The 140,402-nt window shown below is 49.8% G+C and overlaps 4 protein-coding genes and 1 long non-coding RNA gene across 10 annotated transcripts; 2 read left to right on the top strand and 3 right to left on the bottom strand.

Moving 5' to 3' along the window:
* Positions 1-29,564: 29,564 nt before the first annotated feature.
* On the top strand, positions 29,565-33,569 carry LOC140258797 (uncharacterized). Its single transcript, XR_011905295.1, has 5 exons — positions 29,565-29,634; positions 30,481-30,663; positions 31,141-31,216; positions 32,111-32,667; positions 32,846-33,569. It is a non-coding gene; the product is annotated as an uncharacterized lncRNA (long non-coding RNA).
* Positions 33,570-58,311: 24,742 nt separating this feature from the next.
* MICALL2 (MICAL like 2) lies at positions 58,312-81,664 on the bottom strand. The gene is made up of 17 exons (XM_072349594.1): positions 81,394-81,664; positions 75,800-75,848; positions 72,533-72,674; positions 69,972-70,132; positions 69,195-69,316; positions 68,140-68,808; positions 67,739-67,914; positions 66,792-66,867; positions 66,356-66,471; positions 65,684-65,833; positions 63,128-63,183; positions 62,496-62,619; positions 61,816-61,906; positions 61,364-61,437; positions 60,926-61,040; positions 59,923-59,969; positions 58,312-59,831 (listed from the first exon to the last, which is right to left on the bottom strand). Exons 1-17 carry the CDS (start codon positions 81,534-81,536, stop codon positions 59,752-59,754), a joined length of 2,391 nt encoding a protein of 796 aa, XP_072205695.1. The 5' UTR covers positions 81,537-81,664; the 3' UTR covers positions 58,312-59,751.
* An 8,337-nt stretch (positions 81,665-90,001) lies between these two features.
* INTS1 (integrator complex subunit 1) lies at positions 90,002-116,944 on the bottom strand. 2 transcript variants are annotated; one of them, XM_072349432.1, is made up of 47 exons: positions 116,817-116,944; positions 116,439-116,729; positions 115,694-115,890; positions 115,288-115,425; positions 115,038-115,197; positions 114,826-114,931; positions 114,375-114,561; positions 114,105-114,250; positions 113,678-113,819; positions 113,191-113,367; positions 112,818-112,926; positions 112,143-112,263; positions 111,819-111,896; positions 111,166-111,323; positions 110,434-110,530; positions 109,979-110,070; positions 109,649-109,709; positions 109,134-109,331; positions 108,797-108,926; positions 108,138-108,317; positions 107,896-108,045; positions 107,187-107,366; positions 106,887-106,991; positions 105,822-105,989; positions 105,370-105,481; positions 104,780-104,941; positions 103,800-103,946; positions 103,292-103,390; positions 102,898-103,022; positions 101,944-102,198; positions 101,095-101,254; positions 100,436-100,576; positions 99,875-100,055; positions 99,671-99,794; positions 99,038-99,156; positions 97,920-98,007; positions 97,204-97,430; positions 96,135-96,258; positions 95,524-95,657; positions 94,930-95,122; positions 94,536-94,663; positions 93,611-93,723; positions 92,979-93,092; positions 92,087-92,157; positions 91,470-91,561; positions 91,244-91,353; positions 90,002-90,821 (listed from the first exon to the last, which is right to left on the bottom strand). In XM_072349432.1, exons 1-47 carry the CDS (start codon positions 116,872-116,874, stop codon positions 90,706-90,708), a joined length of 6,564 nt encoding a protein of 2,187 aa, XP_072205533.1. In that variant the 5' UTR covers positions 116,875-116,944; the 3' UTR covers positions 90,002-90,705. The 2 variants fall into 2 exon arrangements, with proteins under 2 accessions (XP_072205533.1, XP_072205534.1); XM_072349433.1 differs by having other exon boundaries at positions 104,780-104,938.
* A 409-nt stretch (positions 116,945-117,353) lies between these two features.
* LOC140258555 (lysosomal alpha-glucosidase-like) lies at positions 117,354-130,192 on the bottom strand. 2 transcript variants are annotated; one of them, XM_072348929.1, is made up of 20 exons: positions 130,071-130,192; positions 125,424-125,970; positions 125,087-125,232; positions 124,199-124,364; positions 123,765-123,861; positions 122,774-122,893; positions 122,457-122,575; positions 122,257-122,388; positions 121,384-121,494; positions 120,609-120,722; positions 120,262-120,346; positions 119,848-119,965; positions 119,431-119,564; positions 119,134-119,285; positions 118,800-118,948; positions 118,571-118,712; positions 118,292-118,390; positions 118,007-118,171; positions 117,792-117,938; positions 117,354-117,639 (listed from the first exon to the last, which is right to left on the bottom strand). In XM_072348929.1, exons 2-20 carry the CDS (start codon positions 125,958-125,960, stop codon positions 117,577-117,579), a joined length of 2,796 nt encoding a protein of 931 aa, XP_072205030.1. In that variant the 5' UTR covers positions 125,961-125,970; positions 130,071-130,192; the 3' UTR covers positions 117,354-117,576. The 2 variants fall into 2 exon arrangements, with proteins under 2 accessions (XP_072205030.1, XP_072205028.1); XM_072348927.1 differs by lacking the exon at positions 130,071-130,192 and adding an exon at positions 127,020-127,114.
* On the top strand, positions 128,903-138,460 carry MAFK (MAF bZIP transcription factor K). 4 transcript variants are annotated; one of them, XM_072348930.1, is made up of 3 exons: positions 128,903-129,028; positions 136,521-136,600; positions 137,882-138,454. In XM_072348930.1, the coding sequence occupies exons 2-3, from the start codon at positions 136,565-136,567 to the stop codon at positions 138,314-138,316; spliced, it is 471 nt and encodes a 156-aa protein (XP_072205031.1). In that variant the 5' UTR covers positions 128,903-129,028; positions 136,521-136,564; the 3' UTR covers positions 138,317-138,454. The 4 variants fall into 4 exon arrangements, with proteins under 4 accessions (XP_072205031.1, XP_072205034.1, XP_072205032.1 ...); XM_072348933.1 differs by lacking the exon at positions 128,903-129,028 and adding an exon at positions 134,826-134,959; XM_072348931.1 differs by lacking the exon at positions 128,903-129,028 and adding an exon at positions 135,589-135,721.
* Positions 138,461-140,402: the final 1,942 nt, after the last annotated feature.

Raw genomic sequence — 140,402 nt, 5'->3', positions numbered from 1 at the left:
GCCTTGCTCAAGTTCGTAGAGATAGCATCACCCCCCTTGGAGGCAGCCGGTGTGTTGTACCAGGAAACCTGCTGCTCTACACAGGGCTTACCACCATGGGTCTGCTTCGGAGAGGAGTTACATTATCGGGCATTCAAAGTTTGTTTTTTGATTACGTGGGAAGTGGTGTGAATGGAAGTCACAGAGTCCTCAAGGGAGAGAGGTAACATGAATCCCTGGCAGCTTTCTTAACCTTTGCTTTTGCAGATGTTCTCAGCTTTGCACGAGGAGCTCCCAAGAAGCCTCAGCTGCAGAGCACATGGGGTGAGAGATGCCCAGATGCCCACGCTTCACTCAGAGCCTGCACAGGGCGGGGATTCTCCTCCTCTGCCCACCCCAAGGAGTTAACTGGGGGTGCAGAGTAGTTTTGGGGTGAGCAAGAGGAACTGGAAGAAACTGCTCTCAAAGCTGTAATACCCTATAGGAAGAGGAGGGTTTTCCAGCTCTTCCTAGGCACCAAACTGCTATTTCATACAGAATTGGTATTGGAGGCTATTTATCACAGGATAGTCCCAAATCTTCCTGATCAGTGCCAGAAAGCCAGCAGAAAGCACAGCCACCCACAGCAAAAGCACAGCACAATGCACAGACCTTCTCCCATGCATGCGCCAGTGGAAAAAGAGTCTGCTGGGGAGGATGAGGAGAGCTGCAGGACCACATCCAGGCAGCCTCAGCTCCCCTGAGCTGCCATGCTGAGCACTGCTCTGTGGGGCTCAGAACCCCCTGGGAAGGGCTTGGAGCAATGGGCTGTGCTTTATGTGGTCCACTAAGGAGGGACAAAGACTTGGGTGGTGCTCAGATCTCCAGGATATGTCTGGGATCCCTTAGTATGACAGACATGAGTAGTCAGACTCCTGAAGGAGTTAGGGTCCCCTGCAGCTCCTTGCCCATCTTTCAGCTCCTGCCAATGGTCTAAGAGCAGCTAATGCCTCCTCTAGCTTGTGCCATCACCTGCGGAAGCTTTTCTGGCTGAAGAACTGCACCATCTTCCTAAAAGCCAGCACAGTGCTGCGTCCAAAACCAGCTCCAGCTCACACAGAGGTCTGTCCCACAGCAGCGAGGTGTCTGGAGTGTCCATCTGGGGGCAAAGCCAAGCTGCCAACTGGGCCCGGCCATTCAGGCAAGGGGCAAGCAGAGGTGAGGGATAGCACTGAGGCTGCCACATGTACCTCGCCAGTTTGATGTCTGAAAGCATCTTGCACTCAGCCGATGCCTCGCTCACTGCAAACACTGCTGCTCAGTTCCCTTTATATACAGCCATTCCCAGCAGATTGTAGTGAGTGAGCAGCCCGCCGGCAGGACGGAGCTGTGTGCCGTCATTAATCAACGTCATGCTTTGGGAGAGACGCTGAGTTCATTCTCATGTGTCTCTGTGGACCTCTGGGGACCGTGCTGTCTCTATCCGGGGCTGGTAGTCACCTGGAACAGTTTTCCAGCCCCCCTAAGCAGCAGGAGTGTCCATTAACCACCACGGATCGGTGGGGATGGTTTGTAAACTCCGGATACATACAGAGGGGCCCAGGCTCGTATTGGCTGATGCTTTCCGCTCTCAGAAATGGGTCATTTAAACAGAAAACTGTGAAGTGTTCATGCCTCTGAATGCAGAGAAACTATCAAAACAAGCTCCTGTCTCCGTGCCACAGACCCAGCATTCAAACAGAGATTTGGGGCATGTTGGACGGGAATGAACCAAGTGCTCCCAGTAGATTCCTTTCCTTTTGCTGATGTTTCACACAATAAACATTTCAGCTCTCCAGCACAAGAGCAGACCTACCCCAATTACCAGGACAGCTTGTTTTGGTCGGAGTAATGGTTAAGGGTCCCATCCTGCACCAGTGGGGCCAGAGAGAAAGCTCTGTTTGCTCCCAGTGGGCCTGAATCCAAAAGAGCCCCATGGCACATTGGAGGCATGGCCGTTACTAGTGGGGTATTTTGCCTTTCCTTAGGGAAGCAAAACCAGTTCAGGCAAACTGGTCACGGCTCCACCTACACAAAGGTGGAGACATGGAGGCTTCCCAATGAAACACGAGGCATCACCAAAGGATGCTGCTATAGGCTGAGCAGTGACAGCAGGTCACCAGCTTCATGGTGTCCTACAGCTGAGTGACCTTTTGTCCATGTCACTTGGACATCTGCAAACCAGAGAGCAGTGCCGTGGCCCCTGGGGCCTCAGAAATCACAGCTCTGCAGGGCTATGACTCAGAAAGGTGGAGGGGGGAGTAGAAAGAAAGGGACTGGAGGCCTTGGAGATCTGGAAATGAATGCACGCTAGGAAAAGGATTGGATTTATTCAGTGAGATTTGAATAATAACAGATCATCAGTAATTGTCATGTTCAGTGTGGGCATGATACAAAGTTGGATTGTTTTCCCCTGTGCAGTGAGGGGTGCACGCCTGGGAGGCTCAGTGGAGTGGAGCAGTGAGCTGCCTGAGCATCCCAGCACAAGGAGATGGGGCTGCAGACTCAGAGGCTCACCAGGAGCCACTTCCCTGCCTGAGCAGGGACCCAGGGGAAGGAGAATGTGAAGGAAATGGAGAGGTGAGACAGGAGCCCAGAAACAGCACACATCATGGTGGGTCATTATCCAGCCTTCCTGCAGTGCGTGGCAATAAAGGGGCCAGACTTGAAGGATCTCAATACCAAACAGAGTGCAAAGGCCTTAGAGAGCTGCAAAGAAGAAATAAGCAGCTAGAACTGCTGTGCCAGATGACCTGGTACAGTGGGAGACCTTTGTGAAGTGCCTCCAGGTTATACAGACTCCAGGGCTATGCAGACTCCATCTTTACCTTGTCAGAAGGCCCTGGTGAAGCCCATCAGCTCACTCATTTACCTTGTTAAATGCCATCTGTGCATTATCAACCATGTGTCACATCCAGTTATTCCTACCAGCTCCATCACTGCACTCAGCAAAGGTACATCTATAGCTGAATATTCACGAGCGGGATGATGTCCATCTGCCACTGCTACCAATACTGAATCACTTGTCAAGATGGTTCCTATATAAGCCCAACATCATGGAGGTGATTTCATCCTCAAAGTAATGTGGTTTACCATAGTATGGTCTTCAGAAGTCAACACCACTTTTGAGAAGAATGGTATCAAAGAAGAATAGATAGCTCTAGGTTGTCAGAGTGCCTCAGTGCAGAGAGATGTCAGGTGTGGAAGTAATCTATCATCGAGCATCTTTCTGATCCTGCTCTGATTTCAGATTTGTACCTGGATGGATAAACAAATATCACAAAGAGCTGATGCACTGAATATTGATAGAGGTCTTTGCAATGTGCTACAAGGAGTCTGCTGGATGCCTCTGGAGTTTCAGGGCTGCAGGGCTGGCACTTTGAGAATAGAGGGATAATTTCCAGAAAGAGATAAATAATGTAAAATAAATTAGAAAGTAATCAAAATAATTCTATCTTTTCCCAACAATATTATTATTATTATTATTATTTTTTCCAGGAAAGGACTATTTGTCAAAATTCACTCCATAACAACAAGTGTTTCTGAACATCCTCCAGTGACATTCCTTCCTGAATCCATTATTTCCAGGAACACACACGTCTCTGCAGAGGTGCCCACGCCATCAAGCTTGGTGGGAGGGGAGATCCCAACCTGAAACACCGTGTGGTTTCATGTCATTCGAGCTCTGGCTTTAGCACAGAACTCCTTTGTGGCGACAGCCTGAGCAGGTGCAGAATGTGGGATTTAATCCATGCGTTGCCTCCACCCTCCCACCCTTGACGATGCATCAACCAGCACTGGTCAGTGGGTGGGTCCTAAAAGTCCCTGAGTGGATAAGACCCAAGGTGTCCTAATAGAGCATAAACCCTACAGTGTGCCCACTCTGGGGCCTTTCCTGCTTATTTTCCACTGCAAAGCAATTCTCCCTATGGTCCAGCTTGCATCTTGCTGCATTACTTCTGCATTCTCCTTTTGTTATGTGTGCTTTAGTACCGGGTGTGTGTCCCAGGGTGTGGGGCATCCCCTCATGTCCTGAAACCCATCACCTGCCCAGGAGGACAAACCCCACAGCTCATGTCAAAGCAAAGGGGCTGAGAGCTGTGAGCCGTCAGTCATTCCGTCCGCCTGGATCCGTCTGCCTTTGTGCACCTTTCCTTGCAAGCAGCAATTTCTGACAGCTAATATTTCACAGAAACCAGAGCCAGCTCCCTCCCTCCCTCCTTTTTCCCCTCTCTCTCTCTTCTGTTTATGAAGCTGAGGGTAAGTGTTTAATTAGTTGCCTAATTGCCTGGGTAATTGGTAGACATACTCAGCTCTCCAAGTAATCAGTCTGAACAGGCCTTGAAAATATCTGGCCCAATATTCATTAGTGCAGTTAAATCGTTAAACAGTTACTGTGTTTGGTTCCTGACAAAGCCCTGCCAACGGCTGCACTGCGGCTCCGCAGGACTGGGATGGCACCGGGGGGGACCTCAGGGTGCAGCTCCAACCCATCGATGTGAGCAGAGCTGGAAGTGATGGGGAGGGAGCAATGGGCTGATGGATGTGGGCAATGCCCCATTGCAGAGGGATGGGATGGGGATGCTTCCTTTCTCTGCTTGTCTTCTTGCTCCAGCCTCCACTTGTCCTTCCCTGTAGGGCTGGGAGCAGGTTTTGCCATTAGCCCCAGGATCAATGTGAATGCTGTCTGGGTGGGTTAGGGCAGGCTGCCCTTAACAGAACAACCCATTAAAGAGCTGTTGGAAGGTCCTGCTGCTGCTCCATACGAAGGCACTGTTCTGTGAGCATTGCCAACCCACTGCCTGTCCATCCGTCCATCTGTCCTTTCTGCCTGCTGGCCTCCAAAGGGCTCTTTTCAACACTCCAACTTCAGTTGGGGTCTAAGAGTGGTTTCAGTCTCATATCAAGTTTTGGGTGCAAATCCCTTCACAGCAACCCAGCAAAGGATGGAGGCACTGACTCAGCAGGCTTTTGAGGCTAAAAGTTTGAGATGTAAAGAAAGTCAAGGGAGGAACCAGCTTTCCTCTACCTGCTGCCTTGATCCCTATGGCAGATTTATAGATGGCACAAGGTGCAGCAGAAGAAACCGGGGTCCTGGGCAGCAGCAGAGAGGGAGATGGCAGCATCCAGGCAAGCAAATTCCACATCAGATCCCACACCTTGGTTTTTGCCAGGCGAACAGTTGGGCTCCTGGCAGATGGGATGTCGACCTGAAAATGAGCACGGGACACTCTGCCCACACTGGTGCTGCCAAGGCCCAGCCCTGCTGTCAGGGTGGGATGTTGGGCAGGGGTAGAAGGGAGGTGGAGGAAGGCACAGCAAAGGTCAGAAGGCAGCAACAGGCAGAGAAGGGTCTGTTTGGACTTAGGCTTTGACCCAGAGGCAAAAGGGAAAATGGAGATGGTGAATTAAAAAAGGAAAGGATGTAGAAAATAGAAAATAGACCTTTTTTTTCCTGTGTAGGAGATGCTGACAGCTGAAGGAGAAAACCTGAGAAGGTGACATAAGTTTTGAAGGGGAAGGTGATGTACTCTACGTGCAGGAAACAGAGATGTGCAAGTACCCAGGGTACTGCTGAGCCCTGAAGCTGGCCAAAGCATGGGGCTGCCTGTAATGCTGGAGGATGTACGTAAGGACAAGGACCAGGCCCTGCCCAAAGGAAGGCTTTTGGGTACAGGGGAGCCCCAGTGAGCCTCCTGGGGAAGAGGGAGACCAGGTGAGGGTGAGCAGTGTCAGAAGTGACTCAGAAATAGGTCTCCATCCATTACACTGCTGGGCGGTCCTTTCGAGTCACTGGCTGGCTTTGTTCCCACCAACATCTGTAAGAGATTACGGATGACTTCCTAGCCCAGGACATGGATGGGATCTATAAATATCTGCAGCCAGGGGATGCTGCTGTCAGAAGGAGCTCTGCCTGGGTGGCCTGGAGGCTGGAGCAGGCAGCAGGAACGCAGGCTGTGTCCCTGCAGGGGCGCTGGAAAATGGGACAGGAGCAGGCTGGTAGCACCACAGCAAGGGTCTTCCCAAGCTATGAGCTGTTTGAAGCCCAAAGCTCCAGCCCTGCACTAACATGCTGTTAGTCACAATTATTGCCTTCCTAACAGTGGATTCCTGACTTGAATTCCCGCATATTCATCTGTGGACTGCTCCCAGCCTGGCTTTGTTTCTCAAGGTCGAGAACTGCATTTCTTTGGATTCAGTTCCCATTCTAGACATAGATTACCTGGCAGGAGAGGAGGAGGGAGCTGAGGCTGCTGGAAGAACTGAGCCCTCCAACTACTGCTCAGCAGCTACCAGACACATGCCAGACATGGCACAGGCTTTGTGGGCTTGGCTGGGAGATGGGCAGCTTTCAGAGATTCCAAATGTTTGGGTTGAAGAGCAGGGATCCCCTCCACATCCCTACACCAGAGTGGGTGTGGGTAGCGACCTCAGCATAAAGCAGAATGCCAGGTCCAAGTGTTCCAGAGCTCCTCATGTCCTCCCTGGGGTCCCTGTGCCATTGGCTACTTTGGGAGAAGTGGACTTAGGCAGGAGGGAAATGTTTCATGGAGGAGCTTTGGCTGCTCTCCCCTGATGATTCCTCCATTAATAAATAAATAAATAAATAAAAGATAGAAAAGAAAAGGAGAAAAGGAAAAAAAAAAATAATTACTTCTCAGCCTCTAACCTTTCCAGCAAGTGACTTTGTAATAAATAATCCACATGTCTCTCCAGTGCAATCCATCAGCAGGAGCTCCTAATTACTTTAGACTCACTTTGAAAACCCTTCCAGTGCCACTTTCAGATAAATACAGAATTAGTGTGCAACTACAGCAGCAACCCAGAGAAAGTTTCCCCACTCTCCCTCAGTCCTCTCCAAGCCCAGCCTGATGTCTGGGAGGCTCAATGCCCACAGACAGCTTCCCAGCTTGTGCTGAAAGGTGAGCTTGGGCCGCAGCTGGGAGCACAGGGGATGCAGCCATAGGGTGTCCGTAGGGACACCCTGCTCCAAACATGCAGGTGCTTGGGGAAATGGCTGGAGACAGTCCCAATGCAACTCCTGCATAAGGAGATTTCTTCTCCTGAATCCTTTTCCTTGGGAGGCATCTGTTATTACTTTCTTAGAAACAAGTCGATTGTGACTCCATGACTGCCCGGGCTCGCTGCTGCTTGAAGGCTGCAAAGGGATGGGAACTGGGGAAATTCTTTCCTTAGCGGGTTTGTCCCTGCCCCTCCAGCCTTCCTGGCCCCTTCCCAGGTTCTGTATCTGCATGAGTTGTGGTGTGGAGGGATGAGTGCACAAACACAAATGTGCTGCTCTTTGCTAATGAGTGCAGCCAACTGCTGCAGCCAGCAGCGTTCAGAACAGAGCTGGGCACCAACGGGCAGCACTTCTTGGGGGGGGGGAGGTTCTTTGGAATAAAAGAATTAAATTAATATCAAAACTCTGTGCCTGAATCTCATGTTGCAAGGACTAAAAGTACCTCATGCCTTTGGCAGCTGAAGGTTGGAGCTTCCTAAGGAGGCTTCGCCCACGTCTTCCTCCTCTTTCCACCTCGCTTCTGTGCTCACTCTCTTCACCTCTCCTCTCTGTGCTTAGAGCCTTGGGCAATACCCAACAAACAAACACACGCACACAAAAGCATCAAAAAATGAAGCAAAATTAAATATCCGAGAAACGCGGGCCCAGAACCAATAAGGCCTGATTTCACTGCAGCGTGTGTCAGGGGAGGAAGATGCTTGAAAAACCTCCACTGGAGAATTAATTAAACGAATTCCACTCTGCCAATTGTTTGTTATTTTTGCTGACCTCACCAAGTGGATTAATATTTAATTAGCCTTTAGGAGAAGTGGAAAGCACTTATTAACCTGTTATGTCAATCTGTCAGGCCTGGGGTCTCAGGACAGGTGCTGTTACCATGAAACAATAGAAATATCAAGGTCTGCTCTCTGCAGCACGGCTGCTGTCCCCATTGGAGAGTGAGGGGATGGATGGACCAGCACCTTAATGAAGGGGGTCTGGCAGTGGGTCCCCAAATCCTTGGTTGTTCAGAGACTGGAGCAAGAGCTGGGGAAGCCAAATGGTGCAGGTGGGAAGCACATCTGGGTACATCATCCTCTCAGTGGTGTTTCAGGTCTCGGGTTGGATTTCTGCTGCTGTGATGCTGGTGTCTAAGGGAAGGTGTGTGGTTTCCTTCATTTTTGTTGTTTAAAAGCTCTGCCTGTCTCCCTCATGGTGTGCTTACAGTTATCGTAGTTCAAGAGGTTCAGTTGGTGTCGACACATCCTCACCTGTGGGGAGATGCAATGGGACCCTGAAGGACGTAGACCTCCCAGGTGAGTCTCCATTAAAGAAAAGCTTTGAAACTGAAAATAGAATGAATGCAGACAGCAGAATGAGAAACCCAGCCCTGCTGGTGACAAAGACTGGGGTTTCCCCAGCCAGCGTCTGAGCTGTGGGGTCTCACTGGGGTTTCAGCAGTGTCTGCCTGTTGCAGGGCTGGGGCTGGCCCAAAAGAAATAAAACCTGAAGCAGAATGGAACCCTTAGGAGCCATCCTCAGCAAAGCAGTGAGATGAATGTTGTATACAAGTTAACGAGACTGGGAGGAGCTTGGGAAGAGATCGTGGTTAAAGTGTTCAAGTGGCTGAAAGTCTTTTTGTGGACATTCTTGCAGTGTCGATAATTATCTGGTATCTTAACTTACTGCTGAGAAACCAAAGCACAACGCTATGTCCAAACCTCCCCAAGTCCTGCTGGCCCTGACTATCACACTCATCTCTGTCTCTGCACTTTGTCTTTGGCTTCATGAGTCAAAAGCAAGCCTCAAATTCAAAATAAAGCCACATCCACACCCCAGTGCTGCAGGCTATCGGGGACGCCACAGTGATGCCAGGAACAATGCCCACGATCCCATCCTGCCCACCTGGGTCCTGCATCTGGACTGGGAGCTGCTGCTACTGCTCTGTGACAGGCCATATCATTTATTATTATTATTATTTTTTAAATTAAAATCCTCCTGAGCTTTATTAAATAGGGATGCTGATAGGTAATTAAATCGCAACTTAATTAAATCTGTCTGCTCAATCCAGCCGTGGCACACTGGCTACTCTGCAATCCCTGTGAGAGGTGCTGCTGACTGGGTGCGACCACACAAACCAAGGGCAGCATCACACTTCTCCTCCCATAGGGTGTCCCATAGCAATAGGTGTCCCATAGCAGTAGGTGTAACAAAGTGCCCACCTCTGGGCTTCCCCCAAATCTGCAGCCTGTGTTCCAGGTCACCCTACAATCCCCTATGAGGAGAAGGAAGAAAACTTCCAAAAAAGCTCAAAGGGCAGCAACATCTGATGGAAGACAAAGCACCAAAGAGATGAATGAGATATGGACGAGCTGCAGGGAGTTGATTCCAAGGCCTAATTTCACACAGTCGGCTCAGGAGAGCAAATCCCTACTCTACGTCTGCTTCAGAGGTGGAGCAATGCAAGTCCTACCAGGATTAATGTTTAACGCTCGGGTTGGCAGGCCATGCTTGGGTCGGGATGCTTGGGTTCCCCACACTGTGGTTGAAAAAGGCTGGTACATGAGCTCAACCAGCATCCATCCCGGATATTGGGGATGACCCTACACTCAGGCAAGGGTCAAGGAGGGGTTGCCAAGTTCACGATTCCCCACATCATTTGCTTAGAATTACAAAGTGCTGTGCGCTGGGGCTGCAATAACAGATGAGTTGTCCTGTCTGTATCTACTGGAGCATGAGAAACTTCAAACCTTCTAATTGTTTTAGGGCCACTGAGGTGAGCTGCTGGAACACGGCGTCTGGGAGGGCAGAGGATTCCCACCACTGGGTTTGCATTGCTGCTTCTGGCGAGACCACAGGTGACAGGGAACAGCTCTGCTGGAAACCCACACATGGCAGCCACAGCTCTCATGTTCCCTCCTGGGGGAAGACAGGGATAAAGAAGAGGTCACCTGCAGAGACAGAGATGGAGAGGCAGGGAAGGACCTCCCCAGAGGACAGGCATAGGCAGACCTCGGGACGTATAGACAAGCACTTTCTGAAACAAAATCCATACTGAGAGTGCCACCCATGGAGAAGACTTGATTTTCTCTTCTCCTCTGCCACCAGGACAAAAATGAGTTGGTCATACTCCAGGACTCTTTCATGCACACTGGGACATGATCGTAGCAGGTACTTACAAATATGCTGGTTTTGCTTACTCCTGAAAGAGGTCTGCTCTGAGTAGGTGCCCTACTGTGCTTTAAACCTCTAGGAGATACTGATGATGAAGCTGACGATGAACCTTCTTCTACCTCTTGAGAACAGAGATGTGCAGAATGGTTTGGATCTCCAGGTGGTGAAACAGAGAGATTAACAGGCTGTAGATGTCTGCTGAACTTCACAGCCACAGGATTTTTGAGAACGGGGTGCCCAAGGCACACTTATGGAATGTGAAAGTTCTGATCTGCCACTAAATGCCACCATTGTCTCACCATGACAGAGGGCAAATGGATTAAGTGCTGACCCAAGAGCCTGGAGAATTAGAGTTTAGGCACAGAAAATAATCCACGTTTTGCGGTGCAGCCCTTCTCTTCTTTGAAATGTTGACAGATTGCTCGGTTTTCACTTTTTTATGTGTCCCAGGTGGTGCTGGGACATGTCAGACCACAGGGTAGCTTGTAGTTATGGGACAAACCATAGGTAATTTGGCAGGATAACATTAAAAAGCAAGAGGAGGAAACTATAAATTCAGAGTGTAACCACCATAAAGTATTCTCTTAATTCCCAGCCAACCTCTTAAAGCCACAGATAGCTCTTCCCCTTGCCCATAAGATGACTTTCCCTCCCTGTAGGATGTTGCGTTACGGCTCAGACAACAAAGCACTGCAGGAGCAGTGATGCTGATGGATTTCAGATGTGTTTCAAGACCTGATGGAGGTTCTGCCCTTTCACATGCAGGACCTTTCTCCAGTGCAGTAGCAAAGGTTTGGTGTCTCATAGCCCTGTTTCATTTCTCAGTGTTTTCTAGAGGACTTCATGTCATTCCTCCTCTTCCCTTTTGATCGGAGAGGACAAGCCATGTGCCTTTAGAGGTGGATATGAATCATAACCCAGAGTCAGCAGCAACTCCCGTGGCAAAACCCAAGAACATTTACCAGGCCAGTTTCTGGGAAAATGACAAATAAGAGCTACATGTGAGTCTGGGATCTGCTTTCCAGTAAGTCAGAAATGGCAAAATGTCCTAAACTTTCCTTTCCTCTACTACAAAGAGTTCACGGAGTTACTCTAGTTCAGTATTCAATCCTCTTAGCCGGCAGTGAAGCTCCACACCAAAACAACACTGAAGTGCCTACACCATATTTTTTAGAGATTCAGAAGAATTTATGGACCCAAATCGCATCGATTTCCTTCCAAACCATTACCCCAACAATGCCCTTCTCCCCCAGCTAGGCCAGTCTCACCTCATTTGCACTTTACTCTCTCTCCATTTACCCCCTCTCTATTATCTTTTAACTAAGGATGGTTGCAGATTCTCATTCCTGGTCATGCTTTAAGGGCCAGCATTTTCTCTGCAAGGAAGAACTGGAAGCACTCGGTCTTCATCCATCTGTAGCTGGTGGATGCCCTGTCGCCTTTTTCCAAGACCACTCCACTTATTTATCTTATCCCACTTATAGAATACTGCTGGTGAGCCTCCTGTTTCTGCTTCAGGGCCTGTTTATCTGAACTGCTGCCCTCACAGTCAAACACCTCTGATGAGGATTTAGTTCCAGTTAAAGTTTAGTTCACATTTAAAGTTTTCTTTTAAAGGCTCGGCTATTTTAAATGTACTCATATAGCTGAGGGGAAGGTTTCTGATATCAAATATTAGCTTACATTACGGAGTTGAGAATTTACATAGGGAACACCAGAAAAAAAGAAGAAAGTCAGGGAAGAGCAAATGGAAAAGGACCTTTTTGAAAGGCAGAAACATCTGGAGCCATGCTCAAAGAGCAGAAAGACAGTAGTGCAGGGAAAATAGAGGACAAGGTGAGAAAGGGCAAAGGAGAATTGAAAAGGGGAGCTGACGGATTGAGGAGAGGTGAAGGCAGAGAGTGAGAGCAAATGGATACAATAGAGAGAGAAAAAGAAAGGAAATAAAGAGCAAATGTGAACTTTAGTGATTCTGGAGAGCAGTAACATTTGCTTTTTGTGAAAGTTTTGGGGTTTTTTGAATGTAGGAATATCGCAGAGGAATAAGAGAAGGCAGAATGTCTGAGTACTACCAGTAAAGCGCAGGAGTTGTAGATGGATATTACACATATACAGGTGACTGCATCTCGAGGTCCCAGAGCACACTGGGGCCTCACATCTCCCTGTAGCTGGTGCTGCCTGCTGCCATCAATGATTTCAGTGGTTCTGAGCCCTGCTGGCAATAGGAGCTCCCAGGTGTGTGGAGCACAATGTCTCACAGGCCCTGAAAAACACAGAGGTGTCTCTGTGAGCATGAAGCATGCTCCTTCTCCAACACTAATCCCAAGGGAAACAGCCAAGAGGAACTCCGGAAGGTGAAAATGCAATTAAAACCAATGAGATGTTCTGCTATTTAATGGGCACAGAGGAAAGAGGGTCTGCCTCCTGAGTCATTCCTTTCCCACCCACAGTGAGCATGACAGACCCTCAGCTGCTGCTCCATCCCATTGCACCTCTCATGGCCCTCATCGTTCACAACACCAACCCTTCTGATGCCCATGTCCAGCAATTGAAAGACAATTAGGTAAATGCATAAGTTTGAAGGGGAGGGGATTTACACCTCCTGTTGCCCTTGCAATGAATTACCAGGGCTGGTAATGGGCTGCTGCCCCAGTGCCTCGTAAATCGCGTGGCTGAGGCCATGCAGTGATGGGTGGCTTTGATCAGGACACGCTGCCCTGCCACGAACAGGAAAAGGAAGAGGTGATTTTTCATGGGTTACTACTCACTTCAGCCTCCAAGTTTTCCACTCTGTTGAAACTTTGACAGCGCCTAATAATCCATCAGCAAGGCTTTCCCTGCTCTGCTTCCACTCCATTACCACCTTCATGTTCCCATTTTACTTCTTTCACACGGACCCCGGAAAGGCCGATCATCTCCCACCATCCCAAAGCAGCCCTGAGGGTGGGGGAAAGGGCAGGGGTCCCTCCATGCATTTCCCATGAGGAAAGGAATCAATAAGCAGGAGCCAACACGAAGGGAAGGAGTCCATGAGTGACCACAGATGTACCTCTGAATCCCTGCACCTGAAGAGAAGCAGTGAGGCGCCAGGGAACCACTTGGGACCCCAAATCACATGCTGCTGTTGGTGTTGAAGCCCTGAAGTGCCTCAGAAGAAAGGCAAACGAGGTTACCTTCAGTGCTGAGCTATCATGATTTGTGAGGGTTAGAACTCCTAGTGTTCATCCAAGATGCTCTAGAGCACTTGCCATGCTGGTAGAGTATGGGTATTCTCCAGGTCTCTTCTCACATCAGCAGCCACACCTGCTGTATCAGGTACCTCAGGGTGCTTCAAGTAGCACAGTACATTTGGGCACAGTCTGAGCACAGTCCTTTGTCCCCATGTGTTTTCACCAAACCTTGCTGCTTAAATTTATCCTCCAGACTCATCCCTTCTCTTCACAGGTCCTTCCTTGTGTCTCCTCTGTATTAGACCAACACTCTGCGCGCGTTCAATTTTACACATTCTACCTTCTGAATCAGATAAAATCCTCAGAACTGCACTGTTTTCTTTCACTAATGAATTCTTTGAGAGGGGTAAAAATCGCCTCAGTAATAAATCCAAACTGTGAAGGCTTGATGTATCTGTTTTTCTGCTGCTAGACAGCATTAGCCCTCACCTAATACAGAGCGCAGACTTGATACAACCTTGTTTAGCACAATTGGTTTGAATCCATTATATTGACAATATCAATTTGTGTAATTCCTGCATTAGGATTTTCTGCTAAACTGTATTTGAAAGGAGCTGTTGACCTTGATTAGCTCTTTAATTGTGGTTAAAATCCAAAGTAATTCAGATACCAGCCTTGACTGTGGAAGGGAAGGGCCATGCCATGTGATGGCACAGTCAATAAATGCTGCATTCCCCACAGACAGAGCTCCCATGCTATATTGGCTGTGGGTCTCATTGCTGCCACAGTGCATCCATTTGCCTTCACTCTGACTGGACCCTCTGGGCTTCACCTCTTGGGTTGCATAGCAAGAGCAGGCACTGAAGGTACAGCATCCTGGAAAGCATCCAGTCAAGTCACCCTTGCAGCTCACAACACCTCTGCTTTTGCATGCAGCTGGGATTCCTCCTCGTCTCTCATCCTGGAGCCATAACAGTGCTGGGTACTACAAGGGCTGCTCAGGAAGGGACTGGACCACACTGTCTACACAATTAATCTTGACTGCCAACACTGCCTTTCTCTATTAGTGGTCTCTTAGCAGTGAAAAAAAAAAGAAAGATATACCAAAAAATGAATGTTAAAAGAACACATTAAGAAGCCCATGATTGTTGGTGTCCAGATATCTGCATGGGATGCTTGTAGTGCTATGGGCACCCAGGGGCAGGCTGGCTGGTGCTCTGCCAGCACCCAACTCTGCCTCAGCAGGAGCTGCGTGCCACTGCTCCAGGCTGTAGGGAAGACTCATCTGTGTGCTGTGAGGTCTGCATTCATGCAAGTGTTCTGGGTGAAAAATGCCAGGCACAAGGAAAGGCCATTTCTAGGACTGCCACGTGCTGAAGGGGAAAGTGGGTGGGATGAAAGCTGGGGGAGAACCCCTTTCAGTCAATAAGGCATTGTGCCAGAAAACAGCAGAAGGAGCAATTCAGCAGGAAATACAGAGAAGGAAAAAAAAATATCTGGCAAGAGACACAGCTTGAAAGATGGAGCACTTCATTTTGGGCAAACCGAATGTTTCAATTAAAAATGACAGAGCTGCAGCCCTTTCAAAGCAGGCAGATCTTAATACGTTTTTTTTTGTGCCCATCTCCTGAAGACCCGACAAGCTCTCCGCTCTTTGGAGATTGTGTTTCCTCCTGGATCTCTGTCTTCCTGGCACCAGACGGGATTGCCAGACATGGATCATAGAGAGAAGGCACAAAAAGGCACGCCAGGCATCTTGTGCTACATATGTGTGGAACGACACGTGCTCCAAGGAGCCGGATGGCTGCTGATGGGGGGAAGGGCTTCCAGGGAAGGAAGAGGAAAGCAGGAGTGCAGGAGAAGAAACAGAGATGAAAGGCTGTGAAGAAGAAGACAACCAAGGAGGAGAGGAGCGGGTGCAGCAGAGGAGTTTGTGAAAGACGAGAGTAGAGCTGTGAAAGTGGAGAAGAGAGGGAGGGAGTGGGGGGAGGCATGTCTGTGCCGTGTGCCTGGGAAAAAGACAATAAAAGCTGTGGACTCCTGTCACGCAGGACAAGCCCAGCTCTATTTACTGTTTGCTCATTTAACCTGGTTAATTTTTAATAATGTTGAAATTTTCATTTTAATAATTTAGGTAAATTATTTATTAAACCGCGGGATAAAGGGATCATAGCAATTATGAATTGACAGTGTTACCTGAGGCTCATGAAAAGGTAAGGGGTTTTGCAAAGTCCTTGTTATTGGATAAACATTAAATTAGCAACAACTTCACATCCAATTTAAATTACCTTCTTCCAGGTCTAAGGTTGCTTGCTCTCCTGGGAAAGAGCACGGTGAGCAGAGCAGAGCCATGGCTGCCCTGCATGGGGCTGAGGTGGTCCCCCAGCTGCACCCCAGGCAGCCACAAGGCCATCTGTCCTTCTGAAGAGTCAGCAAGGTGACATTCACTGCTCTGCTAATGTAGAACTGCAAAGCTTTCAAGAAAGAATACATTAGTAAGGAAAGATGGTAGATGGGTCCTGCCTGGCTCTGCTTAGCAGGGAGCTGATGGCCTTCCTGGTGTTAAAAATGCCAACAGAACTGTGCTAGCACTTCCTACCTTTTGCAGGGCTCTTCCTCATTGCATTTTGGTGACCACACACCCCCAGATCAGCTCACTGACTGCAGGAACAGTGTGTTGCCAGCTGCCTTCAGAAAGGGCTCCAAAGGAAATGCAGAGCCACTGCTGGGAGATGCCAAGGTCGTTCTGGAGAAGTCTGTGCAGAGATCTACTAGCTGTCTCCTGAGGAAAGCAACCATTGCTGAGCAGAAATTGGTGCTCTACACTGGGATACTTTGCTGGAAATAATAGTATTGGTGCTGAGAAGGCATTAAATATCTGCATGAGTGGAACTGCAGTGGCTTAAAAACATTTAGGGAATGTAGCATCCAGATACTGCCTGGGTCCAGAATGGCTGGGGTTGCAAAGGCCCACAGTGCTCATCCAGTTCCAACCCCCTGCTGTGTGCAGGGTCGCCAACCAGCAGCCCAGGCTGCCCAGAGCCACATCCAGCCTGGCCTTGAATGCCTGCAGGGATAAGGAAGGATTTGCTTTGAATTAGAAATCTAAATGGAATATGGAGATAGATGGGAAAGTGGAGAACAAGAACGGGATGTGAAACCTGATGGTCTCAGACAGAAAATTGCTGCAGCCATCGCCCCACTTCCAGCATTGACACAGACCTGTGGAAATCAAACCGACCATCCCAAACTTCAACAGCAGTCCCAGGTTTTAAGCTCTGTAATGAATCTGAGCTGAGCTTTCATTTTCATAATTTGGGATGTTTGATTTTCAAGCATTTTGTTTTAATTACCAGTTTCCAATCATTTTTATGTTAGCTCTGAGTGCCTTTCCTACATTTTCTTCTCAATAATTAAAACTTTTTAATAACAATACTTTCAATCAAAGGATTTCAATTTATCTTCCAACTTAGTTCTATCCTAATAAGATTTTGTCCCTGGGAATTTCCTAACTCGCAGTAAAGGAAATAAGCATTTCTAAAGAGTTATTTTATTTCCTTCCAACATATTGAGAGCTCCAATCTCTTGAAAACTCTGGAAAAGCATCAGGATACATTGAGAGCCCCAAATACTTGGACGTGGGATGACTGAGGATACGAATCCGTTCTTCCTTCTTAACCAGCAACAGCCACCAACCTCTGTGCAAAACGAGGCGCTAAACAAACGTGCCCCAAGGTGCTGAAAAAACTCTTAGATCTGAAATCTGCTTAATCACGTTTTTGTGGCACGCCATCCAGGTGAGAAAATAGAGCCTATTACACAGCAGACAACAAATGCTCAACCCACAATTCGCTGGCATCATGAAGCCCCACGTGAATCCAAACTTGCCCATCTCCAGAGCTGATAATCTGGAGAGAGCCTCTCCAAGGGACGTACATTCTTTATAAATGAAGTCACAGTGACATAAACCTTAGAAACTTGTAGGTAGAGACAGGAGGTAAATATGAATCACTGCGTTCTCACCTGTATGCTCAGCATCCTTTGGCACTGTGGACAGTCCATTATACCTGAATCAACATCACACTGAGAATACCACATTAACTACAAACAAACAAATCAGCTAAGCACTTCCCACTGGTACCTCAGCTCACCTCCTTCCTTTGTCCTCAGCCTCCCCTCCAATTCTTCCATCAGGAGATCAAGTGATTGAAAGTAAAGAGCAAAACTTTTTGTTACTGTGAGCCAGTGATAGAGAGAAGATACCAGAGCTGAGTGCCACAGCTAGACGGCCTTTCACGAGCAAGTGCTAATTCCACAAAAGCATGGAGTTTGCTAAGGATCTATCAGCAAGCTGAACTTTCCAATGAAAGCTGATCAGAATTCTTTACTGTCCATAAACCAAGCCCACAATGAGAATGGTGTTACAGCCTGAAGTGGAAGCACTGGAAGCAACTCATGAGTCAAGAAGAGCCCAAGAACGGACCCTCTAAAAGCACAGCTGGTTTGGTGTATGGTTATTCACAGCCTCTTTAACTTCCTTTTACTAAAACTTCCAGTCCAACTGAATGAAGACAATTTGGTTTGTGTGTTCCCCAGGGCTGGGACTAATTTCCCACAGGACAGCTAACGAGCTGGGCTGTAATGAACTTCCCATTGGGTGGAGGCACCCATGCCACGTGCTCATCCTCTCAGGGACTGTTCCCTTGAGGTGGCTGCAGACAGAAGAAGGGTTTTGCAGCTTGCAGCTCTGACTGAATGCACTGTATTAACAGACATCTTTTCTGCTATACAGCAAAGCCCACACTAAGATGACCGGAGCAGCGCAGGAAGCAAGGAAGCAATTAATAACAATGTCTGAGTACTTGGAGCGGCTCTTCCCAAACTCCTTCTTGGCTCACAGTAACAAAGGCCCCTGCTGGTGCTCTTCCATCTCCTATCACTGCTGCGATCGCTCCCAGACACCTCTGTTAACGGTTGTGATGTTTCAGGGATGGGCTCTGATCCAACACTGAACCATCCGACGAACATCCGATGGCTCAGTGCTGCGGGCAGGAGCAAGGAAAACAGAGAAATTCAGATGCACGGAGCCCACATTCGGGAGCAGCACACCCAGGGGCTGAGGCCAGGCTGTGCCTGTGCTGCCAAGACCCCCCTGGCGCCCCCAGGAGAGGAGCCCTGCTGCCTCCCACCACCCCACATGCTCAGTACTGCAACCCCATCCTCCGCCTTCCCTCCATCCCTTACTCAGGAAGGCCAGCAAGGACACCGAGCATGTTTCTCCCTATTGTAAGTTGCCAACCCTCCCCCCCTTCTCTTTCTTTTTTTTTCTTTTTCTTTTTTTTTTTTGTTATTACATTTTTTCAACATGGAAAAAGAGATCCCTCCCCCTTCCCTGTCCCTCCCTGCCACGTTCCCAAGGTGCCAACTAATCTCCAATGCCCAGCTTGTACACAGCCACCTCTAATTGCTCCTGCATTTTCATCTGGTGTAAGTTCAGCCATCGCTACAGCTGCCCCTCCTCCCCCCGGGAATTCACACCTTCATTATCACTCTTTACTGCAGAGCCGTCCACAGGCTCCCGGCTCCGAACAGCAGCTCCGATAAAAAATAGAGCAGCTTTTCAGTGGTTTCAATTTTAATTACCAGCATCAAGGCAGCTCGCATTCTCACCAGGCTGTTTCGCACTAATTAAAGTGAGGAGGAGTTTATGGAAGGGACACCAACTCCACTTCACTCCCTCATCTATTATTTACAGACAGTAATACAAATAATTTCCAATTTAAACAGTCTGAGCTGGCCAGCAAAGAGGAGGGAGAGGTGGGGAGAACGCTAAGCAAGGAGAAACTCAAATAAAGAGCAGAAACTCCAAGGAGGGGACAGAAAATCGACTCCCAGTGCCCTCTAGTGGGGTGATTTCCTGCGGGGTCCCGAGGTCGGAGGTGTGAACATGCCCAGGAGGACCAGCCAAGAGCCAGATGCTGGTTTCTCCTAGTCTGACCCCACCGGTGACCTTCATAGATGGGACCAAGATGCAGCAAAGGACAATTCTGGCCAAGTGTCCAGCTTGTGTGGGTGCCCACCCCACCTGAAGGCACCACGTGTGGTGGGGTGCCAGGGGAACGTTGAGCTGTAGGTCTGAGGTGCCATGGGAAGACTTCTCCTGCCTTGGAGATGGGCTGTCCGTGTGATGATAAACTCATCCACCAGGAAAGGCAGTTTCCCAAGGCCAGGATTGCTTTCCTGCCCTCTTGTTGGATGGGAAATGATCTCCATCTCCCAGCCAATATCCCAATGCAATGCATGGGAATTTCATGGATTTGTAGAGAAGAAACCCCACAGATAGGCCAGTATGGAGGTGTGTGGTTTCTACCTCAATGGAAACACTTCCTGTAATCATGGAACATTTAGGATTTTACCATGTCAGTTGACCAAGATGCAGCAGCAGCTCTACCACCATGTTTTGCTTGTTTTTGGCATGGATGAGACGATCAGCACCACAAGCTTGTGTTATGGCCCTGATCTCTGCAAGGCCCTGAAATGATGTCGTCTGTGGGTCACATTCGGATTTCATTTAAACCAGTGCTGATCAGGAATAACTCCAATAAGAACAGGGTTACCCTGGATTTACACCAGGCTAAGGCAGATAAGCCTGAAGATCAGTGACTGAAGGAGATGAAGTTTCAGCATAAATGATATTACTAGAGAAAAGTAGCTTGATTGAAGCACAGGTGTTGAATGTTAATCGCTGTAGGCTTGATCCAGCGTCTGTGTAAGTCAAAAGCAATATCCCATTTACAGCAGCATCTCGGAATTAGATCAACGGCAGGTAAATACTCAGAGACTAATTCATCTTTCTCTCGTATCACCTCCGGAGTCTGTGAAGTGCCTGCAACTTCAGCAAAAGCATTCCTGACTTCTGCCGGGGTGCGCTGGAGAAATGGGCTGCCTGCTCTGCAGCGAGGCTGAGTGGTTCTCACACTTGGGGTCAGGTCAGCGGGTGTTGCTGGGCATCAGGATCAGTCCCATAGGACTTTTGCTCCATATCTGACTGTGCCTGTCTGCACAGAGGGGAATGGACTTGCTCACATGCCATGGGCAGGTTGGACCCTATGGTCCAATGCAGCTGGAACACAAACCATACCATGACTGCGGGTGTTCCTGGCTGCTCCGATGTAAAAATAGGGTAAATAACCAACCAATACGAACAGCCACAAAGCCATAAATGTTTGACAGCTGTTAAGCTGCGGATGAAGACAAAACCCCAAGCCCTGGCCCCTTGCAATGAGCCTGGCCTGGTACAGAGGGGTGAGCAGCCAGGAGGTGGGGGCTTTATGGCCGGGCTGGTGGACAAGCATCCACACAACTGGTTCAAGAATGGGCTGCTCAGCACAGATCACAGGGACCCCCTCCACAGAGCTGGAATGCCTTTGCACCAGGCCTCTCATTCCCAGCCAGAAAGTCTGTCTCTCTCTGATGAGAACAGGGGTTTTCTAATTTATTGCTTTTATGGGATTGTTCCTCCACAGAGGCACAAATAGCAGCATATCAATAAAGCCAGTCGTTTGAAGTTGGATATTTCCACCTCTGTCACAGCAAAATAATTAAAAAAGGATTCACAAGATCATAAATTACATGTCACCAAGGACACAGCCTCTTTAACCCTTCAGATGCCAGGCTGTGCCCACCAGAGCCGCATCCTACTCAAGGCAGGAAACCACATTTGTCATTTTTTTGGCCACTGGTGCTTTCCTGTCTGGAAGGAGACTCGGTGAGGACCTGCCTGCACCAGGGATGGCTGGCAGGAGCTCAGCCCTGCTCCAGGATGAGAATGCTCGCATCGGTTTGATTTTCAGCCAGGCAGACAAGGAGCTGTGCTGCAGACCTGCAAGAGCCGGGCATTGAGTCACATCGAAGTTGAAACATTTACAAACACATCAGGCACTGGGAAAGAAAAAACACTTTCAAATGTATTTGAAGAGGAGCAGCATGGAGAGGGCCTGAAAAACATTTCTTCTCCTTTAAAAGCTTCTCTGGCTCCGGCGAGATGATAAAAAGGACAGAATCCATCTGGGCTGGAAACTCCCATTACCCTGCTGATCCCTCCCCAGCACAGATACAGCCAGAGCATACAGGAAAAGGAATGTAAATGCAAAAGAAAACCAATGAATATTATTTTCCAAGCAAGTGGCCACTTAGCTCCCGATATGACAACCAGCTCGTGCTCCACTCTAATTTGATCACAGTCAAGGTTAACAACCATTGTTAAACTCTGCAGGTCAAATCCTGCCCTCTTGTAAATCCAGGGGAACTCCACGGGAAAGTGTAAATCTCTGGGTCTGAGTCTCCATGGCAGGTGGCAAAGGGGTTCTCCAGCACAGCAGGGCTGAGGATGGGGAAACTGACTGCAGCCTGTGTGTGCTGGGCCAAGGGCAGGGCAACGAGCTGGTGTGGGTTGGTGGAGGGGAGCCCACCCTGGGCATGTGGCTTCAAAAAGATCCCTCTCTGAGTCCCATGGGGGTCTGCAGCCCTGGGAAAAGTCCCACTGGAGGTGGATTGGTGGGAAGGGCAGAGCTGAGCTAAGTGGGGTTTATGGCAGGACTGTGCAGTGTATTGCATATATCCTGTGGTTGTACCTGCTAGGACCAGTTTGCCTGCATGACCTTATAAGAACCTCACAGCCTCCTGATTCTAGACAAAACCCCTGAAGAAAAAGGTGTTTTTATCTCTTTTGTTATCCCAGCAAGAGAATGGCACAAAGAGTAAAGGATGGCCATGGTTACTTCTGGGTTACTTACATCTGGTTGCTTCTGAAAAAGCAAGATCTGGGGGTTGTTACTCCACTTTCAGAAGCTCAGGCAGCAGTGACACCCAGCACCAAAGTGACACCGGCACCAAAGTGGCATCAACTTCAAAGTGACAGTGGCACCAAAGCAACACCAACATGAGCAGCAGTCTTTGCTGCAGACCATGTGTGCAGCTCTGCAGTGAGCTGTGCAGCCCCAGACCCAAGGTGTTGAAATGCCCATAAAACCAATGGGATTCCTGTTTGCTCGTGCTCTGTACCACCACAAGTGATGGCAAAGCTGGGTACAGAGGGGAGAAGGAAGAGGCATCATGTTCAAAGCCAAACACACTCAAACATTCTCCTTAGATGCCACAAGGTATAAAAATGATGCATTGTGTGGGATTATACGTGGTGCAGAGAGTCAAAAGCTGATTCTATCCAGGTACAGGATTACTTCCCCTATTACAGACTCAGAAAGTCAGATGAGCTCCATGTATTTAAGCCAAAACAGCATCCATTAAGTAATGATCATGAAGAAACACAATAACATTAAAATCTTAAGCCTGGATGTTGGGAGAAGGAAAGCGGACATGGAATAACAGCACAGCTGATGGTGCTGGGTTTCAGTAACCTTTCCTACTCCTTTTACACACCCACACAGCAGACTGCAAGGGCAGGAAGGGAAAGGGGCTCAGCCTTTCCAGGAGCCTTTCCCATCAGAAGCCGACCTTGGCCCTGGGGAGCCCTGCCCTGCCTCTCTGCCTGCTGGTACATGACACCAGATTAGGACCCTTCAGTGTTGAGCTGCAAACCAGGCAGACAGGGCTAAACGGCCCCTGGGTGTGGGATTATGGGAGCTCTGCAGAGGGATGGGGGAACAGCAGTTCCTTCCCCACTAGGGATGTGGGAGGGGGGGGGGGGGGAGGGAGGGGAATGAGGATGAGGATGTGCATATGGAGCAGGGCAGCAGCTGAGCCCCTGCCAGAGCTCCCTGGAGGAACTGAAGGAGGCAGAGCAGAGGCTGCGCAGCAGCACTCGGAGTAGGACTGATAAATGCATGCTCATCACGGAGGGAGAAGGTGCCCAGCATGTGGCTCTGGGTAAACAGCAACAGCAGAAACAGAACTGAGGACTTCTCTTAGGGCTGGCACAAAATGTCTGCAGAAATGACTGCTTTTGCTGACTCAGCCCCACATCATGGGCAGGTCTGTGGAGCATTAGGAGTCCTGCAGCAGGAACAAACCCATTTCCCTCGGCCATCCCTGTGGTTTCTGAATGGTGGGCTGCAGACCCCTGTGGGCTGTGAAATGAGGGCTGTGAAAGACCATGAAAGGAAGCAAAATCTTTCATGCTCCAGAGAAAGCACGAAGAAGTCTGTGCCACTGCTGAAAAACTTTGTTTAGGGGCCCACAAACTGGAACAAATCAAAATCAGTTTTATTCCTAAATGGGAGAAATATATAGATGCCCTTTATAAAACTTTTCTATTACCTATCCAAAATAAATTGTGTAGATAAATAATGAGATCTTACAGTACCTATCAGTGTAGCTATAATAAACATTTTGAGTGGAGCACTGCAAGATGAAATGATGTCTTATTAGAAGAGCTGAAGGTGTGAAACTTGCCACCAGCACCAAAGCATAGAGGTGCTCCTTTGACATCTGGCTCTTACTGTTTACTATCAAATTGATGGCTGATGGAACCAGAACCTTCACATTATCACTCAGCTGTCACTGATGCTTGTGTGGCTCCATCTCCATAACACCCATTGCCTCTCTGGATCTAGCATCCCTGCAGCAGGAGGAGCAGTGGGATGGCTGTTCCTGGAGGACACACATAATTCATACCTGAGCCTCCAGGCCAGCAGTGAGAAGGTCTGAGGGAGAGGAAATCCTTCTTTTCCATGCAGGCCTTAATGGAGCAGTTGATCTGAGCACTTGGTCGTATGCTGGGTCCCAGCCCTGCCAAACTTGGTCATCTGAGGGGAAGGTTCCCTGTACTCATACTGCAACTGTCTGCAGGAGGTAAATGGAAATAAATTGGAGGGAATCTATCTCTCCATCAGCTACATCCCTGAAAGTCCCTCTTTGGTCTTTGGGAGACAAGGGGGTTTTGCTGTGGCCTTCCCAACACCAGTCTTGACCACCTGTGAGTGCTTTGTGGCACAAGGAAACCCCGGAGGCCAAAGCAGAAGAGGAGGAATTGTGGCACATACCTGGTGCAGCAGCAACAGGAGCAAGTGGCTGAATCCTTGGCAGTGACTCAGGGAGCTGTGGACACCCAGCTGGGATTTCTTCAGGTTGGTGGGGACGTTAATGGTGGGAGCAGTGATGACTGCATCCAGCCAGGAAGGTGAGGGTGCAAGAAGAGGGGCTTGGACAGGAACACTGTCCCTGCCATCCTCACCTGGCCACCAGGACTGCCACCCCTTCCTCTTCTCCAAGCCCACCATCAGTGTGCTTAATAGCCCCCTTTTAATTTAAGAATTAGCAAGTGTTGTTGTAACGCAGCAAATATCAACCAGTTTCTTCCAGCAGCCTTCCATTCAGGATCATGGAGGGAGGGAGGCAGAAAAGCTGTAGGAAATAACTTACCTAGTCCATGGAGCACACCGTTTCCCTAGCTTCAACCTCAGCACCCAAGGGAGCCAAGAGCAGAGCTCCCCTTGCCTCGCTCAGCCCCAGTGGGAAGCAATGAAACATCATTTTCTTCCCCCAGTCCTTTGAACTATACTCCTGAGTAGGGAGAAGACAAGGGAAAATAAAAGGGAGAAATTAATTCCAGGCAGTTGAGTGCATTCCCTGCTCTGGCTCAGTTTGGAGTAGGTACACATAATAACAACTTTTTAATAATAATTTAATTTATAATGTGCCCCCCTGCCTAGGCACTCAAGGCACTACACAAACAATTAAAATATGATTATAATAAATAAACAACAATAATTAAAACATCATAAAACAGACGATATTAGAGCCAAACCAAATGCCAAAAAGCAAAACAAAGCAGCACCTTCGGAGGAAGGAGATCCTTGCACAATTCATCTTCCAAATCTCCTGTTGATGTTAGATTGAAATTCTCCTGCGAAGCTGTTTCTGCATCTGCAAAGATTTTGGCAGTGTCATAGTCATAAAAAAAAGAATGGATTTCACACCCCTGGAAATTAACCGGATTTTTTTCAAGGCTGTAATAACGCAACGTTCACTTCTGTCTCTAAATTCAGAAACTCGGTTTACTCAGGAACTCGTTTTATGGCACCGAGTTTGTGTTGACTGCCCCGACTTTGGAAAAAAGGCACATTCATTTTGTTCTCACTTCATAAAACGTGGCTCATTACGGTCGTAAGAATGCGTCCATAGGCACAAGGATGGCGTGTGAGGATTTAAAACCAACCCCAAAACTGAACAGCAGACAGCCCGCCCCTGGCCATAAGCTCTTTGGAGCCAATGGGATCATCTTGTCCCAATTTACACAACTGGAACCGAAAGACCTCGACTAACAAAAGAAGCAATCTTCCTCCAAAACAAATGAAATCCCAACTTGCGCCAGGAGAAAGCCGTGCACTGAACTCTAATGATTAAAGGAGACAGGCTCTGTCAAGGCAGAGGTGGAACTGAAACCCAGCCAATCGGGCCCTCTTCTGACAAAACCTGGCCACCAGCCCTCAGACAATTACATCCAGGATCCATTCACTCGAGTGCCTCGGCTGATCTCAGTTGTTGTGGCAGCGCATGAAGGGAAAATCCTTCTCGCAAACCCAAACCATGCGGGGATTTCTCCATATTAGAAAAAAACACCCCAAACAAAATGCATTAGGCAGATGAAGCCAGCGGTTTTCTCCCAGCACAAGGAACCAGGAGGATGTTTTCCATTCCCATTTGTCTGAGGTTTTGTGCTCACAGGCCTTATGTGGAGCTTCATATCCAAGTGGATCTTCAAATCCAAAGGGACGACAAATGAAACCACGTGGTTCTCACAGACAGTGCCATATTTTGGCTGGGATTCACTCAAAAACTATCCTTCAAAAGGGCTCATGAACCTTAGCTTAGCATGCTGCGCCATAGTTTCACATCTTTCAGTCCGGACAAGATACCTTCAGCTGGAGAAAACCCTACAAAATTTGGGCATTAGAGAGGATACTTTCATTCACTTCTATTTTCCCCTACCAGGACTCTTACATAAAAATGAATTGAAGCACAGACTGCTGCTGCACACAGATTTCCTCAAAGGCTGTTGGAGTTCATGCTCTTGGGGATGCTCCATGGAAGCAGACTGGGTCTGCCCCCTCCAGGAGACACATCATGGACAGCAGAGTTTGCGCTGCACCTCCCTGCCTATAGGTTTTGTTCTCCTTGGGGAAGGGATGCACTGAGATGTGAGCAGCTCCTCCAAGCCTTCTGCTCTCCCTCCTGCCAGGTCATATTTTGGCTAAAAAATTCCTATTCTGGGATGAATTGCAGAAAACTTTCATCCAGTTTTCTGTACCGCCTTTCTACAATCGTCCTTGACCTTGAATGGGTGACTCAGAGTCACACCATGAAGAACATCAGAAAAATGCCCCACTCTTGTTTTTAAAGAGAAGAATGCATTTAAGTGCCTTGGAGGATCTGTGTTAGAGCTTTGTGCCTCAGTTTCCCCATGTGCTTTCCTACCTTTCAGGACAGATTGGATGATGAAGAGAATGGGATTTGTGTCAACATGGCCACAATGGACCCCACTGAGTACACCCTCACTCACTTCACCATCACTGTTATTAAATCAGGTCTGGGCAATGTTGATTCTACACCATCACATGCCAACATAACAAAGATCTCTCCCAAGAGCTCTCCAGGTCCTCCAGGTCTGGGCAGTGCAGCACCAGGCATGGGAAGGCATCAGGAGCCGCTGCAGGAGAGCACATGTGAGCACATGAGAGCAGAAAGAAGATCGAGGTGGCAGAATATATTTTATGACAAATCCTAAAAGGAAATTATGCAAAGTAATAAAATAAAGAAGAATTGTAAATGCGGACAAGAAATGGGCGAAATATAGAATAAATTATAGGAAGACAGGAAGGTGCGGGAGGAGAATCGAAGGCAGAAGCACTGAGTTAAAGGATGGTTATTAGAAACTGGCTGGTAGACTGAAGGGGAGTTTGGTTAGGGGGATGGCACCAGAGGGACTCGTGCTGTACCAGAGCTGTGTGGTTTTGTGCAGTGCCAAGAGCAAGCCCTGCTTGAGGCATCCTGGTGGGGGTGTAGGATAACAGATACCATCCATTGCTGGGGTGTGAGCCCAGATATCTGGGCAGAAGGCGGCCCCTGCTTTCACCTGCTGTCAGAGCAAGATCAAACGCGGGGAAAGGAGTCCAGCAGACAGCAGTGCGGCCTCAGGTCTCCCCGCCAGCCTCCTTCAGCCACTAGGATGGGGTGTCCCCAAGCCTTGGTCGAGGTTCCCAGGCTCTGGGCTGCTCCCGGTTGTGTCTCTGGAGCCCTTCGCAGAGCCGTCGGCCCCAGGTGCGGGAGGGGACAAGGGAAGCCCTCGCGCAGGGCAGGGACCCTCAGTGGGTGCAGCCGACGGCAGGAGGAGCTGGTCCCAGGCCCGCGGCCCCAGCTGTCAGTCTGAGCGATGAATTACATGCTATAAGAAGGTGTTGACAGGAGCAGCTGGACATCAGAGAGTGATGAAAAGGGAACAAAATTCATTCCGAGTTCAGACAGACTGGCTCGTTAGGGGCACCCGCGGCAGAGGCCACAGAAACACTGCTCCATCTCCTGGACATCCACAGAACCGGCTCCCGAAACTGCCCAGAACCCCCAAAGCACTCGGGAGTCCCTTCCCCAAATAGAAGCAGCCGTCCTGGGGTGCTCCGGGGAACACCGTGTATCCCAAACCCGCAACACCGCCACCGCATGGGCTTCCGTTCGGATATCTTCAAAAGAAGCCAAATCAAAGGGGGGTTTGTCCCTCTTGTTTAAGGCTGTAATTTGTATAAACTGTATGAAGCATTGGGGGGGAGGGGGGGAGCGGGACCATTTGGCATCAAAACAATTATCTCCATTTTAATGCAAACTGAACGACATGCTAAAGGGGAATTGTTCCCTACATATGTACAGCAAGCGAACATTAAACCATACGGCTAATAATTAACTGGCTCGGCATTGCCCTTGCTGTGTTAAATACAAGGGTGTCCCCTTACATTTAATGCGCGGAGAAGTTTGAGGTCCCGTATGAGATTATTCTTAAAGCTGTGAGAATAGCAAAGAGATTTATTTTTGGGTTTTTTTAAGCCAAACAACTTCTTGGCATTGTGAAAAGTTGGCAGGGAGAAAAAAGTGCGGGTCCTCCCCCCACCTCCTTCTCCCTCCCTCCCTCCTCTTCTCCTCCCTTCCCTCACTTCCACCTCTTTCTGCTGCCGGAGAAAAAAGAATAGCAAATTCAGGGAAAATTTCATTGAGGTTATTCAAAGAGTTTTTCATGGATTATTTACACAAGTGCTGTTCAAACAGCCTTTGTCTGAACATCCCTTGAAATCTGCACCCAATCCTTTCAGATTCAAAGCAATAGCTCAGGGGAGACAAAGGGGAGCGGCTGACATGGGTTTCCTCTGCAAGTGAATGAGAGGTCTGGCTAAACACAGAAGGGCTTTGGGATCACAAGCGTCCTTTCAGCCTGGAAAATAAACACTAAGCTGAAGCCGGGCAGCTGTAGCTCCGAGCAGCCTGGCCCGTCAACCACCGTGCGATGAGGATGGGGAGGCAGAGCGCTGAAGCAGCACCTTGTCCTGCATCCCCAGCCCCAGAACTGTGCCTGCGTGATGGAGGCAGGGTGAGCCAGTGTCCTGGGCCACACATGCCTGTACTTCCAGCCATGGCACACGTGGACACACATCACACATATTCTTCTTCTTTTTCAGGTCTTTCCCATCCTCCCCGCTGGCTTTCACACTGTCACTGCAAAACCAATCTTATCTTCCTCTGACTAATTCTCCTCCTCTGCCCATCTCACCACTCTCACCCTATTCTGGAAGCCACCACAGGTGTATGCATGAACAGAAACAAACCACTCTGCTGCAAACTGGGGATAACACAGCCCTGTTTCCGGGTGCCCCAGTACTGGTGGGTTGGCTGAGTCCTGGTATAGACACCCAGAAATACTCCACAGACCTCTTCTTTTGTTTGCTCTTTCTTCTTTAAAATATTGATTATCTTTAGCATTAATATTCGTAATATTTTTATTAATACTGACACTTTGAATGTAGCTATCCATACAAGTGCTGTATGGGAAACTGGTAATCACAGCCTGAACCTCTGATTAATCAGCTGAGGCAAGTGTTGGGTCAGCTGTGGGAGCACAGGTGAGGGTAATTCAGCTGTGCTCCTGGAAGGGGTGGAGCCTGACTCCACCTCTCCTAGACTTCATTTAAGTGCTGACCACCACTAAGGCAGCATCTCTTGGAGATTGCTCCTCTGTGGAGATTGGATTGCCAGCCTCAGCATTTTCCAGCCAGCCTGAAGGCATCTATATTGGTGAGTTTTCCCTATACATAACTTTTTGGATATCTATCACCATCCTTCTTGTGTTATTACCATCTTTTGTATTATTCACCTTACAAATGCGCAGCTTCTCATTGAGCCCTGTTGAGCTCTCAGCCATTATTACCAAGCAGCCACTTCCTGCCTACCTGAAGTCTTCATGAAGAAGTGATCACGTTCCATTTCCCATCAGCTCTGAACTGACCAGGTTTTCCAGCTCCATCCATCACTAGGAGACAGAGGAAAGAGAGCTCCCTGCAAGTCAGCTTTATCCCTCCTTGAGTCCCACACAATCCTTGAGTCTTATTGAATTATCACTTTTAACCTTCCTGAAGTGATGCTGCTTGTGAGTCACCTTTAGTACTGAAGAAGTAGCCTCTCCTAGCAAGAAGATTAAAATCCCATTACTTGTTATTCATATGTTATTTAATGATATATATATTTTTTCCATTACGTATTTACTTAAGTTGCTTGCTTTGAATCTTGAGTTGGCATTTCTAATACTAAGTGTAGTTTCTAGTTTGTTTTCCTAATTGGAATGAAATAAAAGTAGAATGGAGTTTTAGAGTGGGGATTTTTATGCTTATAAAAGGAGTGACTGAAAACAAACCCAACCACCAAACCCCAACAGGGCACCTGTTCAGGATAGCTGCAATAAGGCAGCACCTTTACTGATAGAAACAGAGAAAATGGAATTAAAGACAGGTCTGTATCTCAACGAAATACCAGCAACCCTCAGACTCGACAGTGTGCCTTGCTGAAGCCCATTACCTCTCTTGCAATGATTTGGCAGCCAAGTGGCCACAGATTTGACCGCGTCTTGTTCTTCTCTCCTTACAGTTGTTACCTTGTGCACAGGGAAGATGGGATGAGAGGAGATCTGTGGATTCCTTGAGGTTTTTGGCCATGGCAATCTCCAGTTTGAGGGCAGGACATCTCCTCTTGGTGAGCAGACAGATCTGAAGATGTGCTGCCATGTCTGCATCCAACAGAGATCTCACACCATGAGAACATTACTCCAAGGTAACGTAACCAAGGCCTGAAAGGAAACCTGAGAAAAATGGCTGCTGCTGGTGAGATGAAAAGCAAAATGGAAGCCAGGAGAAAGGGCAAGAAAGATGGGGAGGGAAGAGAGGAAAGACAGAGAATGCTACAGAAGGAAGATGAATGGTGGTGATACCATAAAGATGGATCATGGCGGAGATGGAGAGCTGGGAGGGAGCCAAATGAAGAGTCAGATGAGAAAGTGGTATGGATAAGAGAAGGCAGGTATGGGAGGAGGAGGAAAAGACTGATGCGGAGGGAGAAGGAGGACAGGGATCAGGTGCAAGGAGGGTTGGAGAGATAAAGAAAGCAATGAGGAGAGTGGAGAACAAAACTCTCCCCAAAGTGGTGCGCAGCATTCCTCCTGCATCTCTTGGATGCACATAGAAGGAGCTTGGAAGAATCTTCATTTATCAGGAATTCAATTAAGTGGAATCGTCATTATTAAATTTATAGGAATTATTTGTGCAGGAAAGCCTGGAGTGAGGAAAGGACTCCTGGAGCCATTTCTCCTGTCAGTGCCCCAGGTCAGGTAAGCACTGGCAGCGCAGTCTCACCAGTTGAGATATTAATGAGATGCCTCAAGGTGCAAATGATAGTTTAATAGGTGTTACTTAACGGGAGTGCCCCTCGCCTGCGCACGCCAGTGCGCGGCTCCTGATGAGGCTGCCTCCTTGTTAGGATAAGTAATTAGAATGTAGGAACACTCACTTTGACACTTTAATAAAGTGTCAGCCGTCATCAATTTAGTATTTAATAAAAATAAAATTAAATATTTACTAGATTTTTATAGCATCGCATTTAAAATACATATCCCTCAAATTTAGGTGGTTTTAAATGAGGTCCTGCTAGGACTCTGGCCTCAGAAAATAAGTCCCATGATTTCCGTCTTGGGCTTTGTCTTCCATGGGGAGGGAATTTCTTACAGACATAAGACCCCAGCAGCACACAGAGGGAAATGATGCTGAAGGGTGGAGAAGAGGTTTCTTCCTTTGTTCTCTGGGCCTCCATGTGCTGTTTGGAGGCTGAGGATGAATTGAGTTGAGCCAGTGTACCCCTGAAATCACTGGGGCTGGTGGGACATGGTGAGGCAGCCTGGCAGGAGCAGCTCCCTCCCTGCTCAGCATGGATGCTCCATCCCAACCCAGCCAAACCTATTGCATCTCCCTGGGATGGACCTCCTCCTTCACAGCTCTTCCCTTGGATGTAGGACATTGGGGTGGGGATGTTAGACTGCCCTGCCAAGGCATGGGGGAGAAGTACAACTTTATTCCTATTTTGTTGGAAAATCAGGTGTTGGAAAGAAAATAGAAGGATATCCTGAAGGTTAAAGCATGCCTTAAGCTTGGAGGGAAAGTAAGAGCTAAAATAGCTTGAGTGAGTTTATTCCCTGCCCATCTGACCATACCAAATTCTGCTTCCTCAGGGTGCCCACCTGGTCAAGGACAGCCCAGCATCACTCTGCCATGTTGGGCCCCCAGCATGCCAAGGACATCCAGGTGACAAAGGGCCACAGGTTACCCCCAAGGCACTCGGTGGCACAGCCAGATATCTGCGTGCAGACTTTCCCCAGCTTCTCCTATCTCTTAAAACAGAGCCCTTTTGGGGCACTCAGCCCCATGCATGCACACCCTGACCGTGATTCGTAAAACAAGTGGAAGCAGCAGGAGGAGGTGCAGGTCTCTCTGGCCGAGGCACCTGGCAACACGGAGCGGTTGTTCCCCAGATAGCGCCCTGCTAACAAGGGATCCTGTCTCGGAGGCTGTGAGTCACCGCTGAAACCCTGTCAACAATTCTTTCCATGGGAGCAGCAGCCCTGCGCTGCGAGCGGTGCTGGCACCTGCTTTGGGGAATGGCACATCTCGACACGCATCTTCTGAGGATGAATCCGGCGCTGTTCGGGTGGCTGCGGGTCGGAACGCGATGCTCCTCTCAGTGCCCGGCAGGGACGGCGGCAGCGGGGGCCGAAGCCGGACCCGAGGGGTGAGCGGGGCTGGGGAGCCCCGGGGCGGCGGTGGAACCAGCGGGGACGGGGCCGCCCGTGGGCTCCGGGCGCGGTGCTGCGGAGAAGAGTGCCACGCTGTGTCCGTGCCGGGCCTTACAGCGGGCAGGCAGCGCTGCGAGCCCTGCGGCTGAATTCCTCTTGCCTTTTTCTCCCCAGAGCTCAGGGCTCCACGAGGACACCCACCAGCTCTGCTCCCTGCTCGAGGCTCCCCACTCTGCGTTTGCTTTCACCCATCTGAGCTGTGCTATCCCAATGCACGGAGGCTGCCTGATGCTTCCTCGGGTGGTCCCTACCCAAATATAAAGAAACATCTTTAGATTGAAAAACAGAGCTCACCCAGTCACCCCCAGCAGCACCTGTCATTTGGCAGCCGATGGGGCTGCTCTGGCCTCAAACACCTTCCGTGAAGTTCATTGAAAATCTGTCTGATAAAGGAGAAGCAATTAGGGGATGGCTTGGGGCTCAGGCTGACTTCAAAGGCTCCCTGTGAAGCACGTAGCAACACCCAGAGCTTCTAAAGAACCTGGACCTGCAACATGCCGACAGCCCTCACTGGGAGCTCCCGTGGCCCACCTGCAAGTGAGACCCGGAGTGCTCTGCTTTGCAGGACCAGCCCCTCGTGTTGAGCTGCTGGGTCAAAACGCAGCTCCTGACAGCCCCAGCGAGGTGTCAGTGTAATGCAGAGGCCATGGGAGGTCCAAAGGATGGCAGAAGAGGACTGTGCTGCTTGTGTATGGTTTGCAAAGTACCACCGAAGGGAGCACCCAGCTTTGCCTGGTGATGCTGGCAGCCCCGCATCCGCGTTTTCACAGGCAAAAACCCAACATTGACCTCCTTCTTGAAACATAAGGCAAATGCCTGCAGTCTGGTTTACATCTGCCACGGGATCCTGTTACATTCAGAACAACCCCTGTCAACGCTGAATCTGTAACAATCAATAAAGAGAGAGGGTTTGTTTATTTGGTGTTGGGTTGTTGGGGTTTCTTTTAATGTGTTCTCATCCCTAATAGTGTTATTTTGCTGCCCCAAGTTTTGCAAGTTTTGTGATCGCCTCCCTCCTCCCCTCCTTGTTTGCTTCCAGGACAAGCTGTCATCTTCTCGCATCTTTTCACCCTGGCCATTGCCAATGTAAAACTGTAAATTGCGGGACTGTGCAAATAGCACTAATAGCATTTGCATAAAAATTGGTTGCAAAGAGCAATTAGCACTTCATTAATAATCAATGAAGGGCCAATTTACACATTGCCCAAAAGCAAATTGTAAATTCAATTTTGTCTATAATTGAGCATTTGGTGCTGGGCAACTGCACACACCGGTGCCAGAAGGGACCCACACAGCAGAGTGAGGGTCACACCTCCAGCCGTTCAGGTTTCAGGTAACTCCCAGCCCCTGGGGCCCAAAGCAGCACCCCTCTGACAAAGGAAGGATGCTCTGTGAGGTCCAGTGGTTTCAGCTTTCAGAGAACACATCTCGACCTGTTATTATCCCTGCTCTCCTGCAACCCTATTGAAAGGAAGACAGATGCTGCTTGCAGGGCAGAGGTCCTTCTCCTGTCCCAGTGCAGCTGTGGAGAAGGGGAGATGCATGAAGGATGTGGGAGAAGAGACATCACTGCTGCAGTCCATAGACCCGCACATCCTCCTGCTGCAGTGTCAGCCAACGCCCTACAAGTGACACCAGAGCAAATACAGAGATAAAGGTCTAACGTGGGCCTGATGGGTGAAGTGAACACCATCCCACTTAATCCAGTCTGCCCTTTGCTGCTGCCATCTGCACACAACCTTTCTGAGATATCCCAAACCTGTGCAGCTGTTAGGATGCAAAAAACTCATTCATCCTTGTTTCACCACTTTGATTTCAGCACTGCTGAATTGTTCCCAGGTCTCATTTGGCCATCAGGAGGTGCAGCCCCCAGGTTCCCCCTCTGGGCAGCATCCACAAAATTAGGCAGCTCACCCAGGGTGACAACTTTCCCTGTCCCAAATTCACTGCTATCTCATCCTCCACTTAAAAGGCACAGCCAGCTCTGCTTCCTGAGCGGAGTCTGACTCTAAACCACTTGACATCTGAGGTTTTTCTTATCACATTTTACGTGGATCTCATGAATCTGGTGAAAAGCTCGACGATCATTTAGCAGGGGTTGGTCGCTTTATCTATTTTCCATAATAATTTGAATATTATTACAATGGCACCTTTCATCTGGGGATATACATGCACTTTACATATGTTACATTAATTTCACCGATGAGCTGGGGAAGCACTCTTTATCCCTATTGTGTGGGTGAGGAAATGGAAGCACAGAGATGATATGCCGCTTGCCCAGTATCACGCAGGAAGTCTCTGACAGAGCCGGGAATAGAAATCACATCTCCCATGTCTTATGCAGAAGAATATCCCCATGTCCCTGCCCACTAACTGAGCCCTTAATCCAGACTAAGGCACCACACAGGACCTGCTTTGCAAGAGCAGCACAGCTCTGGCGATGCTCTGCTCTGTTCCAGGGCACCTCCCAGGTTTCCCCCACCTTGAAGTCCTGTGAGCAGCAGCTCCGAATGCTCAGGGGAGGGAGGACAGCTCTGGGAGCAGTTCCCATCTGAAGTGGATGTTATTGCTTGCTGTAAGCAGATGCTCGACGTGGGATGCTCAGCACTTCTCAGCTTTCACCCCGTGATGTCCCAGTTCCCTTTCTCCTTGCCTGTTCAATCCACCCCTACCAAGAGATTGAATTTACACTGGACTCGAACACATTTAAATCCATTTATTGCGAAATTACTTTTCAATAATTACATCACTGTGCTGACTGTGTTGCATAATGAAATTAGCATGAGAGATATTAGGAAGAATATAAAATTACAAAAAAATATTGAAATACCTCTTTCTCCGTCTGCCTTAGCACAGCCCATAGCTTAACTGGAAGACGAACATTGTGCCTGGATGGGATTTAAATGCATCAAGTGTAATTTTATAATGTCTTTTATATAAATTAATTATAATGGTTATTGCTGCCTTACATTATTAGATTGAAATTTGCCTCCACTTCAGCGCGTTGAAAGAAAGCAGCACCCATTTTGCTCCCCATGTCGGCACCACCGACACGTTTGAAGTCTGGAGCTTTGGGAGTGTGTTGGCATTGCAACTCCTGCAGTCCCAAACTCAGCTCAAGGCCCTCAAGCAGTGCTGGCATCCTATGGGGATCTCTGGCTGACGAGGGGCACTGCACCCATAGCAGAGCTTGCTTTTCTGCACGGCAGTAATGAGGGTGCCTAGGCTGGGTTAAGCAATCCCACCCAAAAGCTGTATCCACAAAGAGCTAGATGTGGTAAAGGAGCTTCATTTTGCCTATCTCCACTTTTCCATGCATTGCTGTTCTACTATCTGGACTATCACACACAAAAAGCCAGCATGGAAAGCAGACACTGAGCTCTTGTGCTGCTTGATAGGCTGGACAAACCATCGTTGTGCAAAGCAGAATGAAGACACAGCAATGTGCTTTCACCACCACTTAATGCTCAATATTAAGTCCAGTAATATTCAGTTTGTGACGTTATTTGCACATTGAATTAATGCAGAAACTAAAGGGCTAATGAGTTAGGGAAAGTAGCGCATAGCTTAATTGTAACAACAAGGGCTGCCGGGCTGTGTTCAGTCCTGGATAAACACAACATTTTGCATCCAGTATTGCACAGCAGATGGGCAGGTCCTAAAGAAGTTGAGAAGAGCTGGCAAGCAGCAAAATGAACATTGCAAGCTATTGGAAAACCTGTTCTTTAAATGCCTTTAAAGTGTCCCCCCCTTTTTTTTTCCCCACTCATATTCCTCCCAAAACACCACAACGTTTGATCAGAGAAGCTCAGAAATGCCATGATGACCAATGGGAAACAAAAAAGAAAGAAGACGGACCTTGTGTTCTCCAAGAAAGTGATCGATTGTGCCATTTCCCATTTCAGAGGGTGCAGAAATCTCCACAGAGCCCTTTCCTGGAAAGAAAAGCCACCAAGGATCCCACCTTCTGCATAGTCTATAGTCTCTTGGGTCCTGCCTCTTCAGTCCTTTGTGTAACGTCATGGTGTGGACAGCTTCCTGAGATCCCCTCGAATCATGGAGCTCCAAGTCATGGAGTACCCTGAGTTGGAAGGGATCCATAAGAAGCACTGAGCCCAACTCCTGGCTCTAGACAGAACCACCCAACATCTGACCTAGGCAAAGAAAATAAACATGGAAAGTGACATAACCAGCCAACTCAGCTCCAGCATCCCCAGCTGGACTATACCAGCAGTCCTGCTCTTCTTCCCAGCGCTGCTATCCCCAGATCCTGGAACAAGCATGGAGCTGGCAGGAGGAGGGCTGGAGCCCTGAGCCTCCAACAGAGCCAGGAGAGGGTCAGGAGCTCAAGAGGTTGCACCATGTAATAGAAAAAGTGAATAAATCTAAACAGCACTTAATTTATTGATGAAATAAGAAAGACTGTTTAATGTGGAAAACATAAGCAAGATCAATAGCAGAGAACGCAAATAACTAAAGCTATTGACACTTAAGTATTTTAAGCCTAATTGCAGGCATATGCACTTTCCAAGGGTATCTCACCTTCTAACAGCACCCTTGAGATTACGGGGTTAATTGATGCAGCTGTTTACTCCTGGCTCACGTGGTCTGGATTGGGATTCCCCGGAGGATGCTATTAAACTAAAGTGTTTAATGAAGTGCTAAAGAGTGGAGTTTCTAATATTCTCCCCTTGAATGAAATTGAAAGGAAACTGGAGCAAACTTCTCCTCCCCAGGTGGGAACTACAGCTTGCACTGGAGAACATCACCCTGTGGTCCTCACGGGGAAAGGCAAGGGCCAAAGGGTTGCCTGTGCTTCTTCAGCCTGAACCTTTCTTAGGCTGAGGCTGTAGGAATGCTCTTGGGTGATTTCCTCTTATGTAGCAGGTAGGAGAACAGACCCACATACATGCTCTGTATTTCATGGGTGCATCAACTTGACAATGGTGGGGCAAACCAAGACTGCTAGAAAAGAGGCTCTTAGAAACATAGAATCATTCAGGTCGAAAAAGGCCTCTAAGAACCCCAAGCCCAACCCCAAGCCCAACCCCAGCCCTTCCGCCGAACCCACCAAGCATGTCTCTCAGTGCCACATCTCTGCAGTTGTGGAACACCTCCATGATGGAGAGCCCACCACTCCCTGGGCAGCAGTGCCAGCTCATCACAGCTCTTCCTGAGAAGAAATTGTTCCTACTTTCCAACCTGACCCTTCCCAGCACAACTCGAGGCCATCACCTCTTGTCTGCCAGCTAAGCACCATGAAGGCAGGTTTAAGCTAAGCTCTTTTCTTTCACAAACAGAGCATACAGCCAGATAGCAGGGCTCTGCTGCTGTGGGCTAACTCATTAAATGACAGCAATTTAATTGCCTTCAATTGCCTGTCCAGCCCCTCCACCCCACACTGGCTGCTGTCCCCGCTGAAGGCACCCCTCAGCCCTATGGGGACGGTGTGGGAGCACCGCAGCCCCTGACGCCAGTCCTGCAGTGCCAACATCCAGGACAGAAAAACAGGGAGAGCAAAGAAACACACAGCCAGCCTCGATGCCGAATCACTAAAGGATAATTATTGTCCCCTCACACGTCTTTCTTGTCCTTCTGACAAATAGAACGTTTCTGAAAGAGCGCACCTCCCTTTACCACCGCTGTCTCTCTCGCGCCCTCCCTCTGTCTCGCTAGCTCCGTCTCTGCCTCCCTGATACCAACTCTGACAAACCGTGCCATTCTGATGGAAAATTCATTAGTCGTCCTCTTTCTTTCTTTTTTTTTTCCCCTTTCCCCATTTTCCCAGTCAGCTTCGCGCCTGATCTGTCAGCCTCTTCCATCCTGATTATCTGGAGACGCCAATTTCAAAGAGACATCTTAATAGTGATGTCAACGAATTAATTAGATGTGTTAATGAGCTAAAAGCAACCCAAATTAAATTAATGCAGTAATAAGCACAGACAGCAAAATTAGCTCCAATTTCTGTAAATGATTCTGAACTGTACACAACATCTCATCCTGCTAGAACATTACCATCCCCCAAAGCTAATCAAGAACTCCAGTGCAATTAACTGCTTAATTACAAAACACACACACAGCTCATAGATCCAGCAGCAGGAGGGGTGCGCCGTGCTATTGAGTGAGCGGGGAAATTCTCTGCAACCAACACCATGCATCAGTCCTGCAGGAAAGGCTGTGTCCCAGACAAGAGGACCCCAAGGAGCCCCAAAATGGGGTTATTTGGAGCCAGGGAAGGGGATGGGGCAGGCGTGGGGCTGGGAGCATCCCATGCTCTGGGCAGAAGCAGGGGTGGTCAAGGATGCTCGTTGGCCAACCGCTCAGCATTGGTTATTGTGATGATCAGAGCAGGGGCTGCATGGCAAAGCCTAATTGTCCTGCTCTGCTCCTGTCCCCTGGGATGAGGTGGGAGCCACTAATAACATTGCGGAGCTGCTCAGGTATCTGATTAACGCTAATTGCAGGCAGGAAGAGAAAGAGAAGGAGAGGATAGGGCTGTGATGAAGGGAAGAGGGATGAGGATGGTGGAAAGAGGGAATAGCTGAGGGGGACTGATGGGAATCCTCAGGATGGGGAGAGAGGGGAGGTGAGGAGGGGAATGATGGACGTAAACAGAAAGAAAAAAGGAAAAAGAAAGACAAATCATGCAAACAAAGAAGCAGAGCCAGGAACAAAGGGGAGGAAGTAGAGACAAAAGGGTCGTGTGTTGCCAGGCCCCTGGATCAGCAGGCAAGAGGATGATGGGGACATGCAATCAGCCCTGTCGCAGCCCTGCCATGATGGTGGCACTGGGCATAGTGGGAAATGCTGGTGGGTGATTCTGCTGGTGCAGAGATTGTGAAGTCATCAGCCCCTGAGCAAAGGAGGAATATTGGTGATAAAGAGGAGGACAGTTCCCCGGTGCCTTTCTGAAATACCTGTTGATATGGGTCTCTTGTGCTTTCTGCAGACCATTAAGGTTCCTCTCTCCTATTCCTTCTGGTAGTGCTGATGCTGTTTCACAACAATCTAATCATTTCCAGGGGAAATCAAACCCCCTAGGGCAAATAAACCAGAACTGTCAACCACACAGAGAGCAAAGCCAAAAATCATATCACACCAGAATAGGCGCTGTGCAAACAGAACCCCATGGGCTGTGATCTGCAAAACTGGGTTTGAAAGGAGATGCAGATTGTGGCAGCAAGAAATGAGGAGGCTCTTGGCTTTCTCTGCACCATCCCGCCAGTGTGTTGGGGGGACCCATCACCCGCATCATGCTTTGGCACAGTGGCCACAACCATCAAGTCTTGGAGAAGAAAAAGCTCAAAAAGATGTTGGTTTTGCTGTTAATGAGAAGAGCTAAAATTGGGCTAAAAATGGCACATAACGGATCATACTCTAAAGGCTCTATACCTGGCCAGTTCCTCACAGATCTCGCTTTGATTTTAATAATTGGAGTTATTTTTTAAGACAAATAATGCACTTTCATGGGAATGTTGAGGATGTTATTGCAGACTCTGGAGGCTTCATACTGTGGCAATGACAGACAGACAAATCGCTTGCTCTGTGCTAATGACATATAACTAAGGACCTACCTAATGGAAGAGCCTAATAAAAGTAAGATGTTTCAGAAAGTGCATGTTGAAACAATCTTCTGGAATTGGGCCTAATAGCAAGTCCTCTATGCCAGGAATATGCAGCTCATCTTCATGCTGTTTCCTCTCTTCCCAACTTTACAAACGGGGTAATACGATGCACTCTCCAACTAGAAAAATCAATGGAGCCTTCCCTGGCCAGGAGCCCCGTGGACAGTCTGCAGCAATGCAGGACAAGAACAAGGAGGGGGAGACTGGTCTGTAATACCACAAATTAACTACACTTTAAAATGCTGGTCCTTGATCTGTCAGCATATTTCCAAAGAATTTACAGTGGATTTGGCAGGTGGCCGTGATATAGCGAGTACTACGTAGGAGAAACGCTTCTGGAAGAGAAGTTAATACTTTCCAGGAGAATAAGGAAATAATTGTGTCAAAACAAACCTTAATCACCGAATTTTACCTGTTTCTCACTGCACACAAGTTTGCAAACATGATTGCCATCAAAGCAAATGAGAAACGCGGGCATCGGTCTGCGTTCCTGAAGAAGAAAACACTTTTCACAGGTTCCTTCTTGGTACTGCCTAATCAATCTGCTATCTCTTTTTATTTATTCATGATTTCTTAAACTACTGCAGCAATATTGACATTAAATACAGCTTCGGCTTATTTATTTTTTTCATTCATTTGTATTTTAAGTTGACTTTATCGACTCCCCCTTGGCTCGCTCTGTTTGTGCTCCCAGCCTCCCCCTACACACATTACCCATGTTTCCTTCCCAACTCCTTGCTTCTGTTCCAGGTAACCACAGCACAGTCATTTTTGGCTCCCAGTGCAGTGGATGAGCTGGATTAAGAGCACACTGACCAAAGTGGGTATGGCACACTGTTTAACTCAAGACAGGCAAGGGTTAACTCTATTTGTCCCCTTTTCTATCTCATTGCCCCCTGCGATGCCATGGCTGGCTGGCATCACGCAGCCCACCTCTACCTTCCACCCATCCCTTCTCAAACTTCAACTCATCAAGAGAAGGATGATGCTTGCCCTGCTCGCCAGCTATCTTCCTTTTTCTCTTCCCCATCCCCACCATGGGTTCACACTCCTCCCTCCTTGCGCTCTGCTCCCTGATCACTGCTTCCCCTCTTGTCATATTCCTCGCGGAGTAACAACCTGTCACACTCGTAACCTCTTTGCACCAAAAGTGTTCTTTGATCTCTGCAAACTACATTTGATGCTGAAATCCTCGATATTAATATCTTTTGTTTGTGTGTCAATGTTCTCTAGAATCTAATTAAGCAATGTTTTGAGAGCATTATATATGTTTGAACAATTTGGCAGAGCAGACAATATGAGCTATTGACCTGCAAGGATAAATTGTGCTTGTGGATTCGGAGAACTCACACGTGCCTGCTTCTGTATGCCATTTCTTCTGAAATATGTGCATTTGTAAAAAGGCCTTTATTGTAATAATCTCTGCAAGGCTTAATCAAGGAACTTCCCCTGCTCTCTGCTGCAATTGCAGCGGCAGATTCAGCAGGGCAGAACAGCAGCAGGTTGCAGCCAGTGAAAACAATGATAAAATAAAACAGAACGAGTTCCACCCAATGCTAATAACAGAGATTATTCAATCAATAGGCTCTTGTTATGAATGAGCAGGCTAAATTGGCTTTGAATGATGTGAAGATTGACAAGGTACAGGTCAGCCTAATACAACCACTTACCCTAATTTGACTTCAGCAGTCTGAATGGCAGCACGGGCTGGCAGTGGGGTTGGGTCCATGGAGTGATGCTCAGCACGGCCTGTGGGGATGCTGGTAGCAAGCCGGTGGATGGGACCTGGAGAGGGGCTCAGGAGAGGGAAGGAAGGAAGAAGAGCAATTAAGAACGTATTTCCAAGCTTCCCCCACCCCAACAGCAAAGCCTGGTCAGATGTAGCTGCTGGGATAGAGTTGGCCCTTTGTTATGGAGCCTGACACATTGATGGTGATGCTGGGAGATACCCACTGGGCAGGGCTAGCAACACTGGGCTCTAAGGGATTTCCCAACACTGGGTTGGACGTGCTGTAGAGATGAAGCCTAGAGAACAGCAGAGGGGAAAACTCATGTTGTACCACACTTCTGGTCCTGCCAGGAGGCACAACCCATTGCTGGAGCTGCTGATGTGCCTCTGCTTTCAGCAAGAACAGAGCTCCAGGACAGGTAGAACAAAAATCCTGCACAGGAAATGTAGCAGAAAAGGATGCTGCCCACCTGAGCAAGGCAGGGGCCAAGTATGTGTCTCAGTTTCCCTACCCAGGAGGTGCAGCCAACACAACTGTCCCAAATGCAGAACCCTTCCAAAGCAGCGCATGAAAGGCCTTACACAAGTAGTTATTAATATTAATAATAATAATTGTTGTTGTTACTAAGCCAACTACAAAAATAATTTTTCAGAGAAACAAAGTGCCCTGTCTCCCGGTGATAGATGGCAATGATGTTAGAAATTACTCACAGTGTGAATCTGGTTTCCAGTCTGGTTCCTTTCAATAAATTACAGACTTGAGCCTGGAGTGTGCACAATTTTAAAGTAAATACAAAGTAGGCAGGAAGTCTATTTCCCCATCAATTTTGCTCCTGGTCATTTGGGGTTTTCTCCATATTTCCCCCAGCAGTTCTCAGCACATTTAACCAGGGCTGGTGGGGCTGTGAGTGGGCAAATGGGGGGGTCCTGGTTAAAACTGGGGTGTTGCTGCAAACATGGGCATGCCCTGGCCACCTCAGCCCAGCACCTTGGCACCTACCCCTGCAGTTTCTGACTCCCTCCTCACGCTCTTCAATTCTATACTTCTTTTTGTTCTTTTTTAATGCTGGGGGTTTCACCGCTGTTGTTTATCCATTAAATTCCTTCCAGATGGGGCTGTGCTTTTCCTCCTTCCTTTACGCCGGCAGCGCGCAGCGGCTGCCCACCAGCAGGTGTAGGGCCGGGCGCAGCATATGCCGCGGGTTTGGCAGAGCTGGCTGCCCGGCAGCTCCTGCGTGCATCTCGCCGGGCAGCGCTCAGCTGGGACCTGGCGCTCCTCACAAACACCATCTGGCCTTGGCAGGCCCGTGGAGCCCTTCCCAGTGCTGGCAGACTGTGTGGATGGATGGGTAGATGGATGGACGGACAGACGGATGGATGGATGGAGAAACGAAGGGGCGGATGGGTGGAGAGATGAATGGATGGACTGATGGAGGGATGAATGGATGGATGGAGAGACAAATCAATGGATAGATGGGTGGATGGACGGACAGAGGGACAGATGGACAGACAAATGGGTAGAGGTATGGGTGGGTGGATGGTTGAACAGATAGACAGACAGACGGATGGATGGATGGATAGACAGAAGGATGGACAGAGCAGTAAACAGACGGATGGATGGATGGATGGATGGACAAATGGACAGACTAATGGATGGGTGGATGGACTGATAGAAGGACAGAAGGATGGATGCATGGAAAGATATGCAAACACCCAAAAAATAATGAGCAGCAGAGGAAAGCAGAGGGAGACCCACAGGAAGAACTGCTTCTTTTTCACTGTGCGTACCAAGGGATCATTCTCACCCACTAGAACAGCCTCTGCAAAACCAGCACAGGGAGACAGGAATGGGCAAATCTTTCCAGAATGCTCTTGGCTTGCAAACAGCTTAGAAAAAAAAAGGTTTGCTCACTACCACTGAAGCTCTCCACCGTCAAAGTGCAACAGATACTTCAACAGATATCCCTGGGAATATCAGTGAGCAGTATCCAAGCTCTGTGCCTCCAGGCAACAACATCCCTGAGGATAGCAAAAGACTCATTTTAACTCAGGTTCTGCAGGTGAGGAGGCGTTCTGGGCCCACATCTCAGCAGTCGATCGTTGCCTGTATCCATTCCAGCACTTCTTCCATCTCTCACGAAAACTTCATTTCTTCTAGTCAGGTCCACCAGAAACAGATTCATCAGTACAAGCAGCTTGCACCCACACAGAGACATCAGCTATGCAAGTCACTTGCCAGGTGATGTGATTGAATGGCTCGAACCTTGGCAGCCTTACAGGAAACAGTTTTCATCTGGAACTGCACAAAGAATAGAATCATAGAACCACTGGAAAAGACCCTAGGATCATCAAATCCAACCCCAACCCATCCCACCGTGGTACCAAACCCTGTCCCTCAGTGCCACATCTCTGCAGTTCTGGAACACCTTCAGGGATGGTTACCCCACTGCTCCCTGGGTACCAGTGCTGGTGCATCACCACTCTTTCTGAAAATAAACTGTTCCTGATATCCAACCTGACCCTCCTCTGGTGTAACTTGAAGCCATCACCTCTCATCCCGTCACTAAATACAAAGCACGTGAAGTTCCCATTGGAGAAGAACAGAGCATCCCATCAGACCCAACTCCTGCGGCTGGACAGCAAAGCCTGGTAGCAGTCACACTGACACAAAGTGTCTCAGAGACAAGTGTTGGTGACACCGCACTGAGCCTCACCAATGCATCAGCCTACAGAGCCAGAGCCCCTTGTTGCAGCAGGAAACCACCCGCCTTCCTCCCTGCCACATCCGACTCCCCAAACTCAAACTGAACCAAATGGATTTGTTGAAGCGCCCAAACCTGCAAACCCATCCCATGGAGCACAAAACATTGGGTTTCCCACCCAGCCTCTTGAGCATTGCTGATTTATACAGAGGCATGCAGCACTGATATATGGATTAAACCATATATATCTCTCCATTATACAGTTATTTCACACATGGAGCAGCATCAGGATAGGCTGACCTCCCAGATCCCTGCATGGGGCTGTCCCCTGGGCACTGCCAGTCTGGGAGGGCACCAACAGAGGAGGAGGAAAGACAGATGCTACCCAAGCAAACAGAGAGGGACAAGGGGAGAAGAGAGCCAACAGGGACAGAAAGGAGCGTGCATACACACAAAGGCAGGCAGACAAAAGGGAGTGCAGGGACAGGAGCTGCAGAAAGGACTCAGCTCAGAGAGGGCTGCTCTGGGAGCTCTGTGCAGGATGCAGCCAAGCAGGATCCTGACACAACCCTGTGATAAATATTTATCGTGCCTGGCTCTATGGCTTCAGTTTCCACCAGGTTCACCTCCATTCTTGCTACAAAAAGTGCCCCAGTGTCCCTCACACTGCTCTGGCCTTCCTCCTCCTGATCCCCCCCCTTACCCCACTCCTGTGCAGCAAAGGAGAGATTTCTCTCTCATCAATCAGGACTGCGTTTCTCCCATGCCACGTAAATAATTTAGAAGCACAAGCATCCATGGCACTGCTTATGTGCAGCCCAAACCCAGTGCCAGGAATCTTGGGAAAAGGGCCCAATAATATTGTACCAGTCCAGAGTAATTAAAGTGCATCATTACATATAAATTTGTAATTAAACACTTTAACGTAATCATCCCGCACAGCACGATTCCTGATGAATTAATTAAAAGAACTCCAGAAATTAATGTTTTACTTGTCACTATTGTTGTGCTAGCTGTAGCCATCTCCCCGACTATTCCTGCAGCATGTTGTGAAGTAATTATGTCATTACTGGGGAACGGAAAGGCTCAAAGTCCCAAAAGAGGAGAAACTTGAAACAAAGTGCAGACAGCAACCACAGAAGGCAGAAGTGGAGAAGCACCAGCACAGGGTGGGAGCACCTTGCTGGCCCCCACGTGTGTGCAATGTGTGAGGGTGCTCCCATGCTCGCTCAGGACAGGTCACCGACTCCTATATCCCTCCCTTATGTCTCACATTACATTGCATTGCATGTTCTGCTTCAAACATATTGGACAATGCAGAGTCCCCAGCACCAGCCACGTCCCCCCATCTTGGTGGAGATGATCCCCAGGATGCACCCCCAGCATCATCTGCTGGGGTTAAGGGGTTAGAGCTGAACCTAAATGGAACTGCTGGATGCAGCAGGCATTGCTGCCCACCCGCCTGTTCATGTGCACGCATACATCTGCATGCAGTGTGCAGCCCTGTGCCAAAAGTTCTGCCTGGGGCTGCATGGCGTGGTGCACGCAGGGTTCTACCAGCAGCCAGAGCCCAGACACTGACTGCCATGGCAAGAAAAATGGAAGAAAATAAAAGAAAGAAAAAAGAGGGAGAGGAGATGGGCACATCAGGATGCTGCAGAACAGACTGCCAGCCAGCTGCATTGGGTCACCCATGGCTGCGGCACTCCCCATCCATATTTACACACTCTCAGTAAGGAAGAGATTCTCCCACAAATTACATTCCCAGAGCTGGTTACTATCACTCCTCATCCTTCCAGGAGTATCCTGGGCATCATCTCAGTCTCACTCTGGTCTCGCTTTGGTTTTCTACCCATGCAAAGCCCTGAAGTGCTGGGGAGGTGCAGACTAAGCGTGGCATTCTGGGGCTGAAGTGTAGGCAGAAAGCTACACTTGTGTAGAGGTGCAGGTAGGCACCTCCAGGCTGACTCGGTTTCCCCAACTAGAGATTACGTTTAACTGAGGCTGCGTTAGTTAACATTTGTGCAGCTCTTTGAAAAGGAAAAATGTTTGAGGCTTTAAACGCTGCCAGTGGGAACAGATCAACAAGATTTCTAACCCTTTCGAAAAATTAAAGCTTTTGCCAATTAAGCTGGCAAACGCGTGGATGTGAATCTAAAAACCTCTCGAGCTCGAGACCAAGATGGGAACCTCCTGAGAGCAGCTCTCCTGCTGCTCCTCGTGCTCACCACGTCAGAGATGGAGCGGGGAGCCCAGCCACGCACTGCCCAGCAGCCACACGCCTGCAGCAGAGGTCTGCCTGCACAGAGCCTCCGCTCCTCACATTGCCACGTACAGCACCAACGTGCAGGTAACGTTGTCTCCTAGATTGCTTCAACTGGTACTGCAGAAATGTCATCATAAAGCACAATTTCCTTTAATTTTTCAATTAGCCTTCAAAGTCGGGTTGCAGTTTTGATGCTATGAGCTACCAGGGATCTCCACATATACTCATTTCAGCATATACATCACCTATATTTGGGTGATGTCTGTGGCTCCAGTGACTAAATCTCCTCTTCAGCTCTGGAGCAGCCCAAAGAACACCGTGATGGATGGCAAAGCAAAACATGTGACACCTGAACATCCCCGTTCCTTCCTGGCTTAGCCCCACTAACTGGTGCTGGATACCCCATTGCTGTATGCTTGGGATGCAGCCTTGCACAAATCCCTGTACAGGTTACACATGGAAAGGATAAAACCCATGGGCAGCACTCATCTACATAGCCATAAGCTGGACAAGGACAAGGGCAAATGCCCACATCATTGTAGGAACTGAAAACCAGAAGCCTCCAAGCCACCACTGTGTGCGTGCATTGCACTGGTGGATGTAGCAACAGGCACATGTGCCGTGATGCCTGGTCTGAGCACAGGTACCCAAAGCAACGCCACCTCCAGGCACCAGTCCTGGATGAAACCACTTATCCCATCACCTGCAGTCGGTCACACAGTCCTTCAGTGCCACCACAGGGATGGGGCAACCATGGCACAGCTCACCCCACACACACACCTGCCCCAGGAAGGGTCCGGCTCGCAGTGCTGGGGGCTCTTCCTCACCCTTCCCCATCCCTATAGGAAAGCCTTACCTTTCGGAGCAAGTCCAAGATATTAATTAAGATAAATCTACCTCAATTTTGAGATTCTCTTATCATGTAATTTATCAAAATTATGTTAATTATTTCTGTAGGGCAGCAAAATTATTACCTCTTCCGTGTCTGATTTGTATTAATATTCATAATTTAATAATTCAGCATCCAAGCCATCTGGTTTGGGGAGCCACGCTCCTTCCCCTCCCTCTGCCGGAGCCAAATCGCTGCAGCCTCACATCGCTCCCCGATGTTCCCCACCCAAAACACAGCACCGATTCTGCCATTGCCATCCCCCGCTATGGCCGTGGGGCCTCGTGGGTCCCACAGAGCCCCGAGAGCAGAGCAGCCCCTGCCCTGTGTTGGGCTGAGCCTCTGTCACCGGCGCTGTCTCAGCCCGGCAGGTGAGCTCAGCTGAATTGACATTTTCCACACTTTGTGATTTTTACACTGTAATTTGACATAATTAATGCCTACATTACTGCTGATAATTTAGCTAGTTAATTAAACTCGGAGGAGATAATTAAGGAGAGGCTACTGCTTGGACTGCTAATTGTTTTTGTCATTATTTTAGGGGCCCGACAGCTGCCGGCTGAGTCATCCTCCCCATCAGCTGACGGCCGCACGTGAGCGGGGCTGCGGGCTCGGGGCTGGGGGCAGAGCGGTGCGTGCAGATGGCGAGGGGCTCTGCGCTGTGCCGGCCCGTGGCTGAGGGCAGGCGGTGCGGTTTGGGGCTGGAAAGCAAAGGGAAGCTGTCATAAAGGTGGATGGCAGACAAGCTTTGGAACGGGCAGCCCGGGAGGTGGTGGGTTGGACGTCCCTGGAGGTGTTCCAGATCTGAGATGTGGCACTGAGGATCGGCTGGTAGGCATGGTGGGATGAGCTGGGTTGGGGATCTTACAGCTCTCTCCTAACCTTAAGGGTTCTGTGATGCTACAGTTCTAGGATTCTATAATAACATGTCCGAGGTCTTCTTCCTCCATGCCATCGGATCATTTAACACCCCATGTGCCATCAGCTCACGGCGCACAGGACACGCTCTGGGGCTCAACATGGAGCAGAAGCGCTCATTGCCTGGCCTGCCAGTGAGCAGAGCAGAGGCCTGCAATTCCCCACGTGTCAATGCCATGTCCTCATCCTGGACATAAGAAAGAACTTACCCTTACCCTCCTGTACTAGCAGCACCGTGTGGCTCGGCAGTGTGAGACTTCTCATTCTTGGGAGCTTCGGCCTCATTTTCAACTATGGATAAATCCCTAGAAGCAGATGGATGACAGCCCCACCTGGTCCCCAAAGAGAAAAGTCCATCATCAGCACAGTGTCCTTGCTTCCCACACTCTTTGTCTCGCAGAGCCCTGTGCCAGCCCCACACCACCACCCCATACACCCATATATACCCCCCTGCACCTCTCTGCTGCCCCACACACCGCTGCACACCTCCCCCTCCCTGCTGCTTGGCTCCCTCTGTGCTCTGCTTCTCAACCCAGAGATGGGGAAGGAGAATGGTGACTGGCAGACACCCTCCAAATAACCTGATTGATCACCTTAGCCCCATCCAGTGCTGTTGGCATCCTCCAAATCAAAGCTTCTCTTGCAATGCCGTGTCAAAAAAACCATGGAGCTGCTGGAAGGGTTCAGCCAAGCATGAACCAAAGCAGGAGCCGTACTCCAGGGGCTGTGCGTGGCGCTGGCAAAACACTCCTTCTCAATATCTCTGCAGTCAGAGACATGAGATGTGTAACAAAGCACACAGGGACCGCTTTGTGTCTCTCTGTGTTAAGAGGAGACACTTGGATTTTCTTTCTGCGTTTCTATTTATCCCACTGCAAAAAGAAAAGGTGTGGGGGGGAGGGGAGGGATGGAAAACATGCCAAGAGGATTCAATGTTTTCTCACTCCTTTTTTGCCCAGCCATCCTCAGACTGTGCCCTGTGAGGTGCTGCACACACAGACTGCCCCATACAGCACTTATCTATGGGGTCAGCAACACTCTTCCCCACACTCCAGCCCTGATGCTCTGCCCTGGCTGGTGGAACCTAAAGATCCTCTGCATGAGGGACAGCACAGGCACCACCACAGAGTGCCTCAGCCCAAACAGGACCCTACGTGTAGGCCGCTCCAAAAGTAATGCCTCCTGTTCATCTCCACGGAAATTACAACGGCTACAAAGAGCACAACAGCACTAAGTGATGGAGCAAATTCTCAGCTACAAAGCACTGTTCTTCAGTGCAGTCACCACCGTTAGCCATGAATTGTCACCAGCAATGAACAAGAGCCTGCACGCTGTTCTTGTAGATATCCACACCAAGCAGAGCTGTTGTCACTGCTGAAAGGCAGCACTCACCACCCCAAGCTGGGATTTGTCTCTCAGAGCTGCTTGCAGGTGCTGGTGGTGGGGATGTATGCAGTGCACATGGAGGAGATCCCTGGCCGAGCGGAGCCTGTGGCTGAAACACAACAGAATGTCACGCTGCCCTTCTCACCTCCCTTCCTTCTATCTGCCAGCAAAATGAACCTCTCAGCTCCGACAAGCTCAGCATCACCATCCCACAGAGCCAACCTGCCTCCTCCGAGCCCCATCCTCAGCACACACAGAACAGTGCCCTTAGCACCAGAGGGAGCGAGACGCAAAGGAAGAGCATTAGGTGGAGTGAGAGATAGCAAGAGCACGGCCGTATCAGACGTCTCCAGGCAAGATAACACGATAAATAATCAATCAATCCCTACAAAATCCTTAAGTGCTTGATGTATCCTCCTGCAAATTGAATCACTTCTCCTACCAGGAAGTTCTCTCTTGTAAATAAATGAGAGCAGAAATGGCCCATATTGAAAAATAATGTTGTTAAAACCACTGATTAAGTTTTACACAAGCATATGAGAGGAAACTAAAAGGTTTTAGCTTTTTAATTTAAGAAATGAGGAATATGATATAATTTCAATTTGTGATGAGATAAGATGTTCTCGATATTGTGGCTTCAATTGGATTATATCCTAATGTACTTTTATAAAGTGTCAGGCTAGCTGCAGATTAAGGTATGTGTGTAATATTCTTTATTAACAATTTAATGGACTTGCTTTCACTCTATCCATCTTAATCAGCATTCCCAGTCCACCTGGGAGATCTAGTTAGTGCAGAACCTGAAACTCCAACCTGATGAAAGAGGGAACTCAGTGATCCGTCAGTGTCAAAAACAAGAGGGAAGCACTGATAAAGGACTGCTGAGGATCATCTTTAACCTCCTGTCATCGGCTCCACTCCAAAAGCGCTCAACAACCGCTCTTGGAGTCACTCGATGAGACAAATGCCCTCCTCAGCCCCACATCCATCCCCTGCCAGAACCTCAAAGGGCCTTTTGGCAACTCACGGGACATGCTGCATCACCAAACCCAGTGTCCTGATCTGGAACAACTCGCTCCATAATCCCATTATACGCTCAGACAGTGGTGTGAGAGCAGCCTGGCCACGTGGGCTCTCCAGTGCTCACCCACAGCTTTGCCTTGGATGGAGGCTTCCAGTTCATTTCGTTCTGAAATTTATTCATGGCAGTTTTATATCTGCACGTGCTGGTACCAATATTGGCCTTTAGCTTAACTAGCTCTTCTCTCTCCCTCCTGTTTATCTGCCTGCGCAATCACATCTCTCAGCCTTCATTTGGTTGGGATCCATCAGCTGAGCTTGTTCAGCCACCTCAGAGGGACATCCTGACACCTTCCCCACTCTCTGCACCAGTTCCTCCTTTCCAGAGGTGCCATCTCCACACACAGCTCCCACCACCCGTCCTATGCTTTTACTGAGCAACCTCCCACTCTGGAGTGGCACTGAAGAAAGGCAAAGCCAGGGCAGCCCCCAAGCATCCTCCTCAAGGCAAAGGGCATAAGATCTTGGCACACACAGCCTCCAGCACAGCCACACTCTCAGAGGGCACCCAGTGACCTCCATCTGGGACTACAACACAACCAGAGGATGAATCTACCTGGCTATAGGCAGCCACCTTGCTGGTAAGCCCCTTTTCCTGCTGCCTGCACTGCCGTACACACACACAGCCATCACCTGATGCACGGAGCAGCAGCCTGGTAAATAATGGTCCATCAGGAAAGAAGTGTCTATACATCTCATCTCCTCTAATTCACTTGCAATGCGGTGATTCGGTGAGGGTGGGTCGGTTGTAGCTGCAGGTGTTTCCGGACCGGGGAGGAGCACAAAAATGAAGTTGTTTGTGGCTTTTGATTCCATCCCTGGAATTATTTACAGCTGCAGGCAATATTAAACTATGTAGAGCAAGTGTCCTCATTTACATGCTAATTCATTTATACCCTCTGGATTGATTTCTCCAATTCATTTTCAGCCCACTAACTCTTCTGATATGAATTATATTATCACCTCCAGAACGGCAGCGGGGAAATGTGACGAAGCCACCCCGGCTCTTCTGATCTCTAATTGCCCTCGCTGCTCGGAGCTGGCGTGGCTCCACTCCCTGCCCACAGGCACCCACATCTGCTCCATGCCAGCAGACAAAGGCTGTGCTCAGACAGTCCCACCTCCAGGGCTCAGTGCTGGGGAAGGACTCAGACTTGCTTCCGCCTCTGGAAACCATCCCTTCTTTCTGCCCATGAGGAGCATTTCAGAGAACAAAACCAAAGTGCGTCCACGTCCTCCAGCAGACAGGCCTGGAATTAAATATAGATCTCACGAGGACTTCTCTGAGGCTTCTCAGCAGCCTCAAATCACAACAGATGGATGTGACACATCCCCAGTTCTCCTTGCCTTGGGAACGAGGAACTCACAGTGAGAGGACACACCACCATCAGGGGCTGGAGAAGAGCAGGTGCTGCCCATAGGAAGCAGCAGGACTTGTCAGCGTCCCTGATGGATGGATGATGTTGAGACGTCCTTTTCCAGGTGGCAAATCCAACAGCTGGGCTCACTTCTCTAGAAGACCTGGCTGAGACGTCAAGGTGACAGTGAGGAAGGAAACCACCTCCTGCAGTGACCCCTCAGCCTGCCCCAGGGTGGGGGGGAGAAGCCAGCAGCCAATGGGGGAAGGTGTGACCATCAAGATCCCTTCCAACCCAAACCTATGACTCCATGTGTAATGCTGCAGGGTGCAGGGCAGGCTTTCCCTTCTCCCTTACAATAGCAGTGAAGTTCTGCAGAACTAAGCATTTTGGTTTCAAGCTCAGAAGCACTCAGTGCTCAAGAATGAAGTGATTTGGAGACCTCTGCTTTCATTTTTTGGCCATCAGGAAAACTAAGTCAAGAGTTCTGACAGCCTACAGACTGCAGGACAGCATCCTCTCACTATGTGCCATTGTGTATTTACAAACACGACAAAATAAACAAGCACAGGATTTAGTACGACTGTTCTGGGCTCACTGTCCCTTCATCTGGAGCATATCTTGGTGCTCCCATAGCACCGTTTGCTCCCTGATCCTGTGTTCCATCACCGCTTACCTTGCTGGTTATGGGTGAATTCACAGTAGGGAACTGGTGATGCTCTCATGCAGAGCACTTGCACATCCTCTGCGTTGCAGCCAGACTTGGGTGTGTTAGTCCTGCAGAGGGGGAATCCACCTCCCGCAGCTGGAGTGAGCTGTAGTCAGACGCATTGACATATGCCCTTCAGAGCCAAGTTCAGTGTTTTACAGCTGTTGGTTGATCATGTTGGAGATCGGAGTCCAGCACCTGCGCAAGTCAGCAACTGAGGAGCCCAGCAAGAAGAAAACACTCAGCTGGCCAACATGGCTGTGTTCAGACAGTGGTGGGTTAGATGTCACACACTGAGGCTGATACAGACACATCCAAACTGGACACACACAGTGTTTGGTATTTTAAAGGCTTGTGGAAACCCGCTTTCAACAGCCTAACTCCTTCCTTGCTCTCACATCTTGTATGAGCAGCACGCAGCTCACTGCTGCAGCTGGGCAGGCGTGCCAGAGGGACCAAAACCAAAAGGTCCAGGCTCATTGAAAGTTAAACAGAACCACTTCTCCTCCAAATTCCACTGCAAAATGAAAGCTACAGGGAAATTAAGACATTTCTGCTGGCTGGCAGGGAAAGGACAGCTCTTTGTTCCTGATTTACACCATCTGAAACAATTAACTTGTAAAGCCGAGATACCGTTCCCCTTGGCATCCCCTGTTTGTTATGCCTCAGACCATTTCAAATGAGCACTTGAGAAAGGAGAGAGCCCCTCTGCCTCCCATCACTTGAGGGAGGGGGAAAGTTGTCCTAAGTGGAACAATAGCCTGTCCCTTCTTAATGCCACTTCAAAGCTCCTCGGTCAGGAAAATTGATAATTGCGTCAAGTGCAGTTTCTCTAAACTTCATCATTTAGCGCTGAAAACTGGGCTATTGAATCCATATAGTTCTTTGATCAAGACCAGTTAATTAAGTTATTCCCTTGATATGACTCTTATCACTTTAGTGCCAGACCTACATCACACTTACGCAATTCCCACACTAGCTTTGATAAGCATCACGTAAGCTTCCCAGACCATCATGGCTGGGCTTCTACCGAGCCACCGCTACTTTACCATTTCCACCCAGCACACGGGGCAGGAGGTTGGCCTGGGAGCTATTAAAAGAGTGATCCTACAGCCCAGAAGGCTCCTAGACACTGTGCCAAGGGAAGTCATCCATGGGCTGAAACCAGAGTGGCAATTTCCCCCCAGACTTTGCAATTTCCAATTAGCACCTTGAGTTCACAACTCCTGTTCTTCCTTCCCACCTGATTCCTCCTGATCCTTCCTCTTCTCTCAGCTCCTCCATCCCACCCAACCATCCAGGCCTCGTTCAGTAAATCTTCTTCTTCCTCTGCATTCCTGCTTTCCATGAAGAGTGACAAGCTCCAATTTAGGTCTCCACAGTTTTTCTTGGGCTTATCCCCTTAAACCGGATTAGTGAACGTCTTAATGCCAGTGACACCAGTCACAGCTCACCATCTGATCCTGCCTTTCAGGATTTGCTGCATCTCTGCACTTTCCATTGCTGAAGGAGATCCTGTGATCTCTCCTTGCGAGGCCTTCAGCTCCTCACCACCGGCAGCCTCTCACCCCACTTTAATCCTCTCCCATCTCATAGACGTCCAAATATCCTCATTTTCTCACCCAGCCCCTCCAGGGTCTCTTTTGGCACCTGAAAGCCTTTGTGTTTTCCTGGTTTTGATACCTATGGGTTTCTCCTCCAAACCCTCTTCTTCAAGATGCAGCCCTGCTGGAAAACTCACAGCCTCCTTCCTTACATCTCATTTTTCCTTCCCTATCAGATACAAAACACTGAGGCAAACAACTCAAGGCCACATTCCATTCCTCTGATCCATTCCTATATGGAATCTGCACGTGGTCTTCACCCTGTCAGGACTTCAACAGTCCCTGACAACCCATCCTCAGGGCTTTACCTGCCCTTCATGCATACCAGCCCACATGGTGACTCCTCTCGCTTCTCCTCAGCCTCCTCCATAGACACACGTTCCTTCCAGGCCTGCTGCCCACACTCCATTCCCCATCCATTTCCACCATGATGAGGTGACACCACTGCAGCACTCTCCCATTTACAGCAGTGAGGAAGAGATGGGCGAGCTCCAGGCTTATCCTCGCATGGATGTGACAGAGGAACCCCTGTGAGCAGCATGGAGGTAAGACAGGCCCTGGTGGGCTCCAGCTCTCAGTCTGCCCACCTCCATCTCACATCCCTGTGCTCCCCAGCATCCCACCACCAGCTCATGAGACACAGCAGCATCCTCTCCATGAGCACAAGTTCCCGTTGTCTCCGCAAAACAAAACCCCAATGGAGCAGAGTCACCAACCGGAGTTCAATTTACAACTCCAAGGCGTATCTGGAGCCAATTTGCAATGTGCTTACTCCAAAAATCGCCCTCCCCTGTGATGTGTGACAGCTCCAGACCACAGTCCTGCACATGGCTCTGAAGGAAAAATGTTTTAATTTGTCACAAACCAATTACAGCGTCTCATCTATCCCTGAATTACTCATCTTGGCTACAGTATAGGACAAAGGGCCCCTCTGAGAGGAGATTAGACATGGATATTAACAAGAGAAAAAGTGTCCACTGTCTCACCTTGCTGGGGACGCGGCTTCAACAAGACAGGAAAAGGAAACCCCTCCTGACTGACAGCTGGAGGGAGGGCTGCCATCCCGCCGCAAATCCCTCGCTTCACACAGAAGAATAGTCACGACAAACTCCGTATTACTCTGTATTCAAATAATATTCATGCATGGCAGATAACAGAGTCACGGCTGGCAGAGCTGCCACATGAATATAAATAACCTGTGCTCCTCTAGTTGCTATCGGAGATGCTCTGCAACTGTGTTGGAGCATGAGTGACCAGGCTGTCAGTGCAGTGTGTGGGGAGCTGAGGGCTAGAGATGCGTACATGGGTGCTTTGGCCTCATCTGAGGGCACACTGGCAGTCCTGAGCCTGTGCTTCGGACCAAACCTAGTTCTCAAGGACCCAAGGCCTTCCACATCAATGCTCCATCCCTCCCTTCCCAACAGTGCTGGCCTCAGGCATCACCCTTCATCCTGAGGCCAAGGACCGGGGTGGCACCTCCCAAGAATCACACGCAGTTGGGTTGGAAGGGACCTCAGACCATCCTGTTCCCACCTTGCTGCAATGGTTGCCAGCCACTAAATCAGACACAAGCTGAGACTCAGATTTGCAGGTGGTTTTGGTCACTTTGAACGTTGAAAAGTATTGCCAGAAGCTCCCATATTCAAAAGGCTTTTTACATTTACAGACCCAACTGTGGCCAGCCCTGGCCATTTAGCTCAGCAGCAGGGCTGCCCTCTGGCAGCTGGATGAACAGGAAGGCTTGCTGCTCCGTCTCAAGTTGATTTAAGGCATCCAAGGGCAGCCTATTACAGATCATCTTCTTCCTTGGTGGAGAGGGAGCTGATGAAAGCCAATTTCCCTTTGTACTCATCACGAATAATTTGGAGAATTCCCCTTGTTTACTCAGAACTGTTAATGATGCGTCAGAAATTACCTCTGAGATTGTAATTAAAGAAAACGGCAGAAGAGACACACACACACACACACACACACACACACACACACACACACAGAACCTCGTCACAGCTTCATCTGCAAGTCAAGAAATGCTGGAGCAGGCAGCCACCTCCCCTGCATCATCTCAAGCCCAAAAAAGGACACCCCCCCACCCAGACACCCTTAAATGGCAGAGACTCAGAAGTGCAGCCCCCCCATACCTCCATTTCAGCTATGAACAAAGTAGCTGCAACACTCCTGGGTATCCAGGAGCCAGCAAGGCCAGGAACCCCAACAGGGAATGAGTAGGAAGCTCAACCCTCCTAAAAGTAGAGCAGCTGACCTAGAGGAGCAATTGAGCTCTCAGTCATTGCCAAAGTGCAGACACCCCTACATGAGTACAGCAACCATCAGCCAGCCCCCTGCCAGCCTGACCTCAGGACTCAGCATCTTTTGAGGCCTGAGTGGAGCACAGCCAGCCCTCTCCAATGGAGACAGGAGAGGAATTTGATTCCTGTTTGATTGCAGGAAGACGCTCAAATCGCCCAATTACTCAGAGATGACCATTGCTGGGGAAAGGCAGTAAGAGCCAGTTACCCAACTTCCCACTCAGTCCTGAATAGTGAGTGCCTGTTTTCTAGCAGCAGCAGTTGGCCATCTCACAAACCCAAACCCTATAGGAGGTTGTGAGGTTGTAACTTAAACACCCAGTGATCACATTCCTGTGTAGCTCCAGTTCCTGCCTGCCTTCTAGAGAGGTGAAGGTTCAGCTGAAGACAGAGGGCTTGCACGATGGTTTTGCCACCCTCAAACTTGCATAGACTAGATTTCTTGAGGCTGAAGAATCTGTGCCTGAAAAGATAAGAGCAGAGTGAGAACAGCCCAGGCTGAAACAGTCACAAGGAAGAGCTTCACAAAAAGAACAGTCCCTGTGGTCAGAATGCTCCCAGCCCAGCTCATCCTCCTCTCTGGGTGAACACAGGCTGGCATGGAGCACACAGTGACGGCGATGAATCTGCAGCTCAGCCAGTCCAGGCCACCAGTATGGCTGTGTCAGGGTACTGCAAGGCTTGGGGATGTGTGTGATGTTAAAGCATCAAGGGAGAAAATAAATGTACTTATCCATCTGGGAGCCAGGGGGAGCTGGGCATGTAAAGGAAGTCATGGAGGAAACCCTTGGCTCTGCTGCTCTCCCAGGACCTGCAGCTGGTCTGTGAGCTCAGGGAGGGATGCTATTCCAACACAGGTGTGCAGAGCAGGACCAGCTCTCCCGTGGGTCCCCTGCTACCACCAATGGCTCTGGACACCCTCATCCCCAGAGAGTGAGTCAGTGCCTGCAGCAAGCGGGACAGCCCAAAGTCAGTAACCCATCCCTAAACTCACACTGACTCCGAGATGTGCACCAGCAGCTCTTTATTGGACAAAAACATAGGCAGGTACAGGGCATTCCACCGCATACATGTGCTGTGGGCAGTGAGAAACCCCTTGGGCGCTGGGTACCTCACCGAGATCACCCTTACGGCGCCCAGGGTGGGCTGTCTCGGATGGAGAGTCCCACTGCCACCTCGTGGGTGAGGGACGCATCGCCTCTGCTCTGCCACCGGGCACAGCAGGCAGCAAATCCCCTCGCTGAAAAATCCCAGGCCCTGCTGAAGAACAGGACGCAGGGAAATCATGAAGCACCCTGGCATGGAGGGAGGAAGGAAGCACGGGGGAGTGCACACTTGAGCTAGGGGCATCATGAATTACTCTCATCATTCCCTGCCAATCCCTATCCCAGCTTCCAAGGGTGACTGCAGAGGCTGATGCCACATAGGGCAGCTGTCTGACTGCAGTCACTTTGGACTGAGTGTGGAGCAGAAAGACACACTGCCAGCAGCCCAGTGCCTATCTTGCACTGCTCCTTGTTGCCCTGGTTCTAAGGTGAACCATAGCAACCCCTAAGGGCATTGGATGTCCAGGCACAGAGACTCAGGAGATGAGTGCTTGTTCCACACAGAAAGCTGGTGGGTGAGACAAACCCAGTTATGTCCTTCTGCTCCCTGTTAGCATAAGGCTGTTAAAAGAAAACTTCCATTCGTCTTCAGCATGGTGGGCCACAAGCAATGAAAACCACACTTTCCTGTGCAGTGAGAGAAACAAGGAGTTTAAAATCTCCCCCATAGAGGGAATGAAGCATTGAGCAGCCCTTCATGGCTCTGAGAAATCAGCCTACAGCAACTCCCACAAGGAGGTCTGGAAACAGCACTATCGCTGAAATGTCTCTGGGTCTAGGACATGCCAACCCACAGGTAATTCTGGTGTCTGCTTCCCCTGGCTTTGGGGGCTGAAACTCCAGTTTGCATGGGTGCAAATAAGGAGGAGGCCATTGATCCCTTGTGACACACAGTATCTCTCTTTCTGCCAAAGGGGATGCAGGGAGGGAGAAAGAACTGCCACTTTGGAAACCAGCACGGTACCCTTGGCATAGCCCTGGCTGATAAGAGTGGGGCACTGCAGGGTGACACACAGTGCCATGCTCCCTGATTCAGGTCTGTAATGACCTAAGCAGTAGATGGGAAAACTCAATTCCGTCCTTCTGAGCTGCCAACAAGGCTGAAGCCAGCTCTGAGTAGATTCAAAGAAGGAAAATCTTCTGGGAAAGGTGCACCTCACACCAGTAAGAGAGGACTCACACTGTCCCTTTGATCTGCAAACCTGCAGTCTCCACATCAGAGAGGAAAGAAGCCTCATCACCATCCTGCACAAGTCCAGGAAAGCAGCAGCAAGAGAAGAACATCCCTTTGACAGTCCTCCCTGCACCAGTGTGCAGAGTAACATCACTCCTGAGTTTAACTCTAATTTTTCTGCTTCCATATTTTGGACAAGCGGAACTTGTTCTTCTTCTTCTCTGACTCCTGGCCCCCGAGAGATCCATCTACAGGAGAGGGAGCAGATGCAAAGAACATTGAGATCCACAGTCCTACTGTTATCCAGTGCTGCTCCTTAGCAGCAGAAAGGGTCCTTACCCAACTTCCGGATCATGTCTGCCAGCATCTGGTCCTCCTCTTTCTCTCTGCAAGCAAAGAGCGTGGCATTAGAAAACTACTCTGTCCCATGACAAGGTGGCAGACACTGAAAAACATGTAGAATCACTGCTACTGTCACTTCAGAAGCAACCAACACCCCGGGGACAAGAGAAAAAACAGTTAAATTCCTAGACATAAGCAAATTACTTCTGTCCCCCTTTAAAGCAATAAAGAGTGTGGTGATTTCCAGATCACAGAGGTGAACTGCTACAGCAGCCAGGCCCTCCCTCAGCTGGTATGAGAGTCATCTGAGTTCACTGTGTTGTGAGGCAACACCACACCCTAGGAGATGAATAAAGGTTGGGACACCAGCAGCCCATGGTGCTGCAGAGGTGCTCACACTGCAGTCAAAAACACTCTGATACCTCCTAGGGCCTGGGCAAGGCCAGAGCCAAAAGCCAGAGCACTACTGGAACCATCAAGGTAGAGCTGCTGCCTGAAGGCAAGAAATGGAAGCTGCTCTCAGCAACAGGAGGCACACATCCAACTACTTGACATAGCAGCCTTCCTTTGAACTTGGAGAAGATCCAGCTCTAAGCACAACACTTACAGCTGTTCTTTTGCTTTAGCAGACGAACACACACATAGCTTCACGCTCCCAGAGTCCTCATGGGGTTCCCATGCTGCTTCCACCTCCCCATCTCTAGCTTCTCTTTCTTTTTCCCCTGCCTTACACATTTTCATGGCCCTTGTCCTCAGAGCAGTATTTGCTTGAGAGAGTACTGAGTATGACTGCAGACCTGGCCACAGTTTCTAACAGCTGCCAAGGAAGCAACAGCAGCAGCATTTAAGACAGGTCACCACCCACCTCTCACGGAGCAGAAGTATAGATAGTATAGAAGATAATAGCCATTCATCCACCCCAGCAGTCTGGGCAGTGGGGCAAGTACAGTGCAGACCACTCCTTGTGCTGGCTCATCCCCTGCCACCCAAGGGCCTTCACCTGATTCTGTCTTCATCCAGGCACTCCACAATATTATTCCGATCATTGACTGTGTTCAGGTATGAATCCAGCAGCTCCTTTTCACGTTCCTTCTCTCTGCGTGTCTTCAGATACTCTGCACAAGACAAGAGAAGTCCATCTCACAGCTACAAGTCGGTACCTCCCTGCCATGGCTCTGCCTCCTCCCTGCTCCATCAAATCCCTTTTGAAGGTCTGAATTTGATTACCCTCACCCTCAGGGGTAAATCCTACATCCCTCAGAAAAAGTGAGTAGGTTGGATCTTACAGAGATCCTGCACCTGACAGCTTTGCCTGGAGAGTTTCCCAGTGAAGCTTCAATACCTGGAAAGCAGTCATTCAGATCTGAAGGACATCCTAGGACAAGGTGCATAGAGTGCAGCAGGGACCAGCACAACTCTCAGTACAACTCATCCTCACCTGGCTTGTCCACGAGACGTCTCAGCTCCAGCTCAATGTTCCATTGCTGCTCCTCCAGATTCTGCTGTTTCATCCTGGAAGAGTCCACAGAAGGGATGAGTTACACCCCTCCACAACCCAGGTCTGGATTCTTCTCATGTCATGCTAAAGCTTCATCTCTGCATGGCTCACCACCTTGTCAGGAGATGATAGACTGGGAGAAATTTGCCTCCATCACATCAGTAAGGTTTCCCTTCCCACAAGCTCATCACAGACACTGAGGGCTTGTCTATCCACTCAGTGCTCAAAGGACCATCAGCTAATACTTCAGGATGCTGGCAGCTCTCTTCCAGCCCTCCTCATCCAACCAGCTAGCACATAATTTTGTGGCCTGCCACATTTTCTCTCCTTCACTGCTTACTCCTCACAGGTAAAGAGTGTGGAGAAACAGGTGAATTTTTGGTTCTGCTTACTTGTACATCAGCTCTGACTCCTGTCTCAGCAGCAGCTGTTTCTCATGGATCAGTTTGAACCAATCTACCATGAGGGCATCCTCGGACTCATCTGTGAAGATGACAAAGAGTGAAATAATTCCAAAAGCTGCATCAGTTCAGTTCCTTCTGGCACAAACACACAATCACTTGAAGGAGAGCCCAGAATAACTTGAGTGAGCCATAGGCAACCTCCAGTGAAAACAACTCATCTTTGGTACTCATCTGAGATAAAAAGGAAAAGAAGCACACCACCCCCTATAGACTCAAGGAAGCTGCTCACAGATACTGTGCCATAGGGCACCCCATTCATTTTCCATGTGGCTGCCTCAGCTTTGCTATTCTGAATCCACACAGAACTGGAGCCAATCGTGACAGTCAGTCTGGCCTGGTATTAAAAGTTGAGATTAATAGCAGCCTTCCACTCCCCACACTCCCTCTTTCTCAGCCAAATACACACAAGCTCTAACAATAGGTTAGGAAACAGCCCTGAACGGCTTCAAAATTCCCAAGGCTTTATCTTGCTCTACCAGCTACTCCTGGTAACTTGATGTCTCATGTGTAGTATGAGCTTCTAGAAGCAGAGCCAAGAATGCCCAGGGGTAGGATGTGAGCCTCGCACCTCCCTACTGTAACAGAGCTGGCCCTTCCATTTCTTTTACCTCCTTCACAGCCACGCAGCTGCTTCTCCAGATCCACCCCTTTCAATTCCAGCACATCTAGCTGCTTCTCAATGTCATGTACCTTCTTCTGGATTTCCTCCTCAGGGACGTAGTCTGGGTGCAGCTAGGAAAACAGATGTAGGAAGGAATACACCTTAGTGCAAGTGCCCTCCAACTGCCTCTTGAAGGCACAGCCCCAACAGAAATAGGAAGCAACACAAGGAACAAAAGTGAAGAGCCATGCCCAGGAAGGGGCAAGTAAGCAGAGATGCATAGCTGGCTGTTCACAATGCTGTGGTAGCCACTGAAACACTATAGCAGTATGCTACATACAGTGGATGATATCTACCCACACTTGTCAGTGCACAGGCATTCTCCTTCCCTTCTCTGCTGGAGCAGACTATATCCACCAGAATTCTATTACTTAAGGCTCTGTTTTGTTCCAGCCTCTACTGTCCCCTTGCACAGGAGATAACTGGCAATCTCTTCTGCTTATCTCAGTCTCAGAGCTATATAGTCTTGCCCTGGGAATTCAAATCTTCAAAAGAAGACAACCTGTATCATGACAAACACATCAGCAGGATAACCAGCAACACCAGTCTATGCCCATTACACCTGGTTTCCAGCCATACCTTGGTTGGTGACACTGCTTCAATGCTCTGGATGCTTTTTGTAATGGAGGATTTAACTAGAAGGAAAAAACAAAAAGAGAGAAAAAGTAAGAAAGCCCACACCAAACTTTAAATAATTCTGTGCTGAGGGACAGTACCTACACCATGTCACAACAGGTCCCTTCCACCCAACAGAGGGCACTAAATTGCACTTGCTTTGGCAAACCCTGACTAAGGTGAGAGACGTATCCTCAAGAAACATCACAGCCTGATTTACTCCTTGCTGCTGGACACTCACACACTCCACGATTCCAGGGCACTGCTTTCCTCCTCAGGGCATAGGCAAAACACATCCCTTATTAAGCTTTGAAGGGATAGAAAAGATGCATTGGGTTACTGCCATTAGAAACAACAAGTTATATTTTAAAATGCATCTCTAGTGCTCTTGTACAAATAAGTATCAGTAAATACTGATGAAACAAAGATGGTCTAGGGGAACTTACTCTAGGCATCAGGAAACTAAGGTTCAATTCCTTCCACAGAACACATCCTAGGTGAGAAGTCCCTCTGGCCCAGCTACACAGCATTATTTAGGCCCTGGACACCTATTAAAATCAATCCTTAAGCAATGTGTGTTTGTTCCACTGTGCCTCGGCTTCCTCTACCCACCTGTGCTGCGAGGATAACTACAGGAGAGTGTGAGGTATTTGGATACCCAGGAGGCTGGGCTGGATAATTACCACAGAGAGAGAACAGAGCCATATGTGGATGATGTGATAGGAAGGAAAACTGCAGTATTAAAAGAGCAGAGCTGTAGAAAGGCAGTGGAAGTGCAGCACACACAAGGAGAAACACAGGACAGACAGGCCAAGGAGCCTCCTGAGAGTCTCTCTCTACTGTGCTGACTGCTGCTGATGAGAAACTTGTGGACAAGCTCAAGGACATCTTACAGATTGACCAGTCCTTGTTCTAAGCGGGCTTTCTTGAAGACTGCAAAGGAAGAAAAAGATGCTGGGTACTGAATTGCTGCATTGTCTCTACACTGTGCCCCCCCCCCCCCCCCAGGTTACTCTTCCCTCTGTTTGAGGGTGGTTTGCAGCCCCATGTGCTACTGCTGATTCACACTTCTCAAAGAAGGACCTCCCTCTCCAACCTCAGCCCTCTATCTCCAGACTCTTTCTGATGATCTCTGCAGTATCTCCAAGCAAAGCAGAAAGCTGTACTGCTGATCATGAGAAAGCATGGTGGCTGGAAGGGAATTGCTTGTAAAATGACATTGCTGACCAACTCAAAGTCTGATATCCCCTGATAACCTCAACTTCTATTCCCACAGGAAAAAATCTTTTTCAATAGAAAACTATCTATGCCAAAGAAAACTAAAGATCTACAGAGACATTCATCTCTGTGAAACACAGAGATTAAGGGTAGGAACAGTCACTGACTGCTCATGGAGGCTCTCTGCTGAGGAAAAGATCTATGCAGTGGAGCAACAAGTCCATCCTTAATCCTCAGGCTGCCAAGGGACAGCAGCAACCGAGCAGCCTTTCAGATAGCAGACATGCACACATGAAAAACTGGGAGAAAACTGCCAGGCAAGTCATTCACAAGAGACACTCCCCAGCAGCAATCACTAAGAAATAGGTTTAAAACAGTCTCCATTAGGTTAATGGCTCACTTCCTGGGAAAAGATTTACTGCTGAGCCTTGTGGAAGTAGAGGCATGCTGAATTTCCAAAACAGACAACACAATTGGAGTTTCAGCACATCTCAGATGTCAGAGGTGAAGGCCAAAGACAGCGCTAATCAGCCAACAAATATGAACACATGAGACCACCAAGCCATGTGGAACCATCCCGCCTGCTCCAGGACAAAGATCAGTAGAGCTGAAGCCTGCTCTGAGGATCTTCTAGTCCAAATAGGTAAAATAGAGACAGACAGGGTAAGGAAAGGAGAAAAACAAGCTGAGCACACAGAACAGCAACAAATATCATATGGAATGTGAGCTCCAGGAGATCTCACTGGCATTATGGTGAGCTGTGTAAGAGAGAAAGCAGCAAGGACTACAGGGTAAAGGTACGCAGTAGCACTGATGTAAAACAAACAAGAGAAAGGAACTGGATTAAAAGCAAGGAAAAACTGGCCAGAACTGGTTGGGACATCTTTGAAGCAGCAGCCCTGGCTGCTTCCACAGTGTGTCCCACCAGCTGCTGTCTCTTGCTGACAGTTCTCTGCATTCCTTTCCTTTTCCAAAGCCACTCATTTGGAGAGGAACAGAGACATCAACAAGATCCCAGTTTCTCAAATCAGAAGATGCTCCATTTCATAGCGTTGAGTCTGGAGAATGACAGGGCAGTGACCCTGGAAAGTCCTTATTTTAATTTCTTCCCTTCCCACTGAATTCCTTGGCCTGGCTGGTTCCTGGTTAATAAAAAACTATTGACACAAATTTTTCTCCTATGACAACAGTTACAGGCTTATGCAGAGAAAACTCTGGGACATGCTTCCCACACTAACCACTGAGGTTGTCCCCCAGAGCGCAGAGCAGAGCATGGCTTTAAGTAGGCAGGAGAGATCTTACATGTAACAGTGTTTTGGTTCAACTGGGGGCTGCCCTCCTTCTCCTTCTTTGCAGAAACCCCATGATCTTTCCAGTCTTGCTTTGAATTCTGAAAGCTCCCAAGAAGATCTGGGCCGGGGATCAACTTCTTACGGTTTCCACTGGAGGAAGCTGAATTAAGAAGCACAGACAGGTCTTGGGCAAGAAATTTCAAGCCTCACCTCACAAAAGTCCCTGTATTACCCACAGCCTCTGGCATTCACCACTAGCTGACATCATCTCTAGTCCTAACCCTCCTCTCTTGACAACACTGAGGGGCACAAGTCTGAAGAAAACAGGGAGAAATCACCAATCAGAAGACCACAGTATGAGAGAAAGGTGGAAGAGAAGAACAAAAGGTGAGCAAGTATCAACAAGATTTCTCACCATTATATACTTATGCAAGGCAGAATACGTGAAATCTTGCTAGCTGTCCTGCAGAAGAGGAGCACACTGGGAAGACAAAGACCCCCTCCTTGGGGAAGGACAGCTGTCCAAATAAAAGTAGAGCCAAAGCAGGTGGAAAGAGCAAAAATTCCAGAAACCAAGGCATTGTCTTGACCACCATATTCCTCACCCCCTCTCTGCACTGCAGTCTAATGCTTGTCCTCTGACTGACCAACAAAATGAAGGCAAAGCTTATACCCTTCGTACCGGATTCCTGCTTTGCTGACGGAACAACTAATGGAGTTGGCTTTTTCTCATTCTGTGCTGGGCTCCCTGTTCCCACCTGTGAGTGATCAGTAGGCTTCTTAGGGCCAGCCTGGTCTCTGTAAAGAAAAAAGACAAAAGTAGGAAACCATGCCTCTAACACACCAGTCCATAATAAGATCTCTGGACATCCTGGGCTGGGATCTCCAGCCAGAATGGTCACACCCTTCTAACCAGAGTCCAGCAGCTTGAAATGTGCTCTCCCTTCCTGGAAATGAAAGTCTTTGGCTTTTCATTCAAATAGTTGAAAATAGAAGCATTAAAACACAAGAACTTTTCCCTCCTACATGCACACAGACCTTCAGCATCAAACACAGCCTGCAGACATGGACATCTCCCTACAGTTCTCGCAGAGACCCACAGACTTGAAGACACTCACTTGTTGGCCGCAGGCTTCAACAGAGATCTCCACACTGCTGGGCTCTCAGACTTGTCTTCATCAGCATTCACAGTTCCTAAATAAAGATGCATGGCAAGATAATATCAGATTCAATAGAAAGATACAATCTGCATCTCAGAAAGAAGAAATAAGCTATGCACACAGGTAGATGCTACAATGTCTCTGCTGCAAACTAGCACCAATTCAAGAAGTTTAACATGGACAGATTCACATGCAATAGGTTGTAAATAACCTTGGTGCTATTTTGCCTCTGTCAACTCAAATGCTCTAAAATCTATGCAGCTACAGAAACACGTTACAGTGGAAACAAAGACATTTTTGTCATCAATACAACAAAATCAGCTGAGATCTTAGAGAGCAAAAGATGGAGGAGACGAGGGAAGACCAAAAAAAACCACAAGAGACACACAGAGTTGCATCAAACTTCACACACACACTGCATTCAGCACTGCCCCCCTCACAAAACAGGCCATAAGAAAGTGGCTGAGACTCTTAAAGTACTCCCAAAACATCATCCCTTGGCCTACTGCTCAGTCACCGTGGTGGAAGATCAGCTCAAAACACACAAGGAGGCTTGGAAAGCCCCAGCTGCAGCTACAAAACCATCCTGAAGTTGTGGCAAAGTCTTCCATCTGGAAAGTCTATGTAAACCTCAGAAATGCCCATGATCTCAACACACGATGACAGCTAATACAACTTCAAATACCTGGAGATCATCAGAGAAGAAAGAATTGCCATGCTAGAGGGAGCAATTGCACAGGGCAAATAGAAGTGCGCCAATCCCCAGAAGGCAGTAAACCCTTATGTGGTAATACAGCAAGGAAGTAGAGGAACTGCTGACAGATTCATTGCAATGGCCCAAGAGAAGGGTGCAAATTTAGCTTGCTGGGTCCAGGCAGAGCTGTATGCAAATCAGTCATTCTCACCTTTGAGGCCTTTTGACTCTGACTTGTGCACAGGTTCAACAGTTTTGCTAGTAGTCTGACTCCTGGGCAAAGGTTCTGTGATCTTTTCCTGTTTTGCTGCTGTGTAGCCTGTTTTGCTGGTCTGTAGTTTCAGAGTTGGACTCTGTGATTGGGAACTGGATGGAGAAACGTTGCTACTGCAGAAAAAGAATGATCTAATGAGTTTTGAAAGTTTGTTCTTTTTGAAAGGGTAGGCCTTTGTTACTGAATGCCATTTCCAAAGACATGGATGAGTCATTTTATTTGTCTTTAAATACTATCCAAAAAAAGCAGTCAGGGAAAGGGAAGAAACACAAAGAGACTTTCCCAAGTTATCCCAAAGTCTTCTTGGGAATAAAGAAGGAAAGGGAAATAGTACATACCGGCTAGATGCTGAAGAGTCAGTCAAACTGAGTCCTCCTGGCCTGCCTGGAGAGGTTTTTGATCCCACTAAAGCTTGTATAATATGGTTACGTGCCTGAGCCTTCTCAGTCTTCACTAGAGTGACCTCAGTAGCAGTTCTGCCAGAGGAAATTTTACCAGAGCTGTGAGAAGGGCTGTGGTTTTTAGCATCAGAGGTTTTATTGCTGGAGGACTCTAATGACTGAAAAAACTTTTCACGGGCCTGCTGTGTTTTTGTGTTGGAGGTTGTCCAAAGAGGTCCTGATGTGGTACCTTCATGATGATCTGCTTTATTTCCCAGTGGGGTACCTTTGCAGTCGCCTGATTTATTTACAGCTGATGATGACCATGGAGTATTTAGACTTCTGAGGCCAGAGCTTCCAGAAGATGGAACAGATGGCTTGGTTGAATTAGCAAGGCCTTCCTGGTTTGGTTTCTTCAACACCTGCTCTTGTTTCTTGGGTTCTGCTGCTTTCTGGAATGCTCTGGCACTAGTAGGGGCTGGGGTGCTCTCAGGTTTGCTCTTGGTGCTGCTGAGCCCAGAACTCTGGACACTGTCTGGCTGCTGGTGGCTGGTACAGATGAATGTACCGGGCTCAGGCCCAGCTTTGTAGCTTCCAGGAAGAAGCACATTCCAACACTGCCTGCACCTGTGGGTAAGAAAGTCTCAGAACACAGCCTTCAGAGGACAAGAAGGTCATTGATACAGCTGAGTGTGCGGCCATAATTTCACTGCCAGCACAATGAGGGCAAAGTCACTACATTGGCAGTGAGCAGGCTCCTGTGTGCATGTTTGTAAGGCACCAAAACAGGAGCTGCCAATTACAAATGGCCTGAAGCAAGAAAGGTGTGGCTGAAAAACAAACTGTGCAGAGTTCCCCTTGTGCACAGGTCAAGAGAAGGCCCAGACTGCCTCCACTCTGACGGAAATGTTTTCCCAGCTCTCTGAATGCCTCACATCTCTCCCTCCAGCCCCAAAGGAACAGGACTGCCCAACAGAAACCCTCAGTTGTGCCCCCACTTCAAAGAGCCATACCTGAAGCAATTCCTGTGATAGAGCTTCCCATCAACCAAGTGACGCTGCACCAGGTGGACATGGCTCCCGCAGATACCACAGCAGCTGCTACGGATATTGCCACTCTCTGTCAGGACACCCTTCTGTAGGAAGAAGCAGTCGTGAGCAGGCAGCACTCACATACACCCAAGAATCTCCCAGAAAATCAAGTGTTTTGACAACAGTCAGTTGCTGGGACAGAGAAGGGATACAAGGAAAATCCTTGCTCTGCCTAACCCCTATTTTATACAACGTGGAACCAGGTTGTTCAGCTTCTGTGCAGGAAACTGAAGTTCAAAGATCTCTGAATTTAAATGGCTGGAAACGTCTTTAGGAAGAGAGAAGCTTCCTTTCTTCCACCCTGACTGCATCTCTATTTTGCTTTGAAACCGTCTCTAAGAAATTAATCAACGTTTTCTAGAAAAAACAAAAACAACAAAACCCAACAAAAAACCCAAACCCACAAACAACTTTTGTTAGAAATCCTCATTGTCATGGTCTACTGGCTAGAAACAACAAAACTGTGTCCTAGGACACCCATCTCCTATTCACCACTAGATGATTCACAGCTGGCTGATGTCTTCCCAATGACTCCCATCTGAATATGTGCAGTACCCAGACCTCTGGATTAAATCCTCCATAATGAGCAGAAAGTTTAGAGACTGAGTAGAGTACGGACAACTAGCTGCCTTGAAATAGCATAAAACTCCCAAGTTCACTGAATAGACTAAAGACAGAAAAAATAACTCAAAATCTTACTGTGGTGACTGGGGAGGCTTCTTTTGGCTTAGCTTTGGCTGGTGGGTGTGCAAGAGGCAGTTTTGGAGACACTGGTTTAGGAGGCTCTGGAACAGCTTTCTTCCCAGCAGGCTGCTCCTGAAGTTCAGAGGAAGAACGCTTGATTCCAGCCATGCCTCCAACTGGAAGAAAGGAAAGAGGGAAGATTTAAGAGGAACATAAAGAAAACCTATGAACCTAGGAGTTATCTACAGTAGAAGAAGAGCCAGAGGTGCCTGATGGATAACCTGCAAATGCCATACAAAGAGACACATGCTTTCAGTTCTGCAGAGGAACAAGAGACTAGAGGCAAAAAGTGAGCTTTATCAACATATGCAGGAATAATTTGGCAGAATAAACTGCTTTTTTTTTTTTCTTTTTTTTCCTTCTGAGAGAAATTCCATAGAAAATATAAAACACTGTCCTTTGACAGTGTGAACAAGACCTGTTTGTTCCCATGTTTGAACCTGGCTCACAGTTTGGTTGCATTTAATCATCACCAAAGCGGGCCCTGCTGTTACACATCACAACTAAAGCAGCAACGTACAAAGGGTTTATTTCATTCAAGTTGCAGCACTCCAGTCTTCCCACACATCCTCAACCCTCACTGCTGTGTGTGTCCAACCCACATCCTAGCTGGGGCACTCACTGAACAGACAGACTTGTCAAACACAGAAGTGACCTCTAAATATGGCTAATTCTGCAACAACAGAGACTAGGATGTGTCATGGCCATGCTGATGCAGAAACCAACGTGACTTGCCACAAAAAGCCTGCAAATGCCCAATCCTTTCTTCACTGCAGACTAAAGACAATCCCTCCAAATTCACAAACAAGCTGAGAAAAGAAAATCATCAATAAACTTCAGTCATGAGCCCAGCACGAATTCCCCATGACCTGCGAAATGCAGGTAGACTTCCTAGGGAAGTAAGGTTTCATGCACAGCTCTGACAGACAAGACTCCTCATTTGTCTCACTGAGATGTTATTTTTATGCCACTTCCTATTCTGAATGTCACTGCATTCCTTGTGGGAACTCAGCAGTTATCTGAGCCACAGCTTTGCTATAAGAGCAACCAACTAAATGACCACTCATCTCAAAAGAGATTATAACCTTCCCAGTGAATACAAGGGGAGTCTGGGCAGGCTGAAGGGAACAGAAAGGAAGCCCAGTTCTCAGTTGTCCAGATAAAAAACGATGGCTCTTCTAACATAGAGCCAAATTGGACTGGTGACACCAGACCCAGTAAACACGTTAGACTTAGCTTGTGCTCTCACTGCCTGCTTGTTCCACACATACAGAGCTCCCAAAGCCTGCCACAAAGGCGGGTGGCTTCAGCTCAACTCTTCTGTAAATGTCTCACCTCAATAAAATATTGGCTGCTCACCCTTTCTGACCTGCATCTTGCTTATTTCATGGTCCTGCCTGAACCCATTCAGAGGGCAAAGCTATAGTATTAGGAGCCTGCTTAGTGTCAGAGGGCACATTCCTGGCTGGGCTCATTTTCAGGCACACACATTCACCCCAGCAACAGGAATGCAACCAGAGCAGTTTGTAAGACACTAGAGAGTATAAAAATGTGCTGTGCTTGACGACGTGGTAGGCAAGATGCTGGGAGGGAGGGAGTAAAGACCCCAAACTGACCCAGATTCCCACAACTTGGCACAAACACGACGGAATTTGTTTCAGCACGATTTCAAAACATGAAATAAAAAGTGAAGGGGGGAAGGGAAGAGCTTGTGGAGGGAAAGAGAAAGCCTGCTTAATTGCATGAAAACATGGAGAAGAGAGAAGAGCTTACCCACAAAAGACAGTTCTCAAGAGAGAATTATGCTTTCTTTCTAAGATGTAGGATGTTTTCACTATTTCTCTCCTCCACCTAGACTCACCTTAACCAGTTAGGTCATTCATGTTCTTATATAAAGCTCACACTTAAAGCCAAATATAAACCAAACCTACAATAGCACCCCTGTGAGCCCAGATAAACTCTCCAGTACATGGATACAATGCCTTGGCAGCTCTGTGGCCTGTTTTATGCTTGAAAGAATTGCTACCACAATTATGCCAGTTGAGGGAATCGTTTTTTTCTGCCTCCTATACCAGTCTGCTCTGCTGTACAGTCTCCACTGTGGATGCTGTTTTGTTGGCAGAAACTCACAGACAGGCTCAGCATTGTTAGACTCCATGTTCTTTTCAGTGTGGCAAGGACTAGAGTGCTGATGGAGCTGCTCAAGAAAGGAAAGTTGTGGTGTAGATCACGGAGTTGAACCTTCTGTGCTCCTATGTGGCTGTACTATAAGAAACTTTAGATCATATTCTAAATTTTAAAGCATGAGTTTTGAAGATGAAGCACATCTCTGTGCCCTTCCAAAAGCACTGTGCTGCTCCAATGAGTAAAGAGGTCAGATCCCCCCACTGAAACAGTTGTGGTACCAAAATACTTCTGACTGGTCCGTTTTGCCTTTCTAAGTTTGTTAGGAGGCAAGGAAAAGCACAAAATTAATCCCCAGTCCTGCCCACCCCTACATGGTATATGGTACTTACTAGGAGAACGTCCATGGAAGTAGTTATAATACTGGGAAACGTAGGTAATGATGCTCAGCCTGTCTGGTACCCTCAGAGCAACCATATCCTCTGCATCCAGCAAGGCTGGGATCCCCAGCTGCTCTGATGCCACTTGAAATGCCTAGGGAAGGAAGAAAACAAGGAAGTGGGGGGTCTTATCCAGCCCAGACAGCAGAGCTGCTCTGCATCAAGAGAAACTGCACGGCAGACAGCCTCATTCAAATAATAACTCTACTGGGGAACAGCTGCATCAGTTTAACTCCTACATTGTACGGCCGTTACAGGAACCAACAGAGTTGTGGCTTCCAGCCACCGCGTTGAGAAATTCAGGAAGGGAGCCAAAAATCTGGCCTGGCAAGCTGGCCGTAACTCACTGCACAGGAACTCACCTGGGCTTCCCCTGCTCTTCTTCCAGCCTGCTTCTGTCTGGATGTGCACAGCTGCAGAGTGAGGCCTGGCAGAAGGGCCTGTGTCAGTCCGGGCTGGCAGACGTGCAGCCAGGCTTCCAGCCCAACCTGGGGTGCTCTCCAATTAGCGGTGAGCTGGTAGGTGTTTGCAGGCAGCTTTCTATCTCTGAGTGCTGCGCAAATGTTAACACTTTCTGCTAGCACATGCTTTTCCCCATTTAAAAATAGGGAGATCTGTTTTTGGGAAGGAAACCATCTCTCCCAGACTAGAGAGTGGGAACAGAAGAATAAAGAAGGATTCCTGATACCTAGCTCCCTCCCAGCTTAACCATTTCCATGCTGATGTAGCATGTACTGGGGGCAAATACTCTTCTTTGTGGTCTGAAACTGCAGGATCAAAGTCAGACAAAGGACAGAAAAGCTATTTTGTTTTGCCACTGAATGAGAGCCTTTAGTAGAGGACACAGCAACAACCCTAAAGCAATGGTGCCTTTGCCTTATTCACCATAGGTCTTTTGTTAGAGACCTTCTCCAGTCCTCTTCCATCCTGACTTATGAGAGAAAATTCCTCCACCCCCCCTTTGGTGCATTCCTTTTGAAATGCCAACAGAGAAAAGGGCAGCAGCACCTGCAGGAGCAGAGGCACAAAGAAGGCAACTGCTGAAACCCACAGTGAAATAGTTAAAGCAAGACTTGAACATATGAAACCCCTCCGCATCTGACCTCTGGCACAGACACACAGCAGAGTTGGTGTACACGCCAATAACTCCCGCTTAGAAGAAACAAACAGCCACTATTATTTAGCAAGATAATTACTGTTTTCTTCCATTGGGTATCCCAGTAAAAATGTAACTAGGCTGACATTAAGCATGCTTTCAGCCAGTCACCTCCGGCTGCATCATCTTAGCTGCCAGCCCAGCCTGGCACTTGCTTGTCTTGTAACCTGGTACTTAATATATTCCTTGGAACACTTCCTATCAGGTTGGCTGCCCAACAGCTCTGACCAGTGGGGTTTTCCAGTTCCTGGGAACTGCTCTTGTCTGGAGATCTAACATGCCTGCCATCCAGCACAACCCAGTTGCTTTGCTCTACCTCTCATACCAGGCTTGCCTATAAAGAAGCAATGGTTTTCACCAGTGTAGCTCCAAGGTCATACAGAGGAAGCAAGCACCACTGCTTCCACTTCACAAAGACCAGAGAGGAAGCAAAATAAAACTTGAGGCCATCTGAGCAGGTCAGCCACAGCTTTCCTCTGCTGCATGCACTATACCATGCCACCATTCATCAGCACCAAAGAAACTGGATGCCAAGTCTCTAGAAACCTTTCTTGCATTTATGTATGAGAAAAAAGCCACTAACAGTAATTTCTTTCTTTCTTTCTTTTTTGGCACTTGAGGAGTGACACATTCTTTCTTGGCAAAATGACATCATAGGACAAGTTGCAGCCTGGACAAGATATTTTTTCGTTGAGTAATAGGGCCCTTGAAAAGAAGATACTGAACAACGGGGCATGAAGGAAGGTCTGAACAATAGCAGAGAAATGCTGGGAGAAACCAGAATGCTCACATCCCAAGGAGACAAGTCCAGGAACCCAGTGATGTGGGGAGATAGAGGGGAAATCTCACTCAGGTGCCAGGCTAGCAGGAGTCCAGCAGTGTAAGGGTAACAAAAACAAGTAATTCACCAGCAGAATGAAGGGCATAAAGCAAGGAATGGAGGAAAGAGCCTAAGAAACATAGTCTGACTTAAGAGTTTAGCAACTGTTTTTTATGAGAGGCACAAAGGAGCTTTTCATTAGGAAAAGCAGCGGAGGTCAGTTGTACAGCTCATTTCCCAGAGAAAAAACAAAGTCACCAGCAGAACAGACACCATCAGCCAGGCGTGGGGAAGGAGCAGCACTCAGGGCTCACAGCACTCAGTCCAGGACAAAGAGGCCCTCACGCCTCCCAAATATCAAAACAACATCAGCAAAAGCAGTCAGAACCTCACCTAGAGGAGAAAAATGTGCAGGACTGAACCCGAGTCTGAACACAACTGCTGAACCTGACCAGGGCTGAAAGGAAGACAAAGCAAAGGAGTGCATGGAGGCACACAGTGCACACAGGATCACTCCTTTTAGCTCTCCTGGAATCAAAGACCACCTCAGACAGCTCACTGTGTCACAAGATATTTCTGCTCCAGTTCAGACAAGAGGAAGCTGCAGCAGTTCCTTTGCTGCCCGAGTTCTGGCCAAGCAGCCACGAAGCTGCGTGGAGTGATGCCAAGAGAAGTGTTTTAATCTGCTGTTTCTGTCCTTGCGAGAGAGAGAGACAGAGACAGAGAGAGAGAGAAGGAAAATCCTTTTGTAGAGCACAAAGCTTATGTTCAAATTCAGTGCAGGAGTGGGCTGGCCTGTCCAGTTTTCTTTCTGAAGAGAACGAGAGAAACTGAAAACCCATCCTCGAATGATGTGGGAAGATGAGAAGTTAGGACTTCTACACCTTGCAGAAGTAATGTCCTGCACTAGAAGTGGGGGAACCCCTTACCTTCCTTTCTTGCACCACCTCCTGCTCTATCCCTCATCACATACACAACATGTCCACATCTCCGTTCTGACCTCCACCATCTGCAGCCAACTCCAGCCAGGCAGAAGGATGGGAGAAAGCAAGTTCACTGCCTGGGGCCAGCTGTCTACCCCTTCTCCTTGTCAACAGCAATTCTTTCAACACCATTTCCCCAAATCCTCAGTTAACAAACTACCTCCCTTTCCTTTTGCTATTCCCACTACTGAGGTCTGGTCAGGTTAGGGCATGCGAACGTCAACCACTTTACCAAAAGTGAAGTGTTAAAAGTCACTTACCAACTTGTTGTTCTCGTACACATTTTCTTTACTGAGAGAATTGAAGTTTCTGAAACACAGAAAGAAAAATCTCAGGCTGGTGACATAGAGCAAGCCGCTTCACTTCTAGCTTCTCAAACCTCTCTGTGCCTCACTTGTGTGGAGGACAGAGCACCTTATCCCACTCTTCAGAGATGCAGCAGAGAGAGCAGTATGGCAGATCCCCATATGAGCCTGCAGGCTGCCACAGATCTGCTGCACCTCCTGAGGCAGGGGTGGGCAGGAGACCCAGCAGGCACAGCCATCTGCCCATGGGCAGCACAACGCATTTTTGGCACAGCTAACCTTGCAGGGCTGACTTCCTCAGCCTCCTGCAGACAGGACATGCCGATGCCCTGCAGATTGAGGGGGGGTTGCTGAAACAGCCAGCAGCAAATTCTAACTCATGCTTTTGATTTGTTTTTCCTTTTTTTCCCCCACAGAAAGCCTTGCCTCTTTCTCACCCCAAGAGGAGAAACCCATGGCTGCCAGCCAGACTTGCAACACTCTCTCCCTGGCAATACTTTCAAAGCAGACACATTCAAACTTCCTCCAATTTGTCTCCCCACAGATTGACCTCACACACTGGAGTAGAGCTGGGTACCTCCAGTGCTGCCTGCATCTCACACTCCTTCAGTGTGTTCATGTCCTCTGATCTCAGATGCTGCTGATTCCACCAGTTCTGCTTCAAATCCTCTTTCCTCCTCCAATACCAACTGTCTGCATGAGAAATACGTTTGCCACAACACAATCCTGCAATTGGTTACACCGAAGTTGCTTGTAAAAATCTAGCTCTCCTTTCCCTGGGGCTGTCACCTCTCTGTAATCATAACCAATAACCAAAAAGGAAGAGACAATTACTGTCTGCAATTATGAGCCAAAGTCAACAGTCCTCCTTCCATTCTGTTGGCCCTGGACATCACCTCCCTTTTCCTGTCTCCCCCTGACATGTGCTCTCTGGTCCCATGCAGGTGCCACTAGGCTATGTCTGGAACTTGAAAACAATAACCTGGAAGGACAGACCAGAGAAACAAGGCAGCCTGTGCCTTGGAAGCACAGTTCACACTCTGGGCTCTTCTTCACTCACAGCAGAGCATGTCCCTTTCTTAGGAAATGTTTTAAACTGATCATGACTGCTAACCCTGGGGCTACATACTGACTTCTGGAAGGCAGCCCCGCTTCCAACACTGCTTCCTCCTGCTGGGCAATGCACAAGGTCAGTTCGCTTCCAATAATCCAGTTTCACTTTACAATCCTTGTACTTGTTGGCACAAGGCTGAGTGCAAGGCTTTTATCAGCAAGGAAACTCTCACTGACAAACAAGTGCTACACCATCAACTTTGCACGTTTGTATCCAGTCCTTCTGTAATTGATGCTGCTTCACCCCTGCTGGCCTCACCTCCAGAAGAGTGCGGGTAGCAGTGCTAAAGCCAGGGCAGAGCCGGCTCACAGCAATCTATTCATGAGGCAAACACATGATCCGCAGCACAGCAGGGAAACTTTTTCCACTACTTGTAACAGCAAGGAGCAAGCCAGGTGCTTTATCTACTTCATACAGAAAGTGGAGCATTATAGTATAAAGGCAGCACCTACAAATCTCACGCACAGCCCAGGATACCTCCCCTGTTTCCCACATTGGAGGCTGTTAGGCTGGATAAGGAAAGAATGAACAGGAAGCAGCAGAGCAGAGCCAGAGGTCAGACTCCCCCAAGAAGCACATAAAGACAAGGAAGATCCCAGCTTTAAATCACATACTCTTATTCTGTGCAAAAGCAAAGGGACTTGCAGAGGTTTTCCTCCAAGCATGATCCTGCCACAAGACTTCCCATGCCTGTGATAATGGATGAAAATAACTACAAAACAAAAAGTTTCATGGAGACAATAGATACAATCACTCTGTTTTATGGCAGGCGAGAAAATCAGCTTTTTTAAGAGCCAGCTGAAGGAAGTATTGGAGCTCTCTGCCTCATTGCCGGTTCCGCTGCCAACGAAGCCTCTACAGCACGAACATCCTGAGCACAGGAAAACACCTGCAAGACAGCAAGGAGCTGCCACTTGCTCAGCTATGCAAAGGTGTAACACAGCACCAAGGGAGGAGGGGACAGCAGGACCAGGAGCTGAGCGCACAGCTAGGGGCTGGAAACACAATGCCACAATGGGTCCTGGCTCTGCTCTGCATCAGCACATCAAAATGCAGACATGGGACATGCCTGAAGGAGATCCGTGCCAGCTCAGTGATAGCAGTGACCTATTTATTGTCAGCCTGTGGCTCTCACACCTTGCTGAATGCAGTTTGCAATAGGATTGTTTGTTCAGCTTCCCACTTGTGCGAAACAGAACAGGGACCTAAAAACATGAATCTCTGATGGTGAACATTTGAAATCCCCTCCTGCTCCCTAAGGAGGGTGCAAACAACCAGATCCTTTGGTCATTTCAAGAACCTTGTGCCCTCACAGCTTCTCTGCTTCCCTGGCTATTTGGGTGAACAGTTTGCATAGAGTATTTCTTCTGGAAGCTGATCTCGCTGGCGCATCCCCTATCTTAGAATATCAAAGCTCTCCAGACCAATGTAATCCTAAGAAAGCAAAGCTAATACAAATGGAGAAGTGGGAGTTCTCCGCTGAGGAAACACAGGCAACTGAATTAATTGGAAGAGGTGAGAAACATAAACCTGACCCAGGAGAGCGCCTCCAGTGCTGGAAATAAATCAGAGTGGAGTTCACCAGCAAAGGAATAGAAGTTGAGTTTTTAGCTCTCCAGAAAGTCCATCTCTTAGCAAAAAGTGGCCAAGTATTTTCTGCGCCCAAAAATCTCTGTGACCACCCACTGCATGCTCACAAAGCATGCCACAGTCCTCTGCAAGTACACATGCTTCCTCTGTGCTGATGCTTTGCACACTCAGAGCCTTCACCTTGGAGCAGATGAAGGCAGCTCACAGCCTCATCTTGCCTGGCTGAGCTGACAGCGACCCAGAAAATGCTGCTGGAGGAACGGGTGCACACAGCTGCTCTGTCCTGGCCACCAAACATGCATGCCCAAGTGCACAGCTGTCAAGGGGAATTTCACAACCATCCCATTCCCAGAATGCTGCCAGCACTCTGGGAACAAGCAGGATCCAGGATGAAGGAGCTTAATCAAAACCTTTATTCGACATCTGGCATCAATAACAGAGAGCGTGGGCGGCTCCCCTGCTGCTTTTAACTCACTTATCGGATGGGGAGCAGAGAAACCTCCAGCCAGAGCTGGCTCAGCCAGTGCCATCACACCCAGCAGCTGCAGAGCAGGGCACACCACTGTGAGGCTGCACTCCTTCTGACCAGAGGGACTTCAGTGCTCTGCCACCATCCCAGAAAATGGGCTCACACCCATGGCCGGGTACCGCACACACTTCAGCTGGGATGAAAGAGAAACAGATTTCCATGGTAATTCCATGTGTGCCTCTGCTCCCCCAGAGCTCAGCCTGTCTGTGCATCCCTGGGTGAGTGGGAAGTGAATTGGAAAGGGGTTTCTAATTTTACACAGCCTGCCCTGCTCACTGATAACACACAGAGCTGGCTAAGTCTGAGAGGAGTTATCGTGTTGTCCGTATGTTTCCTGGCAAGAAAACAAGAACAGGGAAGAGCCCTGCACCAACCTGCCCTCTGACCCATGGAACCCACAAGAGAAGCACATGATTATTACCACACTTTGTAATTGCTTCAAGTTTTCCTATGAATTTCGCAGGCTCTTTCAAGGAGAAATCACCCCTCCATATCGTGCACTCCTCAGCCCAAGAATGTAAACCAAGACGGAAAACACACTGTTACAAAACTCTGCTGCTGTGACTGCATCATGTCCTGCAAGCAATTTATATACAAGGGCTGCAGCAAACAAACCGCCTCTGCTAACACCAGTTACTCAATTCTGGTTTTCTTTCCAGTGTGATGTGTTTAATCCTCAACTTTTCTAAGAACAAGAGGAGAAGCTCAGGATAAACCAGTTTGAGCCCCCAGGAAGCAAAAATCACAGCCACGCGTACACCCAGCTGCCAAACTGCCACAAGGGCTTTTACAGATGCACAGGGAAGCTGCGCAAATACTAAGCCCTGGGAGCTGAGGTACACGTGACAGCCCGAAATGATGGCTATTTGAAAGTATAATTGACTTTCAGCAGGACTTTGTCCAGCCAAGGGTATACCTGGTGATTTCCTACATTGCACTACTGACGCTGAGGAGGGAAGTCATACCGTAAGCTTCTCTTAATTCCACCCCCGGGCAGCCTTGCTGAGCTGGTCCAAGTCAAAAAGGGTTTTTGCAAAGTCCTGCAGGATTTCCAGCATGAAAGGAGTTCAGCAGGAACAAAGATGCTGCGGGGATCCTCTCCAACACAGAAACATTTACTTTACATACATCTATCTACAACCCCAGCACACACTACTAGGACTGTAACAACCCACTAGAGGGGTCCCAGTTCCCGAGCTGCTGAGCCCTGCTCACACACACACTCCGGATGGGCTGGCAGCAGAGCTGGCCAGGAAGCAGCCCCAGGCTGTCTGTGAGCACCTCCCATCACGTCAGCCTTTCTGCTCTGATATTTCCTACCTTTGGGACTGTGAATGAATGGAAGGAAGGGAAATATATGGAGCCACGTGGATGTGACAGCAAGTCAGGAAGCCACACACAGCAACACCATGGTGACAGCCCAAGCATGGGAATGGCAGAGCAGGTGTGTAGAAGTTCCTGCAGCCTGCTGCTCTCAAGGCTGCTCCGGCCCCTTTTAAGTTTCAAAGCTATGGAGAGGAGTGAGTGCCAAACGACAGCTTCTCCTTGGGCTTCCATCAGCACTGAGAGACCTATAAAGGATCTCTACACATAAAGAGGTGCCAGGCTGCATTGGGAAACCAAGGGAAGGCAGAATTCAAGAAACAACCGGAAAACTCCAGCAGAGAACACACACCCCAGTCAGCCACGTCTCACTGGGAATGACCTAATGCTTAAACCAACACACCTGGCCTGTGCTATTCCACTGCCTGTTCCCTCTTCAGTCCCCCACCCCAAAGTGCAACGAGCCCAGAATCCCTTCTAAAAAACACCAAACCTAGGACGCTCCCTAGTTATTTTTCAGTTTCCTTTAACAACTCTCATAGCCGGGCGTTACTTTTGGGGCAGAGGCAGGTCAGAAACCACGGGATGACAGCAAAGAAAGCAGCAAAGGCTGGCAGCGCTTCGCCTCCCACGGGCAGAACCGCGGCTGGGAAAACACGCCGTGCACGGGAACGCAGCGACAGCGCTGCACCGCGCCGAGAGCCCCTGTGCGGGATGGGAGGACGCACCGCCCCGCCGGCTGCACGCCTGGCCAGGACTCAACAAACACAGACAGCGATGAACGAAACCCCGAAGCGATGCCTGAAGGTGTTGTGCGACAGAAAGCACGACTTTAAAACATCTTACAGCCGCGGCTCCCTGCAGGAGGAGGGAAGGAGGGAAAGCAGCTCGCTGCTCACAGACTCAGCGTCGGAGCTAACGGAGCTGCGGGGCCGAGGGGCGGCTGAGCATCTGCCGAGGGGACGGGACGGGCTGCGCGGTGCCGGTACTCACATGAGGTCGGGCCGGTGGCGGTGCAGGATGGCGCAGAAGGCCAGCCCGTCGCGGAACGAGGTGGTCATGTTGGTGATGCTGACATCGCGGTAACCCTCGCACTGCTGCTTGCACCACTGCTGCAGGTTCTGGATGGCGGCCATAGCGCAGCCCCGGGCCGTGCCGCCTGCGGGAGCCGCGGGCGTGTGGCGGACGGCGGGAGGAGGAGGCGGGGAAAGGGGCGGGAGGCGGCGGTCCCTCACGGCCGCCCTCAGCCGGGCCCGCCTCAGCCGCCCTGCGGGGCAGACGGACGGAGGCAGTTCTGTTAGTCACAGCGCGCTCATGTCGTGTCGGGGCCGAGCAGACGGGCGCTGCTCCAGCCTCCTGCAGGCCGCCCGCCTGGCACCAGCTCGCCCACGGCCTCGCTGTGTGGAGAGAACGCGGCCAGATGGGCGCGAGGGGCCGGATCCGCGCTGTATGAAATCAACGGGCGGACATAGCGGGCGCTGGAGCTGCTGCTGCCGCTCACAGCTGCGCCGAGCCCAGGAGCACCCCGGCCCTAGGATGGTTCAAACTAAAAGAGGGCAGGTTTAGCGGGGTATAAGGGGCACGTTTTGTGAGGCGGTGGCACGGGGTGCGCAGAGCAGTGGCAGTGCCCCGTCCCTTCACACACCCGAGCTCAGGGAACAGATGTGAGCCCTGATGGAGCTGTGCTATCCCTGCTCAGTGGGACCAGGTGGCCCCGAAAGGTCCATTCCTTCCAGCTCAGAGCATTCGACCAAAACACAGCAAGTGTGAGGAAAGCCTACGGTGACCGCAGTGTGGCTGAACTGAGGCTGTGGAGAGGCAGGAGCGGAGCAGCTTGGTGAGGAGCCAGCTGTGAGCCTGCCAGCTCCAGGCCTGTCCAGGTAGCACAGCTGGGGGAAGAAGCACCACAGTGAATTTATACCATCACCCACATCCAAATAATAACTCACCAGACAGACTCGCACGTGGCTGCGGAAGAGACAAGGTAACGCTTTAGGGAGCTGCCTATAAATCAGGTAAAAAATAATTAATAATACATACAGTATAATATATTAATGGTATTTCTTATGACATGATATGGATAATATACATTAATATATAAATACCTTACAAATAATTCAGCGTGTTTCCATTTCATCAACAATCACTGGCCAATGTATTTACTTTATGGTAAGGATTATACATTTCATTATAAATGGCTTGCTGGGCATGTCAGCAACTTTTACATCTCCATTCACTTTATTATTAATGGTTTCCTGAACAGTAACGGCATAATAATGCACACAATGCAGCATGAATATTTGATGTGGCATCTATAGTCTCCCATTTATCATTTATAACAGGCTACAAAAACATTATAAAACATTTATTACAAATTTATAGATCACTTTATACTAAAACAAAGTTGTGTTATAAATACATTATTAATCCTTTATGCCATTTATAGGAATCCCTTGTAATAAGGCCTTAGCATATGTTGCCTCACAACTGCGACAATAACAGAACAGTGAGGCAAGTAGGAAATACAGCACAGTAAACCTGCTCTCGAGTACTGCGTATATTCTGGAAAGGATGGGATAAACATCTGCACTCAAAATTAATCAGACTATCAAGGGACCAATCGAAAGAAAAGCCGGGTTCACTCAAAATAGTTTCTTTTTCTTCCCCCTCAGAAAAGTGGCTTGTTTGCTTACAAGTTGGAAACTGCTGTGCTGGAACACTGAAAGCTGAGCCGTCCTGGTTTGTTTCCAAACCACCTTTTCATTAGATTGATGAAACTTCATGAAAAGCAAACTGGCTGACGACGGGCAGATGGGTCCTTCCTATCCCCTGTCATCGGGTCACTCAGTGAAGGGGCCTTGTGAGAAATAAAAAAAGAGGTGATGGGTTCAGGAAATGCGTTTGGGGGGTTTCTCTTGTTTGAAGTCCCAAATATTGTTTTTGCTTAGCAGTATGCGTCCCCCTGCTGTGCTTGCAATCTAAATAGAGCAGCACTGGGAAATGAAGAGACAAAATTGATGTTTGGAAATGCAGTTGTTGCCAATCAGTGGTGGAAATCAGCTTCTGAGCCTAGCTTTGACACAGCTGTAGTTGCCCCTTTCAGATTTAATGGCCCAGATGGGGCACAGCACAGGGAACGATATCTGTTTTTCTTTTCTTTTCTTTTTTAATATATTTGTTTAACATGACAATCTGTCTTCTAACAAACCCAGCTTAATGAGTCGATGTGGTCAGTGCCTTCTCATTACCTTGCACTTTGGGAAGGGGCAGCTGGGGCTGGGTGACAGGGGACACAGATCCATGGAGCGGAAAGCCAGGCAGGACTATGAGAGCAGCTGCTGTTTTCTGTATGTCACAGGCCCCTATATGTCACCTCACTCCTCCCCATACTGAGCCTGGTCATCTGTGTTTGACCGAGGCAAAACCTATCAGAAAGGCATCCAGGCTTGCAGACACCAGAAGTAGAATCTGTTAGTCATTGGCATCAAGCTGTGCATCCCAAGAGAGCAAGGCTGGAGACACAGGCCTTGCTATACCAAAAGGAGCAGGTTACACTAAGGTGATTAAAATAACATTGCTGAACAAGTTAGCTAAAGCAGTAATAGTATTACTACTGCCCCAGTAATGGCTTTTCAAAATACAGACATCAGCGACTTGTGTGGCGTTCTTAGTTGGTGATTAAGGAGAGCTCTGCAGGAGTTTATAGCTATGATGAGTCCTTAATGCACCAACAGGTAAACTAACAACCACTAGAGAGAGGAACTGGGGAGGACAGGAGCAGAACTGTCTTACAGCTGCTTAACTATTACCAGAAACTGCTGTTCTCACAGGACATCCCTTGCAGAATGAAGCTTACAGACGTTTACTCTGGATTGTGTTCTTCCTTTTTACATGCTTGGAGGTCCCTTACATGTCCTTATCTCCATTTTGTGCACCTTACCTTCGTGCCTCCCATGGTGTGTTCAGAAGCTCTTGGAGCACAGTAGGTCACAGCTAAGGAGTGTTTTATTCTTCTGTATTTTCAGACATTTTTCCTTCCCTCTCGCTCCTTTTCAGTTCTCTTCCTAGATACTGAACTACAGCAGAGAAATGCTGAGTGCTTCTTGACAGTCATTCTGACTAGTGGGGATCACTCTCTGACACCACCTCTTAAATTTATCCTGGCTCCCATATGCAGTATCCTGGGTTTTACCATTAGTGGAGAAGGAGTTTAATATACAACAAGAACAACCCTAAAGCCCAATGAAAAACAAGCCAACATTTGTTACTTTGAGGACCCGAGGAAGAAGGGAAGGGTTGATTCTTCATGTCAGACAGCACGGGGCCTCAACCGACACATCTTTTCTTTGTGCACACAACGTCATGGACTGACAAAGCACATCTTTTAACTATTGTGGGAAATCAGTAGATCAAATTGAGCTACTTCATAATTTTGCTGCAGGCTGTACACAGGGCTGTTCGCTCTCAACAATAGGAAGTATGTGCTGTAGCCAAGAGCTTTGGTACATTCCCCTGCCAATGGCTTACATTAAATCGAGGGATTCAAAACAAGAAGGAAAAAGCGCACGTCTCATCAGTAACATGCCTCATCAGCTCTCTCTTCCCAGAAGGCAGCCAGGCTGACTCCACAGAGACAAGAGAAGCCCAAACCAAAGGAAAGGAAGCTCCTCCAATTTCACAGCTACTAACATAGAAATGCTTGTGCATGATACTGCCTCTCTGTGGAGCCCGGCTAGCTTGACCTGTGCAGCAGGAGAAGAAAGTTATTAAAAATTTCAAGTCTGAGCACGAATTTCCACTGAAAGAAGATGAAAGTGAAATGTGAAGTTGCAGGGAAGGGCACTTCGGTAAAGCTCACCACAACATGTGCTACTGAGAAGCTTGTAAATGGTATATCCATTATCCTAAATCCTCACAGCATCAAAAACAAAGCATCAGGGCAAAGTGTGTCCTGGCACCCGAGTGTAACACAATGCCTGACTTAAATAAAACCCCAAACTACTATCACCAAGTCTCTGTCTCTTATAAACCATTACTGGCAATGTGGTCTGTTGGCTTTCCTGTCCCCAGCACACAGAGGTGAGGGACAGGCAAGAGATCCATCTCAGAAAGTCATTGCCGAGCAGCAAGGATGGGAAACTATCCACCTGCTGCATCCTTCCCATCAGGTGAGAAGGAAAACTGGAGAGATATAACTGTTTTGTAGGGCAGCAGAGAAGCTCAGAGAATTGAAAGCAGTGCCCAGACAAACAGGGATGGTGCTTGTCAGAAGGTGACCTTCCCTCCTCTTCAGAGAAAGCTGAAATGGCCAGTGGTGATCTGTGACCCTCACACAGCCATGGCAAAATGCAATTCTCCAAGAGCCACAAACTTCACTGCTCTTATCAGAAAGTGAAAGTAAAGGTATGTTTTGCTGATCAAAACCTCTTTGGATCCTGAGATTGCGTGAAGTGAACCGTATCTCATGGCATCACCATGGGAGCAGGACCCGCCCTGGAGCAGGAGCTGGCTTGGCCACTTTGAAATGCTGTGTTTTATCAGCTGAGCAGAATTTAAAGCCCGGAAACACGATAATATTTGTTAGTGATTAACAGTGTTAATCACTCTTAGCAAAGAAGCCCTTTGCCTCTTTCAGGCTCCTTGCGGGACACAAGTAAACGAAGCCTCCATTTCACAAAGGTGTGGGCAAACAAAGCTTTATACTTACTTCACTGGAAAACAAAGCCACGTTTTCTGCATTCTGCTTAGAGCTGAACTCTGAAATCCATCTTCCTGCTTCCTTACCAGGAAGAGAGGGCAGCTCTTCCCTCAGGTTTCCAGCTGGGGCTTAAACCCTTGAAAGAAAATAATGTTAAAGGCTAAGAATTTCCACTTTTGCTCTTGATTGGTGTGAAAAGCTACCAACTGCCTTACTTCTACCCAGACCAAACCTGAAGTCCTACATTTTATCTGGGGGAGAGCAGGTGGCACAAAGCCAGACATGCTGAAGAAAGCCTGTGAGAATGCAAGATTCAGACTTTCTCTCCAGTTCTGCTCTAGCTCAGAGACCACCACATGCCCTTGGCCCCTGTGTGTGCTCAGGCTGCTGCTGTGCTGCCCACGTCGGTGCAGAGCAGGGGACATAGTCTGGTGCCGTGGCTATAGATGTGGTTCAAACTGTGCTACTCACCATGTGCAAAGTGCCATTAGCGGTCTCACTCCTCTCCAAAGACATCCCCAATAAACTCTGGAGAGAGCAAATCTGCAAGCATTGCCTTCGATTTTAAATCTCATTATTGACTAAAAAAAAAAAAAAAAAAAGGAGGTAATTTTATTTTATGGTGTGTTTCCATTATTTGCATAATTGTTCAATGCTAATAAGACTATTAGCAATTCTTACAGCTTAATAATTACCCAGTGATGACTGGCCTATTGTAGCTTAATGAATTTTTTAATTGTTGCTGGGGGTCTTGACGTTCTTTTGTCCAATGTCTTCTTCAGTTAGAGATGCTGCTCATGCAAACAGGGCAGGGCAAAAGGCAAGGCAACACCAGCTACCAAGGACAAGCAGAGATGTCATTATTAAGATCTCTTGAATTTAAAAGGAGGAGAAAATACAAACTTTATTTTCTGCTGCTTTAGGGCGGTATTATTTAAATGCACAGAAAGGCAAAGCAGAGGTTTAGACATCAATCAACCTTAGGCAAATGCTACCTCTATGGAATCCAGGCTGCTTAGCTGGTGTGAGGCTGGCCTTGATGTACATAAAGCTAACAAAAGTCTTAACATTTTTACCTTTTAGTGAATAACTCCTTGACTTAAGCGTGAATCATGCTGTCTTGAACTGCAGCGTGCCCAGAGGGAAGTTAATTGAGATCAGGCAGGGCCAGAACTGTAGCTGTCACCAACCGAGGTCACAGATGAAATTGGCTGAAGAGGATGGCGAGGCACCAGGGAGCAGTCATAGATAGACTCCTCAGACCACACTTACCCATACACAGTACATAATGGAGATGGACTTTTCCTGTCTCTTCCTCTGCACGAAGTTCCTTACATGCTGCTGCTTGCAAAGCGTCTCATTCCTTCCTCTAATTTTAAAGGCTGGAAAAACATTGATTCCTCTGTCCATGAAAGCCTGTTTACTAGCAGTTACCTGGAGACCCTCTGCCTCTCCCTGCCTTTCTGTGGCTGACAGCAGGTCAGATAGATTGCCTCTGAGGTCAGTGCTGGGTCTCTTCCAGTTCCCCATTGTAATGCATTTCCCCAGGGGCAGCTGCCACTGAGTCAGGAGCAGGCAGGCAACTCCCCTGTTAGTCATGCCCTGCTCTCAGCTGAACCAGCACCACTGATCCTGCTGTCCTTGCCCCCCTGTGCATAGCGGAGGGCCCTGCAGCCCCTCCTTTGCTTCTCAGCCTTCCACCATCTTCATACAGCAGGCACTCAGATAAGAAGAGCTGCTGCCAGCATAGTATGGCACAGACACGGGATGAAGAACAAGCCTGCAGACAGCATTTCCTTCCCCTAGAGCTGGATGGAATTCCCAGGATATTCTAGGACACCAACACTGGCTTGGGAGTAGGCTTGCTCCAGGTGGACACACCAGACACCATCTCTGGCAGACCACAACTCACCTAGGAAGCTTTCAACTGCAGAAGCTTGTGGCAGAGGAGCACCCAAATGATCTTGCCACTTTGGGGCATGTCCTCTGACAGGCAGACAGCAGCAGCATTTTCCACTGGGTGAATCTTGTGAGCTTCCCTGGGCTCAGATAGGAGCAATGCTGCAAACCTCCTCCTTACTCCTCTTCTGAGTGAGTCAGCATCTCTGAAAGACACAGAACGTGGCCCCAGCCCCAAGAGGAGCCCAGCAGACCTGCTAAGGATAACGCTGTCAGCTCAGCAGGGATGGGAGGAGAGAAGGTGCTCAGCCAGGCAGAGATAAAAGTTACAGAGCACTGATTAAAAGGCAGGCGAGTGTCAGAGCATCTGTAATGTTGTCGCTAACCATTTCAGAGCTGTCACAGCTGCTAAGGATGGGCTCCCACAGCACTCCTGCCCCGAGCTGTCTCCTCACATCCAGGCACCTCTCAGCTGCCCCCTCTCCTCTCAGCCATGATCTGGCTTCAGTGGCACGTTTCAAGCCAGGACAGCCTGCTCAGCTCCACTGCATTCAAGTGGAGGATGGTAGCATAGCAAATGTGTAGCAAGAACTTTCAATTTAGCAGAAAACAGGCAGGGAAACAAATCACAGATGATGCTTTTTCTATTGGGAGATTAGTAGAAATGCATTGCTCTACAGCACAGCTTCTACCCTCTTATCAACTTTTGAATTTGTTTCCTGATCTCACAAAAGAGATGAACTCTTGATGATAAAAATACTGTTTCTACCTTCTCCAGCACACCTAGTTCCTCACTGCAAAACCTAGCTATCATCCTGCAGCGAGAGGTGGTTAAACAATTCTTTCACCATCCAAGTGTCCTCTAACCCTGCCCTCCAGGCAGACATCATAGAATTCGAGGCCAGCCACACCATTCCTTTTTACCCATGCATGTTTGTAGTTATAGCTCTGGAGTAGGATTTCTGGGAAGCCCCATCCAGAGGGAGGCTCTTCAGCAAAGAACCACTACTTTGATTCTGTCTTTGCTGTGATAACAGCCCTGCAACATTTTTATTACTCCTTAGTTCAAAGTCCTGTGAAAAGCCCTTTCCCAGCCAGTCCCACAAGTTCCCACTGGCTCTGGGCACACAGCAGCACTAAGAGAAATACTTCCCTGTTCTGACAAACTGAGCAGTGTTTTAATGATGCCTGATAAGAGACTATAGTGAGAGGAGCCAGTAATCTCACTGGGAACCCTTTAGACAGGCGTTAATCCTGCTGTCATTGAGCCCCTCAGGAAAACCATTTCACTGACTTGATCTTCTTCAGCTGTTCCTCCACATAATTTATATCTAGCTAATTGCCACAGTAGTGGCTCTGGATACGAAGCAGATGCTGCTGAGGGAGAAAGCATGTTGCATCCTTAAGCAATAGCTCTAATCTATTTAAAGGCAAGGCAAGACTACTTAACAGTGGTTGGGAAGTTCATCTCTCTCCCTTTTCTCATTCTCTGCAAAGCAAGCAGTTCATACAGCATAATCATACAGCCATAGCATTTCTTGTTTGCAAGACTGGACAATTCTTCTCCATCTTGCCACCCACAAGGTTACAACTGCCTCTTGCATAGATATAGATTTATTTACAGCTGTCCATAAAATTTCTCTAGGATCTTTGTATTTAGGATACTAGATTCTTTACTAGCAAATGGAATGTGAGAGGAAAAGACAAGTGATGTGAAAGCAAGACAGTGAATAGAGTAAGACTGAAATGGGCAGTGAATTTTCTCCAGAAAAGGGATGGAAACCACCACCTTTTCTGTTCTCCCATGACAGCTGGCAGTAAACAACCACATCGATCAGCAGACAAGGACTAGAAGAATCACAGGGAGAAACCAGCAGATGCCAAAGAGGAAGGCCAGCTGCTTACTCAAATTCAGCCGCTGTGACTGGGATGTTTGCAGATGCGCTAAGAAGTTTGCTTTAATTGTTTTTAAAGAAACCTCTCACAAGATCTTGTCAGCAGTTGGTGCTACCAAGACCCAATCATCAAATTCATCTTCCTCATGCCACCAATCCTTCTAAACTTCCTCTAGCATAAACTGTAAAAGGCCAAGAGGGCTCTGCGTGCATCTGGCCACAAAGGCAGGTCTTTCAGAAAAGCTGTATCTAGAATAACAAGACAGTGAAGAACAGGGAGAGAAGGATGTCAGGCTACACCAATGGCAGCATGAAGCAGAAAAGGCATAATGGAAACAAAGATCATTTTAATTGGAAGGGAAAATAAAACAAACCCACAAGAAAAAAACCAACTTCACCCACCAGCCCCTCCCACCCCCCCCGCCAAAAAAACCCAATGGTCTCTCCCCCTTGCACATATACACATTTTTTTCCAGCATAAAGTGCAGAGACTTCAACTGAAAGGGCCAACGCTTCCTTCTGCTCTCCCAGCAGCTCTGCCCTCTTGGAGAAAAAAAAACCCAAAAAAAGTGTCATCCATGACAAAACTGGTCCCTGTTTGGCACAACATTCAGGAGATTTTTCTCCCACAGTAACAGCAGCATAGTCAGACAGATCTGTCCTTGCTCCTTCGCGACCTTCATCTGACCTGCTGCGTCATCTCTTTGATCCTTCAGGACATTGGCTGAAATACAGTGCCGTCTCACAGGGCCTTAATGCAGCCATTGAGTCCAGTTAAATTCCACTGGATGTAAAGCTCCCAGAACCATGTGTTCAGATTGTGGCTTCCATGTGCAGGACCTTCAAGGCCTCTGAGATTTGAGAGCTGGTGTCAATCTGGCTGTACATCCCCACTAGGAAGGCTCTGTGCAGTAACACTGCAGCGTGCTCTGTGAAAGAGAAAGACAGCATGAAGAGTGGCCTGTGAGCAGCAATCTGCCAGGGAACACCTGGATGAATGCTTGTAGCCATGCAAGAAGTTCCTCCTTCTATTATGATTAAACAGAGAGTAATTCACTCTGTAATAGCCCTGAGGGTTTGTGATTATGTGAGGGATCACAACTCAGAAAGTAAAATCATAAAGGAGCAAATCTGTTTCAAGGAAACCTCCCTTATCTCTATGGCAAGTCTCCTCTGTGATGCTCAGACAGAAGTTGCTATCGATATAGATGACCTACATGTCTGATAGACTACTCTAGGCAATGCTGACTCTTAGCAGCTTCCCAGGAAGGCCGTTTTCATAACAGGAGTTAAATTTGGCCTTTGCAAGGACACCAAGCATGCACCCCAGAGGAGGCAGATAGTGACTTACCTTGGCAAAGGAGGGTGTACTCAGGCAGGTTCCTCAGTGCTGTCTGTACCACCTCAAAGTCTCGGCTGCCGAGGCAGTACATGAAGGTAGGAAGGAAGTCTGCAGCAATGCTAAAAATAAAACATCACAGCATCAGTACAGCCCAGTTCACCAGCAACAGGCATGCACGGTGGGCAGCCAGTGCCCCTTAGCAACTCACAACAGCCTGAGTCCCCACAGTCCTTACCTGGGGTTGTTCTGAATGGAACGCAAAGCCAGGCTAAAGGCCAGATTTCGGCAGGACTCCTCCGATGAGCTCATCAGCTTCTGTAGGTTTGTCTGAGAGAAGATGCACAAATAAGGATCACAGGGCCACATAAAGATCAGAACTGTGCAGACTTGCATTACTACCCCTCCAGCATCAATCCAGCAGGTACCAGCTGAGACAGGAAATCCCTCTGTAATAAGGATTATCCTGTTTTGAATGCTTTAAAGAACCGTTCTGTAATCTTATGGTGTGTGGGACAGCTGAATTTTCCCTGCATTCCTGTGTGTTTTTAATGGAGCTGTTCTGCTTTCTCCTAGTCCCATTACTGTAAAGGGGACAGAAATCTACTGCTTCCTCAGATATAAAGAGAAGTTCAAGGGGATGATGGAACTATTATGCAATGGAGAGAAGACAGTAGAAAGGTACATAGTGCCTGCTGTCAGAAAGCCTAATGGAAAATGCAGCATCTTAAGGGAAATGTAATACCATCCTCCCCACCAAAAGCAGAATAAGAACAGCAATTAAACTGGCTGTGCAACACACTCTAGTGAACAGAATCTTTGACTTTCGGTGGCATTTAGAGATGTCATACTCACAGCAAAAAAGGAAAGAATTTCTGGCCTCCGTCTGGACATCTCATCAATGTCTGTCAGCACCTCCAAAATGTCTGGTGGAAGATGCACGTTAAAAGGAATGACTGAAATTCACTGATTCAGCAAAGGATCTACAAACCCAGCCTCCCAAATGGTCAAGTTTTACTTAAGAGCACATAGAGCTAGAATAATAAAGGCAGTTCTTCAACAAGGATGGGAACAGACATGAGACCAGGATGAGAACTTGCTAAATCAACATATCTCAAACTGCGCAAGCAAGGGTCACCAGCACTGCCATGACATGGGCAGGGGAAGGAGTGGGGTATCATGTTTCAGCTCCTTTTATATTCCCCAGTTTCTAGTGTGGAAGGACAACTGTCACCCTAATATTACCACTTATGTCTGATACAAACACTGGGCACTTGCGATTTCAGAACACTTCAGGAGAAGCAGCATGTTGTTGCCATATGCCACGTTAATATGATTTTCCTTCATGAAGGTCATCTGGGATTTCAAACAAAATCGTGCTTCTAATCAGTTTGATATTTTTATTGTATTAAATAAAATGGCACTCCTAGCAGTACCAAAGCAGAGTCACTGGATCAGTGCTGGCTGACCACAAACTGCAGAACTACATGAGTTACTCATGCAAACTCCCAGAGCACTTTCAAGGTGCCTGAAAGAAGAGGCAGTTGCAGCACTGCTGTATTAAGTGACAGCAGCATCATAGGAAGCCTCTGTCACAGAACCACAAAGTTATGGACAAGTCCAACCAAAACAAAACTACATCCTGACTGCTGGAGACTGTCAAAGTAAACAGGAAACAAGCCTGTAACTGACAGCTGAAGAATGGGGTTGGCACGTGGCTGCATTTGCCCTATGTTCTTGCACTTACCCTCAACTGTTTGGCCTCGAGAGAGCCTCTTCATGTATGGGGCCATTTCAGCTGGCGTGAGAGGAGTGAAGAGAGAGACGCTGACAAGGGGGAGTGAGCCAGCTGCCGCTTCATCTGGTACAGAATGAGAACAGGTCACTTTTGACAGACTACATAGTTTTAATTGTTCCCTACCAGCCATCAGCTGAGCAGCAATGCTTCCCAGCTCTCACAGCCTCCTGCCTCACTGCACCTCCTGATAGCCTTTGCTGATGTAAAGAAAACAAACCTTCCTGACATGATTTAATACTGACTAGTTATCCCATACAAGTTGCAAAGAGAAGAGAATGTACCCTAGGGTCTCCTGATAGGCTGATCCTGAAGTGAGACTTTGGAAGGTAAAATCTACAGTAATGAAAATTACCCTAAAAGCTCTTCTTCTGCACCAACAGTTGTACCACTGACAGCAAAACAAAGTAACCCATCCCAGACACTGATTTCACACAGCTGAGCACACAAGTGCCATTCCACATTCTAAATACTTTTGCTAGAAGTAGGAGAAACACTGCATTCAGCACACAAAAACACCTGCACTCCAAGAAGTGTTGCAGGTTTGCCAGCTAGAATTACTCTTGCATCCTGGTCAGACTCACCATCCTTCTCTTCTTCGGAGCCTCTGTCCAAGATGCTGCTCCTACTAGGCAGACTCAACCCAGCCAGGAGGGACTTCAGCATTGCTAGGTCACTGTTGTCTGATGACAGGTCACTAGTGGAACAGATGGCATGTTTCAATAGAAGTAAAGGTGTGAAGACAGATAACAGCACATAAATTAAGCATGGGAGAAACAGCTTCTCAGAAGCAAGATTTTTCCCCATTCAGCGTTAACTACAGGGGTTGCTCCAAAATTAATGCCTTCCATTTTATTGTTGGCCTACAATATCAGAGATGGATGGTGGTATGGCAGCAAAGGCTGAATTTTCTGCCAATTTCCTGTTACATGTTGCTGTGTGACAGATGACAGCAGAGGGGCTGTCTGACAAAACGGCATTTGACATGGAAGTGCATAGGAAGCAAAGGGAAGGAACTGAATTCCTCCACATGGAAAAAACAGCACCCATTAACTGATGATTTCTGAACATTTATGGAGACCAAACAGTGGATGTGAGCACAGTGAGGTGGTGTGTAGAAATAAATAGGGGACATTACTTTCAGAGTGACCTATTAGAACTCAAATAAGTTTGTCCCTGTATCTGCAGTTGTGATCCTGCTGTTACGGCTCCAGGTAAAGATCTGCTGCTGGCTCTCTGGAAATGACTGCAGAGCACTACAACACCTTATCAGGGCATTTAAGTCATTACATGAGCTCAGATTACCACCCAACTTTGTCAGATTGAGTTTTCACCTATAAAAAGGGAGATGCCAATCATTTCAATAGATATTTAAGCAAGCAAAGGTGAACAAGTGCCACATTAACAACTGCAGTCACATTACCTTGCTGCCTGATCATCTCACCACACCCTGACTGATCAAGCTCTCCATGAACTAAGCCGTGAATTAACTGGAGTAAGAAAGCTTACTGTAGAGGATCCGAGTGCTTCTGCAAGAAGGAGACAGCTGCTTGTGCATTACACGTGATGTACTTCTGGATAAACTGGACATATTTGCTGATGAAGGCAGCCAGGTGTCGTGAGGATTTCCTGTAGTTCTGAGAAAGGGTAAGGATGATGAGTTAACAAAAACAGCAATGATTCATTGCTCCATCTGCACCTCTGGGGCCTAGGAATTAGATTACTGATCACTGGCCTCCCCTATTATAATCTCTCCCAGGTATTCTATACATCTTTCGGCTCTTAAGATACACGAAGGTTCTCCCTTCGTATAGCAGAACACTGGGCTGGCCCTGTGTTACATCAGCTTCTCCCTCTAGCGGCTGGCAGCCTGCACACAATGTGCAACAAGGACTTTGCCTACCAACAGCAGACGGATGAAGGAGAGCAGACAGTCCCACAGCGCCGTCTGGTGCTCATTCTGGAAGACCTGTGGCTGAAGTAGCTCCAGGATCCCCAGGACGTGTATGAAGAAGGTCAAGTGGTTCTGCTGCCTGAACTCCTGGAAATTGAGGTGAACACGGCCGTGTAGCAGAGCTGCAATCATCGGCAAGTGCCTGAAACACCAAACAGAAGAACATCCAGCTCTAGCCTCTTCCTAAATAGAGTCACATGTTGTTACATCTCAGTGGCTTTAAGTGTCCCTCAAACTCTCCCAGGGTTTTGGGTTTGACCCCAGTATCCATGGAATCAGCAGTCACCATTTCCCACCCATTTTCTGCTCTGTAGGCTGAAATTCTATTAAGACTGTTTCCTGACAAACAAGGAACCAAAAACAGTGCTTCCTCCTTATAAAAGATATGGCTTTGATGCCCTTTCTTATAGGTTTCATATATGAACACAGATCCTCCACAGTCTACATGACAGCTCCAAGCTTGCCCCCCCAACCCCCGTTCTATGGCAAAGGTGGCTTTTCAGTAAACTCAGTCACACGGATGGTGAAAGGAGAGAGCTGTACCTAAGAAGGAGGATGGGATGAGCCACAGCTAGCTTCCTGCATGCCATGTTGGCATCCCACACACGGCTTTCTGATGACTTGGAGTCACTGGTGTCTGCAAGTAGGTTAATGAATCTGTGAACCAGGGCATCAAGCTAGAAAGAAAAGTAGTGAGTAAATAGTTAAGTTTAAATCACAAACAAGCTCATGGCTCTTCAGCACCATTTCTCAAATACTTTCCAACTACAGATGAGGTTAACAGAAATTATTCCCAGGTAGAACCTGCAAGCAGAAGCAGCATTCCAGCTGGCACAGGATCTGAAGTCCACATTCCCTACAGACATCAAAGCAGGATCAGACGCCTGCACACTTGTGCTTTACAGAAGCCTTTGGCACACAGAAATTTATATAATCACAGCTTAAAGTATTTTATAGAGACAATGCAAAATAAATCATACCTAAACTCTGCTCCTGAGTGTGAAGGCAGGGAAGGTGCAACTGAAGAGCAAGGTTAAGAAACCAAAATGACCCAACCAGCACACTCCAGTTCTCTCCTTTCAGTCTGAGTATCAACATAGCATTCACTCTAGGTACACAACTGGAATGGGGCTTTTCTGCACTTATAAATTTACCTTGCAAGTGCTGCTGTCTCTGGCTCCTTCACTGGTGAGAAGCATCTCAGGCAGAGGCACAAGTTGCTCAGGTAGCTGTAGGTATATCTGAAGCAGAAGGTCCTGGCAGCATTTTCCCACAGAGCTGGAAGAAAAAGGGAGAGGTGAGCCTCTGTTACTGCTTTAGCTCAACCAGCAAACATCGCACAGCCATCAGATTATTAACAGTTTTTTTGTATATGATAAGCAACTTTGTATGGTAGTCACCACTAATCTGAACAGTGTTTATTCAGTCTGTGCTACTTTTTGAACTACTCTCAAAACATGCCCAGTTCACAGGGATCAATGATCTACAGTGATCCACCGTGAGGCCATTTCCAGTGCTGAAATTAGAAAACTGGTTAGTTACCCCTGCATACAGAACAAGAAAGCCAGGCTTCCATCTCCAGTGCACAGAATTCCTCTATGCAGTACTCATGGCCATCAACATTTCAATTGGAAAAGTAGTCAGAAGTACAACTATTCGGACTAGCCTGTTCACAATTAGCACACCTGTCGGAGACGCATCATCATGCAATAGCAACTGAAATTACTAAGCATTGTTTCTATTACCATAAAGGAAGTTAAAATTAGGTCAGTTTGCTCCGCTGACACAAAGACATTATCTTCTGCTTTCCCAACAGTGCTAACACAGCTGTTGGAAAACAATCATAATGATCTGTGCAGTTTGATCATATAAGCAATGATTCAAGGGATGAGTAGACAAGAAGTTCTACATTAGGAACTGATAATTAAAAACAACAGCTGACTTAGGGGAAAAAAAAAACAGTAACGTTAAACATTTTATGCCAAAATTCCTGAAAGAAAATGTGCCCTGCAATTTCACTTTTAAGGTCACCTTCTTGGTTCCAGTAACACTTAAGAGTGGCATTTCATTCTCCTAAAATGACTGGGAAGATAATGCATGGTAAGCACTTGTTATACGGGCTCTAGAACACTCACTAATGAAGACATGCTGTCAAGTCTCATCATTACCTGGCTGCCTGTGCCCAAGTAACTACAATTAGAGTAGACAGTTTGCAACCCCCACCTGCTACCCCATTGCTGGATGCAGCTGGTCAAATACTCTGTTACTTTTTTCATGCTCTCAATGTCCCCATGAGAACAACTGAGCAACAGAGGCAGTCGAGACTGGATGAGCGTGCAGGAAGCCTCTTCTGTATTCTGGTATCTGGTTTCTGTTTCAGCCAAGATCAGCTCCACCATGCTGATCAATTCTGATGCCTTTAGATGGAGCACAAATTCCTCACGGCGCTTCTGCAATGCAGAACACAAAATTAATCCCAGCTGAATCCCCTAGATCCTTAGTTCTAGTCAAATTTTCTCCAGACAGACAGGAGCATCTCTTAAGATGAGACTTAAGTAATGTGGAAACTCAAAAAGAGATTAAAGTGCCTTTCCATAGCAAAGTGGGAATTATCCCACGCTGGGTTTTAGTTTGCTCACTGCTGTAGCCTTTTGACTAGATCTTTAATAGATATTGTAGCAACTCTGCAGGAGCTGCAGAGGAAGTGTCAAGAGGGCAAATTTATGTGTGTTCAAATGAGCTTTTTGAACCCCAAATTGCTGTTGTAATATATAATAGAATAGAGCAGCTAAGTAACCAGCTGAGGTACAGGCAGCAAATTTGGCACACTGCACCTGTATCACGTTCCAGTTGCCTCTTGGCCATGACAAGTCATGCAACGTAAAAGTATCACCTCTCACTCCATCCAGACAGGAAACTTGGAAGAACTAAACCACTACCTGAGGAGTTCTTTGGTCCCTTCCCTGCCAGATCCGAGGGATATGAATACAGGCCCACAAGAAATCCAAGGAAGCAGTTGGATCAAACCTGCCAGAAGACAAAAGAAGACAGATTTGCAATTAGAGTCAATGCAGCCCTCAGGGCAGCACGCAAACACATGGTACCGTCTCTAAACATCACAAGTACTGTGAAGGAAAAACATCTGCAAAATGTAAAAATAGGATCCATTAAGTCCCAAGAAGGGGCTTGGTTCTGTTCCCAGATTATGGATAAATATTTGTTGCAGTAAGCACAACACAGGTATGGTGCCCAACAAATGGCATTCAGCGACAGTACGGTGGCTGCACAGCCATGCACCACAAGGTCAAAAGTCTGTCACAGACATAAACAGTTGACACAAGAAGACAGTGATCTTCAAGTTGCAGGGTGCAGAACATCCTGCCTGTTATCCTGGATTGCAGAAATTAAATTGTTAGTGAGCAAATCAATAAAGAAATTGCAGGAAACAAATATTGCTAGCTTTAAAAATACTGTTAGTTTAATCATGCCCTGCCTCACTACTTACTAGGCATTAGTGTGTTCTGGTCTACACATGTAAGAAATTTAAGCATGATACTACTATACAGTGTAACTCCAGTATCTGAGAGCAACATGCAAGAGCTGAGAGCTAGGGCTGCTCCCAGGATCAGAACTGGGCAAGAGAGAGACTCATAACGGAGTTTAGTACAAGCAAGAACCTGCCTGGGTACACAGATTCCCATTGGTTTGCTATCCAAGCCATCTTTCAGTCCCCATGTTCGTAAAGATTATCAACAAGGGCAATGCTAGATGGATTACCTAAATGATTAGTACTTCCTATTTAAAACACAGCCAAATCTTTATGTGCTCTTTCCATCAAACAGCAGGTAATATTTAAATCAAGGTACACAAATCAGCATGACTGAAATCAGCATCCTTCTCACAAAGCCTGTTTTTGGCTGAGCTACATCTCTTGGCACATGCACTGTGGAACTCAGCAGCTCTTGTTCGCAGCTTCTCTGATTGTTCTCTCTCAGACAGCAAATTGCCCAACTCAAAACTCTGTGCTAGGCTCAAAAGAAAACCCACTAAGACTCACCTCTGCTCTCGGTTTCTGCAAAGCAGAAGCTTGATGCACTGGTGCAGCGTAGTCCAGCTGGACTGATGAGTGAGAAGAGCCAAGAGATAGGGGCGGAAGGAGGGCACCTGGGATCCTGCCTGCAAGGAACAAAAATTGAGATGCATAAACAGATTCTTGCTTTGAGATGGACACAAAAGACATAACGATGGCAATCCAAGCAAGCAGACAGCACAGAAGAGAACACGTGGCGTGAGGATTTGAAGTGCAGTACAGTTTAAAACATGGCAGAAGTCACGACATTCAGCTTTAGCCTTAGCTTTGGTATAGCACTTCTGAGCAGGATACTTAATTGTCGTCAAAAATGCAAATCAAAACAGAGTGCTAGGCTACTATGGGACTACATCGTGCCTATAATGCTCTTCAAAGTCCTGAAAAAAAACAGGGCTGAAGAAATACAAAGATGAGATGAAATGTGTGCCTCGTACTGAGAAGGATACACCAGAACCTCCATCTTAAGTCAGACTGTGCTTTCAAAAAGGTATAGTAACATGCAGCAAAACAAGACTCCCCCAGCACTCTTTTTCCAGGTGTAGGTCTGCACCCCATAAAGGCTGTGTCAGCACAGCAGTCTCTCAACCCAACAACTCTTACCTTGTTCCAGGAGAACAGTAGTTTCTGCTGGAGATCAGGGCAGCTGCTTATCACCTCTGGGTCCAACATCTCCAGCCAGTCATTCAAAAGGCCAGAGGATGGCCCCAGCCAAGCAGCTTCAGTACTAAAGAGAAAAAGCCAGTATCAGAGGTGATGCCATAAAACCAGACCTCCCATTGAGTTCCCATCACTGCCTAGGCTCACTTGCAACTATCCGGCTCTTTCTTCACTGTTGTCTCTTCCTTGTCCTGAAGCAACAAGGAGCTCACCACAGCAATTGGTTTCATGGCAGGAAATCTGGAGGTGGTCTCAACCGTAGCTGAGAAGAGGACTGTGAGGAGTTCCTCCAAGTATGGAGAGTGAGTTTCAATCAGGCCCTGAAGGACTAGCAGAGGTAAAACGATGTCACTAACCTCAGCGTGTGGTGAAAGCTATGAAATGCTTAAAGTGAAAGCAATCAGTGCAGAACTCCCCAGAGAACAGCTCAGTAAGGAAGAAAGAAACCATTTCTATCTGGAATAGCAGACTTCTATTTCTTATTAGGTTAGCAGAAACCAACAGTTTGCTGTAAGACAACCCCACTCTTAGGTCACAGTTTACAAACCCATGTACCAGCACAGGGGAAGAAAGCGATATAAGATAGGCCATGATTAGATCAGTTTGCATTTTCTTGCTTCTCACTGCCTATATATGAGGTACTCCCTCACTGTGTTGGAATTTCATCCTACTGCTGCTGTAGAGAGGAGAGCAGGAAGACAGTCATACCTTTGCTGATCAGCTCTGGCTCCACATTCCCCTTCTCTCCTGATTTCAGGGTTGCAATAATGGCACGTACTGTGGAGCTGATCAAGTCAGGGTCATGACGGAAAGTCAGAGCTTCTGTGAGGTGCAAGAAACCACCTCGAACTGCAAAGAAATTACAGCACTGATATCTGAAGGACAAGCAACAACAGATCTCTCTTCTACAGAGGCACCATGTTTTAGTGGTTCATAACTACTCAAACATACACACCCAAAACATCCCACTGTCATTCTACTGCCACTGCAGCTCTTGATAGCTCTCCGGGATATGGATTGAAAGAATCTTGTCCTCTCAAGGCCAATATGGATTATGAGAGTACTCTATAACCACAAACCCATTTCCCTGATGAATCTCTTGGTGATAGTCTCCTCCCAGCAGATGGCAGATGACAATAACTACAAGCCATGACATGACCTTGTTCCAAGAACATTCTTGCATGCTCATCTTCCAGGTCTACAGTTAGCACGGAATGCCTTACCTGAGCAAATGGAAGTTTTCCCTGAGAGATCTATTTTAATTACTGAGATGCTAACAAACGTCAACTGCAAACTAGCTTTGTTTGTGCCCCTTTCTTAACCCACTTGGTCCACTCAGAACCCCATTAGCTGCACAATGCCAGTACCGTCACTGATCCTGTGCCTTGAGGAGTACTGCACAGCAAAAGCCTTCAGCTGAGCACGTAGAGGACCATCTTCCACTGCAGGGTTGTCCAACCACTGCAGCATTTGCATGAGGACTTTGAAGAAGAGAGAGGAGAAGGCAGTGTCTTGTGGCATGCAGCGCTGGGGAGAGCAGCAAAAGACACCTGTTTACACACACTTTAAGGATAAAACAAAGACAGCAGAAGTGGCAGACAGTGGCACATACTGCCACGAATACACAGAGTACACCTATTCTGTTAGACTGTACCTCAATGAAATCAAGGCAGCAGCTTCTAATGTAGAAATGCAAAGCAGAAAATATCAGTCACGAACAAAACACCTCTCCATGCATAATTAAGGGTAGCTTTGTGTCTTCTTTCATCATGAAAGGAATGAGATATTTTACTGGCAACCTTTAGCCTGCCTTGAAGTTCTCTTTAAGAAATTACAGACTTCCTTTCATAAACTGTCTGCAGATGCTCTGGCTTACAAGACACGTCTATGCTACAAAACAGTAGACTGGAGATTCCAAAAATGGGACTCACAGCTGCAAACCTACAGTGCCACAGTTACTAGACTGCTTCAGGTTCATCAAGTCCTAAAGGTAAAGTCCCAACTCTCAGCAGTGCTAGGCTAATGTGGCCAATGTGCACTCAGCTGTCTTATGTTCAGACAACTTAAGTCTCTCTATATTATGCTCCCCAGGCTGTATTTCTAGCATTACACAGGTAGAAAGTCTGCACACAACAGAGTGGATGCACAGCAGATCTTGTTTCCTTCCCAGCCCACTTTGTTCAACACTACAAAGATTCTTGTCCAACACCACTCACCTGATACTGGTACAGCTGGCGCATCAGTGGGCAGGAGATGAAGTGGTTACGATGCATAGCCATCACCAGCGCACCACTGTGTGGTGAGTTCATCAGAGCAGCTACTGCCTGGAGAAGCTGTGCTGTGATTCCAGACACTTGTGTGTTTCCCTGGCGGATGTGAGCCAGCTCCTGCCCCAGGGCCTGCTGTAATGCCAGGGCAAGTGGGCGCAGGTTTGAATTCTGCCATCGTGGGTCTGGATTTAGTGGGAAAAGCTGGTAGGATGCAGAACAGAACATGTCTGTGAGAAAGCAAATGAAAGGACTTGCTATACCATAAAGTACCCTGAAGCAGAGGGTCGATTTGTCTTGTATAATCACACTGACTATGAACTAACTAGAACCTTGATACAGCTTTTTCAATATTCTAGTGCCTGGTACAGGAACAGCATCTATGCAACACCAACTTGACTGTCAACACTGACACCATGGGGGATCATCACACTACCCAAATACAGGCAATCAACTTGTCCAATTAGTTCCCTGAAGGTTTGTTTTGAAGTCATCAGAGAGAAGAAGGCTCTGCTAGCAGACATGCCAAAGCACAAAGGCTGTTTACATACAGCTTTGTTGCCAAGGCCCTGTGAGTGTTTTGCAAATCCTCCATGCACTGCTGAGACAAAAGGACTATACACAGAACAAACAAGATGTAGAGATGGTAACATGTTAGAAGGCACCGACAGTATTAGGCATGATCAAAAGCCACCTCATGCTCAGACTACCTGAAAAAACAAGTCCATCCAATATAAACTCCACCAGACTGTAACAGTGCAGCCTTACTCTATGCAGGGCTTTCCTATTCCCTGCCTACAAACAGTGCAGGAGGAATGGAGTCCAAGATGCAAATAAACAGATTTTGCACAGGTGCTGCAGGAAAGGAGTTGATGGACAATCAGCTTGAGGTTATACCAGTACCTGCAGGAAGATGCCTGCTAGATCATCTTCTGGGCCCAGAACCCGAACCTGGCTTAAGGCCCGGATTCGGCTCTGGCTTTGATTGCTCTCAGGGCTAGATTTTGACTTCGCAGTCTCAGCACTGTCTGCAATAAGAATAAAAGGAAAGAAAGAAAAATACTGTTATGGTAAGTAGCATCTGGAGCCCCAATACTGAATCACCTTCATCTTCACTGTCTGAGAAATCCAGTAGCTTTTCCCTCACGGCAAAGCAATACCTACTTCTCTGTACTACTCAGAACAAATAACTATAGAAAAACTCCAATAATACTGGAATTCCTCCCTTGAGCAGCAGAGAAAAGACATTTGAAAGACAACTTTGATATTCTGAAGTTTAAGCTATCCTGGACAGTACCTCGGCGGGCTGGTAAGGAGGCTGTGAGCAGGGAGTGGAAAGTCTGGCCTCCTGTTGCTCCTCTTTCGTGCTGAACCTCCACAAGGTGAGCCATGTAGTCTGAAAAAAGAACAAGATATGAATACGTTACTCCTTCCTCTTCAGTAAAGCACTACAGAATTGGTTGCTGTTTGTGTAGCTACCACAGTGAAGACAATTTGCTGTTCATTTGGACTTCGTAAACATGATGCAAATGAGCCCAGTTTCTTTTATAGTTTTAGCCTCCAAACAATTTATAGACTTTGTACAATCCAGTTCAGAAAAACCCTCCTCTTCTTTGGGAAATACAGTCAAGGGCCATCGAGACAAGAGCTGGGCAGGTCTCTGCAGAGACAACGAGCCACCAAAGCAGCTGGTGCAGAGTCCAGTGATCTAGTTTGGATTTTACATGAGGAAGTCACAGGATGTATTCACAGTGACTGTTTAAGGCAAAGTAAAACGTCTAGTTAAGCTCATACAAAGCTCTTACTCTTGTCCATAATGTTCTGCTCCAGTGTCTGTGGGTCATGAGACACTGCTTGATCCAGGTACTGCAGAAGTTTGCTCATGCTGGAAACTGGGATTCCAAAGGACTGAACAAAGAGAAGCAGCTGCTGCGGCTCCAGGTCCTGCAGGGCTGAAATACAAAAACATCAAGTTCTCAGACCACCAAATTGCTTACAGAGGGTCATCTTTATTACCCAGTATCGTACTTATGGCTGGACTAAGCAACACATTAACAACAGGACTGCAGACAGCCTAAAGCCAAAAGTCTGACAGCTGCCTACACTGCTCTGCAAATCACTGCCTTCTTACTGCATCTTTCAGTTAATTCACTCACCGACTAATTTGATCTTCTGTTTAATTTGATCAAAACCTCAGAAACTCAATCATCCATATTAAAAAATAACTTCCACCCTATCTGTTGATAGCTGCAGGCAGGAATTATTGAATAATTCAATCACTGGCTATAGAGAGCTGTCATTTAATTAGTAAGAAAGGGACAAAGCTCTGAACCCCAGGAAGAAAGACAGTACTGATAAGCTGAGCAAGGACAGAAGTAACTACAGATATAGCTTACGTTCTTCAGCCACTGCCCTTCACATTGCAAGCACACCACGTCCTATTGAAGCAAAGCTGCTTCTGCTGTCTGGTGATTGTGTACTTTAATTTGAGCTGAACTCTTATAATGTAGATAGTATCCAAATAACAGTCACCTATTTCCTTTACAGCACATAGAAAACACAGAAGCTGTACAAGCTCTCCTCTTCTTGAGAAGTAATAGTCACCATCTATAAAAGCCATCACTCAGCTGCATACAAAAGCAGCTCACTGCAAGGTCTGCAGTGACTGATGGCCCCAACAAAAGCATCCACGTAGCACAGCTGGAACACACAGAAGAACTGAGCAGAAAAGACTACCTTCCCTACAGGAGGGTGTGAAACACCAGCGAATATCCCACAGGCTCACCTGCATCCACGAGCCGTGGGACCTCAGAGCGGATCATGCGCAGCTTTAGCCAGTCAGGGAGCAGCAAGGCCTCCTCTGAGGTGTCAACCAGAAAAGCAGTAGGAAGGGGCTTCTTCTCCGGGAACCATATATCCAATAATGTGTAAAAATCACCATCCCCTGCTTAAGAGCAGACACAAAAATCTCATGAACATAAGGACCTAGAATATTCTATCCTTCTCTATATGAATCAATCCACCAGAACACTTTCTTGTTCAAAGGCTAGAAACAACTTAGGAATAACCACTATCGAATGGAAATGTGACCTGTGTATTTGAGTGCCCAGTTCTCATCCCACAGTAATCCCTGAAGTCCTTGTTCAGCAGGGAGGGACACACCATTTTAATATTTTCTGCTCTCTGCAGAAGGCAGCAAATAAGCCTACAAATCCTTTCGTCCATGCAGCAACATTCTAATAGATACTACAGCTATTAGCAAATGTTGCAAAGGACAAGGCTGGGTAGGCAGAGCTCTGACCTAACCTGTTACACAGATACGGGCTCTCTGTACAGTCCACCACCCTTTGAACAAATCTGAGTACATTTACTAACCTTGAGGTGGCCCTAGGGTCAGGAGAATAACCATGGCATGCACCACAAGGATATGCATAGTGGCTGTTTCACCACTAGTCCAACGAAGGAACACCTGATCCTGTGACTCTGACTGGAAAAAAAAAGGAGAAAAAAACCAACCAAACAGATGAGCAATGGTGGGGAAGGAACAGAAAATGAGATCTGTGAGAAGCAGATGAACGGAGACCATAAGAACAGACAAGTTTATTCAGACCAAAGTTCAATCTAGCCCCAGTATCTCTAACAGTGGCAAAAGAAGACACGGAAGGAAAACAACGTGATTTTGATGCTACGTCAACCTCCAGCTACACTCAGATCAGGAAATTTTTGAACCAGACAAAGCTTCTGCATTCTCAGCAACCCACAATGGGCATATTCTGTGTTAACTCAACATTTATCTACCTGCCTAAGAAAGGTAGGGAGGAACTCACCCATCTGTACACCTCCTCGCCTTCCTTACTCTGGCGCATGCATTTGATGTAGCGAGAAAAGATGGAGAGAAGAGCAACAAGCACCGCATCTGACTCAGCAGAGTATGAGAGCTTGGAGAAGAGGTGAGACATGATGGTAGAACGTTCCACTATGAGCCGGGCTACGTCCTGCAGGAGAAGAAGGTCTGTGAGCTCTTTACAAAAGTAACACAGACAGGACCTACTGCCTCACTATGCCACATCCTCCAGTTTCCATCATCAGCCCAGTTAACATGAGTCTGGAGACCAACATAGAGAGTCAAGACAGGAATCATCAAATTAGAAAGACCAAACAAATTGTGTGCACCCTGTGAAAACTTAACAGTGTCCCACGTTGTAGCACAGATACTTTCTAATGCATCCCATGAAAAGGGAGCATTTACCAGTATTTACACAGCAGGAACAGTGATTCTCTAAACATTCAGCAAGACCCACATATGTAAGAGAATCTACTAAAGCATAAAGAGCCTGTCAATCTCACACAACTGAGTCTCCAGAAGGCTGTTACAAAGGATGTTGGTTAATGGACTTAAAAGCAATGAAGAGAGAACCCAGAGTGACAACAATGAATAACCACTGTATACAAGCCAACCATCCCAAAATCACCAGACTTTAACAAGAAAAAAAATGAGTCAGAAGTTCAATAATGAATATCCCACCACTAAGGTTCCTGACTTTCCATTCTCTCTCCAGATACATGCAGGTTTAACACCTGTTTACTTGAGAAATGCGACCAGATGGTGACATTCCCTTCAAATCACTGTCTGCTCTTGCACTTCCCATACTACCTGAGACAGGCTGCTAGACTGGAGAGCGTGACTCTTGATTTTCTGTTTGAATATGAAATCAACCACACAAGTTGCCCTTCATCACATATCCAGAAACACAACTATGCAGTTATCAATTTCATGTGCTCCCATAAACCCCATCCTGCTGGTACAGCAAGCTACTGCTGCCCTGGACAACGAGTTCAACACATCAGGCCTCCCTGTGCAATCCCTCCGTCTTTGCAACTCAGTTTCTTACCAGAGCAAGGTCATTATGCTGTCCCTGCTCCTCCACAGGGGCATGCTGGGACAGGTACACCAGGTAAGCACTGATGGTCTGGGGATCTGTCTCCATGTGGATGGCCTAGAATGACACAGTTCTCATTAGAGATCAGGAAGCGATGAAAATAAGCACCAGCAGAAGGTATGCTGTTTTGCAAGAATATAAAAACATTAATATGACAAGCCACACAGCTTGCTCAGATCTATTTTAGCATGAGTAGGATAAAGAATCATTTGCCCAAGATCTGGTCACTTCTCCCTTCCAGGTAACACCTACCTGTTGCAAGGCAACAGCTGTTGTTGCTCTAACGCTGTCAAACAGTGGCAGCCTTGGGAGGTCTCTCAGCAGCCACTGATAACCCTGCAGCAGTTCAGAATCACCAGAGTCTTCTTCCATGGGATGATCTTTCTCTTCTCCATCCCGCAGTCCTCCTTCTGACAGCACCAAAGACAAGCCCTGCAGAAATCACACAGACAGCCCATGTGCATGAAGCTGGATCAACCAGTTCCATACAAGTGAGTGGAACAGAAACAAGCTTCAGACATCAGGGAGCAATCCGACTGCCGCACACACAACTTACAACACAGAACCTGTTTGCTTGACAGCTACCCTGCTTAAAGTTTCAGTCCTCTGTAAGCATAATCTTGAACTCTGCAATTCTGCCTGCCGTGACTATGCTCTAGAGCACCAAGCATTTACTAATTTACGTTCCCTATGGAAAACAGCTGCTGCCAATTACTCCTTGTACTTCACAATCTGCTGAGTCTACACCTGAACTTCACAGGGAACAGCAAAACACAGCTTTATCTTAAAAAGGTACTACTTGGCTGTCGAACAGAGAAGATTCTGAGCAGCATGAAACAGAAGTGCATTTGATGGGGCCTGGAGATTGAGATGAGTTAGCAAAGAAGGATGATACAAAGTACTGCTCTCAACCCTCAGCTCCTGATAAAGACCTAGTCAAACAGATTTTACTTTTGCTCACCTTCATGGCCAGGACCCGTGAGGCCACCTGGGAGGAACTCAGACGTCGCAGGAAATAGTCAAGCACCTCACAGGTTGTCTGTTCGTCTGCCTTGGGACCCAAAAGCAAGTCTTGCAACCGTCCAAGCAGCTGCCTTTGTTTCTGTTGTCTCTGTAGAGCAAGAAGTTGGACTTTTAAGTGGAAACAAATTCAGGATGCACAGAAAACAGGTAACAGAACTGCTCCCCCAAGAGACCCCTCACCTGGCGTTTCTTGGCACGCTGCTCTTTACTCTCACCCTCCTCCTCTTCTTCACCTGAGGTCGACTCATCAGCAGCATCATGAAGCAAGAATTCACAAAGGCACTGCACAGGTAGGACATCCAAGGAGCCCTCACTGGACTGGACCAGATCTGCCAGCCATGGCATTGATTGCGATGAAGCCTAGGAAGCAGGAGAATGACAACGCAGGATCAGCAGAACATAGATACAGCACACTAATCATTTCATTCCTGAGCAATAAACCACCTTCTCCTGCACCATACTCAGCTTCCTTCTGTCCCTTTGTAAGGTGGAATGATACAAAGATGGTAACAGATATTCAAAAGGTTATTTATAAGGAAACTCACTGATATAGATGCCTTCACTAGGAAATGCTGAGGCAATCTCCACCAGGGAGCAATCTCCAAGAGATGCTGCCTCGGTGGTGGTCAGCCCTCAAATGAGGTCTAGAGGAGGTGGAGTCAAGCTCCACCCCTTCCAGGAGCACAGCTACATTACTCTCACCTGTGACAACACTTGCCTCAGATGATTAATCAGAGGTTCAGGCTGTGATTACCAATTTCCCATACACCCTTGCTCTGCTCAAGCTTTAGAAAGAAGAGATCAGATCCTAATTTTGCCAGTCCATCAGTGGAGCTTACCTGTCTTTGAATGATGTTGAGAAGAAAGTCAGGATGACGACTTCGACACAGGAGGTGGCCCAAGCGAAGAGACTGGTTCAGGCTTTTCACCTGCTCCAGGACATGTGGTGGAGGCCTGCGTGGAGGGCCCCTGCCAGAGAAACAAGAAGTTAATCACTGACAAGGCACACTTTCATTGTGGTGATCAACCAGTTCAGCAGTGCATGAAGGCTACATACAAGCTGCAACACACATACTACACGTTCAACCCCCACCAACCTCCTTATTAGCAGCAGGAGTTCCTGACCAGGATTAACTGGAATTTCCTAATACCAACAGACTGTACAAGGGTACTCACTGAGGGTCCAGACTTGTCAGCTGGGACAGCAAGAGGCTGCTGCTCTCCGTTATGGTTTGTTTTGTGGACGCAGCAGCCAGATGACCCTCAAATGCAAGAATCTCCTGCTTTTCCCTCTGGGAGATTTGAAGCTCACGATTAATCATCTCTGTGCGAGTCTCCTCATCCGTCAAGGTACATTGAGGGTAGGAGTAATTACTGAGAAAACAAGCAAAAAACAGTTATCTTGTCCCTTTCAAAATGTATGAAACAAGCAATGTCCCCATGTTATTAGCTCTATTAAGGAAAACAAAATAAAAGTAAGGCAGCTACTCAGGAGCACCAGGGAGAGACTGAGAACCTTTCAGCAAATTAACATCACAGTCACCCCATGCTGGTTATATTCCCTTGGGGGAAAAACTCCTTTCCTGCTCAAACAGCAGCACTACTGCCAGCTCCACTAACAAGGAAGAAGCCAACAGACATGAGCTGAATTCAGAAATACACCATTTATAGAGGGATCTACACATACTAACTTTGTCATGACCATTTCCATGAGCATCTTTAGAGAGGGGTACTCCTCCCACGCAGCCAGACCTACAGCACAGAAGATAAAGGTATTCAGGCAAACAGGAAAAAGCCTCAATCTCTGTAAAAGCTCTATCACAGTCCAAGTCACGGAGACACAAGCTTACTTTGGAACATCCCACCACATTCAGGGCACAGACACTGACTCCAGTCGCATGCCAGTCCAAACCCCCATATTGTTTCTTTTTGCACGCACACAGGGACCATTCAGCACAGTACAATTTGCTAGCACAAGTTTTTGCAGCAGAACTGGTACCCTGAAAAACGTTCACACTCACCAATGTTTTCAGGATTGAACGCAGCCACTACAAGCAGGAGAGGCCAGGCCTTCCAGTACAGGGTAGAAATAGCTAGATTTGGAGGCTGGTACCTACAAAAGCCATCGACAGATACAAGTGATCTGATTACTGGAAGCCACTACAAAACTGCTGTTCTTAATCATACGCTGTTTAGATTTGGCACCACCAGTTCAGTGGTTTTCAGGAAAAAAAACCCCAAAAATCTCTTCCCGGTGTGACAGCAGAGTTCAGATGAAGATTTCTAGAGCAGAAAGACCAGAGTTCTTGCAAAGAAAAGTCTATTCTGTGACTCAGAACTATCTTTGCCTAGGAGAAATTCTCACCAGAACACAACATTGAAAAGATTTCTCTGGGATTTTATTACTAAAAATTACACCTGGGAGAAGCATCCTGAAAAATGATCACACTGAGATTATCTATGTGATAAACCTTACCCTGGGGGTAACTGAATATTTTCTGGGTGGTGATAAGTGCACAGATTTAAGACAGCATCAATCAGCTGGATTCTCTCTACCCTGAGGACCTCGACATCTGGAGAAGAGGAAAAAACAAAGCAAGTTATTGACCAGTTTACCTTGCTGGAAGTCCTTCAAGAAAACCAACAAAGCAACAAAAACTGAGCTTCAAGCAACTGTGTTACTGTGGTCTTGTTCTCAAGATATTACAGGATTAAAAAGCCACAACTCAAAAAGTGGCAACACTTAAAACAAGCCTAAGGATACTGAGCTAAAATAATATAAATGAGAAGATCACGAACACACGGGTTAATCTCTTTAACTTCCAACACTTTCACTTTTGAATGCCCTAAAAATTTCTGTTCATTTTATTGTTTGGATAAAGGACTGAATTGAATTTAGAAATGGTAGCTCAAAGCTCTGGGTGGCAAATCACAGCCTCTCGTCCTCAACAAAACCAGTATTTCCCCACCGACTGATGATTAGAAACAGGCAGAAACAGTAGGAAAAAATAAGAACCTTCTCCGTTGAGAAAGCAACAGCAATACACGTCTGGCCCTGAGCCAAATGCTTAGCCATCAAGATTAAAACATGCTCTGAGCGATGCAAAGGCCCTTTGGAATATGGTAGGAGCTGCCTCAGCTCTGAGCGGTGCTAAGCAGACACAGACAGAAGGAACCACTTGCTGGCTGAAGCTTTGTACAGTCTTACCATCTGCTTGCACAGCTGCAGCACGCTTCACCAAGTGGTCAGCAAGTTCCATGGCATCTGCAGGGCCAAGAGGAAGGTCCCGTGACAAACCAATCACAAGGATCCGCATCAGTGTGTCTTCAAGGATGGGCACCTCAGAGCAGAGGCGAAGGAAGAAGCTGCATGAGACAACACTGATTATTCCTCTCTTGACAGCAACACGAGGATTGCTGAAACTCTCCACAGACCCTACAGCTCACCTGAGCAGAAAATAAAGTACAGTTTAGCTTCCAAGCATTTTCCTGGTCTCCAGGTCCAAATGCAACTATCTGAAACAAATTGCTTGCGTTGCTTTGTACCTCTGCACTTCAGCCTCTGTGAGTCTGAGCTCCCTAACGTTACACCAGTACAAGCCAAACAGTACAGGGCTGTCCTTCTCACAGTTACAGCATTAAAATACAGAACAGGTTGGCAAAGGAAAAAAGAAGCAAGGAAGAAGAACAGACAGACTGGTGCAACAGTCGCCAGTGTAACAGATGATGAAAAAGGAAGCATAGTTCCAAGCCTTTTTAACACAGAACTACATAAAGAAGCAGCAGAAAACACCAGTTCCTTTGCCTCTAGTTAGAGTAGCTCTGCCTCTGTACCCAGCTACAGATGGAGCACACACTCACTTGCGGTCGCTCTCAGGGGGCCAGTTGTCCCATTTGTAGTAGGTCTCTGGCTGTTCTGTGAAGAGCACCTTGTGGAGGCTGTCAGAACCAAGAGGACAGTAAACATAATCTGTGTGAGTCTCAAGAAAACATTCAACAGTTCATTTCCCACAGTGAAAAAACATCAGACAGAAGGATAACAAGGGGTCCACAGGAATCATTTGTGATCAGATAACTGGAAATTCCTTGTGGAATCAAAAGGACACATGCAAGGGTCTTCACAACGTGCCATACACTGTTGGGAAAGGGACCGGATATGCACAGTAGGTTCCCAAGCTCTCTTACCAGTGCACATAGTCTTTCGGAGCCAGCTTGCTGATAGATGGAACAACTGTATGAAGCCACCAGACAGCATCGCGTTGGATAGCAGCAATTTGGTTCTGGAAAGACCGCAGCACTTCCAAATCTGAAAGACAATCAAATTAGGAAACTACACACGTACAGGAATGGCATCCAGAGCGAAGCAGGAGATGGCAGTCATTTCAAGACCAGGAAGTAACCAAGGCTCTGAATGTTAAGTAAACTGGGAAGAAGTCAGAGCCTTTAGCATCCCAACGCTGACAGCGCACACACTCCACTTTCTGCTACATGCTGCAACAAAATCCCAAACCATAACACAGATGAAGAATGACCATGAGAAGACATCTCAGCAGTCGCTTCAGTGCTATCCCAAAAGCTCTGCCATCTCAGAAACACAGACTTGGCAATCCTTACTGCTGCCCCTTCAAACGTGACCCTGTCCCACAAAAGGCACCCATCTATTCAGCCAACACGCCAATGCCACAACTACATACAGTTCCGTTGGTCGTGGGATAACAGCACGCAACCCCATACTGCTATTCAGAACGTGGCATACACTTCTTCCTAATTCTAGCCGTAATGTTCACTCAGTCCCAGCACTGCCAGGACATATCTAACAAAATACCCATCTTCGGAGGGAATCCAGGTTTTTATGCTTACTCTTTTTCTCTCCTTTGTCCCAGGCGATTCCAGCCTCTTTCACCTGGGCTGTGATACCAAGCATCATGGAGACAGCCAGAAGGTCAGTTATGTGGATGACAAACCGCTCCTGAAAACAAAGTAAATCAAATTACAGCCATCCCCTGAAAAAGCGTTTCATCATAAAAAGAACAAGCTGTGACTGTCTGGAAATGGAATATGGAAGATCTGTTATGAATTGCAAGACACGAATACCGAGTCACTCAGATAACAAAGGGAAAAAATATATATATCTGTCAGGAAAAACAAACAAACAAATGAACCAAACAGATGCAGAAAAGCCCAGCACACCACTGGTACCACCCAGCATTACGTGGATCAAACCAAGTGCTACCTTGAATTCCATTTCTGCATACTGGGCCTCCTTTCGCTCCTGCATAAGGCCCAGGCAGAAGGCCTGGAAGTTGATTTCATGTTTTGTTTGTTTGATGATCTCTCGCAGCAGTGCCCGGGAAGCCCGCAGGTAATCATCCTTCGTAGTCAAAAGATCCTGGAACACCATTGCTAGGTACTGAGGGAAAACAGGACTTTCAGTGCACTGTAAATATCAGCACTCAGAGAACAAAACCCATACTGTTTGTCATTCAAGCACCAGTGAGCTACAATACATGCTTCTAATGAAATTCTATTACAAGGCTGGTCACTCTGAATGTGAGAACACATACACATTTACTCATAACAAATTTAACGAGGTGATTTCAAAACAGTATGATACTATTGCACAGCTGTCTGTGGAAAGATTTCATTTGAGCCTCAGTTCAGCTAAAACTTTCATGCTGGGATCCGGGCCCACCAACAGTCACACAAGACACCACACCTACCTTTGGCGCTTGCTCTGAGCTGTGCTGAAGAACAGTATACAGGATCTGCATGTTATTGGGATTTCTTGCATTTGAAAGCTCATTGAAGATCACAAACTTAATCGTAGTTCCCAGGTTATCCCTGTGTGCATTCAGCAGCTCTCTGCAAGGGAAAACCAGAGGTTTGAAAGCTGAGATTTCAGCTAGATTCACATTCTGATTTTTCTTTGTCTTTAATAGGCAAAACTAAAGGTGGCAAAGCAGTAGCCATGTTCAGAGATGCCAAACAATTACTGGAGGGTTTCCAGACCAATTAAATTCATTTGAATGTGACACAATCTTTCATGGCCAAAGCAGATATTTAACAAGACTATCCAGAACCGAGGCCCTGGGCACATCTAATGGAGTGCTCTCCCTCTGCCCACCACAGATGTAGCCACTCACTCACCTGACACATAGCATGTAGTGGTTGAGAAGGACCTTTGGCTTGAGACGAATTTTGATCAGGTTGGAGATAACTTCCATGTCTTCTGAGCTGTGAGTGTTGCAGTTCATACAAACAGACATCAGCAAGTCCTGAGCTGGTTTGGTCAACTGCAGAAAAAGAACAGGAAAACTGCAGCCAGTGGCCAACACAGATCAGAAATGTAACTCGCCTTCCTGGCTGAATTTCAGACCAGATCCCAAAAATTCAAGGTCCAGCAGCCTCCATCCTTACCTTTGGATTCTGCAGCCACATTTCCAGCCTTTGCACGGCCATCTGTCGCACCTCTTTGTAGCCACAAGTTGCTGTCAGCAAACGAAGGAGGTTTCTGGACACGTTATCCATGGGCTGGCGCCGGTTGAGTTGATCCCGCAGCATGTCCAGAACATACTCCTCCACACTCTCTGCAAGGTCGTCATACCTGGGCCATACAACCTACATTTTATTCACTTCCTCCCAAGCCAGCTCTGGTATGCTTCACTGTGTCCAGAGATCAGCATTTTTTCTTGCTCACAATAAAGACTACAAAAACAAATCTACTCATTTCTCCTGATATTCAGCGTTCTCTAGCAAGCGTTATGGGACAGCTCGCGCAGAGAGGGAGATCTCTGCCACAGCACTTCAGGAGTGGGTGAGCACACACAGATCTGTCACGTGGCTGCACCAGGAAAGGAAAGCACTTTACCTGGGCATGAGCTGGCCCTCCTGTTCTGGGCTCATTTTCTCCTCTGCAATCAGCAGCTCGCTCTGGCTGTCTTCCTCCTCTGTCATGGAAGGGTGCGGGCTACTTCCTACAAGAGATGAGCACAAAGCACACATCATGAGATGACTCTTTCCACTGCTTATCACTCACACTTACACCTCCTCACATATCAGCACATTATAACATCCACTTACCAGCACTAATGTCCCCACCACTACGACCAACTTCCCCATGCAAGAGCATGCTCTTAGGAGGCATCTTTGTGTTAAAAGCTGTTTGGATGTTATCCACAAATGTCTTGCAGTGAGGGCTGTCCACCCAGATGCGCTCTCCTAGGGAGTCCTCAATGTAAACCTACAGGAAAGAAAGCAGCAGAGAATGCAAACCACATACAACTTGCCCACCACTGCCACAGCTCAGCAGAAGCATCCTTTGTTCAACAACCTTGACAAAGATCTCCGGCCAGTTCTCATCCTCTTCGTAAGCTGCCATGAGAAGGTTGCAGGCCAAGACAGACACAAGGCTATTCCCTTTAGCTTTGAAATTAATAGAGGCATCTCTTCGGAGCAGGCTACACAATGCCTGGAAGATTATATAAAGGAAAAAAAAAAGGAAAAAGAAATTAAATTACAAACCCCCAAAATCATACAGAAAAGCTTTAGAAGAAGAGCTACAAATCTCAGCGACTTGACACAGAACTGCAGCATCTACAAAGACATGCTAACTGTGCTCTGGCCAGGCAGCAGCCGCAGCTATGCTCGTGATGTGGCAGGAGCCCCAGAATTAGACTTCAGACACATACAGCAGGATGCTTCAGGAAACCCAGCAGTCCCCACGGAACAGCCCTCACCTCGATAACTCCTTCGGTGGCAAATATGTTTGGTTTGATCTTTGCCAGGTACATGAGGCTCAGGTACAGCGTGCTGTCAGGTTTGGCTCGGTTCATTTTCAGCTGCTTGGCCGCTCCGCACAGCACCCCCTCAATGCGGTCATCGTTACCTTCAGCCTCTGCTGCCTCGATTTCATCCAGCAGCACCGTGGGAACAACTGCAACAACCGACACACAGGAACCAGTTTTTACCCTCAACCTGCCCCGACACGCTGCCAGGATCAGCCCCCAAGGAAAGCAAAACATGGATCCGCACCTTGAATACTGTGCCATCCCTTCCTTCCCCCTCGTGTGCGGGATGTGACAGGACCCTTAATACAAGACTGAGTGTGTATGTATGAAGAAGGGCAAGGAAGCTGTGAAGGATCTGGAACATGAGTCTTACAGGGAGAGGCTGAGAGAACTGGACTGTTCACTCTGGAGAAGGCTCGGGGGAGACCTTACTGCTCTCTACAACCAGCTGAAAGGAAGCTGTATCAAGACGGAGGCCTTGCACGCCTTTAGCCCCTCAGTGATGTTGTCCCTGTTAAGTTTTTCAGGCCAGATGAGCACAACCCAACATGGACAAGGAAGAAAAGGTGATGAAAATGCGACTTAGTCCCCAGTTCCAGCAGGGGAAATCCTTAAGGCCAGCAGCACATCAACGACACCGCACGAGCTGAGAGAAAGGCTCCCAACCATCAAACCGAGGCCGTGCCGCCCTTACCTTCGATGGGGATGACGGACGGCTCTTTGATGGAGGGTGAGATTGCCCGCTTCTCCGCCACGGCCGCCTCTGCCAGCCGTCCGAGCGCGCTGAGCGGCGGCGTGGCGCACAGCTTGGGCCGCTTGCTGAGCCCGCCCAGCCCCGCGGGGCCCGACAGAGCGGCGGCCGCGTCCCGTTTGCGCTCGGAGGGCAGCCCGGCGGGCGCCGGCTTCAGCAGAGTGACGGCGGCCTTGCCGTCGCCGCCCTGCCCCTTGGAGCCCAGCGCGATGAAGTCTCCCGGCGGCGGGTGAGCTGCAACGGACGACAAGCGTGATGGGGACCGAGAAGGCAAACGGGGCGGCCCCCGGCACGGCCTCTCGGCCGCGGCCTCGCACTCACCGGACGGCTTCGGGGCGGCGCTGGGCCGCCGTACGGCCGCCGCCTTCGGTCGGTTCATGGCAGCGCCGCGCCTCAACGCCAACACCGGCACAGCGCGACCCGGAAGCGGAACTTTACCCCCCCCCTCCTCCCCGGTCCTGCCCTGAAGGCGGAAGCGAAGCGAGCTCTCGGCTGCCGGTATCAGCGAGCGGCCCCTCCCGGCCTCATCGGGTGTGCGGAGATGGCGCCGCCTGGCGGTGGGAGGCCGCGGAGCGGGGCGGGAGGGGGAACGGGGTGAGGCGCCGCCCTGCGGGCTGAGATGGAACTGCAGCTCTGGGGGCATGGGAGACACGGGGGGACTGCAGGGGCTGGGGAACAGGGGGACGTGGGGAAGAATAAAGGGGAATTGGGGGACATTAGGGTGAGTTGGGGGACATAAGGGTGAATTTAGGGTCATAAGGGTGAACTGGGGGACATAAGGGTGAATTTAGAGTCATAAGGGTGAGTTGCGGAGCATGGTGGAGAAGTGCAGAACGTGAGGACAGAAGGACACCCAGACACCAAGCTCTCCACGTGCCTTTATTGCAGATGGGGCCCTCACCCACACTGATGAGGTAGCACGGAGCCCCCCCCCCATCCCCACACCCCTCGCCCCCATCTGCAGCAGCGGGTGACAGCAGGTGACAGTCCCTGGCACCGTGTGACCATCCTGGCCTTGAGGGCTGGAGCAGGAACGTGCACAGCAGTGATGGCAAGGCAGGGCAGCAATGTGCCCCACAGCTCACAGCCACTGCAGGGAGAAGCCCTGGCTGAGCCTGAGGTCGAGGCCACTGACGGTGAGGACCTGCAGGACATGAGGGCACAGCGTGGCTGAGCTGCTCCAGCTCTCAGCAATGAGCTCAACCCCACACACACGGCACAAAAGCACCATCCATGAGGGCTGGGAGAGGAGGGATGGGCAGCCCCGGGACAGAGCACACCGAGACAAAGCCGTACCTGGTTGTCCAGGTAGGAGAAGGGCTTCTCCTGCCCATCCAGGAGGACTTTGCTGGGCGGCTCCTGCACTCCATAGAAGCTCACTGCATCGATGGTGACATAGGTGGCCTCAGTGCTGGCATGAAGGACGTTGGAGGTGAAGATGTTCTGCAGGAGGGGGAGGTGTGAGCACCAGGTGTCCCGGACACCCCCCTGCCCTCCCCACCATGTCCCACCTCCGTGGCATTGAACACCAGGTAGGAGTAGTTGCCCTGCTCGAAGGTGTCCAGGCTCTCTCCATCATCCCAGAAGAGGTCCCCCCAGGCAGTGGCACGTGGGGACAGGGCCACAATGAGACACAGAGGGTTCCCTCGGGTGGCCTTGCTGGTGATGCCGGGTTTCTGGGTTTCAAAGGAAGCCGTGGGGCTGTGTGCCCAATATGGGGCAGGGAGGGCTACCACGTGCTGAGGACTGAGGAGGAGCGGGTCCCCAGCCCAGGGAGGTGGCAGCAGGGAGCTCACCTGTGTGGGCAGGATGGAACCCTCCCGGAGATGCAGGTTGAGGTGGTCCAGGGGGGCTGACAGCTTCAACATCTCCCCACTGCTGTTCACAGAGGAGCCCTGGGAGGGGGCAAAGGACAAAGAGGAGTCAGGGACACAGTGATGGGCTCAGGCGTGTGGCCACGAGCATCTACTCGAGTAGCAAGCCCCATGGCTGGTGATGCTACAACGCTTCAGCATCCCTGAGAGCCTCATGCAAATCATCCTGAACCTGAATGTGAGTGCCATGGTGCTCCTCACCGTGTAGAAGTCGTACCACACGCCTCGGGGGAAATAGCCCAACACCGAGTCTGCTCCAGGCTCCAGCACTGGTGTCACCAGCAGGCTCTGGCCCCACAGGAACTGCCTGTCCAGCCCGTATGTGGCCACATCCCAGGGGAACCTGCAGTGGGATGGAGACAAAGCTGCCACCAGCTGCTCTTCCACCACCCAACCACAGCCAGCATCTCACCAGTCAGGGTGCCCTTACTCAAAGAACAAAGGTCGGGCGACGGTCTCCCCTTGCAAGTGGGCACGATGGAAAAGCGTGTAGAGGAAAGGCAGGAGGGAGTAGCGGGTGAGCAGTACGTCCTTCATGGCTGTCCTGGCCGAGGGGCTGAAAGCTGTGGGGTCCTGGGCCTGGAGGATACACAGGGAGTCAACAGCTGCACCATCCGCACCCACATCCCCACCCACATGGGGCAAATGTGCCTGCAACCCCTGCATTCTACCTCCTATATCCCACAGATCCAGCATCCTGTACCCAACATCCCACATCCAACATCCCACATCCTGCATCCCATACACCACATCCCTCCCAAGACCTTCTCGTTCTGGTTGTTGTGGTTACGGGAGAAGGGGTAGAAGGCCCCGAGCTGCATCCAGCGGGTGCACAGCTCCTCCGAGGTGCTGCCGGAGAAGCCACAGATGTCGGCCCCCACCAGTGGGATCCCAAACAGGCTGAAGCTCAGCATCCCTGCAGACAGGCGGGCAGAGATGCTCAGCAGGGTATGGGGAGCCTCGTGGCCTCCATCACCTCCCAAATGCAGGATGAAAGGAAATCCCAACAGGGCCGGGCTGCTTCCTGGGGAAGGCTGGGGCTGGGAGATCGTGCCACCTACCTGGGATGGAGTAATACATGTCCTTCCATTGGCTCCGGTTGTCACCCAGCCAGTGACCCGAGTACCGGCCCTGGCTGGGGAAGGTGGAGCGGGAGATGACAAAGGGACGCTTCCCTCGGATCTGGATCAAGGCGCTGGAAGGCAATGGGGAGAGCCAGGTGCAGGTGAGAGCAGCCCTGAGGAGGTTCCTTACCCCTTAAACGTCTACAGACAGCGCTGGGGGTATGGGTAGCACAGACCCGGGGTCTGGAACAGGACTGGCTTTATCCTCCCTCCTCTCCTCGTTCCTCTGCGCGAGGCTGTGAGCAGCCCCAGCATCTCCCTTTGGCTCAGGCACTCAAACCCCACTTCTTTTCCTACACTGACATGCCTGAGCATCACGGTCTCACCCATCCCATCCCCGTGGTGCTCGGGTACCTCGCCGTCGCTTCGGCTTCCTTCAGCCCGTAGATGTTGTGCAGGTTGTAGTGCACCGAGGCGTTCTGCTTCGCTGAGGCACACACCGTCTTGGCGGTCAGGGAATTGCCCAGCACAGCTGCCGGGAGGGACAGCCACCATTGGCATTAGGTGGGCAGGGTGAGGGGCACGGAGCCCCCCGTGATGCAAACTGAGCTCCCATGGCAACTCCCATCCCGCGCCCCGGTAAAGCTACAAGCGTGCAATGCTCGGGTGTGGAGACTGGCACACGAAAGCAGAGATGGGCACGTTCAGGGTGCGGAACAGAGACGTGATGTTTTGGAAGGATGGTTTTCCTCCACAGCACTCAGTTTTCAGCACGATGAGAGCATGCGGTACCTACCAGCGCAGCCTGCATCTCACCACCCTCCTTACCCGGCGTGTACGGGGGGCTGTCGAGCTCTCCGGGTGGGCAGCCCTCTTCAGACCCATCCATGAAGTTGGATGGCTCGTTCATGTCCTACGAAACCACAGAGCAGTGTGAAGGGCGAGCTGATGGGGATTAGTGACACCTCAAGGGCAGCGCAAGAGGGGTGTGCTGGAACCCACAGGCTCCCTCCCACACCACCAGCACCACTGAGCCCCTTTGCCCAGCACACACAGACAGTCACATATTTGGGGTGTTTTCCTGCCAAAGGGAATGAAGCCAGAAAAGCAACACTTGGGGAACGGCTGCTGCTCCAGGAGCAGGGAGATGGCACCAGCCAACAGGGAGCACTTACGATCCAGAGGCCATCGAAGGGCACGTGGGTGTGGAAGCGCTGCAGGTTCTCCAGCCACCACTGATGTGTGTCCGTGTTGGAGAAGTCGGGGAAGGCAGTGTAACCAGGCCAGACCTGCAGGGAAGTGGCAGAGCAGCGGTTCAGCAGGGCAGAACACTAAGGAGAAGGGGATACCCCGAGGCTGTGGGCATCTTGAAGGACACAGGGCTGAACTGCTTCCAGGACTGGATGCTGTGTGTGCAGCATCCCGCCCCCCTGAGCACCACGGGGTGAGCTGGAGAGCAGCACCTGCCTGCATGTGCCAGTGATGGGGAAGAGCTGGGATTTCTCTGTGTTTCACCTCCCTCCAGAAATGACAGTGTTGGAATTACAGAGTTGGGTCATTTTCCCTCTTTTGTTTTAGACTGTTAAAAGTTACAGTAGGGCAGGGAGAGCCAGGAGGAGCAAGTGGCTGCGAACGGGTAACAAACTGGCTATGGGTCCGGAGCAGATTGGAGGCGCTTGAGCATCACAGGCAACCCCTTCCCATCTCAAAAACAGGAAGGGAGAGGATCAGATGATCGGCCTCAGGCTGAACCACCAACCCCACTCATATGACTTGCTCGGGTGCCTCTGCCAGGGCAGGGGTTGGCTCTGGAGGCGGGTGGTGATGCCACGAGGTGAAAACTGAGAGCAGGACCCTGGCAATCAGCCACCTGCCTTCTCCTCCAGCAGGAGGGAAGAAATCCCAGCCCGACTCCTGCAAAGCCACCAGGGTTTCCCCCCAGCTCCTCACCTGCCCAATCAGCGGCTGCCCCTGGGTGGTGTTTAGGAACAAACCACGTCTCAAGCCTTCATCGAAAGGCCAGTAGGAGCCACGTGGGCTGGTGCTGCTGATGCCGGGATCCTGGGGATGGAGCAGAGGGTCGGTATCTCTCAGCCCCTTCCCCCTGCAATGCCAGTGTGATTCAGAGAGCACAGTCAAGGCAGGGTCAGCCAGAGCCCGCACATGGCGACTGTTTCAACCAAGAGGAACAGAAACTTGCTTCAACACTTCCAGGCTCATTTTCTATAATGTCACTTCTGCAAGTCCCGAGGACCCGTTATGGGGTTATGGGGTGGGGGGGATAAATATAAGAAATCATGCACTTATGCAAGAAGCATCAGGTCACAGCTTGGGCTACGAAGGGGACTTCAATCTGTCCGGGGCAACCCAACGTCCCCTCCCAGGTTCCATCTCCACCCCAGGAGCCCCAGCCCTTGCCGCCCACAATGAGCAGAACCACATCCCATTTCCTGGCAGTGGGACATCACCGTGGGGTCACGAGAGCTCAGCACTGGTGGGGAAGTGGGGATTCCTGTGTCGAGCACCACGAGTTGAACCCAGACCCCAGTCACGGTCCCTCTGCCCACGAGGACGAGCAGCCCACTTCCCTGTGCTCCCGCAGCAGATGGGAGCATAGAGCAATAACCTGAGCCATATCTCAGCATTCCCTGCCCTTACAGGGGATTTCCAATGGCAGATTGCAGGCGCTGATAAAAATCCCCAGCCCTGGAGCTGGCTGCCACCACCCCGGCACCAGAGGGGGAGGGCCGTGAGCTGCCCCCAGTCCCTGCTTTGCAGCCACCAAGCCCAGCTCTGGAGCAGTGACAGCCCTGAGACAAGTACCAAGATTATCACATAGTGCTGCCCGTGCTTGTGGAGATCTTCCACCAGTGAGGGGAGGGAGGCGAATTTCTGGGGATCAAAGGTGAAGTCCCGGTACCCGTCCATGTAATCGATGTCGTTCCATTGCGCATCCTGCGGGGAATGGGCTCAGAGCAGGCAGCAGCACACAGCCCCCATCCCTCCCTCCTTCCATGGGGTACCTGTGGGATCTGGAAGTTCCTCATAGCCCTTGCAGTCTGCCAGGTCTCGTTGCTGGAGCCATAGCCCCAACGGCAGAGGTGGAAGCCAAGTGCCCAGAGGGGCGGCATGGCTGGGAAACCTGCAGTGTGCCCCAAAGCAATGTCAGCATGGCAAAGGGATGGGAGAGTTTCCTCTCTTATCATGGGGTGGAAGAGGAAGGGAAAAAGGGAGATGGAGCACGGGGTGACCACATGGTGTTTCTGGAGGGATGGGGATGGGGCAGGGTGATGCAGGCACAGAGACAAAGGGAAGAGCACTTAATGGTGTGCATGCTTACCTATCACCTCCTGGTACTGCTGGATGACCATGTTGGGGTCAGGCCCCAGGAAGATGTAGAAGTCCAGCACACCTCCAATGGTTCTCCAAGTCAGGCCCGGGGCAGGCTGCAGGGCCACCTCTTTGCACAGTGGGGAGAAAAGCACAGTGAGACCTGGGGAGCAGCCCAGCATGGGGCCAGGCAGCACCACCACAATGCAGGAAAGGAGAAATCCCTGTGGGTGTCCAGGGCTCGCACCATCACAGGCTGGGCAGATGATTGGTTTATACATGGAGAAAGCTCCCTATGAACACGCTCTTCAAGTTGAAAGCTGTGCCCTCCATTGGCACCCACTTAAAAACCGAACACATTGCCTTCCTTCACATCCCTCCTCAAACTTCGTTTCCGAAGTGAAGAATGAATTGAGAGCTCCGGTGCACAGGAGTCAGGGGGATCCCGGGTTTTTCACATGGCTGAGCCCTCAGACCTCAGCTGGGTGATGCATTTCCCTGTGCTCTGCCCCAGGCTTACCCTGGGAAGCAGAGCTGCACTGAAGCTGAGCACAGCTGGAGCCCTGCTCTGAGCAGCACGGTCCCAGATGGCTACTGGAGGGAGGGGGGTGGGTGACCACCAGTGTCATCCCTGGCAAAACAGGACCCTGTGGGGCTACCAGCAGGAGGGTGCTGCGGGACAGAGACAGCTCAGCTGGGAACAGCTGGAGACAGCGCAGGCAGCATCCCCATCTGGGCAGGAATCACACACCCTGACGGCCTCGGGGCAAGGCTGCTTTGGGCAGATGGGAAACGGGCACAGAGCTGCATGTGAGGGATTCGCTTTCCCGACAGCAATTCAGCAGCTGGGCGTGTGGTTAAACTGCTTGGCAGTTGCTAAAGAGTCTCGCTTCAGCCAGGAAACAGATGGCTCAGCTCAATAACGGAGCCATCGGACCACATCTTTTCCCTTTTATGGCTTCCTCTTGCCCCAAGATCCCGAACCAATGCCACACACCTACCCATGGCATTGCTGTTGAGGAGGAAAACCCCGTGGGCATCGCCGCCCTCCTCCATCAGCAGGTAGAAGGGGTGGACGCCGTACAGGTTGAAGGATTCCTGCAAGCAGGGGTAGCCTGGTGAGAGAGCAGCTCCCGGGCAGAGCAGCTCAGCCCAGAGCCATGAGACTTGGGCTAACCAATATTCCCAAGTCACATCAGCTGCCAGCACCCAGCCAAGCATCTGTCACTCCGTGGAGGGCATGGCGGGGAGGTGGGGACAGTTTTGGAGCTGGCAGCCACAGGAGCTGCTTCTCCCTTGCACGCTGCTGAGCTGTGCCCAGGGCAAGCACACCACAACGTGCTGCGTGGCCCAGAAAGCGCTCAGGGCCATCAGGGCACATGTTTTGCAATTGCACTGAAATCCTCCCCGTGACCAATCCCTGCCCCAGGGGTACCGTGGGGGCCACATCACGGGCCCAGAGGGTGAGGGTGTTCCAGTCGAGGCTGTGCAGCAGAGTGCTGCGGTGCTCCCCCAGCCCATACAGGAACCTGGAGGGCAGCGTGGTGGAGATCTGCAGGAACTGATCGGCGAAGATCAGGGGAGCCACGGTGGTGTTGAGCCTGTCAGGTGACACAGGGAGAGAGAAGGCAACCATGGGATGGCAATCCCCGCACAGTGATGTGCCCTTCCCTCTAGAAGCATCCCAACGGCTGCAAAGCAGTGAGTCCCATCCCACCTCCAGCCCTGTCAGGGCAGACTGGGGTCTGGGTGGTGGCACATCCTGACCCCAGCCAGCCCAACCCGGCAACAGCCGTTCATTTGACACCAGCAGTTTCCACTCCGGTTATAATTAACCACCCAGGCGATGTGGCTGGGGAGTTCTCCGGCTGCCCTTGCTGATAAGCAGCTCCTGAGGAAAGGACAGACCACAGGGCTCAAAATGGGAGGGAGGAGGACAAGACGGGATCTGGGGGAGTACTGGGACCCCCTGCCCTGCAATGAGCACTGCAGCTCCCCATGGCTCAGCACAGGCAAAGGCACGGAGGGGATCGGAGCAGCACAGTGAAGCCACTGGTGTTTCTTCCCCCAAAAGCCTGGACCCAGAGCTTACTGGGTGGGGACTGATCCCACCCAGTCCTGCATGGCCACATTTCCAGCCTGCATGGCCAGAAAGCCACATGCTGCTGTGTCCCCATGTGAGAACCACATCTTGTGGCAAGGATGAAAGCAATGGTAACTAACGGATTGAGATGTGTAGGTGCATTTTTCCCTAAGGAAAGTGCTCAGGGCTGCACACTGAATCCCAGCGAGGGAAGGATGCACAGAGGAGGTGGGCTCTTACAGCACTGTCCCTGTCCCTTGGCGCCTCAGCAGCACCCCAAAGGGGTCCTGGGAGATCTCCAGGCTGTAGATGGGGTTTTCTGCTCTCTTTGTCACCCGGGGAACTTCCAGGGGCACCTCATAGCGGGGCTTGGCTGCATCGGTTATCTGTGAGGGGGAGAAAAGACACTGTGAGTACCAGCACAGCAGGAGGACAAAGGGCTGGAGATGCTCACTAAGGACACGTGTGTTCATGCCGGGAGCAAAGCAGCTGCCAGCTCCTCTCTGAGCAGGGGATGGTCACCTACAGATGTGGCACGGAGTGCAGAGCTCTGGAAGAGAGCTGGAGGCACGCTCACCTTGATGTGCAGCCGGGTGTTTGTCTGGAACTCCACATCCATCCTCAGCAGCTGGATGTCCTTGGGGTAATAGGCCTTCTCCCTGCGCACCAGCAGCCCCGTCATGCCCAGCGCTGTCTGGTTGAGGCTCTGCACCACGTAGCTGGGGAAGTTGGGTGGGTAGAAGCACCAGGGCACCCCCCGTTTGCCCCCCACTGCAGGGAGGGTCTCGATGAAGCAGCAGCCCCGGCTCTCGCACAGCTCCTGGGTCACCACCACGTTCCTCTCGGGGTAGCAGTCATAGCGGTGGCTCTCGGGGACCAGTTGACACTGTGGAGGTGGTGCGGGGCCGTGCCAGCCCCTGGACACTTGTCGCAGCACCCAGACGGTGATGGTGCTCAGCAGCACAGCGGTGATCAGCAGCCCACTGCCCACCCACCACGGGGCCAGCTTGCCGCGGCCAGCAGGTGTCGGGGTGGCCGCATCCTCCTCCTCCTCCTCCTCCTGGCTCAACACAAGCTGTGGCACCGCCGTTCTCAGCTTCTGGTACGACCTCATTGTCCTGAGGCTGGAGCGAGGGGAGAGAGATGAAACGTGCACGGTTATGGGAAGTAGCCAGGGGAAGTTCATGCAAGGCTTCCCTGAGCCTGGTGCAGAGCTTTCTGCATTGGTTGAGATGTGCTCTGCAAACTTATGGCAAACAGCATGGCTTTGCCTTGGAGCTGCCCATGCCCGGCCCCACCACTGCACAGAGGCAGCCACGAGGCTCTGCTGCAGCCCTGCAGACCACCAGACCGAACCCTGCATGCTCTGGGTTGCTGACAGCGTCCCTGCAAAGAGTTTTGCCCAGGTCTGAATTTATGGCGCTTGCAGAAGATGGCAAACAAAAGTGAGACCCCATCACCCAACGGGGCAGAGCCACAGCGCTGGGAGCCGTGAGGTGCGGAGCATCCTCTGCTCTGAGCATCCTCTCTGCTCGTGCCTAAAGCCCTGAGTCAGAGCTTTCAGCCTGGAGAGGGCTGGGCAGCAGGGAATATGCCGTCAGCGTTTGCCTCCCACTGATAACATATGATTTGAGAAACTTCTCAGGCAAACGCCTTCCAGACTGCAAGCGAAGCAGAGCCTCCGCTCCTGCTGCCTGCAGGGAGCAATCCCAGAGCTATAAACAAGGACACAACTTTCTCCTCCCCACCTCCAGCCAAAGCGGCCAGACCTCGCTCCCCTTCGCCCCGCGATCGGCACTAGCTCAGCACGGCGCCTCTCGCTGGATAGCGGATTTTATCCCCACCGTCCCTCCCCCGGCCCTGCACCAAAATGGCTCACCCCGCTCAGCACCCCGCAGCACCCATCCCGTGCCACGGGGCTGCTGGTGGGGATGGGGAGCAGCGGGTACCGTCACACCCTGCATGCAGACCGGACCGCCTCGGCACACCGACCCCGACCGCCTCGGCACGCCACCTGCCCGGGCACACAACGCTCATGCCAGGGCACCGCGACGCAGCAATGGCCTTTGGGGGGCACAGAACCAGCCCTGCCAAAAAAGTGCAAGGAGGACGAATGCGGGACCCCCAGCCCAGCAGGGGGGCACAACCCAGCCCGTGCCAGGCGCTTACATACATGTGTCTCCTCTTGATACTGTGGCTGCGGGCGGCTGGCGGTGCAGGCAGCGCAGACACGGGGCTCGCAGCGCCGCAGCTCTGCCTGCTCCACCGTAAAACTCCGAGCAATTGCCCAGCAGCTACCGCTCCTCTCTAATAGCAGCGCCGGTGGAGGCGCCTCTCAGCTGATTTCACGGCTGCTCTCTCGTCCGGTTTGCTTTGCTGTGCGTTTGTAATGTGTCTGTACGTACAGGTAGATCCACACCCAATGCTGTTCCAAAGCCCCGTGCTGGAAAATATGGGAGGTGGATGACTTTTGCTTTCAGTTCTCCTGTGTATACGTTGGGTCTCAAGATGCTGCACGGTCACGTTTCCACCCTCCCCTTTGCAGGATCAGAGCGTTTCAGCCCAAGCAGAGGCTGGAAGAGATGCCTGTGCTGAGCACTCCATGGGGCCTGACCTGTTCTGAGCACACAGCAGGAGGGCTGACCCACAGCCCCCCCCCAAGGCCCCTTTTGTCCCCTTGTTTTTCACCCGGAGCACTTTCTGCCATGTGCTCACACTCTTCTGGTTAAGCAGTGTGTGTCTGTGCACGCTCCCAGCCAGGTTTGCACTCTCAGGGGATCAGAGCTGCTCGTTGTTTGCTGTTGAAGGCCGCTGCAGTCTAAAGGTCAGCAGCAAAAGACAACAGACCTTTGGAGCAGAGCTGCTCTCTCCGGGAATGAAAACAAAAACCCAGATCTGCTGTGAATGGCCAATTTACCCCAGAGCTGAATTTCAGCAACCCCCCTCCCAAGGCACACACAGTATGTTCGACCCCATCCTTGCAAAGCCAGGGGAGAATGTCCCACCTTGGGACACTGCAGTGAGTGAGACCACGTGTAAGACACAGCCACCACCTGAGGGAGAAGCCCTGGATGCAAACAGGGCCCTTGTGGCCGTACCACCACCTGCAGAGCACAGTGGGGTGAGCAGCCACACACCGGGGACACTGGTGGCCATGGGACTCCTGTCCTTTGTTGGGCTCTGTGAGCTGGAGAGGGAGATGAGGATGCAGAACACATCCAGAGCTCAGCAGGGAGCACAGGGCTGGCTCAGACCTGCCCTTGAACCCTGAGCCCAGCGCGGCTCAGCCAGCAGGCCGGATTTTAAGCGGAGTCTGCAAACACAGGAGAGGTGAAGCCAGCAGAACTGCAGCTCCGTGCCATCACGTGGGAGCTCCAACCTAAAGTCTGAGTGCGGCCCTCATGGGCTATTTGAGGAGGTTTGGCCCTGGGGCTGGAAAGCACAAACTGCAAAGAGCCGGCGCTGGCTTCGCAATGCAGCCATAAATAGCCCCGCACATAAATGCAACGGGAGTCCAGTTTCGACGGGGGTTGTTGGGTTTGCTCAGCCACCTGCGCTGACCTGACACTGCAAGAGGGGAGGGTCGGGCTGGGTGTTTCAGGAGGAGCGGTGATGCAACAGCCTCTACCGAGATCTGAACCGCCATTGGGACGGAGCAGCGGGCACAGCGGCTCGGCGGAGAGGAGAGGAGAGGAGAGAAGAGGGGCGGTGCTGCTCGGGCTGCTGACGGCGGCCCGGCCGGGACTCGCCCCGCAGGCACCACCACGGCCTCGACCCGCCCGCGCGCCCCCAAGTCCCGCGCCCGCCACCTGACCGCGCCACGCGCGGGGCGCGCCCGCCAGAGGCGTGTGGGCGTGGCCTCGTGACGTCACCCGTCCCCTCCCCTTCCCCAGCCATGAATGAACCGCGTGGGCGGGGCCGGCGGTGACGCGGCGGAGCGGGCGGGGCGGGGCGGGGCGGGGCGGCGGTGACGCGCGCGGTGACGCGCCATGCCGGAAGCGGCGGGGGCGCTGGTTGGTCGGCGGCGCGGCGGGGGGGAGGGGGCCGCCCCGCGCTTGTTGTTGTCCGCGGGACTGGCGCGCAGGGAGGCAGCGAGCCCCAGCAGCGCCCCCGCCGCCGCCCCCCGCCGCACGCCGCCGCCCCCCCCGCCCCGGGCGCGCGCGCGCTCCCGCCGGCACGCAGGTGAGCACCGGGCGCGGGCACGACGGCGGGGTGGGGCCGGGGGGTGGGGGGGGCCGCGCGGCTCTGCCTCCGCCGCCACCACTAGAGATCGGGGAGGAGGAAAAGGAGCAGCGGGGGGGGTTGGAGGTATTGCGAGGCTGGGGAGGGGGGGGGGGAACCGGCGCGGTCCCGTTCGGTGCCGTCCGGGCGGGGTCGAACCCGCGGAGACTGAGCGGAAAGTGCTGAGTCACCACCGCGCCGGCACGTGGGGCCGCCGCCCCGCGCGGGCCGCGCAGCACCGGGCCCGGCGGCACGTGGCGGGGGGGAGGTGCGGGTTCCCCCCATCCCCTCTGAGGGTCCCCGCCGAAAGAAAGTTGCCGCCAGTCGGGGCTGCCGCGCTCCGTGCCGCCTTTGGATCTCAGAACGCCGCTTAAAATAGAGCGGGGTCAACCTGTTGTGGCGGCGGCGGGCGGTTGGAAATACCGCGCAGTGACGCGCCTGGAGGCTGCGAGCGCCACCCGGCCCACGGCCACGCGCAGCGCTGCTTCCCGCGGGGATCCGTGCGGGGACCGCTGAGCACCGCCGTGCCCCGCAGCGTCCTCCTCGTGTCAGCCGCCGTCGCGCGGGACGGCCGGGAGCTTTGTTATGATGGTGGTGATGGGTGATGAGTGCCGATATTGCTCGGAAACGGGGCTGGGGGAAAAGCCGTTCCGAGCTCCTCGTGGAGGTGGGGAGGGTGAGAGCCGGGGAGCAGCGTGGGGACACCGGGGAGAGGAACCGAGAGCGGAGCTGCAGGAGGGCCGTCCTCCCCCCGCTCCTCTCCCGCGGGGCCGTCCCAGAGCTCCACCAAAAGCAGGTCACCAGGTCCCGAATTGGGAACGGGCCCGTTGGGCAGCGCTGTCACAGAAAGCTACGGGGCCTTTATATTGCTGTCACCTGCCCCTGCCTTCTGAGTTCCAACAGCCCCGAGCGGGGCTGGGAACGGGCACAGCCGTCGGGAGGGATGTGCTGGAAGGCAGCTCTGCGCCATCGCCGCACCCCGGCACTTCACAGCGTTCATTACCTGGCGGTGTCTGCGCGCAGCGCTGCGTGTTGCTGCTTTTCCCTTCTCCTTCCGCGTCCCCCAACGCAGCGCAGCGCTGCTCCTTCCCCGCGCAGTCACTTCCTCGCTGTGATGGACGCCGCTGCTGCCCAATGGCGCCGCGCAGGGCCGGCACGCAGCGGAGTTAACTCTGCCGGCACCTGACGGGCTGCGGGGCGCTAATTAATTCTAATGGTCGTTGCGGTCGCCGCGAGGCTGGGGCACGGCGGCTGTCCGTAGCTGGAGGCTCACCTTGGCACGTTACCTGTCTGTACCTATGCTGCTGCAAACTCACGCCCGGCCTCGGAGGTGTTTCTGAGCCAGGCGGCCAATCGTCAGCTTTTTGCTCTTCCCCTCGTTCTGGTTTGTTGTGTTTCATCCCGTTCTCGTGCTCCCTCAGCAATCTGTTGCGGCTCGTGGTTCGCTCGGTGCTATGCGTGTGCCTTCCGAAAGGGAAAGCTCGGAGCAGCACGATACACCCTGCGTGCATCCGTGTTGGGAAGCGATTAGCGGCGTGGAATGCGCGGTGTGAGAGCGGGCAGCGTGAGGCTCTGGCTGTGTTTGGGCGGCAGGAGGGGACGGCTGGGAGCTCTGGGGCTGTGTGCTGAGCTGGCCGTGCTGTAAACATCCAGCTGTGAAGTGCTCGATCGGCGCGAGCGCTTTCAGCTCTCAGGAAGTCTCCGGCTCAGCACCCTGTCGAGATGAGCCGGCAGTTTCCACTTCTGTCTGAGCTATTGTTTCAGGCTATCTTCAAACCCCGAGCATTGAGCCTTCCAAGCATGAAGCAAGCACAAAGCCATGCAGCTCCACGGCCATAAACATGAGGGCTGGAGGAGAGGTGGGAGCCGTCCCACTGCAGTGGGATAGCAGGCGTAGCAAAGCCCTGCTCTGCGGTGCTGCAGGACCTGGGTGCCACGCTGCTGTGCAGCAGCTGAAGGTGTCCGACCTGCTGGCTGGCAATGGCATGGGGACACTGGGGATCCTGACCTGTCCTTGCATTGCTCTGTGGATGGGTGAGCTGGCTGCTGCTTGCAGGCTCAGCTTGCCTGGACTAGCGATGCTGAGATGTGACTGTAGTGTAGCTCTGCCACTGCCCCCTGTACGTGCATGGTGGGAAAAGTGCTGCATCCTGTGGTTGGTGAGCACCAGCTCTGCCTGTCCTGTACCTGTCCCCTTTGGCCACCTGCTCCCCAAGGTCCCATTTGTGATGTGGTGCAATGTGCCCTCCTGGTGCTCTGCTTGCTGACCGCAGGCTCTGCAGCATCTGACGAGGCTGTTTACCCAACCACCAAGGGCTGTCTGATCTCCATCCAGGCTTCCCCAGAGAGCGCCTCATAGAGCCGTGTTCTGGCAGCTCTCTCCTTTGCTCTGAAGGTTCGTGAAGCTCCTCTCTGCTGCTGGATGCTGGTTCCGATCCATAAGGGAAATGGAAAGCTGGCCAGCTGGGCGAGGGCTGTGCGGAGCTCCTCTAGAACAGTAAACAGTGACTCACCCCTCCTTGTGTCTTCTCTCTGTTCATGTCAAATACGTTGCCTTACATATGCTCCTGCTATCTGATTCACACCGGGAGCGCAGCCCTCCCCTCTCTCCTTCCAAATGAATGACAAGTGTCAGTCTGTCCTACGGGATGTGAAGGCTGTCAGGGTGGGGAAAAGGGTTCATAGAATCAGAATGGCTCAGGTTGGAAAAGACCTTCAAGATCATTGAGCCCAACCACAGCCCAACCACAGCACCAGAACACTAATAACCCTCCGCTAAATTGTGTCCCCGAGCACCACATCCAAACGGTTTTTAAACACATCCAGGGACCACCTCCCTGGGCAGCCCATTCCAGAGCTTAACAACCCTTTCTGTAAAGAAGTTTTTCCTGATATCCGACCTAAACTTAACCTGGTGCAACTTGAGGCCATTTCCCCTCATCCTGTCACCAGTGAGAAGAACCCAGCCCTGCTGCAGTCACCTTTCAGGTACTGGAAGGGAGCAACACGGTCTCCCCTCAGCCTCCTCCTCCCCAGACCAAACAGCCCCAGTTCCTTCAGTATCTCCCCATAGGTCATATTCTCCAAGCCTTTCACAAGCTTTATTGACCTCTGGACCTGCTCCAGTACCTCCATGTCCTTTTTGTGCTGAGGTGCCCAAAACTGAACACAGAACTCGAGGTGAGGTCTCACCAATGCCGAGTACAGGGGCAGGATGACTTCCCTAGTCCTGCTCACCACACCATTCCTGATACAAGCCAGGATGCCATTGGCCCTCTTGGCCACCTGTGCACACTGCTGGCTCATATTCAGCCCACTGTCCATCAGCACACCAAGGTCCCTTTCCATCAGGCAGCTTTCCAGCCACACCTCCCCAAGCCTGTAGGGTTGCCTGGGGTTGTTGTGACCAAAATGCAGGACCCGACACTTGGCCCTATTGAAACTCACGCTGTTAACCTTGGCCCATCGATCCAGTCTATCCAGGTCTCTCTGTAGTGCCCTTCTCCCCTCAGGCAGATCAACACTCCCTCCCAGCTTGGTGTCACCTGCGAACTTACTGAGGGTGCACTCAATCCCTTTATCCAGATCATTGATAAAGATGTTAAACAGAAGCAGCCCCAGCACTGAGCCCTGGGGATGCTGCTTGTGACCGGCCGCCAGCTGGATTTCTGTGTGCTGGCTGAGCAGTGGGGCTCTGTGGCACACAGAGGTGCGGAGTGAGAACTGGGGCTGCCTTCACCTGTCGGCTCCAGAGGTGCCCTCAGTAAGTGCAGGTGGAGCTGAGGGTGACTTGGGGGTAAACCCGATATTTGGGTGACTTGCTGGAGCAGCTGCCTGGAAATCCAGTCCCTGCGTTTGGGAACAAGAGGAGTATTGCCCACAGGACTCAGCTCTGTGCTGGGGTTGGATGTTGGAGATCCCTGCTGCTGCTGCTGGAGCGCGTCGCTGTTTTTCTGCCCTCTGGAAGTTGTTGCTGGCCCGGCTGAAGGTGAGGGCTGCGTGTTTTCAGTTTGCTGTGCTTGTCTCGGGATGGAAGCTAAACACCAGCAGGGCTGCCTGCCAGGCCCTCGTGTTCTGGCCAGGCTTTTTGTGCGGTGTAGAAAGAGCTTTAGAAGCGGAGTTGATGCGCAGTGGTTGGGTGTCGGCATTGACTTGCTGGTAATCCCTCAGTGCGTAACGCGCTGTGAGAGCCCCGTAGCGTGGAAAGTCTGAAGTTGCACTCTGGCGTGGTTCCTTTTGCCTTCATTGTGATCCTCACATGGAGAGCCTCGGCTTTCTGCTGCCTTCCCCTTCCGAGCACAGGGATCATGAGGTTCTCCGGGCTGAGACCTTCAGCATGGAGACGTTGGGGTGCCTTGTTTTTAGGGGGTGCTGCCAATGGCACAGGAGTCTGAGAGAGGGCGTTGGCGAGGCTGCTGATGGATAACTTTATTGCGGAATTACAAGGGCTCTTTATGTAACCCACAGTCAAAACACTGGCTGTGGATCTGAGCTGTGGAAGCCTTTGCATGTCCCGTTGGTGTATTACTACTCACTGCTTTATTTATGTAGTGTCCTAAGTGTGTCACGCTGCTTACAGGGTAAAGATGTAATACGGCCCTTGTTCCAAAAAGCTGAGCTCCTAATTTGAGACGTGATGCAGCAAATGCGATTAAGGGAAGATGAGCAGCAATAGGGCAAAGACTAAAAGGGTTGTAGTAATCAAATTGCAGGTGGTGTCCCAGCAGACCCCGAAGCAGCGTGGTCGGGAGACGCCACCCGGTGTCTGTGGGGTGATTTGCTGCTACCCTGGGGCTTTTGCCTCCTTAACCTCAGGGATGCCTTATCACTGGGAGCTGAGCAGTGCGAGTGGTACCTATGGGCAGTGCAGAGATGTGGTTCAGGGCCTGAGGGAGTGGTGGAGAGCTGCCAGGGCAAGGGCGGGTGGGGGTTGGGGAAGGGCGGTGGGCACAGCCCAAGCTGCTGGAGCTCAGGGAGTGCTGGGACACCACTGTCAGCCATAGGGGGTGGGTTTGGGGTTGGGTTTGGGAGACCCTGAGTGGAGCTGGGAGTTGGACTCTGATCCATGTGGGCTCGTACGTGCCCTGGTTCCATGGCTCTCTCAAGGTAATGAGGTGCTGGGAGCTCACCAGCAGCTCCACCAGCCGCAGGTGGCACGCAGTCCATGTTTGTAGAGAGCCATTCCCCACCGTGCCCACCCCCCTTCCAGCCCCGCTGCCTGCAGTGGCTCTGGCACATGGCACTGCGGTGGGTCTGTCCGGTGTGCCATGCGGGATGAGGTGCAGGATGAGGCTTTGCTCTGCAGTGCTGCTCTGCTGTCACGGGGTGACAGGTGGCAGAATGGCTGCCCCAGCACAGGGCTCCCACCTCTGCCCGCTCCTGTTCCCCAGCGCAGTGTATCTCTCCATTGCCTCACGCCCCATTCAGTTTTTCCATCGGCGCTTTGAAGCCCCGCTGGGTGCAGATCAAAGGCCTTTCAGTGCGGCCGCCCCGCCGCCTCCTGCCCGCCTGCTCAGCCTGCTCAGCCTTCCCTTTTCCGCCCGCACCGCGCACCCCATCCTTGTAGGGCTTGGGGGGGGGGGAGGTGAGGGAGGGGGGATACCGAGGGGAGGAAGAGTTCCTGATGCTGTGGGAATGCGAGCTGTGCTCTGTAAACAGCTGGTGACTCACTGCATAACTATGGCACCAAGTGCCTGCGCGGCGTGCAGGGAGGGGGCTGCCGGCCGCTTCCTTTACGCACTGGCAGTGCTCGGCTCCCCTCGGCCGTCCGAGCTTTTCCTTCCTCCTCCGTGCCTGCCTGGACGCCGGGGTGGGCGGCGGAGGGGAAGCGATGAGGAGGAGGAGGACGGGCTGGAGGGCAGCGCTGAGGTCTGAAGGCGAAGCCTGCTGCAGGTCAGCGAGGTGCCGGGCGATGGAGGGGGCTGTGGGGGCTGTGGGGCTTGGTGCCATACGGGAGGAGCTGCTGGAGCCGTGTGTGCGGGGAGGAGAGCAGAGCGGGGCTCGGGGAGGTGCTGCGCGCTGCCTGCTCCGAGCTCCATTCATCACACAGCAGCGCTGGGGAGCGTGGTCGTCCTTGGCCCTCCTCTGGCAGACTCGCAGCGCTGGGCTGTCTCGAGCTGAAAAAGAGAGGAGGAACCGAAATGCACGCCCTGATAGCCGGGGTGGTGTCCTATAGCCTTACTGCCCACCTTGGCACCCCGCTCCCTCCGCCCCCCGTTCGCAGCTATGAATGAGTTTGTTTACTCTCCGCCGACTTGGTGATGTCTTTGCACAGACATGACCTGAAGTCATTATTGCTTTTGGGCTTCTCTGTTGCCATGACGACTGTCTCGGGGTTGGCTACTTTCCCAAGGTCACCATGGCAACTATCAGACGGGAATCATGCTTGGGATGCTTTGGCTGGATTTTTCATGAATGATTAGGATGTGTGACACGACGCAGACGTGGAAATGGGGAGGGTTTGGGCCCGGCTGGGTAGGGGGGGGGGGGGGAGAGAGAAGGAGAGGACTCTGGCAGACAGACGCGGTGCCGCCGGCTGCGCAGCCCTCGGAGCGTCGGGGTGGGGGGGGGGACCGGCGCGGCGTGGAGCCCTCCCGGCGGGGAGCGACGGGCGGAGGCGGTGATGGTGGCACGGCTGAGCCCGCCCCTCCCGGGGTAGGTACCCGCTGTGCCGTGGTGCTGCTGTGCTGTAGGGCGATGGTTTTAGGGGGGGACGTTGCTGAGCTGCGGCTGGGTGTTGTCCTCGGTTAAGGTGAGCGTGAAGGGCAGCGTCTTGGCGGGGGATGCTGTCGGTGGACACGCGCCCGCCTGGCCAGACAGCATCAGGCTGCTGGGCTGTGAGCATCGTCGGGGCGGCGGGAGAGCCGAGCTGCTGCCGTGCTTTGTCATCACAGGGGGCTTTTGTTTGTGGTGTTTGGGTTTTCTGGGAGCGCTGGGTGGGGACGGTGCTGGGAGCAGGTGACGAACCAGGCAGCCTATTTCTGTCTTGCTGATTCAGTGTCAAGCTGGGTTAATAAGCATCGAAATGAGAATGGAGTTGTTGTCTTGTGGCTTTTCGGCGCCTTTTATGAGCAGAGCTAACTCTTCAATCAGTCCCTAATAGGGCGTCCGGAGTGTCCGGATGCCTCTGGAGGGAGGTGAGCAAGTGGGGCCTGGGCAGTGCATGGCTGCTCATACAGCTGCGGCATCAGCCACGTCCTTCCCTCCCTGCTCTGTCCTCGCTGTGCTTTAGAACAAAACATAAGAGCTTGAGCATTAAATGGCAACGTGACTATCAGTACAGATTTTTCCTATATGGGGCGGACTGATCTCTGCTTCCTTCCTCGTGTGCTTTAATTTCCTACGATGGGGTTTTGGAGTTGGGGGGTTTTGGAGCGCTGTTCTGTTAACCTGCCTTCACGTCTGAGATTTGTCTTAACCCCAACATCTTCTTTTGTGTTGTTTTATTTTCCAGTTGCAATTTCTGAGCAGTTTTGTCCAGAAGACTGTGCTCAGGTTATGACGACTAATCCCAAACCGAACAAGGCATTAAAGGTAGGGGAGAGGCCGTGCTGGGGGTGCTGGGTGTTGGGCAGGCTGCCGCAGAGCCGTGCTCCATGCAGTGGCTGTCGTACATGGCATGTCTCTTCTTTTCTTCTTCTGGGAGACTCCTCCAAATGGGCACCAATTTAATTTCATATTATCTACAGAGAAGTTCTTGGGGAGATGGGTCGAAGGATATTGGTTGTAGTTAAAAAGTCTGAGTTCACTGCAAAAGAGTATAGGGCCAAATCATCCCATCTGCTGCCCCAGAGACCTCTGGCCATTGGCAGCATTCTGAAAGCGGTGCCCCAGGCCTGACAGTGCAGCACTTCTGCTCTCAGCTCTAAGATACACTGAGGAGAAGCAGCTCCCACCTATTTTCTCACTGATAGTAAATGCTTTGGGTGTACCTGCTGTGTGGTGGACCACATGTGCACTGTTTGTGCTCTGCTGTGTCCTGGCTCTTCGTTCCAGGTATCTGTAGTCTCTGAAGAGACAGAATAATAGTGTCTTAAAGGGTCTGAAAACAGCTGTGGTAGCAAACGTGCTTCAGAGAAAGCAGGAGCCCTTGGTATTTCTCTCGTGTACCTTCAGAGTCAGGACAACCAAGTCAGACCAAGTGAAGCCAAGCAGGCTTGGTTTTGTTCAACACTCAGATGAGCAGTCTTTAATGAAAAGCCACAGAATGTGGAATGAAGCCCTGCACACAAGTGGCTGTTCTGCTTGTGAGACTGCTGCTCTGGTGCCCCAGCACAGTGCTGATAAAAGGTGTCCCCTTTAGGGTGTGAATTCCTGACAAAGGAATGCCAAAGACTTCCATGTCCTTTTATTTCCTTAGAAGTCTCACTGTTCAGTTCAAAGTGAGTTTCACCCAGAGGGTGGTGATGCACTGGAACAGGTTGCCCTGTGGATGCCCCATCCCTGCAGGCATTCAAGGCCAGGCTGGATGTGGCTCTGGGCAGTCTGGGCTGCTGGTTGGTGACCCTACACACAGCAGGGGGTTGAAACCAGATGAGCATTGTGGGCCTTTGCAACCCAGGCCATTCTATGTTCCTCTGCTCCTATGAGGCTCACTGCTGTCCTTGACTTGAGAGGGTGACCTGAACCCAGATGGGAGCACTGCTTGCATCTCTGCCATGTGTCACCCTGCCGAGGTGGCAGTGTCCGAGTGGAGCACGAGCTCTGTGAAGTGCTTTGTGTCATTTCCAGTAGGATGCTGAGGGGAAGCCCCTGTTGTCCCCATCAGCCTCTCCTGCAGGGCCGCTGCTACCCCTGTGCCGTTGGTGTTTGCAGGTAAAGGAGGAGTCGGGAGAGAATGCCCCAGTGCTGAGCGATGATGAACTCGTGTCAATGTCCGTACGGGAGCTGAACCAGCACCTGCGGGGTCTCACCAAAGAGGAGGTCATCCGTCTGAAGCAGCGGAGGCGCACGCTGAAGAACCGGGGCTACGCCGCCAGCTGCCGCATCAAGCGCGTGACTCAGAAAGAGGAGCTGGAGAGGCAGCGGGTTGAGCTGCAGCAAGAGGTAGAGAAGCTGGCCAGAGAAAACAGCAGCATGAAGCTAGAGCTGGACGCCTTGCGCTCCAAGTACGAAGCACTCCAGACCTTTGCTCGCACTGTGGCGCGAGGGCCCATTACCCCGACCAAAGTTGCCACCACCAGTGTCATCACCATCGTGAAATCAGCCGAAATCTCATCCAGTTCCGTGCCGTTCTCAGCAGCGTCCTAGTGCCCTCGGTGGGGGGAACTAGCAGCCTTTCAGAGGAAGGGGGGAGGGAGGAGGCTCTTATTTGCGTTGTTCTGGAGTTCTTGGTCACGTCGAGAATCGGCATCTTAACAACTTTCTTCCAAAAGTGCAAAAAAAAAAGCCCGCAAAAATTAAAAAAAAAAAAAATAATAAAATTTAAAAAAAAATAAATAAGGAAGAAAATAGAAAAGGAAAAATACCTACAAAGGGAACTTAACTGGCTGCTTCTCTCTGGACTCGGTGGTTCCATCAAGCCCTCGTGTCCAGGATTTGAGCTGTGTCTGCAGTACAAGTTGCAAGATCTACTTCCTTGCCCCTGCCTCCCCGAGCCCCTCGCAGCCGTGGGCAGCGTTTCCAGCTGGGAGAAGATACCTGAGGAGCCTCCAGAGCCTTCGTGAATGATGCTCAAGAGCCAGGAAACAGATGGACCGTAGAAATCATCGTGTGAGATGAATGTATGGAAAAGAGTTTCCTTTAGTGGCATCCTACTCCTTGTCAGAAGGGTCTCCCCTTCCCTTCCCACTTCCATCTGCTGTTCCGAGGGCAGGGAAATAGGCATTTTGGTTTGAATTTCATCGTGCTACGAGTGGACGGGAGTGGGAGGATGATGGAGATTAATGCTTGGGTCTGACCACACCCACTAGGAATAACCTTTTGTTTTCAATCCATGCTGTTAAAATATGGAAAAATATATATTTTACATATTTTAATACGCCTCACTACCTGTGTGGCCTATGAAAAACTACATTGCAGCCTCCTTTATTCCAAGCCCACGTTTCCCAGTAGCTCCTTCCCTGAGGTGTCCTGTGAATTGGGTATATTTATGCAGTGTATTTCTTCCAGATGATCCACAGTCTTGAAATAGCGGCTTGTTTTATTTTATTTTATTGTTTTATCTCTGGATTCCCTGAAGCTCAAGGGAAGGAGGCACGGTAGGTGCTGTGAAGAATGGTGTGGTGGGGAGGAGAAGGGGAGACGAGGAAGAGAAGCGCTGGAAGCATTAGCAGGTGGAAGCGGAACCGATGCAAAGCAGAGGGGCTGTTCTGCTGGGATCAGCTCTATGAGAAGGGGTTTGTGCAGAGGGTTCGGGAAAGGAAGCACTGGAGGGCCGTAGCACAGTCAGGAGGAATTAGAGCCTCCTCTTGGGTGGAAGCGTTGGTAGGTGAGCAAGGAGCATCCTGGCTGTAGAGCTGGGCTCGCTGGGCTCCATTGACCAGCGAAGGGCTGTGGGGAGGTTGGCTGGGAGCTGTATGAGGCCATTCATCAGTGTTCAGACAAGCTGTGTGAACGTGACCCCGAAACTTGACGCTTTCTCTTGGGGAATGTGTGAACTACCCCAGGAGATGGTGCGGAGGGCAGGATGGAAATCCACGTGCATAGGGAATGGAAGGGTCGGGACCGAGCAGTCGTGCGTGTGGCTCTGAGCAGTGGTTTGGGAGAGGGATTTCTGGCCCGGCGATGGGCAGGAAGTGGGAAGCCAAGAGGGAGGAATTCTGCCGTCACACAGCAGCGCTGAAAAGATGAATGTGTCCAGGTCACTGTAAAAAAAATAGCTATGTTGGTGTTTGTGTGTTCTGTTGTGTTTCGTTTTTAGTTTTCCGATTGAAGTAGGAAAGAAAAAGGGACTGTGAGTTTTGCGGGGCAGAGACTTGTGGAATGGACGATGCCTGTTGTTATGCAGGTGAGAAGAGGGTGAGACTGCTGATGGATGAGGTGAGGAGCAGGGCTTAGAGGACCTGGGCTCTGGAATAGAAGCCAGAGATGGCGGGGAGCTCAGCGGTGTTTTGGACTGAAAGAGCACTAATCGAGTGCCACTGTTGTTGCAAAGGGGACAGTGTGCAGGCATCCACCGCCCTGTGTGATCTGTTGTCTGAGGCTTCGTCTTGTCTTGACAGGCAGTGAGTTTGCAGACTTCCAGTGAAGCTTTCTTTGCCTTTGGAAGAAGTTAGCTTGCTTTTTCTTTTTAATTCTTTTTTTTTTCCACCTTGTCATTGGAGTCTCTGGATTCCCCAAGAGGGTTCTTTGTGAAATAGGTTAATGAAAAGAGGAGCCTCAGTCTCGGTTCTTG

This window comes from Excalfactoria chinensis, chromosome 14 (genome assembly GCF_039878825.1).
Source record: "Excalfactoria chinensis isolate bCotChi1 chromosome 14, bCotChi1.hap2, whole genome shotgun sequence".
In the NCBI taxonomy this organism is placed as follows: domain Eukaryota; kingdom Metazoa; phylum Chordata; class Aves; order Galliformes; family Phasianidae; genus Excalfactoria; species Excalfactoria chinensis.
The sequence above is the reverse complement of the archived record's forward strand: the minus strand, read 5'-3'. Positions and strand labels throughout refer to the sequence as shown.

What these genes read in the sequence shown, in the direction of transcription:
- INTS1 (XM_072349432.1), bottom strand. Translation starts at nt 116,874, where the DNA reads ATGAACCGACCGAAGGCGGCGGCCGTACGGCGGCCCAGCGCCGCCCCG. An exon ending in GCCAGCTGTACCAGTATCAG is followed by an intron (nt 101,255 to 101,943) that starts GTGAGTGGTGTT and finishes TGCTCTCCCCAG; the next exon opens with CGCTGCATGCCACAAGACAC. An exon ending in TACTGTTCTCCTGGAACAAG is followed by an intron (nt 99,157 to 99,670) that starts GTAAGAGTTGTT and finishes TGTTCCTTGCAG; the next exon opens with GCAGGATCCCAGGTGCCCTC.
- MAFK (XM_072348932.1), top strand. Translation starts at nt 136,565, where the DNA reads ATGACGACTAATCCCAAACCGAACAAGGCATTAAAG. An exon ending in AACCGAACAAGGCATTAAAG is followed by an intron (nt 136,601 to 137,881) that starts GTAGGGGAGAGG and finishes TGGTGTTTGCAG; the next exon opens with GTAAAGGAGGAGTCGGGAGA.
- LOC140258555 (XM_072348929.1), bottom strand. Translation starts at nt 125,960, where the DNA reads ATGAGGTCGTACCAGAAGCTGAGAACGGCGGTGCCACAGCTTGTGTTG. An exon ending in GCAGTACCAGGAGGTGATAG is followed by an intron (nt 122,576 to 122,773) that starts GTAAGCATGCAC and finishes GGCACACTGCAG; the next exon opens with GTTTCCCAGCCATGCCGCCC. An exon ending in GTTCCATCCTGCCCACACAG is followed by an intron (nt 118,172 to 118,291) that starts GTGAGCTCCCTG and finishes TTTGAAACCCAG; the next exon opens with AAACCCGGCATCACCAGCAA.
- MICALL2 (XM_072349594.1), bottom strand. Translation starts at nt 81,536, where the DNA reads ATGGCCGCCATCCAGAACCTGCAGCAGTGGTGCAAGCAGCAGTGCGAG. An exon ending in AGAGTCAAAAGGCCTCAAAG is followed by an intron (nt 66,868 to 67,738) that starts GTGAGAATGACT and finishes ATCTTTATTTAG; the next exon opens with GAACTGTGAATGCTGATGAA. An exon ending in AGACATGATCCGGAAGTTGG is followed by an intron (nt 59,832 to 59,922) that starts GTAAGGACCCTT and finishes CCTCTCCTGTAG; the next exon opens with ATGGATCTCTCGGGGGCCAG.